Source organism: Fundulus heteroclitus, chromosome 17 (assembly GCF_011125445.2).
Source record: "Fundulus heteroclitus isolate FHET01 chromosome 17, MU-UCD_Fhet_4.1, whole genome shotgun sequence".
NCBI classification, from domain to species: Eukaryota; Metazoa; Chordata; class Actinopteri; order Cyprinodontiformes; family Fundulidae; genus Fundulus; species Fundulus heteroclitus.
This window is the reverse complement of record NC_046377.1, coordinates 23,095,571-23,218,732: the sequence shown is the minus strand read 5'-3', so window position 1 is coordinate 23,218,732 and position 123,162 is coordinate 23,095,571. Positions and strand designations below refer to the sequence as shown.

Sequence of the window (123,162 nt, the reverse complement as noted above, 5' to 3'; positions counted from 1 at the left end):
TGCTTTTATTGAGAACCGGGGGCTGTAAAAAATCCTTCAGAGGGCATGAGGGCATATATATATATATATATATATATATATATATATATATATATATATATATATATATATATATAGAGGGTAGTTCATGCGTGAAGTCAGCGATACATCCGGGTCCCGCGGGTAGGCAAAAACAGTACTGTTCTCGTCTACTACATGACAAAACGGGTGATTTAGAGCGTACTTTTAGTTTGTTTATTTTTGTAATCTAAGCAATGCCTACGACTTGTTGTGCTCCCGGTTGCACACAGAGGCATTCCAAATCGTTGGATGTACGTTTCTGTCGTATACCGAAGGACGAAGAAAGAAATGGATATTTTCAATGAAAAGAGCGCAGGCAGACACTCCCAATGGACTGGGGGAGCCATCATACTACGACAGAATTTGCAGTCTACACTTCATTTCCGGTAAATACAACTTAATTCTGCTCTAGTCATTGTTCTACTTAAACAGCGGCGGAGGGGAGGTGGCGATCACTACACGGGCAAGAGAAGCGGTAGCAGCAGCAGCCGCTGCTGCTTCAGACAACTGCGGCAGAGCAGGCAGCGGCTGCTCCGCCCGTTCACGGGCTGCGGCAGCATAAGCCAGCGGCTGCTGCGTAAACACTACACGGGCCGGAGAAGCTGCTGCTAGCAGCTTCTCCGGCCCATGTAGTGTTTACGCAGCAGCAGCGGCTACAGCAGCTGCTGCTGCTATTACGCCCCCATTCACGGGCGCTAGTACTTCTGTGTTTACGCTGCAACGTTGCCGACACCGACACCCATTTTAACAAGACAAAAACACCTAAATAATCCGTAGTGAAAAATGTTTTTTTTAACCTACCAGGCCTCTGCTGAAATGCGGCCTGTGTCCGACGCCGCTTTGTGCTGTTGCACAAACATGTGTGAACAACATCCATCCATCCATTTTCTGACCGCTTAATCCCTCATGGCGTCGCAGGCGTTGCTGGAGCCTTTTTCCTGATATAAAATAATTGTAGCCGTCCAGTGGTTTCAGGGGCTTTCGTGCTCTCTTGTCCATACTGGCCTGCCGTGTTTATAAGGGAGCTGCATATGTCGCAGTACGGAACCCTTGGCCAGCATTTCACAGACTCGCTCCGTCCCTTCAGGCTTTTGCTGTGTGGATCTGGCAATCTGATACCATCAACCATCAACTTACTCTTAAAACGATCTTGTGATACGTTATCTAAAGAAGAAAAATACGTGGAGAACTCGTCAGTTTCGCTGTTTGCGTCCGCCATTGTGTTCGCCTTTTGCCTACCAGTCCGGCGCGCATGCGCGAAAAACCCGCATCAAAACAATAACAATGAACTGGTCTATATATATAGACTCTAGCCCAGGGGCCCCCATCCTGACTCCAGCCCAGGGGCCCCCATCCTCCTAAATCCGGCCCTGGAGGTGGGTGACAGTAGAAACAAAACTCTAACCAATCAATCCCCTTCGGATTAAACAGCAGGGATTGGTTAGAGTTTTTACAGGCCTGTAGCTGCCAAAGAAAATATTTTTTTTAACCTTCTTTTTGTGAATACATAATGTGTTTCCTACTTTCAGGATGGAAAGACCATTTCGCCCAATATAACAAAAAGTGTTTCTTAACAGGATTACAAAATATAGCTTTAAGAGGGGAATTAAACGAAAATGTTGCTCTTCACTTCTACAGTTCAACCCATTCTTTACTTATTGAGTTGAGTTGAGTTTTAACCTCAGTAAATTATTCTCCAGCTCACCTTTAGGACTCTGCTAAACATCTACAACTTGTCTGACACACACTGGCACAAAAATACAACAGAAAAGGCAATTTTTGGCCAACTGTTCCTTTAAATGAACGCTAAAGCCAGCACATGTCCTATTTTTTCCTCAGGTAGCCTCGTGTTGCATGATCACTGCCTCTCTGAGGGTGTGGTAACATCATATCTTACCTTTTCCTGCCCCCCACCCCTCAGCACACACTTCTAACATAGAAAACCTCCCTGTCTTATTTCCATAAAACGCACTGACACAGGAAGTGAGATGCACTAATCATTAACCCAGAGCTGCTGCTCTTCAGTCTCTGTCAGGACAGGACTCAGATTTCCTTCACCGCACCTGAGGGGGTAAAATAAAACCATTGAAGCCAGATTTACTTTATTCATGTGACCCAGGGCATTAGTGTGAAAATCCTTTACTAGATAAGAAAATGATCAATATGAGGGCCTTTTATCTCCCCTCTTTCTGCATGGTCCAATGGTAATTAACGCATATTTTTATTATGGTTGGATAATTAATGGGAAGAATTGGCGAATATCAAAATTAGCACCTGAAAACCCAGCAAACGTTTAAATAATAGAATGACTGCATGTAGAAAACAATACAAGAAAAAATGAAAAATAGTTGCAAGAATGAGTGGAGAGTAACACAACCTTGATTAGAATAACAATAACTACAAAATTATGAGAAATTATGTCACAGAAGTAAAAAGTATAAACAAAACAACACAAAACAGACACTAAAAGAAGGCAGCAATTGACTAAAAGAAGAGAGAAAACAGGCCAAATTCAGATAAATTGATAATAATTGATAAATTCAATGGGGGACAGCAAATGACAGGAAGACACAAAAAGTAAAAAAATATATAGAAAAAGGAGAAAAAGGTATCAAAAATAAAGAAAATTACAAATGAAAAGTATGACGGTCACAGGAAACACAAAAACAAACTGAAAAGTTTGGTGTACTTCTTAATTATGTCTGTATTTTGTAGGAGCACCTTTTTGCAGAATGCAAGTCTTTGGGCATCTAAAAACTTTACACAGGCTTTAGCTCTGGACTTTGACTAGGCCACTCTAACACATGAATCTGCTTTGAACTTAACAATCCCATAATATCTCTGACTGCATCTTCAGGCTGGTTCTCCTGGTGGAAGGTGAACCTCTGCCCCAGTCTCAGGTCTCCTGCAGCTTCTGACAGGTTTTCTTGCTTTATTGTCATTACTGTCTGTCATTTAGGGGTTTCAGATTAAAGGAGGCTGATTTTAAAAATGCAAGGCACATTTTTTTTTGCATTTTACTTGTCAAGAGGTTTAAAAAACCATACATGTTTTATTTCTGACATTTCACTATTAGGTCCTAATTTGTTTTGATCTGTCCCATAAAATCCCGATAAAGTTAGTCTAACTTGTTGTAACAGGACAACATGTGAAAAGGTCAAATGGGCAAAAGAGTTCAAGACGACAACTAAAAGACAAATAATGCCTGCAATAAGAACAGTAATGGAGCAGAAATATATTTTCATTAAATGTTTTTTTTCATCAATGGTCATATTTTTGGCATGGGAACCCAGAGGGAACCCAAGCAGCTCTGGGAGAACATGCAAACTCCATGCAGAAAGAGCCCAGCCTAGGATTTGAACACAGGACCTTCGTGCTGAAAGGCAACCATGTTTGGACACAAATATTTCTCCCAAATAGGCAATGACCCTAAAGACTAGGGCTGTGCATAAAAATCGATACAAAGATTAATATAGATGTTTTTAAAAACGATTTAATTTCGACATTTTGGCTTTCAATATCAATATACCTCCCAACCCCTAGGTGGCGCCATCACTGTTCACAGCAAGGAAGAATAAGTGAGACAAATTTGCCGAATGGCCGACACAATTTTAGAAGCGCCTTCGTCCCTAAAATCAGACGTTTGGCACATTTTTGGTTTCAGTGACACGTTAAATGCATTGATACAAATGCACTTTATGTTCCTGTTAATATATCAGTGTTCAATAAATTGAACATAAATATAATATTTGGTTGGTTTTGTTGATTTGAAAATAATAAATATCGATATTGGACTCAAATCAAGCTGAGCTGCGTCAAGAATCGTATCGAATCGTTTCATCCTAGATGATACCCAGCCCTATTAAAGACAACACCAAGTTTTGGAGGGGTCCTCTCAAAGATCTCATCTTAGTTCCACAGAAAATTGGTAGTCAGGGCTGAAAAAGTTACGTTTGAGCAAACCTGACCTAGTTACACCGGTTCTGTCTGGAGGAACGGGACAACAATCCAGCAAACTACGGTGAGAAGCTTGAAGGGTTATGTGTATTTTTATGCAGCAAATAAATTTGTTTGAAAATGTCATATGATGTCAAATCCCTTTTTTTTTCAAGTCAAGTTTCTAATGTCTTAAATAAACCTTTTCTTGTCAAATCTCCAACATCACGTAGGTGAAAAATCCAAATCTGGACCCATTTAGGGCTAAATTATAACATTACCATTCAATAATGAACTTTACAAATTTATTCACCATCTAAAAATCTGCTAAAGGCTGATTTGTACTATTTGGAAAATAGATCCAATGTATTATTTACCCCCACTAGAAACATTAACATCTAAAAACACTCACAACAATCACAGGCTGACAATCCAAAATCAGTAAAACATGAGCAGCTTCAGCTCACAGACCGGCTTCCTTTAACTTCATCACAGGAGACAAAAACTGGAACCAAGATTCGAGTCTCAGAACACGAGTCCAAATCGAGTCTGAAGAGTTTTGTTTTGGCATCTTCAATCAGAGTCTAAAACTTGAGTCACCATCCATCTCACGTTCATTATAATAATTTTTATTAATCCCTGTTTCTCCTCTAATTAAGGCTGATGAATCTGCTTTGGTTTATACATGGATTATAGCCAATATATAAACATTAGACATCATAAACGTCCTTAATCTCTCCCATTTAAGACACGTGCAGCTGTAATAATAAGTTATTCTCCTGTTATAATTTTTTTTTTCTAAATTCATTTTTGCTAATTTAAAACCTTGTATTTGCAAAGATTTAATGTTTCACCTCACTAGAAAAAGAGTAAAGCAGCGTTTTCCACATTTAAAACACAAAAAACAAACAAAAAAACACGTTAATTTAATATAAATCCATCTAATTATGTGTTTCCAACTGAAACCGTGCAGCCGGTGGACTAAATGACAGATATGGTTTATTTAGAGGCAGTAAAGCTGTGGAGTGCCCCCCCCCCCCCCCCCCTCCTCCTCCAGGGGGGCAGGCTGTATATAAGTGGACGGGGTTTTCACGCCGCTCTGCTGCGTGGAGGGACCCACGCACTCTGCAGATCCACGCGTCCAGCCTGGAAGCGCACCAAGCTGCAGGAACTAAAAGCATCTGAAGCTGCAACTTTTCTCCTCCTGTCTCTCTGCGCTGCAGCCAGACAGGAAACTTTCCCCCCCACCACCTCCCCCCCTACCCCCCCTCCCATCCGTGGAGAGCCCGTGCGGGACATGCGGGGGTTTGGGACTTTGCTGGCTGCGCTCGCGGTCCTCTCGGCCGGGCTGAGGAGCTCCGAGGCCGGGGCGAGGATCCAGAAAGCGGCGGTGAGCAGCTCCGCGCTCGGCCGGGAGGAGAGCTCCATAACAGCGGGACAGCCCACCTGCCCGGACCGCTGCCGCTGCGAGGGGGACGGGCTGCTGCACCGGGTGGACTGCTCGGACCTGGGGCTCCGGGAGGTGCCGGGCAACCTGAGCGTGTTCACGTCCTACCTGTAAGTTGCTAAACGGGGCAACCTGTTGCCGTGTGCGTGGGGGAGCAGACCCAGGTTGCTGTGTGGGGAGTGCGCACATGTTGCGCTGCGGTGGGAATCAGAGCACCTGTCTGCGTGTGTCTGCGCATGTCAGGTGTGGAGTTGGCGGCAAAAAAAAAAAAAAAGTTAATTAATCTGAGAGGTTATTGGATGAACCTGAAAACACCTGATGTGTCATTTTGTTTCTGTGAGAAGGTTCTGGGTCCAAATTCTTTCGGGTTCCTGGAAGATATTTCCAGATTTCCTTTGCCAGCACTTGAATATGAAGTGTGTCCATCGTCCATCGTCCTGATGGATATTATTTATTATTTATGGCAAAGTTTCTTCTTCAGCCTACAGTATTTTTCTCTGGATTATCCAGTTCAACTTGGAGCCAGGTCCAGATAGGATTCTAATCCTCTAATTATCACAGTTTGGTTCATGTAAAACTCTCTCAAATCCTTACACTTTCCTATTCTCTGCTTCTAAAATCAACTTTTAGGGCAAAATGTTGTTGTTCACTTCGTTTGTCAGTGGTCATAATGTTTTGCCTAACTGGTGTAGCGTCTGAGCTTCTAGTGGTTCTGGTTTGCCGTCACTCACTCCTCATGTCCTGATGTCCTCTCAGGACATATTTCATCTCAATGCCGTGGTCCGAACATTTTGAGTAGAGACACTATGGTACAGGTGTCAAACTCAAGGCTGCGTGGCCCGAATCCGGCCCCTTAAGGCAATTTATCTGGCCCTCAAGAGCCAAAAAAGGGATATAATGTCATAAAGTAGGGGCATCCTGCCACTGTTTTCCCACTACACATGAAAACAACCCAGAAATGTCCAAAAAGAGAAAAAGTGATGCAGAACGATTAGAGCTTAAAGATTAACTCTCCCCAATATCAACATTTTTGCAGATAAATCGTTGAACTATGCTAATTTTATGTTACTGTGAAGTTTTTACATTTTATGTGAACTGGAATGAAATTATGAAATCAAAAGTGTCATATATGCAGGTGTAACCGGCCCTTTTAATGACTTCTCGATGCCAAAGTGGCCCAATATAGAAATGAGTTTGACATCCCTGCACTATGGGTTCAGAACAGAACCGAGAACTGGTCCAGAGTGCCATCCACGATTAGATGTTCTTGGAGATGTTTGTGTGTTTAAGCACAACTTGTGGCTTCAAGACCCCCTAAGGCACAGGTGTCAAACTCAAGGCCCGCGGGCCGAATCCGGCCCGTCAAGGTAAATTATCCGGCCATCAAGAGCCAAAAAAAAGGCATATCATGTCATAAAGTAGAGGCATATATCCTTTTAAAGTGTATAAAGTGGCTAAAACGGTGCCTCCTCAAAGTGTAGCTCACTCCAATATCAACCTTTTTTGCAGATAAACTGTATAAACTGGGCCTAAGGGTGCTACTTTCATGTTACTGTGCATTTTTTTTATACTTCTATGTGAACTGGAATGAAATTATGGAATCAAAAGTATCGTCTAAACACGTGCAACCGGCTCTTTAAATGACTTCATGACGCCAAAGTGGCCCCATATAGAAATGAGTTTTACACCCCTGCCCTAAGATGACCCAGTGAAGAGACACTTTCCACGAAGTCTGGAAATGTTCAGGTGTCTTCCTTGGAAAAAAACATTTCCAAAAATAGTCAAATATTCAAAGGTATGTTATGGTTTATTTCTAGAAAAACTCTCTTTCGGGTTCCTAGAAAATATTTTCTAATTTCCTCTCGGAGCTCTTCAGATCCTATGACCAGGCGTAACATTGTGTCCTCCTGTCCACCTGGGACATGGACTCCACTGGAGGTGCGCTGCAGGTGGTGACACGGTACCAGGATGTTTACAGTGGGTCTTTAAGTCCTGCAGGTCTTCATGGTCACAGATGCTCAGTTGCACGGAGAACTGGAGAACCTGGTCCACTCCTCCAACTATCCCTGAACCATCTGTAATTTGTGGGCGGGTGCATTGTCTTCCTGCATGAGCAATGCTTAGGGTAGGAGGTGCAAAGATTTCAGAATATTCCCGAGCATCAAACCGAAAAATGAGACCAGCTGAAGCTGAAAGGTTTCGTTTTGTTACCTTTTGGTTCCGTATCTGTCGTCAGTTTTCTTTGCAACTTTCACTTAGAGCCGAAAAGTGCAAAGAGTTCACAAAGAACCGAAACAGACTCAGTACGAAGGTACCAGTCAGGAGAAGGATCTTACATTTCTTTCCTGTAACAAGTTGTAATTGCAGAGTATATATGCCACATTACAGTAGGGAAACATGTAATTCTTTAAAACTTGCATCTAAATATTTCTACTTTTCTGGCTAAAAACTATAACTGTTTCCCTTGTTTTCCTTTTCATTTTGAACATGGAAGTGTTCTCCCCAAGTACAAAGACACTTTTGTCGTGCCCTTTTTTATGCCGGCTGGGTTGGACTTATTTTCATTTCAGGATCCGTTAATCTGGCTTCTTCGTTAGTTATTACCTGTGGTCCAACTTTAGGTTTATGTGGGGTTGATTCCCAACGAGAAATTCTGAGTAAAGAACATAAACGGACTCGCATTAGAAGGAAATATCATTTATGGCAAAGTTTCTTCTTCAGTTTATATTTTCTCTGGATTATCCAGTTCAACTTGGAGCCGCAGGTCCAGATAGGACTTCTGTTTTTCAGATAAAGTTTAGATGGCTTGACCCAGTTGTCTAATCATCACAGTTTGCACTGCAAAAACAGAACTAAAAATATGTGTATTTGTACTTTATTTGAGCAGCTAAATAAGATTCTCTGCCAATGGGAAGAGTAATTTTACCCCTAAAATAAGATAATTAGATAATATGCACTTGAAATAAGTTGATGGAGATGAGTTGTTCTTATTTCAAGTGCAAACATCTTATTCCATTGGCAGATAATCTTATTTAGCTGCTCAAATAAAGGACAAATACACTCATTTCAAGAAAATTTTACTTATTTTTAGTTTAGTTTAGTCTGTTTTTGCAGTGTGGTTTACATCAAACTCTGTTAAATCCTTACACTTTCCTATTCTCTGCTTCTAAAATCAACTTTTAGGGCAAAAACTTGACAACCAGTGTCGTTCACTTCGTTTGTCGGTGGTCATAATGTTTTGCCTAATTGGTGTAGCGTCTGAGCTTCTAGTGGTTCTGGTTTGCCGTCACTTGAATATCCTCATGCCCTGATGTCCTCGGGACATATTTCATCTCAATGCCGTGGTCCGAACATTTTGAGTAGAGCCACTTTGGGTTCAGAACAGAACCGAGAACTGGTCCAGAGTGCCATCCACATTTAGATGTTCTTGGAGATGTTTGTGGCTTCAAGATCTCCTAAGAGGACCCAGTGAAGAGACACTTTCCACAGAGTCTGGGAACTCTTCTGGAAATGTTCAGGTGTCTTCCTTGAAAACAAACGTGTTCCAAAAATAGTTAAATATTAATTTTACGTGCTTCAAAATGTTGAGATCTTCCTGAAGCTAAAATAAATGTGAGACATACACCAGGATGTTCTAGCATTTCTTCTAGAGTGCTTTAGTCCTCTTTTAGGAGGTTATTCCAGCACTTGAGGATTTCTAAAGGGTGGGAGTAGGATAAATTGATTTTATTGATTAATACGAATTTACAATGTTTTAAGATCTAATTTTTGGAAAATCGAGATTTTATTTTGCTAATGCACTCATTGGTCTTTCATGAAGAGAACTGCAGCAAGGCTGAATATATGTTTAGGAAAATATATAATCAAAATAATGTAAAAAGGAAACTTATTTTTACCATGAGACGAAACACTTTAGTTTACTCGTTTACTTATTTTTTTTTTAAGTTAGTTTGAAGTTTGAAGCCTGGTCTCGGCTCATTGTTTAAAACCACTAACAGCAAACATTTAGTTATGTCTTCATTGTTTACATTGGAAGGGCGGCCATCTTGTTTTACAAGCATGTTTCACAGCTTGGATTTAGTTGCACTTTGAATTCAGGTTTAACTCCCAGACCAAATGCTGGACATAAAATCAAAATTTTAAAATAATTTCTTTTTGTGAAACGAAAAGGAGGGGAACAATCGATTAATCGGATTTGGTATAATAAAATCAGAGATTTTATTTTTAAGCCATATCGCCCTGCCCTTGTAGGAGATAAAGGTTTGATCTAGTTTTTCCAGTTTAATGGCCTAAATGAGTTTCAGATGTACTTCAAATTGTTTCTGGCACCCATACAAAGTTCAAAGGTTTAAGTGTCTGTACAGATAATTTCAGAGAATAAACACCAAGGAACAGAAGTTGAGTTTAATTGAAAAGGTTCATTACATCTAAAGAACTTGTGAAGTTTTTGTTGCTCTTGAAGTGGTTTAAATATTTGCTCACGAATTTCGGTAGATTTGTGATAATAGTTTCCAAGCCTTTAGAGTCTTCAGATCCACTGGACATATTCGCATACCGTAATGTGATTATTATCTTTAAGATAGAATTGGAAAAAACACATTTACCAGTAAACCTTGATATCATCACACACAAAATCAAAATTTAAGTCAGTATTTGAATCAGAAATAAAGAATTAAACACTTTCAATAGACAAAAAGATGCTTTGGATGTTTAGGACCCACCTTAAATAAACCGCAGGGAGCCACATACCAAAAGGTTTCAGGTAAATTAGGGTGGTTAGATTTTTACCAGAGGAAATTTTATATATTTGGGAAGGTTTTAGTGTTTTTTTTTTTTTTATCTTTTGATGCTTAAACCCATTGGCACCTTCTTGAAGTCTTAAGTTGTTTTGTGAAACATTTCGGTATGTTTTTCAAAATGTTTGTTCTGCCCATTAAGATGTTCTATTTTTCTAGGCGTGGTTTATGTTTGTTTTAAGAGGCGTTCTTAATCGGAGATGTTCTTGACTTTTTTTTTTCGGATGAATGTTACATTGAGAGGTTCTTAAAGAACATTGGGTGCATTCAGGCTCTTCTAGATACATTATTTTGACTTCTTTGTTTTTAAAGGTTTTAAGTAGGGATGAAATAATCGGATTAATCATGATTAATCAATTACTGAAATTATAGTCGGCTATTTTAATTTTGAATAATTGTTGACTTGAGTAAACAGACTCTAAAACAGGCCATTTACTGAAAGAACAACCCACTCAGAGCAGCAATTAAGCCAAAACAGTACAAAATTATATACATTCTGCTTTTAAGATGGAAAAACATATTTGTCTGTAAATATTTTCTACCCAGAACTCCTCAAGTTCCACAATTTTAGCTTCCCCTGTTGTAAACTTAAAAATCTCCTATTAAGCAACGTTTGCTATCCGATTATTAATCCTTTAATCAAAACAATAGTCAACAGATTAATCAATAAATATATATATATATATATATATATATATATATATATATATATATATATATATATATATATATATATATGTGTGTGTGTGTATATGTGTGTGTGTGTATATGTGTGTGTGTGTGTATATGTGTGTGTGTGTGTATATATGTGTGTGTGTGTGTATATATGTGTGTGTATATATATATATATATATATATATATATATATATGTGTGTATATATATATATATGTGTGTGTATATATATATATATATATATATATATATATATATATATGTGTGTATATATATATATATGTGTGTGTGTGTATATATATATATATATGTGTGTGTGTGTATATATATATATATATATATATATATATATATATATAGAGAGAGAGAGAGAGAGGTTTGTGTGTGTAGTTTTTTTCACGTTTGCCATTTCCAGTGCATTTAAAATGTGAAGTAAATGTGTTTTTAGTTCAAAATGCTTGTTTATTGGGGTTTATTGGGGCATTCAGGCTCTCAGTACCCTATGTTTGACATTTGTTGTTTAATGCAACATAAAATGTTTAAGAAGGTAAAGAGGTGCTAAAGTGATAAAATAAAAGTTCTTTCATTGCCAAAACATCAAAAGTCGGAGGCAGGGAACCTTTTTATTAAAACCTCATATTTGATATGGAAATTATTGTTTTTTAGTAGCTGAATAGACAACTTATTGTCAGGGAGCTATGTTTTGCTGTGATCCTAAAGCACAAAGTTATTAAAGCATAAATCACCACCAAATTTGTTTTTTGCTAATAAACTGCACACATGGATGTGTTATAGTGCTGCCGACATGTCACTGGTCGTTATTTTCACAATTTACTACTTGTTGAAATCCTGCTTTTGTGTCTGAAACTGTCTGTTTGTGTCCTCCTCATGTTGAACGAGTGTACAGCATTTGAATTTTGAATGTTCCAAGAATATTTTAACGTCACCCAGAAAAAACTGCCGCCAGCAGCTCTGCCGCTGCGGAGTATAAAATCAACTCTGTCTCGTACGCCTCCATAGTGAGTTGGAGTTGGAATAGTGAGCTTTGCAATCTTTCTATTGATATTCAGGTTCTCAATTTATTAGCGTAGCATTCAGTTTTTTTTAGCATTTATTTACCTTGTTGTAGTTGCCCAGCCCACACCCCCTACATGTTCCCTGCTCCACCGCCTCCTTTAGGCACATTTTTCAAATACTAGCAGAGTATGGCTCTAGTTTGGGGAAGAGTTACACTTTAACAATTACATATTTTCTTTATTTATCGCAAGCTATATCGTTATCGCAACATTTCCAATATTATCGCATACTGCAACTTTTAATAATATCGTGCAGCCCTACATAACATATACAATATTGCAGATATTTCAATAATATCGATAGAATTTCGGTTAATATCGATTACTGGCCAATATTAATATCGGATATCAATAACAGTCCTGATTTTTATATCAGTACAACCCGAGTTTGATTTTCTAAGCTTTTCATGGAACCTTAAGCAGCCTTTCAACTACTTACCTCAGCATTAAAAGACTTTTAGTTGGTCATGCAGTGCGTTTTGTGTCTATCTTCAACGTTTCTCATTAAAATTTCATTACAGAAATCTGAATGCATAAAGAAATTATAAGGTTCATAAATGTTTCTGGCACGCCAACAAAGTTCCTGTCTCACCAGTTCTAGGTGAATACCTCAGGGAGAACGAGTCTGAGAGCAACTTTGTTTTGTCTCCTGGGGTTTTGGAAAGTTTCCAGGATTTTTTTTTTTAAGAGCTCTGATTGTTGCCAAGAGTTTCCAAAAAACTTCTAGGTGCTAAATAAACGTTCCATTCAGGGAAATTGTGGGGGGTGAATGGGGTTAAACTAGCGTAAATAAGTTTCAGCGGTTCTAAAAGATGTCTGAGGACCTGAGCGATCTTTAAGTGTTGGGGTTAGGGTTTCCTGAAAGCGGCTTCAGAGGTGTCAGATGTCTCCATGGGATCTCTGAGGTTCCGAAAGAGCTTCCAGGTTTTGCTGCGCTCGTTTAACAACTGTAGTGAACTTTTATTGTTTCTACTCAAGTGCTAAGTTCTTGTAAAGGCACCACAATAAAATTAATTGAAATGTATTTCGCCTCCCAGCAGGTGACTGGCTTTGATACAACACATGTCTCGGGTCCGGTGAAGCATTACGTCATTGAGTGGTCTGTTTGTGAGGAAGAAGGGAAACCTGCTTTTCTTGGCTGCGGCTCGAAAGCCGGACAATGTCTTGGATTTAAATTTCACTCTCATTAAAGAAAACTCACTTCTATTCAGCACAGCCCTGTGTGTGTGTGTGTGTGTGTGTGTGCGCTCCTCTGGGTTTGTCTACGAAGGGCAGATGGACGCACAAAAAACACGCACCGACAGTCGATCAAAGGCTTTTTGGGGCTTTATTAGAGCTGCAATCAGGAACTGAATGCAACAAAAACATCAAGGAGTTCCTTTGAGAGCTCAATTTTTAAGCTATGCCTTCCAACCAGGCGTACAGTTGTCCAAGAGACGGAAGAATGCATGTTTTTGCAGAATACATTAGACTTTTAAATTTACTCTTTGCTGGTAGTCAGTATTTACATGAGTAAAACTGAAGCTGGTGTAAAATGGTCAGAAATAGTAATATACAACATTTCTGAAGTTGTTCTCGGCTTATAAAGTTTCTACTAAAAGGTATTCATGCAGATTAGGTTTATTGGCAAAATGAACAAACTAGCAGCTGTTTGCAATAAGAAAAAATCAAAGAAGAACAATTTTTTATGGCTCAGTGCGAGTAATAGCACATGTTTCTCCAAATTAAATAGAAAACTTCACCTTTGATGGGTACTGGAGTTTCAAATTAGTGGACCTGTTCTTGGCAAGCATTTTAATGCTTTGTAGGGTCCAGTTTTGTTGTTTTGTTCCTGCAAACAGGATCCATGTTCAGACAGCAGCGTTCCTGGGGAATCTCAGTCGGTCTACATGGCCAATGGCCTCCAGAGATCTTTAGCAGATTTTAAGTCAAGCCTCTTTGATGGTCATGCTAAGATCTTCCAGAAGTTCTTCTGAAACCAAGCCTTGGTGCATTTCTCCAGGTTTGCTTTGAATCAATGTCCCGTTTGAAGGTCCATTGATGCCCAACATTCAGCTTTCTTTACGAACAGCATTGCATTTTCTCTCAGGGTTTCCTGAAACTTGACAGAATCCACGTTGCCCCAAACATCCTGCAACCTGACCGTTCTGAGATCTTTCTTGTAGTCAGATAGTTCCTTTTTTAAGAGCTTTCTGGATTCAGCAGGTCTGGCAGGAATCAAGCCTGCCAAAAAAAATGTTGATTAATCACACTTAATTCATGATTTAACAGTCAAGACAAGTTTTCCTGCACAGGCTGGTAGTTTTCAGGGTTTTTTTTCTCCTTTTAATAAATTAAATAATCAATTTTCTGTGTATAAAAGTGGTCTGTTTTATTGACCTGAAACGTGTAAATCTGCATGGTTTTTAAAACAAAGCGTCACAGCTGAAAACCTCTGATCACGACTCTATCGGTTAGAAAAGTCGGCCGGTTTCCTTCAGCTGCTTCTCCGCCAGAAACCAAACCAGCTGGAGGGGAGCCGAGATTTTTGTGTCTTAACTCAAACTTTTACAACCTTCTCAGTAAAAAGTAACTGATATCAGACATCACGGTTAACAACCTCCAGCCCTCGGCCTGTCTGACCGCCATCAGTGTGAATGCTGCCATCTGTCAGCGCCTTTATGTGTGTGTGCTCTAGCTGCATGCCTAAGCAGCGCCGCCTGAAGCGTGAATGGGCCTGTAAGTCTCCTTTCTCCCTCTGACTGACAGGAATGCATTTAGCCTCGCCGTGATGAATGAACCCATGTGCGTATGAAGGATTCTGCTGCCACACCCCCTCTGGCAACCATGTCGCACTTCCTGAGCTCAGACCATTTAGCCACGGCTATAAGTACCTCCTTTTTTTTTTTGGTTCTTGTTTTTCCACACTCGGGGCCCAAAAGTCCGGGCAGCCGTGAATGTTTGGGGTCATCGCACCTTCACACAGGTAGCTCAAACGTGACATCACAGACAGGTAGATCCGTCTTCTTCAGAGTCAAGCAAACAAGAGAAAGCGATGGAGAAGAGACTTTTAAATACTCGGGGTTTAAACTTTCAGCTAAAATAACCTCCACCTCTGAGTAAACTATCCGTCACACTGGAAGCAGAACGTTCAGTCCGCTGATTATTGGAGCGATCAGATAAGAACCAGTTTGAGTTATTATTCATTCTCAGTTGGATTTACCTGATTTTAAGACAAGAAAAAGTTTATTTTCTTTACCGAAGACTCGTGCTAAGGTCAAACTTTACCTTGCATCACTTTTACTTGGTCTGTCGTTCTTAACTGAATAATATTTTTTAAACTTGGGCTTCCTGATGGTGTCGTCTGTTTTTTTTTTTTAGAGATGATACAGCGCAGTGGGAAAGTATTCACTCCCCTGCAGGTTCCTCCTGCTTTCCTGTTGCATTTTAACGCTTCATATCAACAAACAGATTTATTATTAGAGGAAGATAACTTGAGTTAAAACAAAAATCAGTTTTCAAACGACGATTTCATTAATTAAGAAAATAAAAGCTTTCCAAACTAACCCTACCTCTATGTAAAAAGTAAATACCCCCTAATGTAAATCACCAGCTGTATCACGATACGATATTGTATTGATTTGTTTGGATGAAGATACGATAATTGCTGATATCACAAAATCTGTTATGACATAGACTTAGCCATAGAAAACTTTATTTGTCATTTTGTATGCACAGAGTGCGTACAGAACGGAATTTCGTTGCATACAGCTTGTAAATTGCAGTAAAATTAAATTACAGTATAAGGTGCCGCAGTGATTTGAAGTAAACAATTGAAATGTAAACAATGCAGGAGAAGTCACAGTGTAGAGGTGAGTATTTAAAAAAAAAACATTTGTATGTACAGAATTAATTGTGCAAAGGGCATTTGTACGAGAATATCATTTATCATTTCCTGTCGATGATAAATATGATGCGATACCATCTGCCCATCTAACACTATGATTTACATTGACATTAACTCACATTAAAAACCCAAAAATGATCTGACATCTTTATTTCTAAGCATGCATTTAAATCAAAAACAACATTCTTCTAATTTTAAAATAATAATAATAATAATAATAGATCACCTGTTCACTTTAGTCTTATCCCTTGTGAATTTCAAATTAAAGGTGCTCATTAAAATTGATGATACTGATAGACATTTTAATTTTGCATTGATGTGATTGGATTGTTAATACTTTAATTGATGTATCAATGTAGATTTATGAATTGTTACAACCCTACCAATGACTGGTTGTTACAACCTTGGTGCAACTCAATAGCTATGTTTACATGTGCAAAATTTCACGATCGGATTAAAATGTATTCTGATTAAATAATTAGATTGTGCCTTTTATATTGGCACACGATCAATTAATCCAATCATAATGTGCGTTTATATGCACCTGGCTTTATTCAGAATAGAACCACTCTGACATGAACAGTTATCAAATTCCCCTTAAAAACACAGAAGAAGAACTTCCCTCTTTGCTAAACAGCAAAAAATATTAAAACAATGCACGAGTTTGTTTGTGCTCCGAGCGCCCAGGATGGACTTGCATGATGTTCTAATTATGGTTGAAATGTTACTGAGTAAAGCAACGATTTTGATTTACAATAATATTTAGCCTGCTCTCAACAAGAACAGGGGTCCCTTTTCCTTCAAAAACATTATTTATCTCGTTTGCAGGAGCGGTCACAACCAACCCTGCCTTTGAGTAAAAGTCTCTGGATATTTGGGGCTAATAAAAGACAAATATTTATGTTTGTATATACCATTTTCTACTTAATTTGTCAGTGAAAATGTCCAGTTAACTGTCTCTGCTGTTCAAGTACAGTCAGGGTTTGGACAAAACTACTTCAAGCCAGGAATATTTTGCTGTGGTTGTGTTGGACTCCACCGAGGAGACGGAGATGTCGGTTTTGAGAAAATCAGGGTTTCATCCTTGCTTTTTGCTTTTTGTTGACAATCAGCTCATCTAAGTCCGACACCTTTTGTCTGGACCTGGGAAAATGTCCACTGGTTCCTCCAGGAGGTGGTTCTCCATCGTAAATGACTGGTGGCTGAAACAGGAGAGTAGTTAAAGATCAATAGATTTTTGTGATAAAGCTTTCTGCATACGTGAAGAATAATTTCAGCAAACAGAAACACGTTTGATTGTGCAGATCGAAGACAGACAGTAAGCCAAAAGCGGGCATTTTTACTCGGATAATATGTAACGTAACACATAAATCCCTCATCAGTGCAGAGTTTAGGTTTGTGCTACTCTTCCTCCATCCTTCGGTCCTCATTAAATCTTCAGACTTCACTTAACGTCCAGAACTTGGATCTGTCGCCTTAATAAATGCCTCAGGATCAGTGTGACACGTAAACAAGAGAAATCTGATAATAAAATGGCATCTTTGTTTATAATTAGTGTAAAGACTAATCACCGGAACGGCAGCACAGCACAGCAATAAAGATGAGCTTTAAGTTTGTTAAAAAAGTGGCATACTGTTTATATTTATAATAAAATGCTTAACATTTTTTTTTGCTTTAAGGGTTTTAGTTGATAAAGAAAGTCACCAGGACTTCAGCACATTGCTTTGAATCGTTTTGTTTCTGAAAAGGGCCATATAAGGTCTACATAAATAAACTTACCTTACCTTCAAATGAATGATGGATGGATTGATGGAGGACACGTTCTGTGTCATGGTGTCTAAATAACTTTAGTCTCACCTGGTCTTTTTCTACATTATCTTTAGCAAACTTCAGTCTTACCTTCATGTTTTGCTTTTTCTACGTTAAGACTTGTCTGACGCTCCTTGGGAGGAGATACCCTGTTCTTTTCCTCAAATGTAAGGAAATATTTGCCGTAGTAAAAGTTTTTGATGACTTATCTGCACTACAAAAAGGGAACTAAATGTAAGTAAAAAATTCTTGAAATGAGTGTATTTTTTATTGATTTGAGGAACTAAATAAGACAATTTGCCAATAGAATGAGTAGGGCTGGGTATCATCTAGGATGAGCCGATTCGATACGATTCTCGATACACAGCACACGATACGATACGATTCTCGATACATAGCTCAGCTTGATTTGATTCCAATATCGATATTTATTACTTTGAATTAATGCTCAGTGATTCAATCACCAAAATCAGCCAAATATTATGTTTATGTTCTATTTATTGATCACAGACATATTAACAGGAAAATAAAGTGCATTTGCTTCAATGCATTTAACGTGTCACAGAAACCAAAAATGTGTCCAAACATCTGATTTTAGGGTCAAAGGAGCTTCTAAAATCCTGTCGGCCGTTCCACAAATTCGTCTCACTTGCTCTCCTTCGCTGTGAACTGTAATGGTTGCGCTGTAATAACGCCCCCTAGAGGTTGGGAGGTATATCGATATTGAAAGCCAGAATATCGATATTAAATCATTTTTAAAAATATCGATATTAATCTTTATATCGATTTTTATGCACAGCCCTAAGAATGAGTATTTTTTACCCCTAAAATAAGATAATTAGATATTCTGTACTTGAAATAAGATGATGGAGACGAATAGTTCCTATTTAAAGTACAAATATCTTATTCCACTGGCAAATAGTCTTATTTACCTGCTCTAATCAAGGAAAAATACACTGATTTCATGAAAATTTCACTTACTTTTAAGTTCCCTTTTTCCTAGCTAATCCTCCTCCAGGCAAGCTGCTTTCTACCACAGATGATAGGATGGGCACAAAGAGCGACGATTAGTGTCTTTCATTGTCGACTTCCCAGCTTTTCTTGGTCCTTCTGTCCCGTCGGAAATTAAGTCACTACGTCACATAGAGGGGTCTCTCTGATTCAGATATTTCAACGCTAGCGTCTGCCGCTTCGGACACTTAGACGCTTGAAATCTGAAAACGCATCGCCCCATGACAGGTGAAAAGCGCCGCAGGACCTCTCGATGCTCCTAGACTCGCCTCCACCATAGATGTTGCATGTGAACCAGACGCCCCTGATGCTAAAATCGCGTTCGGTCTGAATGCGGCATCAGAGAACAAAGGCTTCTGCCATCGACTCTCGTGGAAGTTAAACTTTTCCGTCTCTTTCTGATTGGAAATCCTCCTTCACACCAACAGCAGCGATAACCTTGTAGGTCCTGTGATGACATTTTAGGATTTTTGGAGACTTCTTTTAGCATCTTGCGGTCTGCTTTCAGGGTGAACCTGCTCCGATGTTCAGACCTGGAGATGTTTTCATTTGTTCTGAACTATTTTCTGTACGATGGCTGATTTCAAATTATTTCGAGACCTCTTTAAATCCTTTACAGCAGGGGTGTCAAACTCATTTTGGTTTAGGGGCCGCATTCAGCTTAATCTGATCTCAAGAGGGCCACACGAGTAAACTCATAGCAAGATTAAATAGAACTAATAAATGTGGACTTGTTGTTGATTTTTATATTAAATTAATTTCACTTTTACACAATATATTATGAATAACCTCAGCGTTTTTAAGAAAAGTATGTGCAATTTTAACAATACTTTTACTCAGTTAAACATTTACTTGTGCATTATGCATAAGAACTGATCACAGTGATTGTACAATGTTGAAAAACATTTATTCACATTTTTTGGAACTTAAAAACACTGTCCTACATGACAAAATACATCAAACAGATAAAAATTAAGAAATGATTTAAAATAAATTTTCCACACCTGAAGCTTAATCTGCTAATTAAAACACAGCGCCCCTCATGGACAATGTAGGAACTGCAGATTTTCAATTAAACGAAGTACATGTTTTTTTCAATAATTGTTTTATTATTCTCTTCCTTTTATCTCCTCTTTCTTTCACCTTTTCTTTTGTTCTTCTTGTTCTTCCTTTCCTCTCCTACTTTCCCATTGTAGTGTCCATATCATTTGAGATATTCCCCACATGAATTATAATAAAACTATTCACATTCATAAATCAAGCGGAGCACTATGGCAAAAGCAGTACTGCTCCACTTGTGAAAGTCAAATCTGATGAACTCTTTTTGGCATTAAGACAACAATTCTTATTGCCACATTGCCAGACAGGACACTGGAAAAAAAAACACAAAAAAAAAACATTTTAGTCCGGGCCGAACTGAAGACCTTTGGATCAATGGTGTTCACGCTCACTTCAACAGTCAGGAGCATCAAACTAAATGTCTGAGGCTTTAATGATGTTGTAATCATGTGCACCTGATGCAACACAGCTGTGTAATGTCTATTAGGAACAAAAGGTGATGTCTTTACCAACAGATCATGACTTTAAAAACTGATTTGTGACCAAATGAGCCATCAGACCTGAGCAGCTTCAGGTTTCCTTCAGAGAAACTGATTTGACAGGGCTGTTGTTTGTCTTCTGGTGTCTTTGTCTTCTTCAGACTGGTCTGACTAACCAGGGGATGAACAAACCCCCACATGTTTTGCTGCCCCAGGGGGCCCCCCGCTGACCCGCCTCCAAAAAACACTGAAAGAAGAAACGAAAGAGGACAAAAAACAGAAAGAGAGGCCTCACTGTCACACTACGCCTCTTTTTTTTTCTTTCTTTCTGCAGAGTTTGTGTTTCTGCTGCCCGTCGACATTTGAATAATCGTTTGATATCCATCAGTTTGAGCCTGAGGAGGCGCAAAAAGGACAAGCCGCACCAAGCAGCCACACAATCAAAAGGCAAAAAAACACACAAAAAGGCTAATGCATGCACCCGTCTTTCATCCGTCTCTCTCCTGCTTCTTCAAAACTTTTAATCCTCAAAAAACATCTGAAGGTCCAGTTCTTGGATCTGTTAGTCAAACTGAGACCAACAAGATAAATAAAAGTTAGTAGATGCCTCAGGATCCGCGTGATATATAAACAGAAAATATCAGATTTTAAAAATATGTCAGCTTTGTTTGTAATCAGGATCAAATCTTTGTTAAATTAATGATCAGAACAGTAGAAAGGCCTACATTTAAGTGAAGGATTAATTAGTTTGTGGTGAAGTTAATTTAACATTTTAACCTTGTCTCTTACTGTTGTAGCTTTAAAAAATAAATACAGGTTTATTTTATCCATTATGCAGTTTCTCCACAATATTGTTCAAATTATTCAGAATTTCTGTAAGATAACAGTTTTTTCTGATCAATCTGTGTTTTTTTATTTGTTATCATGACATTGAACATATTTCTCCACTTTATTTTCAGTACTTTTCAAATAGATTACCTCTATTTTTTAAATCGTTAATTATAATATAATTCATATTTGTTTTATATTAGACTTTACTGTCTAAATGTTTAATTATCTTTAATGCCACATGAACATGACTCATGTTTATTCAAGAGTTTCTTGTCCTCTCAATATGCAATTACAGCAAAATGAGGTAAAAACAATAAGGAAAAAAATAAACTCTGCAAGTAATATATATATAAAAAAAAATAGGGGTAATGTTACAAAACATTGCATCACTTACCTTTAATATATGTAGATAATAATAATAATAAATATATCAATATGTGAAATGAAAGTAGCCAATAAAGTTATGCCAATCTAAAGTGAGGTGGTGCATTTAGCCAGTTATCAATTTCTTTTCCGGCAATGAACATTTCTATTATTAGAACTTTTTTTAACAAATCCACTCAATGCTGTGATATAATATTTTGAATCATTTAGCAAGTTAAACCTTGACTTGGTTCATATTTCTCCTCGAAACCTTTGCCAGTAAGATTTTAAGGCAGGACAATTGCAGAAAATACATAAATGGTCATTGATTTGTTTACATTCCTTCTGAGATAAATGTGTTTTTAGTTTTATCTCTTGATTTTTTTTTTCCATTTGAACTCCTTCCATTTTTGGCTATTTATAATTTTATGACCTCTTACATATGGCACATAATTTTGTTTGCCTCCAACTCCTCTTCATTTTCAAATATATTGACTTGCAAACAAGATTGCATTTGGTATTTTCTTAGTTTTTTCTTCAATAGCCTTAATCAGAAAAAGTTTAATGGGAGTTGGTAAACGTTTCAGGGAGTCCTGTCCTGAACATGACCACATATACTATAATCTAGCAAAGTATACCTTTAAAAGTTCTCTGACCATAAGGCAAATTTGTCTTGCAACTGTTTAAGGGAATTTAAAGGGGACATATCATATGTTTCAGTTCTTCGTTTCATATTTAAGTAACCCAGTTTTGGTCTATATAAAGTGGAACAGCAATACTTTGGCTTGAATCCTCATCAATTTACCACCCTAACCCAAAATAACAAAAAAGGTAATTGTGTGCTTCTAACTGCCCTGGCTAACTCCTATTGCATCCAGTAAATGTGTTAACAATTACTTAATTCAGTCTGTTCTAATAAATTACAAAGGACAGTAAATATTCTCAGCTTCTTCCTGTTGTCAACCGGGGTCAACCGGGCAGTCGGCTGCTCAGTAAGCTCCATTTTCCATTTTTGTAGCTCATAAATGTACCACTACACTGCCTCACCTGTTTAGACAACATTATTAACATTTTCTTAAATGCTCCTGGTCTGTCTCAGGAAAAAAAATATTTGTTATTCTGGCTGTAATTCCCCTCCTACCTATTTTCACTCGGTCATGTTTGCAGCAAGTGTTAAGCTAGTTCCATTTCCATGCCATAGATTTATTCTTTTTATTCAAATTCAGCGCACTAACTGTTTAACTGCTGTCGAAATCTTAATCTATGGTCAAAAATATACAAAACATTAAAAACAGGTGAATAGTGGTGAGAAATGACCTTTAGAGTTTTTTTTAAATAACATGACATTAATTTTTAGTATTTGTTTTTCTTACTATGATGACGATAATATACATTTAGATGATATGCATTACTTACCCAAATTAATATTTTTTATTTATGTATTCATATACAATATTATTACAATATCTTAACCATGTTGTAAAATTATTTATGGTTATCTTGGTAATTTCCTAAATTATTTCCTATTACTTGATTTTTAGATTCTTGTGTCTTTTCTATGGCATTATTTAATATTGTGATTTTAACATTTCTGTACTATATGATTGATTTTATTACTTATTTGATAATTTTTTTATATTTTTGAAATACATAATTTACTCTAACCATTTTTAAAAATATTTGATTACAATTGTATGTTTTTTTATTATATATTTAAATATTTTTTACAGTCTGTTTGGTTAAGAACTCGTGCTTTAATCTACTTTATTCTTTAACATTCAATATTTTTAGCAACATTTAAAGTTTTTAAAAGTGTGTACCCGTCTTTTGATTAATATTTGACTTTATTAAAATCAAGACTAATTAAATTCAGGTTTGACCGGCCTTTTTTAACCCATAACAGATTGTCACAAACGCATGACTCAGTGAGCTCAGTCCTCAGAAAGTTGTGAAAATCAGAACAATCAGAGATTCCCATTCACTCTGTATGAGGTCATATGACATAACCTTTTTCCCAGCAGGGTAATCAGGTTTTTCTTGTAAACTCCCACCATCATCGTTGTCATCATTGTAGCAGCATTCTGTCCCTCATGTCAAACGAAGGGAATCAAAACAAGTGAAACACTGCTGCCATTGTCTCTGCGGCGGCAGTTCAGGGCTCGGAATATAAACAGACAATATTTAAGATATTGGGTGATTGTAAGTTCTCGTCTGGATTTTTCTTTTTCGTATCCGTATTATGACCACATCTCAAGACCCAACAAGTAACTGAAACAAACTTTTCTTTTCCATTGCTACGACTAAACAACCGTATGCGATAACATCCCAATGACTCTAAAATTTTCAGATGCATTTACAGATTCTTCTTCAAGCAGTAACTGAAATTAAGCACAGTCTGATCTTTAGTGAGTCTTTAATAAATTTAATCACTTTAAGTGAATCTACATGCCTAAATGTATACTGTGACTTTCTCCTGCATTTTCATTTCAACTGTTTACCTTTAAATCACTGCTGCACCTTATACAGTATTTTAAATCTACTCTAATTAACAAGCTGTATTCTTGCACAAATGCCCTTAGCACAATCAATTCTGCACATACAAATGGTTTTAAAATACTCACCTGTACACTGTGACTTCTCCTGCATTGTCTACATTTCAATTTTTCACTTTTAAATCACTTCTGCACCTTATACTGTAAATTAATTTTACTGCAATTTACAAGCTGTATGCAACGGAATTTGGTTCTGTACGCACTCTGTGCATAAAAAATGACAAATAAAGTTGTCTAAGTCTAAGTCTAAATGACCCCACCTTAGTGATATTTAGGCATCCCTCAGGGAGTATTGCCTGAAAACCTTACGTTGTGCAAACCGAAGGAAACATATAGAAAACGTTCAGGGATCATTACTTAATTAAAAAAATTAAAATGTATTTTTATACAAATGTGATTACCATTGGATCAAATTGGACAGTGTTAATTGTAAATTACAAACTGCTGCACCTAGAATTAGTTAATGACATCAACAATACCAGCGTGGGAGCCTTGGGGTCGGTTAACCATAACTAAAGTTATAACAAAACTAAAGTAATAACTAAACTAATAACTAAATTAAAGTTATAACTTACCGTATTTTTCAGACCACAAGGTGCACTGGATTATAAGGCGCATTAAATATTCTTCCCACGTCCTCCACGTCCACAGCTCTCTATCAGTCTCTGTGGGAGGACAGAGTAGCTGGACTACACTGCCCTGTTTCTAACATAAGGCCAAAATAAACGTAACTTTTATACTGAATTAACTTAGCATGTTTATTGTTATTAGCGCGTACTCCAGGCTGCCTTACATGAATGCACTTCCAGTTCAGACATTGCAGTCAGGCAGTCTGGTAGACAGCTCAGGGGTCCTATCAGGTAGTGACACAGGGTACCGTAATGCTAATATCCATTGAGCGGAGCGGCTTCATTGCTAACTAAAGACATACTTACACATTTTAACAGATTTTTGAGCGCATTGTACCACATAAATCATATAAAAGGATTATGAGGCGCACCATCAATGTTTGAGAACATTTAAGGATTTTAAGTGTGCCTTATAGTCTTAAAATATGGTAATTAAATTAATAAGTTATTTAACCATTATCTTATTTCTGAAAGCAATTGGTTGCACTTGATTTATGAATATAAATGCATGCCACACTTTTCAGGATAAATGGATGTTTGATGATCACTAAAGTTGTTCACTGTTAACAGACAGTGTTCTCTAAGTGGAAAAATACAACCAGTGTATGAAAACAATTTTCCTCACACTAAATATATTCATAAAAACGTTATTTTCATTATGAATCCTGTTCACAATGGTAAATATTTATGTTCAAATCCAGTATGTGAGAACCTATAAATCACAGAGGCCTCATTCTGGCTTAATGAACAACTTGCTGTCTGGAAACCGGCCCTCACAGTCTATATAACCACATATTTATGAGTTCAAGCTAATGAATGAACGAATGAATGAATAAAATCTGCTTTAAGGCACAGTGCGTTGTTTTGAGCAGCAGTAAAATCCAATCAGTCTTAACTCTGTCAGCCTCCTCAGAGCTAAACAAACCCTCTCTGTGTGCCAGCAGTCTACCTGCGGATGGTGTTGTAACGCTCGCACACATTAACAGGCTTTATGGAGTGTTGAGAAAGTTCCTTAACAACCGGTATATTCAACAGGAAGACACGCCCTCGGAGCGTTCGAGACAGAGACAGCCTGTCTCTGAGTCCCTTTTCAGACCAAGCAGTCCTGAGTGGAGAGACGCTACCGGCCGATTTTATCAGGCAGAGCAGAAAAAAGACGAGTCAGATAAGGAAAAGAAAGGAGGAAGAGCGCCACGGCTGCACACAAACACCAGCAGCATGGAGCTGAAAGGGACCATCCTGTTTCTGGGAGCCAAAATGTAACAGTAAATAAAGATGAAGTCACACCAGATCGCTGACATGCACAACAATTTCTGTGTGCGCAGTCCTGGTTGTAATGTTGGCTACAGGGGTGATGTTTTGTTAAGAAGGGGCCCGGGCTCCAGCAGGAAAAGAGGCCCCCTACTTTAGATCTCACAACACATTTCTCTTTTTGTTCATCTTCTCAATAATTTTTCTTTATCAATTATTGCTCTACAACTTTACAACTGTATGGTCCACACTGCAAAAACAGAACAAGAAATAAGTAAAATGTTCTTAAAATTAATGTATTTGTCCGTGATTTGAACAGGTAAATAAGATGATTTGCCAATGCAATGAGATTTTTGCACTTAAAATAGGAACAACTTATCTCCATCATCTTATTTCAAGTGCAGGATGTCTAATTATCTTATATTAGGGGTCAAAATACTCATTCTGTTGGCAGATAATCTTATTTACCTGCTTAAATCAAGGACAAATACATTAACTTTAAGAACATTTTACTTATTTTTAGATCCGTTTTTGCAGTGCAGTCACCTAAATTCATTCAATGTTTTATTTTATGATCAGATTCCATCTACATTTTCCAATTAGTGACTGTCATTGCAAGGAATTCACATGGTATCACATCTAAATGTTTTTTTTTAATCACTTTTTTTATTTTTATGTCAACTCTAAAGCAGGGAACCGAAATGTGCACCGTACAAATATGCGTGTCCTGTGTGTATATACGTATATTTATATATGTTTTCAATTGTGCAGCTTCAGATACCACTCCCCAGAACGGTTCAAAAGTGCACTGGAATACGTTGCAAAAATTAAGATTTAATAAATCAACAAAATGTATCTAAACTTTTCCAACTTCGTGGGCTCACCACTTTGTCTCACTTTCTTCTAGAGATGCATTTGAACTTTTGAGTTGTTCACAAATGTGTCGACTGTTTTGTGGTGATGACACGCTTTGAATATGAACAGCTTCCATATTTAAATTTTTTCTAAGTAGCTCAAATCACACCTCTCCTAAACTCTTCAAGAATGCATTCAGTTTAACTTGCATTTAAAGAGTTTTCATTAGTATCATATTTTTTCTGTTCTTTTGCTTCAAACTTTTTTTTCTACTTGCAGGAAAATGTGTCTGTCTTTGCTGTATGCTTTATGGTTTCCTGGCAAATCTCTCCAGAGTGCAGAAAGGTCTGAATTATGCCAATTGAGTCTAATGCATTCAGGCTAAGAAACGTAAAGTGTGGATTTCGAAGGTCTTTTTATGTCATTATATATTTTGCAAAAGTTACCTGCCAGAATTTGTACAGACGTTTTGTTCTTTGTTCATAACCTTGTTCGTGGGTAGAACTGAGCAGAGGATAGGATGCTTCACTGATGGCATCACACAGGATTCAGGGTTGCTCTCTAGTTTTCTTCTCCAGATGTACCAAACAATCACAAAGGACGTGCATTAGTGCAAATAACTATGCATCGGCCTTTTGTTGTCCATCCGTCTCCTTCCTGTAGGATTTCTGTCTGTCCTTTATGTTTTTCTTGCACTGAAGCGTCGTCTTTGCCGACTTTTCTATACAAACATCTTGAGTCCTGTGTTGCCTTGGTGGCAACAGAGATGGTCCTGGTCCAGAAGTGTCAAACGTGGGCCCCTGGAATAGTTTCATGTGGCCCCTGAGCACAGTACAATAATGGTACAAATCAGGCACCCCACCAACAAATGGTGTTGATGCAGATTAGATTTCTATCGACAAATTTATCAAACGATTATGTTGCCGGGAATAAACTAGACACATTTTCTAGACCAACAGAACAGAAAAAAAAAAATCAAACTCAAAATGTTAGAAAACTTTACACTATTATGCAGATTTACAACAATTGATTATTTTCTACTTTTATCAATAAAATGTTGCATATTTGACATGCTGCTGAGAAGATAGAAAAGAAAAAAGATTCACAATAAAACTATATATATATATATATATATATATATATATATATATATATATATATATATATATATATATATATAGAGAGAGAGAGAGAGAGAGAGAGAGAGAGAGAGAGAGAGAGATTTTTTTTTTTTTTTTTGATTTTTAAATCAACTTTATTTTCCGTTCATTTCCAAACAATCATTTGATCATGACATATTTATACAACCTTACTCCTCAGAGTAAATAAATAAATGAATAAATAAATACTTAATTCACATGAGCACATCTCCAAACTGCAGTGTGTGGTTTTCCACCCAACATAACACCTGATTAAAACACCAAACCTGCTGGAATGAGTCCAGATCTCCTGCTGCTTTGTAATAATTAAAATCAATAAGGAGTCTGGACTTCATCATATTTGTACACACAGTGACAGGTTCAACAGTAAAACCATCCTCCACCTTCCTCCTCCGGCTAAAATACACCGCCATCTTGGCCTGCCCTAAAACAAAGTTTAAAAGCTGGCACTTGTTCTTGTGCTGGCGTGTGTATTTAAAACCTAGAATAAATAACTGCTTGGTAAAAACCTCTCCACATTTGGTGAAAACAGATTGTAAAAACAGAAACAAGGGTAAAAGACGAAGACACTCATAAAAACAGTGAAACACGGTTTCTCTTTTGTCGCAGTAGGGACACTTGCCTTCTACTGCTGGGTTTATAGTGGACACAAAAGAGTTCACTGCAATAACCCCATGGAGGACTCTCCAATGGATGTCTGCATGTCTTTTAGAGAGTGGAGGTTTGTAAAAGGACCTCCACTCAGGTCTGACTGCAGGAGCCAGCTGCAGATATCTCCTCCATGGCGTGTCAGGTCTCTTGTCTAGTTTTTTCTGGTTAATTGCTTTCACCAATATTCGGTAAAATGTTTTTCCTGTGGTACCATCCAGTGGTGCGAGGTGTGTATATTCCATTAAAATCCCAGAGCAGTCTTTAAAATCCGGTGCCAGGGAAATGGCAGGAAAAGGATGGTCATCAGTCACTGTTTGATTGGAAGCGGAGTTTAGAAGCAGGCGTTCGTGTCCTGTGAGTCTCTGTTTCCAGTGTTCTGTGAGTTTCTGTGTGACCCTCACTGACGTCAGTCCCAGCCGGGCAGCGAGTCCAGAGGGATCGTCCATCCGGGGTCCAGTCAGCGCCACCACCTGCCCCAGAGTAACAATCCCCGCAGTCTGCAGTCTTGTAGACAGACTCTGACCTGCCCAACTGGGAAGGTCCAGACGGGTCCCCCAAAGGACCGGCTCCTGGAGGATCCAGTACAGGGAGTCCACCTGCCCCCTCCTCTCTTTCCTCAGCAGGTTCCACACTCTAAAAACACTTTTATAAAAAGCAGGCAGAGTAGATGTGCTCATGTTCGGTACGTTCATTAAAAACAAATTAAAATCCTGACCCAGGCCTTTAAAACCCTGCAGAATGCAGCGGGACAAGGGTCTCCACAGAGTATCCTTTGGTCCGGTCAGTAGTCTCTGGATAAACTGGAGGCGGAAAGCTGCGCCCCTGCTGGCCAGATGGACCAGGCCCTGCCCCCCCTCCTCTTTAGGTAAAAACAGGACACCCTGTGGGACCCAGTGCAACTTGTCCCAAATGAAATCAACTAAAACTGACTGAACTTTTGACAGGAGAGTAACTGGAGGATCAACACAAGCCAGCCGGTGCCACAAGGAAGATGAGACCAGGTTATTGGCTATTAAGGTTCGGCCTCTGTAGGACATTTTTGGGAGTAGCCACCTCCACTTCCCCAGCCGACCTTTGACCTGCTCCAGGACAAGGTCCCAGTTTTTATTTGTGTAGTTCTCATCCCCCAGAAAGACTCCAAGATATTTGAAACCTCCTTTTTTCCACTGTAGGCCACCGGGCAGCCTGAGCCAGCCCCCCAGCTCCCCTCCCGCCATCAGAGCCTCGCTTTTACCCCAGTTCACTCTGGCAGATGAGATAAAACCAAAATCCTTCACAGTGTCAGCTAAAATGTCAATATCTCGTTGTGAATTAACTAAAACAACGAGATCATCAGCGTACACAGACAGTTTAAAAGACACGGGACACTGGGGGAAAACCACACCTGTAAGTGTAGCTCTAAGTTTGTGGAGCAGAGGCTCGATGGCTACCGAATATAGCATCCCAGAGAGAGAGCAGCCCTGCCTTACCCCTCTCTGGATCCCAAATGGTGCACTCAGCCCACCGTTAATTTTCAGAACACTCGCAATGTCACTATAGAGAGCTCGGACCATGGCTATGAAACCATGGTTGAACCCAAAAGCAGCGAGAGTCTGCCACAAGTACTGGTGTTCAACCCGGTCAAAAGCCTTTTCTTGGTCTATTGAAATCAGACCAACCTCTATGCCCAATGAACTGGAGAGCTCCAAAATGTCTCGAATTAAAGTGACGTTGTCACTGATGAGCCTGCCGGGCACACAGTAGGTCTGGTCAGGGTGGATGATGGACGCCATCACCTCCCTTAGTCTAAGGGCCAGAGCTTTGGACAGGATCTTATAATCCGTGCACAGCAATGAGACCGGCCTCCAGTTCTTCAGCTCCTGCAGGTCTCCCTTTTTAGGCAGCAGGGTTATTGCCGCCCTCCTGCAGCTCAGGGGCAGTCTGCCGGTCTTTAGGCCTTCACTGATCACCTCTAGTAAATCTGGTCCTATTATAGACCAGAAAGACTTGTAAAAGTCAGCAGGAAGGCCGTCCATACCTGGAGCTCTGCCGCTCTGCAGGCTCATGGTGGCAGTGTGGAGCTCCTGCAGCGTCACCTCTGCTGCCAGCTTGCTGTTGTCAGCCTCACTGACCTGAGGGAGACCGCTGAGGAAGCTGCTGTGCACATCTGGATCATGGGTCCACTCACTCTTATACAGGTCTCCATAAAACTCGGCAGCACACTTCCTGATCTCAGATGAGTCTGAGACTTCGGAGCCGCTACCAGTTCGTAAAGAATGGATGGTTTTCCTTTGTCCATTTTTCCGCTCCAGCCCAAAGAAGAAGCGCGATGGGGCGTCCATCTGTGTAATATTCATAAACCTAGACCTGACCAGCGCCCCCTGTGCTGAGACGCCCAACAGGTTGGCTATGGCCGATTTTTTTGACTTGAGGGAATCTAATAGCCCTCGATTTGCTGTAGAGTCTGCTAAAGCCTGCAGCTCCACCACCTGCGTCTCCAGATCTTTCATGGACCGAGTTAAGTTTGTAGTGACACCGCGAGTGAACTGCTGGCAGAGCTGTTTTATCTGTGTTTTACCAAAATCCCACCACTGTTGTATGTTGGTAAAGGCAGGCCTGCTCTCTCTGTGGGATTCCCAAAAAAGCTTAAAAGCAGTTCTAAAAGCCTGGTCATTTAAAAGGCCCGTGTTAAAATGCCAATAAGCGCTCTTTAAACGGGTGTTTTTGATAAAAACACGACAAGAGACCAAAAAATGGTCACTACAACCCACAGGCTGAATAAAACACCTCTTAAAAATATTCAAGTGGTGTTTAAAACAATAAAAGCGGTCCAGTCTGGCCAGAGATAGAACCCCCTCCCTGCTGTGGCTCCAGGTGTACTGTCTCTGCTGACTGTTAAAAACCCTCCACACATCACTCAGCTCATGGTTCCCCATCAGCTGTCTGAGTGTGTGAGATGAAGGAGGATGTGGTTCAGGATGGTTCCTGTCTAGGGTTGGATTTTCTGTGCAGTTAAAATCACCCCCCAAAAACATAAAACCATCATCCTCACAGTTCTTGACACAGTCGCTTAGATTGTTTAAAAAAACTACCCTGTCCACCGCATTAGTGGGAGAATAGACATTTAAAAACACAAGTTCCACATTTTCAAAGACAGCTTTAACTTTCAATAAAGAACCTGGAACGACTTCATCAGCAGTAATAGAAAAAGGTACAAAACCCTGAGCAAATAAAATCCCCACTCCTCCACTCAGACTGGACCTGTGACTTAAAACCACCTCCCCTTTAAAAGCCCTTTTCCAGTCACTTTCATTGTCTGTAGTGCTGTGAGTTTCCTGAACAAACATGACATCGATTCTTTTTGTCTCCATCAGTTTAAAAAGAGCAGCTCTTTTAAGATCAGACCTGGCCCCGTTCAGGTTTAAGGTACTGATATTGAAGTCACACATGGATAAAAAAAGAATAACAGTAAGAGGAGCAGTAAAAGGTAGAAAACATCTAAAACTCATCTTCATCGTTGACGATTTGAGCTTTTACCTTCAGTAAGAGTTTTTTCAGTCTGTATATTTCCTGATCTGTTAAAACCTCCTCCCCACTGCTCTTCCTGGTGAGAGGCCTGGCTGACCTGATAAACAGCTGAAGGTCTGGGAAGAAATCCCCTACGTTAGGCAGCCTGGAGCCTTTAGTCTGTTCTAGGAAACTTTTTATTTTCTCAGGAGAATATCTACACTGAGAATCCTCCTGAGTCAGGGGAAAGTCACTCTCTGACTCTGTGGACATCCGGACACTTATTTTCTTTGTTTTACTGTTCTTTTTTCCTGCTTCAAAATGTTTTCTTTTCTGAGACATTTTGAGGAGATCGTCATCAGACATATCCTCCTCCATAATTTCTTGAAACATGTCACTCTGCTCGCCTGTCATGGCTTCACTTTTTGCCTCGGCACATACTACCGGAACCGGGTCCCCCGCAACCACAGGGACCGGCGCCGCGGGAGGATCATCCGCGACGGGCGGCCCCACCGGAGCAGGAGAACCCGGCCTCCCGGCAGCCACTGGGGTGCCCCACACGGTTACCGGGGCAGGAGCTGCATCCGCGGGCGGATCCCCCCCCGGAGCTACCGCAGCAGCACCGGGCGGATCTCCCACCGGAGCTACCGCAGCAGCACCGGGCGGATCCCCCCCCGCAGCTACCGCAGCAGCACCGGGCGGATCCCCCCCCGGAGCCACCGCAGCAGCACCGGGCGGATCCCCCCCCCGGAGCTACCGCAGCAGCACCGGGCGGATCCCCCCCCGGAGCCGCCCGCCGCGCTCCGCCACCTTCCGGGCAGGAGCGGATCAGGTGCCCCTCCGCCCCACAACCAAAACATTTCATTGTTTCTGAGGAAATGTAAACCACATAATTAAATCTATCAATTTTAAACGAGAAAGACAGGCTCAGATCAGTCTTTCTCTCCTTCAGGATCATGTACACCTGTCTTCTATGACACACAACATGTTTCAGTTTAGGAGATTTACACCCCAAAGAAACCATCGTAATCGGCGACACAAGTTGTCCATATCTAGATAGCTCCTTCCCCAGCAATTCATTTTTAATGAACGGGGGGGCGTTAGAAATCATTATCTTTGTGGCTGGGTTAACGAGAGGGGAGACGGGAGTGAAGGTATCTTTGATCACCACTCCCCTCTCCACCACCCCACCAACCTTAGCCGTGCTGTCTAAAAACATAACAATGGCCCCGTTCATGCGTGAGGCAGACCTCACACAGTCACACCCAACCACCTCTCCCACAGCCAGCCCGGCCTCCTCCACCGAGCACTGCACCGCGGGGAAAAGCTTGATCGCATGTCTGCGAGTCAGCTTCTCAAACTCCGCAGGTACAGCCTCCATCACCGGCATTGTGCCCCAGAGCACGCTGCCCTCACAAACAATTCCCCACACACGCACACACACACACTCACAACCACATAAAAAGAAACAGCCCTTTCAACAGAAAATAATAAAGTAACAACTTACAAACACACACAGCGGGGAAAAAAAAAAAATAGTTTTCTCAAAAACTACGAAAAGTTGAAACAAACCAGCAAATCACTCTTAGCTCCTCACTCACACGCCATCACTCACAGAGAGAGAGAGAGAGAGAGAGAGAGAGAATAATAAAGAAGGAAAAACATATATAAGTCGCATTTTTGGGGGAAATTTATTTGATGATATACAACATCAAGAACAGACATGTCATCTTGAAAGGCAATTTTAAATAGAAATAGAACGGAGGCAACAACAGGCTGAATAATTGTACAGTTAGCTTACGCTACATGACACAACTGAGAACGTGCATGGTATGTTAACATAACATATTAAGAGCTATTCAGATAACTATAGCATTAATAACACGCAAAGAAGTTAACCAAAGCGCCAGTGTCACTCCAAATAACTAAAATCCAGTGAAATCTTCATCCTCAGTGTCACTTTCAAATAACTCCGTTAACTCCGGATGTAGAAGATGCGGCACTTCCGCTTCTACGTCGCTTACGTCTGATTCAACACAGGCCTAGAGCGCCCTCTTGTGAGTTGGTGTGAAAATAACAGGTGTAATGATATACCGGTAAAAATGTGTAATAATTTCACACATAAGTCGCTCCAGAGTATAAGTCGCACCCCCGGCCAAACTATGAAAAAAACTGCGACTTATAGTCCGGAAAATACGGTGTATATATATATATATATATATATATATATATATATATATATATATATATATATATATATATATATATATATATATATATATATATATATATATATATATATATATATATATATACGTTGCACTTGGTGATTTTGTCCCGTGATCAACAGGTTTGGACACCATTGTCCTTGATGTTGCTGGACTCTCGTGGACATCCTGAAGACTGCTTCTCTGTGACTGAAGTTTCTTGTTGCTTGAATTTCTCAGTGATCCAGAAAACGTTTCTTTCAATTGCAAAATTCCCAACGGCAGTTTCCTGCATGTGAGGATGTTTTGATGCAAAGCAATGATGATGTGATGATTGTCTTTGGCGATAACCACGGCTAAACCAAAGCAGCGTAGCGGTCCTTGTTTAATAAGCGATCCTTCTGCTCGTTAGACTGATCCGGTGATTTTCACTTTTGCTTTTTGTGATTGTACAACTACAATGAAATTAAGCTAGCTTATCAGTTTGGGTCAAAATACTGCAACTTTTCCTGTACAAAGATACTTTTAGTACCTTGGCCATGTCAGAAAATCAGGTTTCATTGCTATTTAATTTTGTTGCACGGACCCTAAAAATCTTTCTTCTAAAAAACAAACAACCCTCACATGATTGCGCAGACATTCTAATTAAAACGTCCCATTAAAAACCTTTTATATATCAGTTCAGAGTAATTTTAATGACTGTTTTTATTGTAGCGAAAGTAAAGAAACTGCGTCTGCTGGGAGGGAGAGAAACCTCCCGTGTCCATTCATCCTTCCTGGTTTTCCTGTTTTCTCTCTGGGCTTCCAGTAATTTCTACTCCTGTCTTGTTTCTCACTCAGGTGTGTGTGGACTCTTTGAAGGAGCTGTAAACTTTTTTTTTTTTTTTTTTCCAGTTGCAGATTTTTGGCTCAAGGCCAACATGACGGTCCCCACAAAGATGGAAAAAAGTTAACAGAGGTCTCGGTTGTGAGACCAAATGTTTTTGCACGTGAAGTTCGCTGAATGGCTTCAGTGTTTCAACATACCCCAGTTTAATAATTCATGAGTCATTAGCCCTGTTTATACTTCTGATTTATGTTTTTGTTTGTTTTCAGATGTTGTTTCATCCTGCGGTGTCATTTTAACCCCCAAATTCTGGCTTATTTTTTTATATTTCTGATGATGCACATATTAATCATGTTATTCCTGCATTTTAAAGGTAGTTTGATCAATCAGGTGTACAAATAGCTTAATGATCCTTTTTTTTCTTGGTCTGTCTGCAGAGATCTCAGTATGAATAATCTGACTGTGATGTCCAGCGGAGCTTTATCCAACCTGCATTTCCTGGAGGAGCTGTGAGTCACTTTAACTCATTTATCCCCTCCAGAAACAATCTTCTTAGACAGTTTCATATGAAAATGTATGATTTCAGCACTTTAATATGAGCCAGTGACTCAGATGCATTTCTAATCCAGTCATATGTTGTGTCTTTTATAATTTTTGCATAACTTCTAACATAACTTCTCTCTGTTTATGATTATTTAATTGTTTGACCAAATATGGCTTCAAAGTTGGTCCTTTTACTGATGTCCTTGTCATTTAGATGATATTTTAACTGTAATGGTAAATGACTTTGCTTCTCTAATGGTGTATTTCCATTTAATTTATGTCTCTTTTTGGTCTTTATACATTTATAAACAAATTTAAAAAATCCTTGCCTATGATCTGGTAGCTTCAAGAAGCCACAATTCTCAGATTTCGCTTTCTTTCTGAGTTTGAGTCTCACATTGCTGGGGAGAAAATTTGTCTCATTCTTCTTTCCAGTCTTGCTGCAATTAATCAAAGTTTGAAGACATTTGTTTCTGCACACACAACATTTGAAGTGTGGACTTTGAAAAGGCCTTTGCAACACTGATTGTTTTAATTTTGAGTTATTTGGTTGTAGATTTGCTGCTGTCTTTGGGATTATATTCCTGCAGATGAGCCAGTTTGGACCAAGCTTCTAACTCTAGAATACTTTAAGACAAAGAGGAGGCAGGTCAAGCCTCTTATTGCTATTTTGTTATTACTTATTGTGCTTTAAAAATAAGTGGCTAAGGTAGTTTTGTTGTTTTTGTTGAGATAGTCTTGCACTGAGGTTTGTTATTCCCATTTTGTCTGCCTATGAATTTCTCTTTGTGGTGATTTTTCATGTTTAGAATCATTTTCAGTCTTTGAGTCTCTCTTAAGCATTATTTAATTATAGTAGGTTTAGTTGTAGGTTGTAGTTCATGCCTCCAATTTTGGGATTTCCTTGCAATACAGGTTAGAGTCTAAATTTAGTTGTTTATCAATATTTTGTAGGATTCATGCAAAAAACTTTGTAAGTTTAATGCATGTTTTTGCATTTTATTTATTATTTAATCTTATTTGTCGTAATTTGGTTTTGTTCTTATTTAAATGTTATTATTTGTATTTTTTCCAGTCTATTGCGTTTCTTTATGTATATTTTCATATGTTAGAGGTTCTTTTTGGACTTATTTGAGGCCCGTTTTAGTCTGTGGCTCCTTTTTGTGCCTCAGTTTACATGTTTCTGTTTATTTTTGTCTCTGTAATGTTTTAGATGCTTGTTATGCTATAATTTTCTTTCTATTTCAGGTTATTTTCTGTCTATTTATGGTCAGTTCTCCCTCATTTGGTCTTTTAGGTCTGTTTATTGGGTCAAACACTTTTTTTAACTACTGCCGTGATCCATCATTTTTTTTATAGCCAGCATCTAGTTTGCTATAAAACACGGTGGTCCAGAGCACATGTTATATGAAATATTTCGGCGTGAGAAGTGGTAGCCGCTTGTTCCTATAATTTTGCATACTCTGTGGTTTGCCCTTGGTCATCCCTCGGGTCGTCCAACCTGATCAGATCTGATCTGTGGTCGGTGACTGCCGGACTGAGATGGATTGTGTCTGAAGTTTGGGTGTCTGAGCGGGCGAGGAGGTCGAATATCTTTAGGGATGCGATATGTAATATCATCTCTCCTCACCTCCCAGCAGTGTCGTGTCGAGTATGAACGTTTTCTCAAAGCCCAACTGGACTAAATTAAAAAGCAGCGAGGCAGCTGGGAGAGACGGGCTGACCTCACCGAGACCTGAACATGACTCTGGCCGCTGTTCTGCTCTGCTGCCAGCTGTGTGTGTGTGATATTTGTCACCGCGGCATGAGAAACGTCACGACGGCGATAGAACACCGCAGGCACGCTGAGAGGCTGAACTCTGTGTGGCCTCTGGAAAACAAACAGACCTGGAGGATTCATTATCCCTCCGTGTTTTTACACTGGTTTGGAAGTCGAGACTTACTGGGAGATTATTGCACACTTGCAAATACAGAAATTAGAACCGGGCTCAAAGTCAGGAGCCCTAAAGATGTGGTCCCTTGCAAAAGTAGTTGCACCCCTTTAACTTTTTCACCTTTTGTCACATTCCAACCACAAACCTTTATGTGTTTAAATTGGTTTTTGTGTAATAAGCCGGCACAAAGTAGTGCATAAATGAAAAGTGAAAGGAACTTTACATACAAAATTCTTAAAATGCAGCATGTGTTAGTATTCATTTCGCTTTACTCTGATACCCCTAAATAAAATCCTGTGTAACCAAATGCCTTCAGCACTCATTTATTCTCACAGCTGAGGTGCGGAAAATCTGTTGGCAGGACAACTATTAGTGGTACACTCCATAAATCTGATCTTCTTATGGCAGAGTGAAAACAAGAAAGTCGAAGTTGAAAGAAAATTAAATGAAGTCCGGTCTGTAGCTTACTATAAGAATGTAGGGGATGTGAAAAACATTCAAAACAAAACACTGTAGTCAGAATAGACAACCGTTGACCTTTCTGGCCTACATATAAAACTGGAAAAGTAACAACACTGCAAATCACCTTGAATGCTTCATCCCAATAGTTAAAAACAATGGTGGCAGCATCATAATGTTGGCAAATCTTACTGCAGATGATGCACAGAGAAAAATACTAGACAATCCTGGATGAAAACCTCTTGGATGTTGAAAAAGACTTTAAGCGAGGTCAGCGGTACATCTTCCAGCACAACAGCCCTAAACATACAGCCAGGTTCAGATCAAAGCATAATCTAACACCTGTTGGCTTAAATACTGATGACCTTCTTGTTCCTTCACACCTCTGGGCATAAATCAGATAAGAGAACATCTGCTCCTGTAAATACAATGTATTTACTTTTTTTTATTCATTTTGATTAAGTAAAAGAAAAATCATAATTTGCATGTTCACGTAAAGCTATATAAAAGCAATGAACTGGAATTACTCATGTTAATCTGTTATTTTAAATATGTAAATATTTTTGCCATCTCCTTGGTAATAAAACTCATGACTTTTCCTGACGAATGGATGGATGGACAGATGGATGGATGGATGGATGGAAGCGTGGACGGAGGGATGGTTGGATGTATGAACGGACGGATGGATGAACAGATGGATGGATAAATGGACAGATGGATGGATGAATAGATGGTTGGATGGATGGATGGATGGATGGATAAATGGATAGATAGATGATGGGTGATGGATGGATGGATGGATGGACAGACGGATGGATGGATGAATGGAAGCGTGGACGGATGGATGGTTGGATGTATGAACGGACGGATGGATGGATGGACAGATGGATGGATGAATGGATGGTTGGATGGATGGATAAATGGATAGATGGATGATGGGCAATTGATTGATGGATTGATGGATGGATGGATAAATGGACAGATGGATGGATGAATGGATGGTTGGATGGATGGATGGATAAATGGATAGATGGATGATGGGTGATTGATGGATGGATGGATGGATGAACGAACGGATGGATAAATGGACAGACGGATGGATAAATAGATAGATGAATGGACGGATGGATGGATGGATGGATGGATGTCTAAAGTGAAATCGTTTGGTCATCCTGAAGAGTTATGCTCTGAGCTTTTCACTACATTATAAATCTATGCTTTTGTTCCTCTTATCAAAGTCTTTATGCCATAAAGGGATTTCTTTCTGTCAAAATAAAACACAAAGTCGTCTTTTTATTTACCATCTTTATCTCTGTGTCTTTCAGCCGTTTGGCAGGAAACGATCTGTCCTTCATCCCCAGAGGAGCGTTCAACGGCCTCTACAACCTTAAAGTGCTGTAAGTGCTCAGACGTTTCTACTCCCAACACTTTATGAACATGAAGGTTTCCCAAAGCCATCGCATGAAAAACATTTTGACTTAGGCATGTTTTTTCACTCTAAACATTATCCTTCCTTGTTACTATTATTCCTGTTTTTTGTTTTTTTTATTGAACTCTGTATTGTCTTGACAGGATGCTACAGAACAACCAGCTGAACTCTGTTCCCGATGAAGCATTTAACAACCTTCACAACCTTCAGTCACTGTGAGACAATTTTGGCTTTATTCTTTTAAAAGTCTTAGCTCTGCTTTAAACCATGTGTTTTTTTTTTTCTTTTAGAACATGCATATAATTTCTCTTCTACATTGGTTTAATTGATAGGTTCCTGGAAATCTTTCAAAGTCTTGTTCTCTGACGCTATGTTAGTCATATAATACTTCTACATTTAATTTTATTATCAGACAAAGGGAGCCAATGTAAATACAAAAAAAAAAAACATTTTTTTCAAATAATGATGTAATTAATTAAGGGAATTATGCTGTCCAAACCAACCTGTCCCCATGTGGAAAAGTAATTACTTCCTAAATCTAATAACTGGCTGTGTCACCCTTGGCAACAACTACTGCCATCTATAATGAGTCTTTCACATTGCTATGGGGGAATTTTGACCCACTCTTCTTTGCAGAATTGTTTTAGTCAGCCATACTGGAGTTTTATTTCTGCATTACAGCAAGTTTGAGGTCATGCTACAGCATCTCAAGGATTTAAGTCCAGACTTTGACTATCCCACTTGATTCATTCAGAGGTAGATTTGCCGGTGTGCTTTGGATTATTCTCCTGCTGCATAATCCAAGTATGCTTGAGTTTAATATCGTAAACTGATGGGTGGAGATTCTGCCTCCTGATTTTGTGCTAAAAAAAAGCAGGTATCATTATCTGCTGCATGAAGACTATCAACTCTTCCTTTTGGACTGTGGTTTCCATCCCTTCGGACATTTAGGTCCCCGTAAGAAAGAGTGTCCCCACATTGCGTATAAATATCTGCGTCCTCACAATTTAGCTTATACACACTCAGCGTTTAAACTCATTTTACTTTATTGGAAAGGATTCCCAACACACACACACACACACACACACACACACACACACGATAATGTATGTTGTGTAGACAATGTGTTCTCTCAGTCTGATGATCCACAGTAATTATACTGAAACTGTACCCGTGTGTGTGTGTGTGTGTGTGTGTGTGTGTGTGTGTGTGTGTGTGTGTGTGTGTGTGTGTGTGTGTTCAAATAAGGGTTAAGAATGGAGATGTCTTTAGGACTAAGGTCTCTAATTTATCTGATGGACGATTATGTGAAGTCCCATCCTGCTCCTCTCTTTGTGGCCAAACAGAGGAGCCTTTGTTAGGATGGACACTCGAACAGACACAAAGCTCTCTGCATGCGTGTTTCTGTAGGTTGGCCTAATGAAAGCCTTGTTGGGTTTTACATAAACCTAAGAGGCAGAACCAGATTAATAAACAAAGGCAAATGGCTGAATATTAGAAGCTCTTAAATCTTAACCACAACTCCTTTCCCTGACATTAGTATTTATGAAACTTAAGATCTGGAGTTGGTTGTAGCCACTAGAAGAACCAAGGCCCAGACATGTATCCTAAAGTAGGGCTAACACTGCAAAAACTGAACTAAGAATAAGTAAAATGTTCTTAAAATGAGTGTATTTGTCCGTGATTTGAGCAGGTAAATAAGCTGATTTGCCAATTGAATTAGATTTTTGCACTTAAAATTGGAACAATTCATCTCCATCATCTTATTTCAAGTACTGTCTATCTAATTATCTTATTTTAGGGGTCAAAGTACTCATTCCATTGGCAGATCATCTTATTTACCTGCTCAAATCAAGGATAAATACATTAACTTTAAGAACATTTTACTAATTTTTAGGTCCGTTTTTGCAGTGAACACCTAGATTTCAGGTAATCCCTTGGCTCTTAATTTTTAGTCCCACTGGGCACAAAGAGCTTTAGTTAAGCATTAATGGACAAATTAAAAATAAGATAGGTAGGTATATTTTTTTTATTTTTCTGTAAAAAAAAAAAAAAAAAAAAAAAACAATTAATCTTTTACGTCGTTGCTGTGATCTTTGAAATGTTGGAAGCAGTCTGCAAATGTTTTTTCAGGCTAAAAAAGTTACTCAGATTTGCCATAAATTGCTCTAAATTCTGATTTTAATTGTTTCATTTAATTTTTTTTTATCAGTAACACGCAATTTAGGAATTTTCACCCAAATAAAAGTACTACCTTTATTGGTTCTTTTTTGTGAGTAAGTTGTTTTTCCTGAAAAGAAGATTATTCTTTTATTCCATTTATTTTCTCTAAACACGAGTTAAGAAATAAAGAAATGTTTAACATTTCTGTTGACGAATAAAGAAATCCCTGTTATTCTGAAGCTTTTCCTACTTTTTAACAACTTTGCTAAAAAAAGGAATAAAATGTTACATTTTCTTGAAAGAAAGTATCTCCTAAAAGCATTCAGCTAATAAATAAAGCCCAAAAAAATATGATGCAAGAATACCAAATATTTTTGTGTTTGTAAGTATATATCGACATACATATTATTTTAGTTTACATTCTCTATGAATAAAAACAATTCTGAAACTCTGCACAATACGTTTGTGCTAATTAAAGTGCCTTGGTTGGAGATGAGAGCCTGCTGGCTGGTTAAGAGGCTCTCGAGCAGCCTGCCGATCATTCCTCTACTGCTGGTCAAACACTCGATGCCTAATTTTCCTCTTAAGCTACTTCAGATTCAGCGAAGCCTTTCATTTTGTGTTGTTAGAGAGCACAGACCTCTTCTTCGAGGGCTTAAAAAGGTAGATGTTTACTGCTGTTTGTTTGCGCAACCACTTTAAATAGCATCTGTTGTTTGGCTTTGGACGTGGCGAAAAGAAAATTTCAGCAGGGTAGCAGCTAAAATTAATGCTCTGCTTAGATATAATGACACCATGTGGGGAAAAGTTTCAGTAAAATAGCAGGAAGAAAAATACAACATACTGTACACGAGCAAAGGGATAACCAAGAAGTTTCCTAATACCCATGTGGTCTTGTTTCTCCATAGCCGTCTGGATGCCAATCACATCTTCAGCGTCCCACCTGGATGTTTCTCTGGGCTGCGTTCACTTCGCCACCTCTGGTTGGATGATAACTCTCTGACGGAGGTCCCAGTAAAGGCTCTCGGAGAGCTGCCGACCCTGCAAGCCATGACGCTCGCCCTCAACCACATCACTCACATCCCCGACCACGCATTCAGCAAGCTGGGACGCCTGGTCGTGCTGTATGTTTACACACACACACACACATACACACACACACACACACACACACACACACACACACACACACACACACACACGTTCCTGATTTAAACCAGTGAGGACCAGGTCTTGACGTGGGGTTAGGGTAACCTTTACCCTTAGGGTAGCCTTAGGGTAGGTCCATTCATACCCTACGTTTGGCCTACACGTCCGTATTTCTGTCCGTACGTTCTATCCGTTGACTCCTTCATACCTCCGTCCGTTGAGGTGCGCAATAACCAATATTTCCTCTAGGTGGCAGTGCTGGGCGCCAATAATTCGTCATTGATCAAACATGGCGACGGTCCAAGACGTGATTTTGTTGTATTTGCTCCGTAAGTAAACTTTTTGTTCGTCCCTGTGCCCCGGACACGACACATCATATGTGTGTGTCTCCGCAAGTCGTTCCTCGAATCCCGCCATTGTTTAAAGCCCAGAATTCTAACCTTCTTTGTGATTTTGTTGACATTTTGTACTACAAACTCAATAGCGCCCCCACCGTTTCCGGTAGTATTGCTCCGTATTGATCCGTTTCGTCCGTAATCGTAAGCTCCCAATTTTCGTGTCAAAATACGGACGAAATCGACGGTTAGAACGTATGAAACACTCCACACGTATCCGTATCCGTCTTTTTTACGTGAGGTATGAATGGGCCTTTACCCTAACTCCTAACCAACCCCTAGCCCAAAAAGAGTGAAGACCAGAAAAATATCCTCACTTTATATCGAAACCTCACTTTACTAGTAAAATGCGCAAAAAACATTCTCACTCACCTGCAAGCAAAAGTACACACATCCTTGTTTAAAAAACAAAGTGAGAACCGCGCCTTGACTTCCATATACTTCCGTTAATTTTCAAGCCTTTCTATGGCCTAACCCTGAGGCTAACTCTAGCCTTTATATACCTAACACCTACACTAAACTTAATTGAAAACATAGTGCTAAAGCTAACCCCTTGCCCAGGAAAAGGTGAGGACCAACAAAATAAACCTCAGAGTCTGAGTTTTGCAGTTTGGAGTTAATGTTGCCATGTTGAATTTTTAAATATGGACCATTCGATGTCCACTGGATGGCTTTGTAGCCAGTATGAAACAATCAGACTCAGAAGCAGCTCAATCTAAACTAAGGACACGATTTTGCCGCAATAAACATGTTTGCCTAAAGTTGATTAAGCAAACCATTTTCAGCTACAGGAAAAAGTTTGGCAATGGAAAAACTAGAAAAACTGTTTGGCTAATGATGTAATGAATTATATAGTTTGGCTATTTATGACTTACAGGTAAAGAAACCCCAAAATTTAGTTATTCAAAACAGTTTAATCTACTACACCAGAGCAATGAAAACTACATTTTTAACAAGAAAATGATGACCAGATAGTCCATGTACTGTACAGCATGTGGTCTCATTACTGGGTCGGACCTCCTTTTGCATGAAGAACTTGTACATGCAATGTAGCATGTAATGGAGGAAACACAGTAACACCTTGCTCATTGCACTGGTACCTAGTTTTGCTGGAAAATGTAATCTGTGTCTTCATAAAGCTCGTCAATTCTGTAAACAACACTAGCAGATGACATGACTCCCCCACGCCACCACTGACTGTGAAATTGTCAACACTGGACTTCAACCAACAGGGATTCTGGGTCTCTCCTCTTATCCTCCAGACTCTGAGACCTTGATCTCCAAATTAAATGCAAACTTTACTTGCATCTGAATAGAAGACTTTGGATCACTAAGCAATGGTCCAGTTATTCTTTCTCTTTAACCCAGGAAGACACCTTTGACTTTGTCTCTTGCTCAGGAATGACTGCTGAAAAATGTTACTGCTGTTCCCAATGTCCTGGACACATCTGTGTGTGGTGGCTCCTGAGGTTCTGACTCCAGCTGCAAACTACGTCTTGTGAATCTCTTAAGCATCATGAACAACTGAATGCTGAAGTTATTCCTTTTGCTGGGATTCCTTTTTCCACTCAACTTTCTACCAGCTTCTTTAGCAACAACATTTTGTAGACTATCCTCCATGTGAAGGACTGTCTGCTGGAATAATGTCAAGTCAGGTGTCCTGTCCATGATTGTGTAGGACATAAAGTAAAATCTTATAAATATTGCGATGCAAAATAAAAAATTCATGCAAAATTTTAAAAAACGGTTAAAGAATATTACCTATGTTTGTAATTAATCTATGCAATCTCAGAGTCTCACTTTCTCAATTGAGTTAGTTAGATAAATAAACTTTTCAAAGATATCCCAATCGGTAAAGATTCAAATGTGAATGTTTGCAGTATAGAATATGAAATGTATTGAATATAATAACTAAATTATAAGCTAATTCAACTAGTTTGGTTTATAATAATGGAAATTAATTAGAATTTCTGTTAGGGTGTTGTTGCGAGTTGCACAGACTGATCCCCGCTTTGATATTCCCCACGGCAGCGACTGTCCCTGTCTGTCCATGTTAGCTCTTTAACAACATGCAAACTCCCCGTCTGTGTCCATGTGATGGCATTCAGAGCGGCGTCATTGAAGTCCGCTGTCATTTCTTTTGTCCAATCAGCTTGAAGCTAATTTGCATGAAATTACCAAAAGAAAAAAGGAAAAAAAAAAAAACTTCTTGGAGGCCTCAGGGCCCCTTTTAAAAAGACACATACACACTCTTTGTCCGCTTCATTAGTCCATCAGTTTCTCTCGCTCTCTCCGCAGGCATCTCAACAACAATAGGATCGTTTCCATGGGCACCAACTGCTTCCACGGACTCCACAGTTTGGAGACGTTGTGAGTTTCTCTCTCTGTGTTTTGTTTCTGATGAGGAGTTCGAACAGCGAGGGTTAAGCCAGGGTCATCGAGGCAGATTTCTGCTCTGAAACAATTTTTCTGCTGGATAAACCTGGAGTGCTCTCCAGGTTCATGTCCGCCTCAGGGAGCCTTACTTAAAAAAAATTGTTAATAAATGTGGAATAAGTAAGAAAACTAAAAAAACACCCAGATCATCTTTAAAAATGCTCAGAATACATCAATATAAAGAGTAGGTCCTTCACCATTTTGACGGTGAAGGACCTAGCCAGAAAGGAGCAGGAAGGTGAATAAATTTTCAAGATTATCTCAAACTTCTTTAATAATGAACTAAAAAGGGAAATTTTTTAAAAATGAAATCAGTTATGTTAATCCAAACCAGTAAGATTGACTGAAGGACATGAAGTGAGGATGAGGAGACAATCAGAAACAGAGGAAGCTTGCCTGAATTTTCAACATTGCTCAGGGTGGAAAGAACAGCAGCAAGATTAAAGGGGGCTGGAGATAAAGTCCCCTAATAATAATAAAAATCTAAATATAATCAACTACAAATTTAATAAAGCGTGGTAGATTTAGATCAACATGTCAGGCATGAGTTGCTTTTTGCAAAAATATTTAGGACCTTCAATTTTTCTTTACAGCAGATAGTATTTCCATGGATTCCCATGCAAGATAAAATCTGGTGTATTTTCTTCTCTACAAAGGCTTGATACGTTGTATTAAATAAATTAAATATAGAAACGTAATTTTCTGACTAATCAGTTGCAGTGAATGGTCAGAACTGTGGTGGAAAGTTCTCTAAACATCCAATATTTACATATCGCACCCTCAACACTTTCTACCATCTCTGTGAAAGCTATATTAAAAGGTTTAAAAATCAACTTTTGATATATTACAGTTAGGGCTGGGCAACGATTAAAATATTTAATCCCCCCCCCCCCGCTCCGCTCCGCACAAAACTTGTTCCGGCCACCAACTCACCGCCTCGCCTCGCCCCGCCAACTCACCGCCTCGCCTAAGCAAATTCCTGCGGGAAACACCGCCTTCCGCATGTCGGCTGTGTTTTTTTCCGGCCAGCATCTTTCTTCCTCTTTGAATCTGAGGCTTGGCTGACAGCGAGGTTATTGGCTCATTATCGCCACCTACTGTTCTGATTCAAACCCCTACACCGCAGCAACAGACCTTCACAAAATAAAAGCATGTGAGAAACATGCGTTAACGCGCGTTAAAGAAAATATCGCCGTTAATAGTCTAATGAGTTAACGCGAAATTAACGCGTTAACTTGCCCAGCCCTAATTACAGTATTATATTTTTACTCTAAAATGTTTGAAAAATGAAATCATTGATTTGAGGGCATTTAGTCAAAGCGTTTGGGGAAAACAAATCCAAATTTAAGGAGTATTTTATTTACCCTATACCAGTGTTTTTGCAACCCTGGCCATCGAGGTACACTGTCCTGTGTGTTTTAGATGTTTCCCTTTGGCATGCCTGATTCAGATAGTTACAATTTAGCAAAAGCCTGTTCATTAACCAACTGAAATTATGTGTGCTGAAGCAGGGAAACATCTAAAACATGCAGGCCAATGTTCCTCGATGACCAGGGTTTGAAAACAGTGCCCTAAATATTTACCTTCAGAGATTGTGGGATGGGAAATAAAGGCTTTTTTATGACGTAACTTCCAAACGTGTGCATGAAGATCAGGTCTAACGGTTGCTTTGGAGACGTAATGGACTGTCAACCTGACCAGGGTTTACCCTGCTTCTGGATGAGTGGACAAAATAAGATAAAAACAAACTCAAATGAAGACTTAAAACTGCTGTAAAAATGTCTGATGAATGCATGATGAAATGAGCAGATAATTTGTTCTCCTGTTCTAAAGTGTGGAAGGACACTGGTGTAATTTATTATTATACTTTGGAAAAACAAAATATTAATCCTAAGAAATTGGATTAACGCTCAAACTCAATTGTTTCTTTATTTGCACAGGTGTTATTACTGTTAAAGTGAATTTATAGCCAGGTTGACTTCTTGATGTCATCTAACACAGAGTAGCGACGGGTTTTCTGATGAAAAAGAAACAAAATAAATCAGATGAATAATTTACTGATTGAAATCATCATCCGTGTGTTTTTCTTTCCCAAATCACATAATTACTTATTATACGGAGTATTTACAGATAATAACTGAGAAGCAATATATAAATGAGTGTACATACATGATTTAGTGTATTTATGCTTGTCGTCTGAGGAATGCATATGTGTACAGAAATGTTTCTGTTTTCTCAGTCAAGCAGCAAGGCAGGTTTAAACACTTTGCTGCCTTCATTTGGAAATACTTAAACACAAATGTGCGTTGAGCCGACTCTGTGTGTGGCCCGGCCTCTATGCTAATCTGAATTATGCACACACGGGCCGCATGTGTTTATGTGCGCGTCGGGAAGCTGTATACCTGTACAATCAGCAATAATAAACCACAGCCCACTCTGATTCTCACCCAAAACTACAAACACAAACAGAAAGAAGCAAATGGAAACGAGAATTAATTAATTTGACCGTCTCGACTCGGCTCGGTTTGACCTTGAAAACGTCTGATTTCAGCTGTAAGGAGAACCCCAAATGCAGACATTTCTCTGGAAGCGGCAAATGAAGAATAAGCTAATTTATTCAAGAGTCTGAAAAGTGAAAAGGCTGCGAAAGCCAGACTGTCAGGTTGGGAGTGTTTGGAGCTGGACCAACGTACACACAGAATCTCAGGAGCAAAGGCAAATACTTTCAGCACGGCAGGACAGCAACAGAACATGAAGTATATATAGAGAAACAGGCAATAACATGAGGAGATAACGAGCAAAGTCTCAATTTATCATTTGTAATTAACCCTATAGCTGTTACAATGGAGACAGACCAAGGGAAACAGTAACTCAGCTTCATAAGTGTCAAGTCATTCACAAAAAAAGAAACAAAAATCCTTTAAACGAATGTCCCTAATTACCTTTATTTGGTGCTAATCAGCAACAATATTCTGCTCAGGCCACCATATTTAAAAAAATTCCATTACAATACAATTACATTTTTGTTCAGTCAAATTCAAATTATTTGTCATTTCTTTTTTCATTGCTGAGACTCATGCTAAGGTAACAGTTAATCTCAAACTATCAATTTAGGTTTCCATTACCAGCTACCTCAGGATGTCTGTGTCCTCAGTCTGCTTATCTGGAGTAATTTTGGCTCTAATCAGAGTTCCTATCCAAATGTAGCGCTACATTGGGAAAATTAGTCACACAAAATGTAAATTACCTACTTTTTCCGTTCACTACCAGGCTTTCCTGGTAGGGAGTATGAAAATAAAACCAGCCGGATATAAACGCCATTACTGTCAATTGGAGAAATAAACGGGCCTGATTCAGTTTCAGTTAAATTTAATCAGCTTACTATAAAACACGATGAAAACCTAGATCCTCAAACAGTTTGTGCATGTCCTCAAAACTCTAAAACGTCTGCAATTACAACCCTCCAAACTCCATAAAAAGGTCTTTGGAAAGAACGCAGCCCGCCTATTGTTGTTAGCAGTGATCCTCTGAACACACACATGGACTCACATGCTCAGAACCAGACTGAAACAATTTCAATTTAATGGTATTTTCACAATGTGGCAGCTTCGTTCCACGCAACGAGTATTTGTGTGTGTCTGTGAAACAGCCACCTGCATCCCAGAGATGGATGAGAGGACCTAATTGGAGCCACATGTGGACTCGAGGAATGCTCTAGTATCTACTTGTGATGAAAGAAAGGAGAGGAGGAAGGAAGGACAGTTAAATCTTTCTTTAATAACGCCAAAAGACAAAACAAAGATTAAAGCAAAACATGAATGTGGAAAACTAAACATTCACATGAAATATTTTCTTAGCTTAAAACCACAACCCCTCTACATCCTTAAGATGGTTATTTCATATTAGAGCTCAGCCATCTGTTTTTCCCATTGCAGATTTTGTATTACCTTAATTAAGCCCCTGTACCAGGAAAAAAAAAATCAAATTCCAAGAATAAGATGCAGAATACAAATACAAATGTGCTGTTTGCATAGCAATCAATTAAAGTATACATTTTGTCTTCACTATCTAGGCTTTTTGTCTCATTGGAAAATCAATCCAGGGATGAAAAAGAATTTGACCTGAAATGATGACTTCGGTTAATTAATGTTTAAATTTCTGCCCATCTACTGCCAGGACTGTGTGATCAATAAACCAACAAAATAGAACCTTCCTGACAACATGAAGCAGGCTAAAAGATCCCAAAAAGCAACACATCATGTCCAGATATAAATAAATAATCAATCAAGGTAATTGGCATCAATTATTTTGTTCAAAACCATTTCTAAGGCCTTGAGACTTGAGTGAATCACAATGAGAAGCATTATACACACATGTAGAAAACATAAAACAGTGGAGAACCTTTGCAAGAATGTCAGACCAGCCAAGAGCTAATAAGCGACTCGTCCAGGAGAACCCAGAACATTTAAAGGATTTTGGACCTAAATTGCTTCTAAACGTCAGACTTTATGTCTCAATATTAAGAAAGACTGTTGGCAAAAATGGCGTCAAACTTCAAAATCGCTTCTGACCAAAAAGAACTCATTCACAAAAACATGTACTCTTCCCAAATGGGATGTTTTTCATTAGAACGTTCTGTTGCCATTCTTGAAAAAGAATTTACAGTGGAAGATTGACAGTGTGTAAAATTTATCTTGTTCCATTCTAGACATGAAACAAGATAGCAAAACAATAAATGTGGTGTTTAATCTAGAAAGTTGCCATCATGACAGTCTAATCCGCCCACTGGGGGAATCTCCGTCTCCCCGATAATCCCAATATATTTGTCAAACTCCCAGTGTAGAAAGTTTGTAATTTACTGTCCTAGATCTGTTTTAAAGGTAGAATTACTCATGTAAAGCTGTTATTTCAAATAAACATCTCGTACTCAGTCTAGGAAGTTCCTACCAAAAACATCTTGGATCAATCTAGATTACAGCTTTTCCCAGACAGAATAAATAGCCCGAATAACCCTGTCAACGCAAAAAAGTTTGTGTCCAAACATTTAAAGATGGAGTTTCCTTTTCTAGACTCGGATAAAGCCGACAAGCTCAGCTAGAAAAGCAAAATTATTTATTAAGTTCCATCCATCAATATTATTACATTAAGATTTTGTACCAGTCATGATGAAGAATTAAAATTCTACAGCTGTTATAAGCAGTGAATTAATTGTATTCTGTGTCTAGAAGTCGTAGTCTAGATAGGAATCTACCACTATAAAGCTAAGAACTCATTAGCATTTTGCAATTTTTGGTTTAAAAAGTTCCGGTAGAAGGTCTAATAACAGTCCAGAGACTTATTTTTTTTCTTTTTTTTGCCTGAAATTAAGATGATAATCTCAGCATAATTGTGGTGTTCCAGTTCAAAGTTTTGATCATGAAGATCTGGTGCCATTCAGGAGATGGATTTCTTGCAGTATAACTGATCACTGAATTATAGAAGTGATATTTTGTTTAATATGCACATACACTGCATTACTGTATAGATTAAATTTTTAACATAAACTAGGTGGAGTATAGAAGAGGTGTCCATCCAGCCATCCATTTTCGCTATCCATTCAGGGTTGCAGTGCATTTATTTGTACTGAGGAAGCTGTTTGCCAAACTAAAAAAAAATCATAACTCCCCAAATTAAACCCAATATTCACACAGTTTGGTTTGTTACAAAGGGCAGAGATGTGGTTATAATACAGGATGCTGTTACACATAAAAAAGATGTTTTCATGCTAAAATACTTAATTTTATGCTTTTAAATAAAGAGACATGGAATTACAAATTAATACATGTATAAATTAATACATTTTATATTTTAATAAAGAACCAAGTTGGACTGTTCATATAAATTTTATTCACTCTCTCTCACATGTACCTTCTCTGGTGAGAGTGCCTTCTCTGCACACCAACAATAATTTCTTCATATTTTTGCGTGCTGTGCATGCACACATGCATACACAGTTTCTTTAAAGGCCTGGAAAAGTGTTCTTTAAAATTTTCTAGGTCATTCCAGTGTCTTACACTAACCTGCTTGCAACTAGTGCTGGAGCTTAAGACCCTTAAGGACAGTTTTGTTCAGCTTCTCATGTGCTGTACTCTGTAACTCCAGGATACTTAATTTGGCAACGTGATTCAGCCTCACTTTGTAAAATACAGCGATAACAAATAAATAAGCATACAATTATGTTCCAAAAAAAAAGTAAAAAACAAACCAGGAGTAAACCTGGAGTAATGTGGAGTAACAAGCTTTATACCATTGCAGTAATGGTATAAAATTTAAAATTTCAATTGCAAATTCAATTTGCATGTTATCTAAACCATTGCAAGGCCTTTGTTGGGCAATGGTATAAAGCTTGTTACTCCACATTACTCCAGACTTTTTGAATTGAGAAAGTTTTCTGGAGAGGAAGTGAAACGTCTTCAACTACGGAAAACAAGTCCAGTTGCTTTGTTTTTTACCTTTTTTTTCTGGAATGACCATGACCTGGATGACTGAGAATCTTCACCAGCATACAATTATGGTTCCATCTTTTGGGTTTCTGGATTGTTCTCACAAAGTAAAAACTCATCTTCTGAACCAATCTCAGCCCAGAATGGTGATCTGCTTTCAGTAGTTATCGCCGGTTATTTTAACCGTAAGCTGCAGAAAATAGTCAAAGTGGCTCCCTCTGCGTTTACTGCCATCGGCTCCTATGTCAACCTAGCAGTAGGAGAGACCCATCCAATATGGCGGCAATGCAGGATACGGTCCAGAACGTAATGAGGTGTCTTCGTATTTAATGTCTATGGACCTAAGGGTCATGTATGTGGATTGTGGGAGGAAGCCGGAGTACCTACAGAGAACCCTTGCATGCACAGGGAGAAAGCCCAGAAATCTTGCTGCGAGGCAAGATGGCTACCAACTGCGCCACCATGCATTCCTGGAGAGAGGTGTTCTGATCCAGAACCACCATCATAAAATTATCATAGTTAAGAACTGTCTGTATGAATTCTCAATATAAAGTTGACAACTACTGCATATATTTAAGCATTCCTATTCTAGTGAGTTCCGTCATGAATATTTTTATACTACTCTAGAGATGGTATCCCAATGCAAAGCAGATATTTTAAGTGCAGATGTGTTCTCATCAGTCATACCTATCTAGACAGAATATTTCCAATCTAGACTGGGTAAAAGCTATTGTTGCTAGTGTTTCCATGGCTGTGCAATAAACCAATTGAATAAATTAATTTGAATTTACAATTTTTTTAAGATCATTTTTTGGAAAATTTTGCCAGTCCACTCATTGGGCTTCCAAGAAGAAAACAGTATGCAATGTTGAATATATGTTTAGGAAAATATATTGTCAAATATTGTAATAAAGAAACTTTTTTTTACCATGAGACAAGACACTTTAATTTACTCGTTTACTTATCTTTAAAGTTAGTTTGAAGTTACACAAGTGCAGTGAAGCCTGTTCTTAGGTTGTTGTGTAAAACCACTGGCAGCAAACATTTAGTTATATTTCATTAGCTACGTTTACGTGCACAAAATTTCAGGATCGGATTAAAATGTATTCGGATTAAATAATCAGATTGTAACGTTTATATGGACACACAATCAATTAATCCGATCATAATGTGCGTGTATATGCACCTGGCTTTATTCAGAATAGAACCACTCTGACATGTGCAGTTATCAAATACCCCTAAAAAAAAAACTCGGGTCAGTTTGCCACATTCAGAATAAATTGATCCTGACAAGCGTTTTTATTCCCGTTGATTAGATTATAAATCGGCATAAACTACCCCTCTGATTTGGATTACAATTTCATTCCGATTGAGCTTAATCCGATCATTATATTCCGATCGGCCCTTTATGCCGATTACTTTTATCCATGTAAACGTAGTGATTGTTTACATTGGCAGGTCCACCATCTTGTTTTACAAGCATATTTCACAGCTTGTATTTAGTTGCACTTTGAATTCAGGTTAACTCCCAGATGAAATACTTGACATAAAAGCAAATTTTTAATATATATTTTTAATTATTTTTATGAAACGAAAAGGAAAATAATCCATTAATCGGATTTGGTATAACAAAATCAAAGATTTTTTGAAAGTCATTTCGCCCAGGCCTAGGTGTTTCTATCCTAGAAAAAAGAGTTCTTGATTTTCTGTGACAACATTTACCTCAATTTCAAAGCTGTAATAAGTTTTAATACACAATTCAGCCTTCACAGTTGTTTTAGAGGTCAACAACTTACAAATGCATGTCGCAGATAATTCCCCATACAGAGGTAATAAAACGAGAAAATGATAAGATGAGATAAGATTAACATTTATTACCTCTCTCGGGATAATCGGACTCTTGTTTTAGCAGAACACAAATACAGTCGATCAAAAATTTACAAGGCCAGAGTACCAAGAACATAATATAGCATTACCCCTTGCCTGACCCTAGAATTCCCCATCCGTCTCCAGATTTAGACATTTCATTATTAGATATATTAAAGTATATTAAAAAATATGCAAACATGTTAAACTTTTTCAGCACAAAATGAATCTGTCTAAATTTAGAACAGGTGGAAGAAACATCTGAGATGATGCAGGTTCCTGAGTTTCTGCCTTTAGAGCTGACGTTACTAATTTGCAGTGTTTTTTAGTCTGCAGATATCTGAAGCATAAATCTTTTATTTAATATTTCGCAATTTAGTTGTTGATAAAGTAAGACACAGAATACAATGACGCTTTCGGATCATTAAAAAAGCAGCATTACAGCAGTTATGATGAACCCGCCACACGTGAAAGCAAAGACTAGACGGTTGTGTCCTCACAGCAGAAAGAATTTTCTCATAAATATTTCTTGTCTTGTTTAATCAGGGATTTAAACTACAACAGCCTGGTCGAGTTTCCTACGGCCATCCGCTCACTCAGCCACCTCAAAGAGCTGTGAGTATGAAATTCCTGGCTGAAAAAGTTGTTTGTGGGGAAATGCATCTCAGGTTACTCCAATTTCAGGGTTCACTTATTTAAAAAAAACATGAGGGAAAAAATGGATAAACATAATTTCCTCCGTCTCTCTTTTCAGGGGTTTTCACAGCAACAACATCGAGTCCATTCCAGAGCATGCCTTCACGGGGAACCCCTCACTCATCTCTCTGTAGGTACCAATTACCAATGAACAGGCACAGGAAACCTAGTTTAATATATGCTTTTAATTAGGAATGCACAATATATCGGTATCAGCCATTTTTTAACATATTATATCCGTCCCATAAGTAAAACTGGGCCGATATTAACAACAAATGTTTTTTTTTCCTAGCCATGTCGTATTTATTTGGTCATGTCACAATGATGGTGATGCAGCGCAGGAATGTGGGGAGTTTGATTGAAGCAGAGAAGCAATGTCAGTGATATGCTAATTTTTTTCCTCAAAAGGGTAGAAAAATACACACAATATCGGTAAATATTGGTTATTTTTCAATATCAATATCAGATATCAATATCGGCCTCAGTTTTAGTTGTTGTATCTGGTCATTTCATTTAAAAACCTTACCAAAAAAACATGTATTGGGTTCAAAATTACCCCTCCCCTATTTTCAAATCTGTATATTGCCTAATATATTGCCTTTGTTTTTTTTTGTTTCACAGATTTTTCTATGACAATCCAATTCAGTCTGTGGGACGGTCGGCCTTTCAGAACCTGCCGGAGCTTCGGACGCTGTGAGGAGAACACACAAATCCCCAAATGAGCTAAAAACTTAAAGAATGACCATAACACTTTTTAACTCTTCGCAATGTGTTTTCATAATTAGCCAAATGGAAACCAATTATGCACCTGTTTTTGCCTCTTCAAGCTTAAACTTGAATTAACTTTTTCAAAATTACAAGGTGTCCTTAGCTTGTCTAAATATTAAACTCTATATTAAACGCCCCAAATCAGATGAATAAAACACGAACACAGAAAGTATAAACTAAATGTGAAAAATTTAGGTCATTATCACTAATTTAGTCATAAGTCCATTTGTTTTTAGTTTTGCACCAGTTGCCCTATACTGGCCATTAAAATAGAAACCCTGTTGATGACACAAGGTTTTCTTTTTCTTATAAGCTGACGATGCATTACCATTTATATGCAGATGACACTATTATCTAGCTATACTCAAAAACTAAAACTCAAGCTGCAATGGAACTATTATCTGCAATGGCATCTGTACAAAGTTGTTAAACCAGTCATGTTTGCATTTAAATCTTGATAAAACAGTTTGAATGTACTTTACCAAGTCCCTAAATAAGGAACCAGACTGTTAGCTGTTATAGTAGCACGTAAATTACTAACAGTGCAGTACAAATATTTAGGGATTGTGATTGATTCCAAATTTACATTCAAATAACAAGTGAAAAATCCCGTAATCTAGATAGTTTCAGACACATATGTAAGAATTTAACAACTGAAGCTTCAAAGACATATCTTAGTGTTATGATTTTGTCACACATGCACTACTGTTTGAGCAGTTGGACACAAATCTGTAAAACCACATTAAAACCAGTTGAGAGAAAATACAAACAAACTCTTGACAAAAAGAAAAAAAAAACTTTGATCAATATCATGTTCTTTCAAAATGCTATTTATTTACTTAGGAGAATATGATTATGTTTCATGATATTATACCGCTGTATGAAACTTTCCATGGACTGGCTCCATATTTTCTGCAACAATATATGCATCTAGAAAACACTGTTAGTGTTATACTGTGAGGTTCCCTTTAGAAAAATCACTTTTGGGCACCTGGTCTTCTCTGTGAGAGGGTCACACACCTGGAACCCTGTTCCCACATCTCTTCACTAAAAACCTCTAAATTAGTTAAAATGTGGCTCCTGGATAATCAAATATGCACACATAATTCCTATTTACTAAATATGTGTTCTGTGTATTCTATATATATATATTATATATATATATATATATATATATATATATATATATATATATATATATATATATATATATATATATATCTATATATATATATATATATAGATAGATATATATATATATATATATATATATATATATATATATATCTATATATATAGATAGATATATATATATATATATATATATATATATATATATATATATATATATATATATGTATGTATATATATGTATATATATATGCCTTGTATGTGTGTTGTGTTTATGTTTTGTGTCTCCATGCTTCTACATCAACCTGCCATGGGACTGCAGATGAAAATTAGTCTATCTGTCTAAATCTGGCATATTTACATGTTACCTTGTTGTGTTCATGTCAATGAATATGCATTGTCCCATTTTAAACAAATAAGCTCTCAGCTCTAAAATTCTGAGCTTGCTTTCATTCACTGAGGGAAAGTGAAGGTCATGTTAAGGTGACTCTGTATTTATCCTGAGCCTCGTTAAATCAGGTGCTAATTACACAAAGAATGTAACTCACAATCTGAACGGCAGCTGAAATATTTTCTGCTCCCGACGCGTAAATCTGCTTCTAGCAGCTTAAACTCTGTCTGGTTTTTCTCTCAGATCTCTGAACGGGGCGGCAGAACTCACCGAGTTTCCAGATCTGACGGGAACCAAAAGTCTGGAGAGCCTGTAAGACACGCACACACCCCCCTCAGAGGAATGCTGCATATCTGTTTGCTGTTGTAGTCCACATCACTGTGTGTTTTCAGAGCAGAACACCAAATCAAACTGTTATTAAACACGGCAGTTATTATCCTATCTGGCAGGCTGTAGCTTTATTTTTCTGCAGCTCGGTTTTAAATTAAAAAGCCCCTTTTCTCTCCCTGTAGTGGGCCAAATTTCCATGTCATAATAAACACATTTATGCAGTGTTTATTTTCTTGTATTTTTCCATCTAAACTCGTTTCGGGACGTGGTATGTGTTCAACTGTAACCAGTAGGTGGAAAAACAAACTGCAACCAAACAAACCATCCCACATTTTTTCCATCGTCTGCCTTTAAAATGACCCTTTTCTGCGTTTCAGCCTTCAATCTGACCCAGTCTCATCTACTGAGCCCAGAATGTAATCATAAATCATTTTTGTTTAATCCACAGGGCTGTGAAAAGGTGTTTGCACCTTACAGATTTCTTCTGCTTCTACTTTGTCACATCAAAGTGTTTTAGATAAATAAACAATTTTTAATGTTGAATAAAAATTACCCAAGTAAGCAAAAAAAAAAAACTGTTTTCAGATTATTTCTGGTAAAGAAAATTAGCTATCCAAAGCAACCTGGCTCCGTCTGTAAAGTAATTGCCCCCTACGGTACATTTTCTTTTGAGCTCAAACCGAGATAATTATCTGACCAGCAAATACAAATATAAATAAATTGAACAAAAAAAAAAAAAAAAACGGAAAAAATAAATTGAAAATATTGTTAAAAAAAAGTCACTGTCATCCATCAGACCTTTGGGAAAATATTGTGAGGACTGATGGGACAACAGTGGACCTCTCTGGAAGTGTCCTGTTACATCTGACGTAGAACTAAGAGACGTAGAACTAAGAGACGTAGAACTAAGAGACGTAGAACTAAGAGACGTAGAACTAAGAGACGTAGAACTAAGAGACGTAGAACTAAGAGCGTGTTTCAGAAACAGAACATCATCGTGACAGACATGGTGGTGGAGTGAAGGTCTGGGATTACGTTGCTTCCTCCAGACCTGGAATCATCAACTCTGCTCTCTACCAGAACATGTCCAGCAGTCAGTAACTGGACTTTAAGGCCAATCACGCTTTGGTTCTGCAGCAGGACAGTGATCCAAAGCAAAGAAGCAAGGCCTCCTTTGAATAATACAAAAAGCCAAAATCAAGATGGCCAAAGCTGGGACTGAAATCCAACTGTAGAAGGACCAGAAACACGCGTCATGCATGCTTAGTATGAGAGATTGCTGCAATTTGTTCACACCTGAGCCTGGTTCTGGTTCTGCTGGAGGTTCTCCTCCCTGTTAATGGGGAGTTTTCCTCTCCACTGTCGCTTCATGCATGCTCAGTATGAGGGATTGCTGCAAAGCCATCAACAATGCAGACGACTGTCCACTGTGGCTCTACGCTCTTTCAGGAGGAGTGAATGCTGCTTGGAGAGACTTGATGCAACCTGCTGGGTTTCCTTAGAGAGGAAACTTTCTCACCAACCTGGAGGATCTGATGGAGTCTGACTTTGGAAAGAACCTTGAGATGACATGTTTAATGAATTGGCGCTTTACAAATAAAATTTCATTGAATTGAATTGAGCTGAACTGAACATTACGTTCATAATTAAACCCTCCAAAGTGGTTGAATTAAAACATTTCTTCAAAGCAAAGTGGGCAAAACTTCCACAGTGGAGTTGTTAAAGACATTTTTCACAATCTCCTGATGTCAGTTGTTGCTGCTCATGGTGGGACGACTACTTATTAGGTTTAGGTGACAATTGCTTTTCACATGTGGCCAAGTTGGTTTCAACTGCTTTGAGTCATTATTAAAATTCAGTTAATGATCTTAAACAAAATTCAGAAACAGAACAATTGTGTGAAACCTTTTAACACACCACTGTATGCTGTCTCTGTTAAAGGGATTTTATAAATTAACTTGGCTCTATTAAATATTGTGTCTCCTTTTACTTTACTTTTCTGTTTCACATTAATTTATGAGTCGTTCCATCTGAGTTGAGTCTAAAACAACCAAGAAATCCCACAGTTATTATTCACTGAACACACCATATGTTTTAAAACAAACCCAAGCAAATATTATTACCATTTGATTCCTTCTGCATTTATTATAATAACCTCAATCAAGATTTTTTCCTTTCTTTTTAAACATCTGGTGTTAGATTTAGCTTCTTCAGTATCTACATCTCCATTGTTGCAGCATCTATTATATTTCATTCCTTTATTTTATGGATCTGTTTGTTCTTTTTCATGCACTGCATCATTACAATTTATACTCTAACAACAAAAGTAAGTTTGTAAATGCCGACATATTTACTGGTGTCGAAGTGTTTTTAAGAACAGTATGGTACCAGTGATGGTAAAAATGTCTGGTAAAATCTAGCCAGTGATGGACTTTGTCCACTTCAATGGAAGGAACCAGAATCAATACTTGACAATTTAAATAACTTTACTGGTCCTGATAGTGATGTTACTAATATTTATTTTACTAATGAATGTCTCCTGTCATTGATTGGCAAACATGCAAGTCATTCTTGCTGGACTGCTGACCGTCTAGGTGTTAAAGATGTTCCCACACCTAGCATCCTAATCCTTTGGCAGGGTTACTAGCGAATAGTTTTAGTGGGTTTTTTCCTGCCTTGTATGAAAGTATTTTCAAGAACAGCGAGCATTTGTGGATAATATGGTGCCTGATGTCCACTTTAGTCCCAAACATAAAATCATTTTCAATTATTTCAGTCCTTAGCTGTTATTTGACGTTGCCAATAGCTTTTAGCTGTAAAAAGTTTCATCCTATTGAATGTTTGGGATGATATTTGCCAGAATTCAAACATTTAGTCAGGAACACAACTGAGAAGAAGTGAAAAGGCAATGAAAAACCTTTGAGAAACCTTTATTATGCCTGGAAAGCTGCAGACCAGTATCCAAAGAAACCTGGGTTGGTTTTAGTCTAGTCCAAGAGGTCCAGATGTGCTCAATAAACCCTGGTATGTTTCATTTAATTGTTTTATTAGGTTTAAAAAGCTTGGGTTTGATAAGGCAGATATATTCAGGACTAAATGAGGGTAGCAAGTAAACTGAAGATTAAAGTTGCATCTGATGCTCTTTAAGGGGGACATAAACAGATGTAACACGTTTCATTGTCTGTCTTTCTTGGCTGTAGGACCATCACTGGAGCTCGGATCACGTCTCTTCCCAGTTATATGTGTGAGCAGCTTCCAAACCTGCAGCTGCTGTAAGTCTTCTCACCATGTCCACGCCAACCAGTCCTTTACAGTCCCAGCATCAGAGTGGCCCACACATCTTTTAGCCGATCCCGTTGAAGCAGAAACGTTTCCACTTTCATGTGCCGATGCGTTCAGGGTGTGTTGGACGTCCCTGACAGCCGCTGACAGCTAAAACTGTGTTTGTGTCTGCAGCGACCTCTCGTATAACAAGATCCAGACTCTTCCGAGCTTCTCCGGCTGCGAGAGCCTCCAGAAGATGTGAGGTTTATCTCTGTTTCGTTCAATTAAAGATCGTCTCTCACCATTCTGGTTCAAAAAACAGCTTCTGTCGTCATCTGAAGCCTGTAAAGCACATTTATCAAGTCCTTGGTTACCGTAGCAATCAAGAAAACACATCCAGCTGTGCATCATGGGAGTAATTAGCAGCGGTGCCAATCAGGAGAAGGGAAAACTCTTTTAAGAAGAAGAGATTAAAGCGATGCCATGGAAATCTGATCTTTGTGCGTTTGTGTTGCAGTGATCTCCACCACAACGAGATAGAGGAGCTGAGGGAGAACACCTTCACTGGTCTGATGAACCTTCGCTCGCTGTAAGAACCCACGCTTTGAAGGTTTAATTAGTCTTCAGATCCTGACCCAGGGTCCCTACTTAGACCTCTTTAAGTGCTTCCAAATGGAAGCGCCGATCTCCCATCAAGGTGGTCCTGTTGTCGGTGGAGCAGCTGTCACGAGGCAAAGACAACGAGTAACTCTGCCACTCCTCGTCCTCCGTCTACGGTAGCTGAAAGGGCTTCAACACGCTCCAGCTCAGAAAAAATACAGCAAATAAGAAAGAAAAACGCTACGTTTGTTACAGCACTTTGGTTTGACAGCGTGTACTGGAAATAAACTGACGTCAATATGCGTTTTATCACCTAACTCAGGGGTGTCAAACTCATTTTGGTTTAGGGGCCGCATTCAGCTTAATCTGATCTCAAGAGGGAGTGAACTCATTGCAAGATTAAATAGAACTAATAAAAAAAAAATTTTAATATAAAAAATTCATTTTTATATTAACTGAATTTCACTTTTACACAATATATTATGAATAACCTCAGCGTTTTTAAGAAAAGTATGTGCAATTTCAACAATACTTTTACTCAGTTAAACATTTACTTGTGCATTATGCATAAGAACTGATCACAGTGATTGTACAATGTTGAAAAACATTTATTCACATTTTTTAGAACTTAAAAACACTGTCCTGCATGACAAAATACATCAAACAGATAAAAAATAAGAAATGGTTTAAAATCAATTTTCCACATCTGAAGCTCAGTGCTACCATCTGCTGATTAAAACACAGCGCCCCTCGTGGTCAATATAGGAACTGCAGATTTCCAATTAAACGAAGTACATGTTTTTTTTCAATAATTGTTTCATCATTCTCTTCCTTTTATCTCCTCTTTCTTTCACTTTTTCTTTTTTTCTTCTTGTTCTTCCTTTCCTCTCCTACTTTCCCATTGTAGTGTCCATATCATTTGAGATATTCCCCGCATGAATCATAATAAAACTATTCACATTCATAAATCAAGCGGAGCACTATGGCAAAAGCAGTTCTGCTCCACCTGTGAAAGTCAAATCTGATGAGATCTTTTTGGCATTAAGACAACAATTATTATTGCCACATTGCCAGACAGGACACTGGAGAAAAAAATGAAATGAGAGTTTTCTTCAGACCTGTTCTTATGTAGCCGGCCTAAAGAAATCAGGGAGAAAGTCGAAAGAGTTTGAGTTGTGATTTGGGGATGGATGAAGATTTTTGCACGGTAACCATCAACCTTCAGCGCCACCTAGCGGTGTGAGATATTGCTACTTGCATTTTATCCGGGTTTTTTTCTTCTGTTTTTTAGTGATTTATCCTGGAATCGGTTGGCATCCGTGAAGCCGAACTCATTCTTCGCTCTGACGGCTCTCTCCAAACTGTCAGTTTCTATCGCTACAACATTACAGACATTTTTATGGTTTTACAAACACCTGAGATGTTTAATAAGGGGTTAACCTTTGTTTGTCACTGATGGTGGAAATACTTTGGTGTGAATAACTGGAGTGTTTTCTGTTTCCGCAGTGACCTGTCGTCCAATCAGCTGTCTTCTCTGCCTCTTGCTGGTCTGCAGAGTTTAACTCACATTCGGCTGGTGGGAAACGATCAGCTGATGGAGTTAATACCCCGAGAGGACCTGCCACGAGTCAGGTGGGGATTTACGCTTGTGACCAATAATTATTCCTCCGTATTAACACATTTCCCATTTCACTGTTAATCATTCATGCAACAAACAGAGACGACGTCCCTAGATTGTGATTTTCTTTGTCTACACTGCTTTGCTAGGAATAAATAATTAAATGTCTCCTCAGGGTGATGGAGCTTCCTTATGCCTTCCAATGCTGTGCCTTCATCTCCTGCGAGAAGAGAGGAGCAGAAGGTGGAGGTTCATCCTGGGAGATGGAGGAGGGAGCAGACTCTGCTGCAAGAGACACATCCTTCCTTTCCAGTCACGGTAAACTCTCACACAAAGAAGGAACGCGTCACACGTTTCAGTAATAAGGCAAAAAACGAACAGTGTGATGTGAATGTGGGAATAAAACAAAACAAAGAAGTTGAAAGAATATAAAAATAAATGCATCTAAATAAAAAAAATTCCGATAATACCATTAGAAATACATCCTGAACACTATATATAATTAGAGAGTAATAAATAAATAAATACGAACACGGCAGCTTTTTTTGTATAGCATCATTTGAATTCAAATACTTTTACTAAATAATATACGTTACAATAACTTTAATAATATTTAGATATTAAATACATTTAGAAACTCTGTTAATAAAAAAAATTAGAGTTTTGAAAGTTTACTTCTCAACACGATAACTTTATCTGAGCATGGAGTGAACGAAAGAGGGACGAGGGCAGAGCTTTGAGGAACCTCACTTCATCTTTTTGTTTTTTTGCTCAGATTTATTTAAAAATATTTAAAATAAAACATACTTCAGTAGAACTAGACAGCATATATTGATAGCTTTTGTTATTTATTTGTATTTATTTGTACTTATTTTTTTAAACTGTCTTAAATTAAAAGTAGTTTACAGTTATAAAACACCCTTTTTATCTTTTTCTACATTCTATAAAACCCTGTGTAATATTTCCTCTTGATCACTTATACACAGTTATGCAGGTATTTTGGTTATAGTTTTGCATTTTGCACAACTTTAACTCATGAACACATCAGTGTACGGTGTGTAAGCCCTTGTTGCACAAAGACACCCCCCCCCCCCCATCCACTCCACAGCTGATCCTCCACCTGTGGTCACCTTGATGATTTCTCACCTGCAGAAAACTTTTGCTTTCACAACATAGCAAAATAAATTATATACGACAGAAGAATAAATTGAACTACTGAATTAAAAAACCCTCAACCTCGGAATGTCGAATGAGATAATTTATTGAATAAAGTAATAAAACGATTCATGGCTTTATGTCCGCAGCCGACCAGGACTGGGAGGATTTTCTGTTGGAGTTTGAAGATGAATCCAAACCTCAACAATCTGTTCACTGCAGCCCAACTCCAGGTAACAAATGTGTAAAAAAGTTATTCAAAACTACTATAAATACATTATTGGGTCATTAATGAGCTTCAATGTATGAGATATGCCAGTATCACAATAAAATTAGGTTAACAGGCCCAAGGAAACAGATCAGTTCACCTGTGAAAAACATGTCTGGTTAGTTTTCAACCAATGTTTCAAAGAGATTTTAAAACTTATGTAGGTTGCACAGTCCCTAACAGAAACGTGTCAACTGCTGATATCACATCTGATTGGTCAGAATCAACCATTTCTTCTTTGAAAGTAGAACACCAAAAAGTGCCTTTACTAGCTTAGCTTCTTGTGGTTTCTCACGGCAGCTGCTTACATTTTAATTTGACACCATGATTGGCTAAAACCAACCTTTGGTAGGCGGGCACTGGGTGTGGTGTCGCCCAATCAGATGAGAGAATTCTGCTGAATGTCCCTCCTTTCTCCAAACGGATTCAAATGGAGCAGAACCAGATTGATGATGTGCAGAACTAGAGTGCTACACGTTATTAATCTGGCTGACCAGGTTACAAGTGCTGCACACAAAACTGCTTAGAGTTTTACCTTCAGGTCGGCGCTACAGAGGCTTATCTGCAAAAACAGCACAGGCATGATGAACACATGATAGTCAGGGGACCCAGATTTATACCGTGCTTATTTGCACTAATTCAACCATGTCTTCTGTTGTTTGTTTTTTTTGTTGTTTTTTTTTTTTTTTTCAGAAACACGTAGGTATACATATTTTTCTTTATTATATGGTTAAAAATGCAGAAAAGCAGAACTGGAATCAAATTAATTTCTGTATTTTCTGACTTGCCGATTAAAGCCGATTCTGAAAAAGACATCATTGCATCTCATTTGCATACAGTTTGTCTATTTTGCTGACTTTGTACAACTTTGGCAAAGACGACCAGTTGGAAATCATACAAAAAAGAGCTGAAACTGGAAGTTTTAGACAGAAAAATGCAAAAAGATTCTCCAGGAAGCTAAAATAGGGTCCTGAGCCGAGAAAATACATTTTTGAAATATCTTCATTAAAACTGAACACTTGGCAGTGGGTAGAAATTAGTAAACAAAAGATAAAATAAACTGAATGCTTTACATTGTGCAAATGTAAAGCAAATTATTGTTGGTGATCCTAAACACTTTTTTTAAATAGCAAAGAAATCAGATGTTTTGGGAACATTTTGCCCTTATTACTCAGTTCTTTCTTGGATCAGTTTGAATTTCAGTTTGATTTAAACTGAAAATATTTCAACTAGCTAATATTTTAAATATTCAAATAAAGATATCATAATTTATTGGGTAAAGTGTAACGCCGTAGTAAATCACAAAATGACACACCACCAGGAGGAAAGTTTAAACGAGCTTTAACAAAGATCGTAGGTAGAGTCCTTTTAATATCCAGCCAGGGTTCTGTGATCTGGGATGGAGATGAGAAGATTGGGTCCGATTTGTGTCAGAATAAGTAAATATTAGGTTTTTCCTTCTTGAAGTGGTGGCTCCTGTAGCGGGCCAGCAGGGTAGAGGACATGTCCAACTCGTACACCCTTAATTGCAGGGTCCAACAGCAAATTAAAGCCAATATCCACAATCAAGAACCCCTTGCCAGAGAGGGCAAGGGTGAAGAATGCAGGTCCAGAATCAGTCCATGTCTGAATCACAGGAACCTGAGCAGGAAAGCTGAGACACGGCTGCAGATGATCTGTCAGCAGAAAACAGGTGATGTTTACGAGCTGTGGAGTCAATTAGCCAATCAGGGAGAGAGTAGGTGATGTGTTCGTGGCTGGCTGGGGAAACTGAGATGTTAGCTTAAACTGGTACATGTTGATTTCATAGTATAAACTGTAGTTAAACTGTTATTTAACCGACTCGTCAAACATTCATTTGTTGTTCTTATGCTGCTAACGTAACCGTTTGAATTCCTCTCAGGACCTTTCCGTCCCTGCCGCCATCTTCTCGGCAGCTGGATGATCCGGGGCGGGGTCTGGCTAATCGCAGGAATCTCATTGGTCAGCAACGGACTCGTCGTCCTATCAGTCTTCTTTTCTCCCGCCAGCCTGGTCACGCCCCCCAAGCTCCTGATTGGCCTGCTGGCTCTGGTGAACGGCCTGATGGGCGTGTGGGTCGGCTGGCTGGCGGCAGTGGACGCCCGGACGTTTGGCAGCTTCTGGAGGTTGGGAATTGAACCGGAGACGCTGGTCGTTGCTAGGGCTGAACGATTTTGGAAAATAATCTAATTGCGATTTTTTTTTTCTTAATATTGCGATTTAATTTTTCCAGTTTAATTTATCATGTGTTTTAAAATATATACAAACAACAAATCAATTTGTTTCCTCACTGTGCAGATTAGTTGCTAAAAGACCCGCAGCATCTAAACTCAGAGCAGAAATTATTGCGTTCTGACTACAATATATTTCAACCAAAATTGCAATTTTGACTTTTCTCTGCATTAACCACAAGCAACAAAAATGCCTCTAAATAAAGATGTTTGTAAACAAGGACTATTTTAAATATGAACTTTTAATGTTTCTATTGATCAGAATATTATTCAAGAGAACAGCTTTTAATTTAATTGGACATCAATCCTTGTTGATCATACAGTACAAAGTCCAACCAACAAGCAAGTCTATGTATTAAACTGATTGACCTGTACTTAATGCTATGTATGATTATATAAACTCTAAAACAAGTAATAAAATTAGATTATCTCACTGCTGCAACTGTCTTCCCTTCCATGTGGAGGCAAACCCACTTTAAACATTTTACCAACACCTAATGGACGCGTCTGATTCACTAATTGTTACATAGCCAAAAATTGCAGACTCTGCGATTTGGAAATTGCGTTTTTTTAAATCACGATTATATTGAAAATGCGATTAATTGTTCAGCCCTAGTTGTTGCTTGATGTATTTGTCCTCTCCGTGTTTTGATTCCTCCTCTGCCGCAGGTACGGGGTGAAGTGGGAGAGCAGCTTCCTGTGTCGCCTCAGCGGCTTCCTGTGCGTGTTTGCGTCTCAGACGGGACTCTTCCTGCTGACCGCCGCAGCTCTGGAGCGATGTTCGTCCGCCGCCGGCGCCACACGGAGCGGCAAAGCCGACAGGAGCAGCGGTGAGGAAAACATCGACAACATAAAAATATGAACACACGCTTATGGTGCAGGGCTGTCAAACTTATTTACTGTAGCAGGCCGCACACTATCAGGTAGGAGGGTGCAAGGACGGATTACGGACCGGGCCAGTGGGGCCAGCGCCCAGGGCCCCTCTGGGGCCAGGGGCCCCGGGGGGGCCCCGAGACCAAAACTGTTTCAACATATACGATACAATACATTGTTATTTCATAGGGCGTCTGATGAAAACAAGGAGGGAGTGGGGACCCCTGACATTTGGCTACCAAGGGCCCTTTGAGGGCTGGGGTGGCGAGTGGGGGGTACTTCCTACCAGGGCCCTCTGACCAACCACAGCCCCCTAGGGTACTTTTAGCGGGCTCTACAGCTGCTCCTGCTAGTCAGCCATGGGCCCTGATGAAAGCACCCTCACCCTGGAACCTTGGTAAGAGTGGATGTGGTTGTGGAAGGGCCCTTGCCCTGCTTTTGGGCCCCTTATGAAAATGGTTAAGGGGTGCGGGTGGAGGATATTTTCAGCAGGCCCTATGACTCCCAGGGCCCCCAGCCCTGCTTTTGCCTTATGACAATGGATGGTGTGGTGGGCCTCTGACTTACCACATGCCCCGGGTAAGGGTGCTTTTAGCGGGCCCCACATGGATCCCAGCTAGTATGCTTAAAAGAGTTGGACTCTAGCTTGATCCACATGTAGTGTCATCGCTAATGGCGTACCGCGAGGAGCTATTTTTAGAACGTGACGTCATATCACGTGGTACAGGTAGGGCAAATATGTGTTTTCTTCCACTCTTTCGCTGTAGTTACCCTTGGTTTTACTCAGTAAAACTACCGCTTTTTCTAAGTCTAAGACGTCTCCTAGCCATGGTTTTTAAACATTGATGTTATGGAACGTGCAACAGCGACCCGAGGTACGCTGATAGGCCGCATATGAAGGATTTTAAAGCCGCAAGCGGCGTCGATCGGCCCTCGCAGCCAAGCGTCGCTCCGGCCTATTGGCCACCGCCGCGGTGCCTGCCAGCTGACCGATGGGGTTTGTGCATCGCCGGCCGCCCCCCCACCGCAGATGCTGTCACGCATTTTCCCCGCCCGTCCACCGGGCGATTCCCACAAACGCGTTCAGCAGCACTCACCCATGACTCACAACAAATCTGGTGCAGACCGGTCGATGCAGCGAAAAGAATCACCCACCTAATAAGTTCCAGTACTAATTAGTATTCAGGATTAGTTTTATGTAATATACGCCATGAACGCCGAGCAGGAGAAAAACACCACTCACCGTTCTATCAACTCGGCCCGTTTTCCAGTCTTTCTAAGACCTCCACACTCAATCCATCGTTTGAGCTGAACGTTGGTATGTTGTTCCACAGTTCTACCAGTAAAATGGGCGCCTGGACATCCTCTTGTGAAAGTTTAACAGCTGAAAAGTCGGTCATATAGTTGTATCTGTTGCATGTGTAATGGCTGGTTGCTACGAGCGCTCTCACACTGTTTGTCCTACCTAAGCGGCAAGGGGCATTGCTCATGAGATGGTGACGTCACGTGCGCGGTACGACATTGTAACTGCACGGATCTCAGCATGGATCTCAGATATGTCGTCAATGACAAGACTTCAAATAACAAATGTGTCACTTGTGATGTGTTAATTGTAAAATGAGACCTGTGTTTTACCATAGTAACAACCGGGGCTAAAAAAGGGGGAGAAACAAAGTGCTCTACCAAGTGCAATGTGTAATAAATTGGAGTAAAGAGAGAGCAACGGTCTTAAACTCTGGCATGAATGCAAAAGTGCTGTTTCATACAGATCTGAATTACAAGCAAATTCTACCCAGTAGCACAATTTTAACAAGTAGTTGTATTAGCTGTGGCTACGTATGTGTGTTTGTAACCCTGATATTATGTTCATTGGAAAACATATTTTTTTCAGCTTATTCAATTTTTTTTTATTTCCTTATTTCCTCACAATTTGGACCTAACATGTTTCATAAGCCTGCTGTAAAACACTCACACTTAATATGTATTTACAATGATAAAACGTAATTTAATACTGCAATTAACACAGCATTTTTAATTTAGCCAACTCACTATCTTCCCTAATCTCTGTCTTCCTCTCCATGCCTCTGTCACACACATGCACACAGCATGCATTTTTTGTAGTAGATAGTGGCTGCCCCTCCTCCACTCTCTCACTCAGTCTAAACCTTAGCAAGTTGTTAATTTCATTGAACATATTGACAGTGTCTCCGATTGCGCTTAGTTTCAACAATTTAATTCTCTTTGCATTTTTGAATTTACATCATTTGAGATCGTGTGCATATAGCTGCACCTAGTATTTCTGCTAGGTTTCATTGAACTCTGGCTACTCCGTTGCGACACGAGTGGCTTAATGTGCCACGACCAGGCAGGCTATAATTGTTCAGAAAGACGTAAAGTGACAAACCGCTTCAATTTATTCACAATCCACAATAGCATGGTTTGTAAACTTTTTTTTTTGGGGGGGGGCAAATTCTTTGCCCAGGGGCCCAGACTACCCTTAATCCGTCCCTGAGAGGGTGCACTTATGCCGGTGCCCGAGCCCCGGAGGGGAGAATTTTGAAAAATAGACTCTCCCTGATATATTTTGGAAGCTTTCAAGACAGGTGATTATTTAAAGAATAGAGTCAGAGTGCATGTTTTAAATTAAATAAAAGGCAAAAATGTGAGTGATCAATTCTTCAAAAACAACCTTTGTTTTTTTATTATTATTCCTAAAACATTATTTTTTCATCATGTTTTAACAAGATAAGGTAATCTCCATTTGCATAAAATTAGTTTAATTTGAATTACTAGCACCACATAAAACAGAGCAGATTAGGTGAGGTCTATTCATCTTATTATTATTATTCACAGTTCTGTTCTAAAAACGATCGTAACATTTCTTCACGAACAAAGTCGAATTTTTATGATAAAAATACAGGGTTGGAATTTGAAATTGAATTTACATGTTGAATTTATTTCAGTCATATCGCTCTTTTCGAAATCTCTTATCTCAGTTTAATTTCACTTGCACTCATCACACACACATGATATCATATCATCAGCGAGGATTCTAGAGACGAACACAAAATGCCTCCCCCGAAAAACTTTGATAATTTGCTGCTGTAATATTATATTATATTATATGTAATATTATAGGTTTTTCAGGATAAAAAGCTAACAGATGTGCATAATCAAAAAATATCAGAAATACAATTACAGAGAATTCAGTATTGTAAGAAAGCCCACGCTGTTTCTGGATAAATACATTACTGTATGAGTTAAGTTCTATTCCGTTTTATGCCTCTTTCCTTGTAAGTTTGAAATGTCCCATGCTCCTGAATGCACCATAGCTTTCTGACGCTCCTGAATGCATCACACTGGTCTATGAACGCGGTGCTGTGCACTTTTGATCTTCCGCTTAAGAAAAAGCTTTGCAGTTTCAAAACTCACGTCGGCTCTCATGGTTTTATTGCACTTTTCGGCATAACAGCGGTCTGTGTTTTGATGGGAAAAGTAGCATCTCGGTTGGAACAAGGAACCCAATCACTCGTTAATGTTGCTCTCAGTGGAGACAGATGCTAAGGTGATTTTTGGGATGTATAATCGGGGAAAAGTAAACGCCGATTTGCCGTTGACCGGCTACTTTTGACTGCCCTGTGGTGTTCTGTGTGAAACGACCAACATAAACCAGGGGATAGTTGTGAGGTGGAAAGAAAAATCTGAAAAGTGTGGCGTGTTTTTTATTTTCCTGACTTGAATACTTTTGAAGCCTCTGGAGAGAATATGAAAATAAAAATGTATTGAAGGAAAAGAACACCTGGAAATGCATTAAGTCATCAAGATCAAATGATCTGACATTTAATTTGTGAAAAATATTTATATATCGAACTTTTTAAACTTCTGTTTCTGCAGGTCAATCTTCGCCGCCGCTCTTCCTCCGTTTGTCCATCGCTCTGTGCTTCCTGCTCGGCCTCCTCATCTCTCTCCCTCCGCTGATGGCCGGTCTCGGCAGCTCCTCCTTCTGTTTGCCGCTCCCTTCGTCATCCTCCTCCTCCTCCTCCTCCTCCTCCTCCATGGCCTTCTCCGTCTCCTTGGTGCTCTTCGACTCGCTCTGTTTCCTCGTCATGACGCTCGCCTACACTCGCCTTTACTGCCGCGCCGGCAAAGCTCCGCCAGGCTCAGACGAGGAGGCGGCGCTGACTCGTCACGTCGCCTGGCTGCTCTTCTCCGACTGCCTCCTCTACCTCCCCGTCGCCTTCCTCTCCTTCTCCTCCGTCCTGCAGCTCCCCGCCGCCGGGCCGGAGGTGGCGAAGGGAGTCCTGCTGCTCGTGGCGCCGCTCCCGGCCTGCGTGAACCCACTCCTCTACCTCCTCTTCAACCCGCTCGCCCGGGGGGAGCTGGCAGCGCTGGCGACGCACACCTGGTTGGGTACGGTGGCGTCGAAGTTACGAAGAAGGGGAGCGGCTGGAGGGCGGCCGCTTGATTCGACGTATGACGAGGACGCGGAGAAGCAGTCGTGTGACTCGACACAAGCGCTGGTGGTCGTCGAAGGTGTGAAGGAGGAGGAGGAGGAGGAAGAGCAGCGAAACAAGACGCAACAGTTGGTGTCAGTCGCCCAACGGCGTTAAACGGACACAAAACCCAAACGTGTAGCGTTTCTAGATCTCACCTGACAAAAGCTCGAATATCGATCCCAGCTGCTGTAAAACAAAACGTTTTAGTTTGTAAGTCGTTGCTCTGACAGAAACCTGCTTTAAATGGGAGGTTTTGGGGTGTAATCTTTAAAGTCTGGTTCATTTTACTGTTTCGGGGCATCAGAAACCCAAAAGAAAAGTCACCAGATTTTAAAATAAGGTGACAACAAACCATAAACTACACTACGTCGTACAGCCCTCTCTTCTGTCCAGTTTTGCTTCACCTGATTCACAGCATTCCCTTTAGATTGAAGTCTGGACTTTGACTAGGCCATTGAGTAACCTCATCTTTATTGAGCCATTCTGATGTAAATCCAGTGCTGTGTTCTGCTGTTGACCCATTTCTGTCTAAGCTTCACTTGTCAGACAAGACTGACTCATATTTCGCTCCAAAATAATTAAAACTCAATAAAAATTTTATATAGCGCCAATTCTTGACACATGTCATCTCAAAGCTCTTTATAAAGTCAGACTCCATCAGATCCTCCAGGTTGGTCATAAAGTTTCCTCTCTAAGGAAACCCAGCAGGTTGCATCAAGTCTCTCCAAGCAGCATTCACTCCTCCTGAAAGAGCGTAGAGCCACAGTGGACAGTCGTCTGCATTGTTGATGGCTTTGCAGCAATCCCTCATACTGAGCATGCATGAAGCGACAGTGGAGAGGAAAACTCCCCTTTAACAGGGAGGAGAACCTCCAGCAGAACCAGAACCAGGCTCAGTGTGAACGCTCATCTGCCTCCACCCACTGGGGCTTAGAGAAGACAGAGCAGAGACACAGAAAGCACAGAAGCTCACATTGACCCAGGAGTACTTTCTATGTTAGATGGTGATAGAGGATGATCTGCCTCCCCTGATGATGTCACAGCTAACAGGACGCCAGACCAGGTGTACCTTCTATGAAGAGAAATATGAGAGAGAACAAAAAGTTAAAAGCTGAAATAACAAGAAACGATGCTGATTGGAGAGCAGTAGGAGAACTCAGCAGAGTGAGAGAAATAGACCCTGATGTCCTAAAGCAGTCTAAGCCTATAGCAGCATAACTATAGAGGTAGCTCAGGGTAACATGAGCCACTCTGACTAGAAGCTTTGTCACAAAAGAAAAGTTTTAAGATTAGCCTGAAAAGTAGACGGGGTGTCTGCTTTGGCATACCGTGGACATCATGGTCCACTGGAGGGTCCTGTGGCAGCAAAACAAGCCCAGGTCCTCAGCCCTCCTCCACCGTGCTTTGCAGTTGGTGTGGGATATTTGTGCTGGAAAGTCCTGTTTGGTTTTCTGGACCAGAGCAGTGCTTTGTGAGCATCTCCTTTGGTTACATGACCAATAAAACATAAATGAAAGATTTAGGCACAGATTCCTTCAGTAACCCCTTAGATGGGGTGTTAAGGCATGGTAGAGCCTGCATTTCGTAGCCAAGTGTGTACTGATGAGTCTAAGGCATGGCTGCTAACTTAGATACTTTCAATTTAAACCTATTAACCTTACAAACAATTTTGTTGTGACAAAACTAAGACAAAAAAAAAATCATGTCATTCCATTTATACCCCAAAAATTGGGCTTTTAAACATCTAAAATGTAACAATGAGGTTGCTTGGTTTATGCAAACGGGACGTTGAGCCGAAGCACAGCAGAACGTCTGCATGGCTTGGATGAAAAAATGAAGCTTTTGTAGTGGCCTAAACAAAGTCCGGACCTACATACGATTGAGATGCTGTGGTGTGACCTTAAACAAGATGTTCGTGTTGGGAAAGAAAACTCCAATGTGGCTAAATTAAAACAATTCTGTGAAGAAGAGTGGGCTAAATTTCCTCCACATCTATTACAAATTATCACTGATGCTCGACGGCAGCTGTTGCCATCTAGGCTGGAACCACCAGTTTATAGGTACCTCTTTTTCTCCCGTTAAAATTAATTCCTGATGATCTGAAACATTTCAATGTGACAAAAAGCACCAGAAAGAAAATGTGTAAAGGGGGAAAATATTCTTTCACACCACATCAGCTGGATGACAATCATCTCTGAGACACTGAATACATTTTTAGGTCGTATTTCAAATGGCGTTGTGGCTTTTTTTTTTTGTGGACTGGCAAAGAATGTAGTGGCTAAAATGGGTCCATGAATCAAATCATAAATATTTTTACTCCACTTCACCAGCTGTTGTCAGGTGAGATCAAACCTACAGGTCCAGCAAATGTAGCAGCAGCTAAAGAAAGAAGCTCAGCCTCCAGTTTTCCTTTCCTTTTTTTTAAGAAACCGTCCAGGGTTCGGACGAGAAGGCCGGAGGCGCTGGCAGGAATCATGAAGGGTTTCATTTTTCGAAACAGGACACAGTTTTACAGCAACGCGCCACCAAACGCTGCACCAAATGTTCGCCCGGACCTCGAGCCGGTGTGAAAAGTGCAGCGTGCGTGAGAGTTTCGTCACGGAGTCGAACCTCAGAATGAAAACAGGAGGAGAAAGACCGGCTGAAGAATGAAACAAACCATCCCGTCGTTTAATTTTAAATACGGACATCTTTAGCTAAATGTGATGCTCAGCATTTTTTGAACCATTCTGGCCTCGTTTTCAGGTTCACTTTAGGAAAATGTTCTTGTGTGTGAACCGTGTTGTAAATAGGTGCTACTGTGACAATCTTCATGTTGTGTAGACTGTGAGAAATCTGTGTCTTTTTTTTTTTTTAAGGATTTTATTGTCTGTATATTACAGTTGTTTTTTAACACTTGTCCTTTTCACGTCTGCCGTGTGAAGTGGTGATAGTGAACACTGTTTCCACATTAATGTGACCGCAAATACCTTCAGATGCTCTCACCTCTCCTGCAAAACCTTTTTCTGGGAGAAACATTTTCTACTTCGTTTATTTATTTCTTTAAAAAAAAAAAAAAGGTCCCACATTATCTATTTTTTAAATGAAAGGTTTTAATCTCTGCTTTTTGTGATGATTTATTAGATGTTTTACAGTTATTAGTCCTGAATAAATCTACCCTAAGCTTTACATTTGTTGGGTTTTCACATATAAAACAATCATTTCTGTTGGCTTTTATATCAAAGCCACTTTATGTATTTAGGTTGTTGTTGTTTTTTTAATCTCGCTAGATAATTAGCAGTTGAACAGCGTAACAAGAAAGTGTCCCAGACAAGCGATCAGCAACATTTAAAATTCAAAGAGGTATTTTTGCTTTGTCAAATTACATAGAAACTTTGATTTATGGGTAAATTAAGCAACCAAAATTCTTATTACTTGTTATTTTTACTTATAAAACCTCAAATGTTTATTGTTTTCAGTAGGAGACTCCATAACCATGGCAGACTAAAGGGAAAAAAGCACATAGTTAAATAATTACTAAAAATGGATAAAAATATGTAATTTCTACCGCTATTTTGTGGAGATTCGATTCAAATACTGCATGAAACCCCATAGAACATCTACTAAAGTCTGCCTTTTATATTTAAATGCACATTTTTATATAATTTTGAGACCATTAAGAGCTGGAGTTGCAACGTTTGCAGACTCTTAGCCCAAACCATGAAGCTACAGAACCGTGTTTCACTCATACTTTGATATTCAGACTTCACATTTAACTGAAAAGCAAATCTTTGAATATTTAGACAAATTTTGCAACACGGGATCTATTTTTAATCCTTTACTTGGATTAATTTGTTAACGTGACATTAAGAAAATGCTCTGGCCATGGGAATTTTCTGCACAGCTGGGTTTACCACAATTAATTTTGACAAAGCAATAATCAATTAAAAAAAGGAAGTCTTTAAATATTTCAAACCATGCAGCTGTTGAGACTTAATGAGCATCAGCAGGTCAAATGCACTGTAATACAGTAGTTTGTTATCGCTGCTGATAAATATGATGAAACAGTGCTTTAGCCTCTATTAAACTGGGTGCATCACATTTTAAAGGCCTCTAAACTGAGTTTCTTAGGTGGGAGAATACAAACTACTATTTTTTATTTATTTATACTTTTAACTATGAGAACTGGGAGGAGACAGATTTCATTTTATTTGATTAATTCTCATGACAGATTGGACAGTAACCTCTATAAGTGACATCTGTGCACTTTACCTTCCTGCTCACCAGGTGGTTGGAACAGGTGTGCTGTTACATTAAAACCCTTTTAGCTACTAGGTAATAATTTAATAATTACAGTCAACAACAATGATTCAATTAGTTAAATGAAGCGTTTGAAGCGTTTACAGATTGAAAGATTTTAAAAACCCAGCAGGTACGGTCCGGTTCATGCAGAGCAGATGCTGCATCAGGAGTGGAGCGTCTGTGTTTTCAGGCAGTTACCTGTGCACCCGACAGTCGGTCAGAATAGGCATTTAAAGAAGCTATACCTGAATTTAGTTGTCTGGTTGAGTAAAATACTTTTTTGAGGCATGTAATGAGTTAAAAAATGAAATGTGATAATGATATATAACTAATTACGAAATCGATTGAGTCCAGGCTTTTTTTTTTTTTTTTAGTAGGAAGTGAATTGGGGACAACTCTGGATGACTTTCTCGGCCAATGGCACAATGATGAGCGTTGATCATTCACATAAGAAAATAAAATTACCCGAGATGTAGCCATTTGCGTCAAAGAAAATGAAGAAAAGCCTTTTTTTCCTCCAAAGGATTGTGCACAAGCCTGAGCCGCGTGTTTAGTCTTGTGCATGTGGACTGGGAGGACACCAGGGGGGGAGAGAAGGAGGATTTCAAGGCATTTAACTTGGGCTTAAGTGCCTTGCACAGGGGCAGATTGACTTGTGACAGGAGGGAGCTGGAATCAAACACACAACTGTCCAACTGAGAGACGACAACTCAAGGTATTGGTAGAGACACATATTAGGTTTGTATGAAGACTGGTGGTTCTGTGTTGCATGTACCCAACATTTGTGGCGTACAGATGTCACGGTTAGCGGCAAAAGGTCTTACCTCTTTCCTTCCTAATTTGCTGAATGTGATAAATCAGTCCTGATGCAACATAAACAACTAAACAACCCTTTGCAAAAAGAATCATTTACATCCCAGTCCAAATCTGACCGCTCATTTATGGGTCTGTAACTCTGTGCCAACCATGAACATCAGTGGGTGGATACAAGCATTGAGGCAATCTGTCTCTCTGAAACACATTCACATTTATTAAATCATTTCACTTTTGTTACACAGATACTGAGGTATTTTATGTTTTATTTTACTATAGACAGGTCACCGCAGCTGTGTCAAACTCCAGCCCTTGAGGTAATGCTGTCCTGCAACTGTCTGATGTGTCTCTGCTTCAACAGGCTTGACTCCAATATGAGCTCGTTAGCAGAGCTTCATTTCACACCAGAGAGGCAGTTTACTGTTTTTTCTCCAACTCAACCCCAATTTGAGTTGGAGACCACTGGGCTACAGTATTCTTATCTTTGTATTTATGCTGGTTTAATTTTTCTTCATGATTGTGTGATTTTTCATGATTACTTTGTCATAACTTTTTAGTGTATGTCACCCTGAGTGTTTATTGAGCAGGTTTTTCTGTGATATTACTGCATAATTACTACTAAACTTTAACATTTAACAGCTTCCTCTGTGTGTGGCTTGGTCGAGAAACTTTACCCCATTTTTGTTGGGGCTATCAGATCCATACAGCATGAAAGAAATACAGTTGTAAAGGGAGCTTTAGATGAAGATGCATTCCAAGGTTATATGTTAAATAAACAATTTGATTTAATTATTTTTGCATTCTACAAATAGGCTAAATACACCAGCTGATGGAAATGATTTCAGATCACAATTTGTTTTTTATAACCCTCCTATTTCATTTTGATGCTTTCAATTGCAAACAAAAAGTAAACAAAAAACAAACACAACAATAAACAAACAAAAGAAGTGGGGAATTTCATCTAAAGTTCCACGCAATTTATTTTATACAAACCCCATTATAGCATCACTGCAACAACAATCAATTCACTGAAAAAAATATAAAAAATAATATTTACAAAGCATGTCTATGAATGTGTGCCGTGTTGAAGTTTGCTGTTGCACTGTTCTGTGATCAGCACTTAAATTATATAAAAATGTAATGTTTCCTGAAAACATAAATGGTTCTTCCCTCCAACTCTTCCTCCTGTAAACCTTTGTAAAGTATCTGAGTGTTTGTTGGAGTGTAGTTTGTAAAATTTAGCTTGAACTTAGCACTTGTGATGTAAATAAAACAGCAGTGCTGCAAAATGTCTTATTGAATCTGTTTTTATTCTTATGATGACTTATTACACCGGAAGAACTTCAACTATGATGTCTTAGTAAATAATGGCATATGTAGAGTATATGTAAACAAGGTAATTCTCTCTGTCACTTATTTTTCAGTTTCTGACTCAGCCCCAAATGCCTCATAACTGAAATGAAACCTCAGTTCAAATTCACTCTAAATTCGGAGCTCCCCTGAACGCCTCACACACCTGCAACGTGACGAATTTTAAACGTCATAGCTCTAGCGGCATCTGCGCAGAACACGCAGTCAGGTGCTACAGAAGAATACATATGAACTTCTTAAATGAGTATTTAAGAACAAAGTGATGTAATTTTAGAAATAGTAAATCAAGTATGCTGTGTTGGAGAGGAAATTAATCTGTCCAGCTGACCAAAAAAAAAACATTGGTGAGTTAGCATTTAAGCTAGTTTGTGTTACAGAGTGTTATTGACACATAATTTTTGTTATTTTTAACAGCAAACTATTGGTGAAATATTTTCTGTACAGTGAAAATATGTACTTTGTTTAAGAAATTTGGCCACTAAGTTTTGGCAGGTTATTTAAGCAGCTAAGCTAATGCTGTAACCATGATGACCTCTACTGTGGCTAGAGGAGCCAAACTAAGAGCACTAAGCTATATTATACACTGGAGTGCTGATTTTGCCGAAAAACTGAAGTCACTGGCCGCCATCTTGCTACTCCCTTCTCTCACAGAATCCCGCAGGCTTTGGTTGCAACAACAAGCAGTTTTCTGGCTGTGTGAAAACGTTTCACAGGTAATTCTACAGTCAGTGGATGTACTAACACTATCAACTACCAGGAAATTAGGTGCTGAAATATTTTACATGTTATGTATATAAAAAATATATATGGATATATAAGTATGTGTGTATATATATATATATATATATATATATATATATATATATATATATATATATATATATATATATATGTGTGTGTATACATATGTGTGTGTATACATATGTGTAAATATGTTTTTGTATATTGTCATTTATATATTTATAAATGTTACATATATATATTTAAATAAATAAAATGCAAAATATTTCAGCACATGACTTTCTCATTACTTGATAGTTTTAGTACATAACATAAAAGCATATGGCATTTGACATTTTAAAAGTTTTAAGCCCCCCTGAACATGAGAAAATCCTCGTTATTCGATGCACATATTCCTGAGTTACTGGAGGAAAATAGGGAGTACTAATATGACGGCTGGTGGCTTCAAAGCGACTCGTTCTAACAGCGGCTATTAGCACTCCAGTGTAGAATATAGATCACTGACTAAGAGTAGCATAAGAAAGTAGTCAGCCAGAAAAATTACTCAAGCATAAGTAAAAAGGTATTTTGTCAAGTAGAGTAGCAGTTTGATCATAACATCTACGTAATTTGATTTATAAAACTTACATAATCAAAACTATAAACCTATGTGCAAATGCTGGTATTTTAAAGGATAAAGTACAAAATAAAAGTAAAAATAAGTATAATTCTTACAACAAAGAAAAGATTTCCTCACGCAAAAATAACAATGGCCCATCTCGGCTGTGGATGATCCGCTCATGAGGGTCTATCTAGAAACAAAATATGTTTTCCAAGAATAAAGCAGAGAGCAGAGATGAGCGACAATCAGAGCCGTATTTTAGTATTTTTCGTCAGAAATCTGGAAGCGACCACAGAGCGAGCCGTTTGCTTGTTGAGAAGGTGCAATATTGAGCGTAAATGCTGAGAATGGAGTTTAAACAGACGTGATTCTCCTCAAATTAGGCAGTCTTTGTATGTTGAAATGAGTACGGGAGAACAGTTGTTTTTTTTGTCTGTTTTAACCAACTAACTGAACAATAAAGGGTCGACACTCCTCTTTCACTTCTTAACAAAAGTAAAACATCTCTATTTCCATGTCTAGCCCCCCACACCGGGCGCCCTGAAAAATAAACAAAAGCTCAGGCTGAACTTTCCATAGAAGTTGAGAGGTCTGGTTTATGTATCTGGCTAGCTTAGCGGTTAGCTTCCGTTTAAGCTGTTCATTGTAGCTCCTAGGCCTCAGTAGAAAGAAATAAGACCAGAGTGGATTTGGGAGATTTTCTTCTTCCACGCGATCCCCCCTGAGGAGCGGAAGAGCAGGTAAGACGGTCTTGCACATGCACAGTTATTTAAAAATTGGCAACTCACTCTACCTTTAATTTTTCTTAACCTTAAAGTTTCAAACTTTATTCATGAAACACTTTTCTTAACGTCTGAAGCCAATACTAAATTTGTCTGTCAGAACCAGTGAGGATATATATATAAGTATTTCTTGCTCACAATTCCCTGTTTTGGTAAGGTGTATACATTTGCTCAGTCACATCATGTTCAAGACACTTGAATGCAATTAAGAACATCTTAGACGGTAAAATAAAATCTTCGTTATTAATTTTTTAAAACCATTTACACAAATACTGTCAATTCAAAACATCATTCTCACAACTATACACAAAGTTCTATGCGGGTGATTATTGTACATTTTGCTCTTCTAAAACAGCTTTATCTATCACTTTTTGTGATGGGAACTGAACCGTCTAACAGTCATTCATGTATACTGGGACTCAATGCTAAGCACCCTAAGATGACTCAAACGCTCATCTGTCGTTGTTCATAGATTATTTTAAATCAAATTTGGGACTGAAAAGCTGCACTCACATGAAGCACTGCTCACTGGCTGTTTTTCCAAGCCTAACACCTCATAAAACACTTTTTTGACTGTCCTTTCCATCTCTTGTTTTTCTTTCCTCTCCAAAACTCTCGTGGTCCGATACAGCTCCTTGGCCACGTCTTCTACCTTTGAATCAAAAATTTTGGCAAAGGAAAACAGAGCATCTTCTTGTAAAAAGGTGACGCTTTGATTGAGCAGGTGGGCTTAGAGGAACATCTTTGGAGTTTACCAGTGATTAGTTGCATTTCCATTGACCAACAAATTGCGCAAATTGTAATTACGAAAATAAATATGCTTAATGGAAACATGGCAATTTCGGAAACGCTCCTATTTTTCGATTGATATATATCGCAAAACTGCAGTGGAAACAATGTTTTCGCATCACACAAGTCACGTGATCAACAACCGGATGTTACGACTGGTGAAATAGACGAAGAAGACGACAGGAAGTAGCAGCAGGATGATGGCGCAGCATGTTTGGATTTACGAGGAGACGCCGTATTTTTACATTTAGTTCGTGACGGGGGTATCACCTACATACTAGATTCAAAACAGCAAAGAAATGCGAGCATATACCAAGATCTTGAAGCGGCCATGACGGAAGCGGGGTTCCACAAGCCGTGGCAAATCTTATGTTCAAAATGGAAAACGCTGAAACAGAAATACCTGGTGGAGAAGAGAAAACTTGGCAAAAGTGGCACCGGTGGAAAAGATTCTAAAAAAATGTAAATACTTAAAATACGAGATACTCATGTGAATAAACGTATTAACGTATGGTTTTAATTGCATTTCTTATTTAATGGAAACACCGCCATTGGGAAAATGTGTTTTATCGGAATTAGCAGAATATCGACAATGTTTTGCGCACATTTGTAATGGAAACGCAGCTATTGAATTATGCACTGGATAGAAAGCAGGTCAGTGGCCCGTGTGTGGGACCCGTCTGTGCGTAACGGTTCTTGATGCACTGAATCCATCCTCAGTCCACTTCTTGTGAAGCCCCCCCAACCCCCCGTATTCTTGAATGTATTCTGCTTGACAATCCTCTCCAGGTTGCAGCTACCCTGCTGCTGGTGAAAATGCTTGAATACAGTGCTCTGTGAACAACTACCATCTTTATCAAATATCTTTTTGGTCCAGTATTCAAACTTTCTGAGTGACTGAAATTTAGGTTTTCATTAAATGCAAGCCATAGTCATCATATTTAAAAGAAATAAAGGCTTGAAATATCTCACTGTCTGTGTAATGAGTTTCACTTTGTGTAATAAGGGACAAAAATGTTTGAATTTTTTAATGATATTCAAATTTCTTTTTTAGATTTGCCTAAAAGTCCAACCAAATATGGAGTGTTCCCTTCGGTTTGTGGCTGAGTCTCTGTCTGAGGCCTGTAAAAAAAAAACAGATGCGTACAAGAAAGTTCTTGTTGCCGAGAACCAAAGTGCAGAACTCCTGGGCAGTCGTCACAGGTCTGCCACACACCCGCCTTAGAGTTTAGACAGAACAGTCAAAGGCAGCTCTCAGAAAGCGGGTCTTTTTAAAGAACTCAGCGTTTCTGCAGTTTTCTGGGAGTTTGTTCCAGATTAGTGGAGCATAAAAGCTGAAAAGCTGCTTCTCCGTGTTTGGTTCTGACGCAGACGACTCCTCACGGAGCCTAAACGTCAAATATTTAGGGAAATTTGCTGGTTACTGTTCCACGTCTGAAAAAACCCACGACTATTTCTGTATGTACAGGACTGTAAGATTCTGGTAAATATGAAATGACAATAAATCACTTGTTACAAATGCAGACTGGAGAATGAAGCGTGGGTTTCCTCCTCTATGAAGGTGCTTCAAAGCTGCTCCTACTTGAGTCATAACTCCATATCGGACAATTTTAGAACAAGCGATGACTAAGTCTTTGCAATCGATCCTGCTGAAGTATAAAATTTGCTCACAGTCATCCTCTGCCTTTCTTGCGTTTTCAGACACATTTGAGGACGTACTGATGTGGAAGAGTGACTCTGCTGCTGAACTCGTAGATGATCTGCTTCATCTTTAAGTGGCAGATCTACATGTAACTGACTTCATATAAACCTTAATTTATCTAGAATGAGTCACGTCAGCTTGTCATTCTCACTCACTGGCTGAGGATGATGTGGATGATTCATTAAATAAAGCCGTCAAAAGGCTAACGGTGGGTGTTTTTACACAAAAGATCAAAACCTATGAAAGATCAAATGTTCTTTACGGTTTTCTAGGTACAATTATGTCTATCAGCCCTGGAGAAGTTTGATCAAGCTGAACATAACCCTGGACTGAAGCACCTGTTAAGTCAAAAAGTTGCTCACAACAATCCATGAAATTAAGATTTTTAATAAAGTGGGCTATTCGTTCAAAAACTGAGGAGGTGAGGTGGAAAATGACCCTTTATGGAAGGATAATAAAACCCTACGGCTGTAGTCCTTCAAGAGAGTATTGGGTCCACCCCAGGTTCTCGTCCCAGCAGGACATGCAGGAAAACTTGCCAATTGATGCATCCAGAGAAACAGACCCAGAGGACTTTTTCAGTGGCGAGGGGGGGAGATGTAGCTCCACCCATGATATCTCTTAAAATCCACCCACCCTAAAGAGGACGCTCATTCTGGCCACTTAAATCCAGATTCTTGTTCCTTCAGTCGTGATCCATAACGCAACAGGTTAGGTTGGGACATAGATGGACCTTTCAGACTGGATCTGCGTCATTATTACTGCAGACAAAGTTCTGATCCATCCTTCTATCTCCAGGCAAGTCGCCCAACTTGTTCCAGTCAAGAATCGTGACCTCAGACTGATTGGTTTCCATCCATCCATGTTCCTACTAAACCATTGAAGTGTTGCAGACAGGCCGGTTCCTATCACCAGGGCCCAATGGCCAGAATACACCCCTGGACATGTTTCCAGGCCATCACAGGATCAACAGGACAGATAACCTCACACTTAAAGGCAATGTTCATTTATTAACCTGAAACACATGTTTTTAGGTGGTACCTTAAAAGGTGCATAGACCCGTTATTTGACATTTTTCATTTATGTCAGTAGCTCACGCTGGTTGCATACAAAGTTTTTATTATAAAGATTATCACGTCCTGCTGCCGTATTAGTTGTTATTTTGGTGTTTAATGCTTCGTTTTTTTCTTGATTTGTTAGTAATTAAAGCCTTCTGTTTATTCGATTTTAACGGAAGTACTGTGGTTAAAACAAGGAAGCGGCTAACGGCTATTAGCATCTCCAGGCGAAACAATGAAGGAAGGTCCAAGATCCAGTGGAAAAAAAACACAGAAAAATCTATAATTCCAAGAGGGAAATGCCTGGAATGTCTCTGGGAATCCAGTCTGAACGTTGGTGTTTACAGAAGCGGACGCTAAACCTGCCGAGGCTCAGATGTGACGCAGAGTTGACTGACGTGAGTAAATGTTCTGATATGAGGCTGTTAAAGTTGCTATATCGGTTTATTTAATTAATAACGGTTGGTCTTTGATCACGCCGAGCTGCTGCTTTACTGCAAGGCATTGTTTAATTTTGATTTATTGATTAAGTAAACTGGCAATATGATAGTTCTGTGATTCTGTCACTAGATGGCGCCACGTCTGTTTATATCTGCTAATCATTCCTGCCGCTGGGGCTTTTTATCCACAAAAAGGACCATAAAACATTATCAGGATGGAGGCTTGGTGTATATAACCTTATTTTATCACGGTCAAACATTTTTTGGTCTTTTTTAAGCATATAATGTGGCTATGCACCGTTACAGCTGGTGCTCCTGCAGAACATGTTAACTCGGCACAGAAAGGCCGGTGGACCTTGTTGCTGTAAGACAGCATTGCTTAAAATATGCTCCACCTTCAGTCCCCTGAACTTCTGATTAAACAAAAAAACAAAAATTGTAAAATGCCGTCAACCCCCGTTTACATTTTTCCTCCAAGCAGCAAAGCTTGATTATAATCTTTTAAATTAACCTTAAAGTTCACTGGGCTTTCTGAATGTCATTTACTTTGGACTTTGTCTACTTTGTTACTCAGTTTCAACCCTGTACGTAACGTTTTAAAGATTTTCTTTGTGAAACCACTCAACTATGAAACTTTCTGGAATTAAAATGCAACCAAACTTTGAAGAACCAGCCAAATTAGTAAAGAATTAGTTATAAATGCGATCTATAGGCTGTTTCTTACAAGCCGCCTTTCCCAGGTTCACTTTTTTTCTTTTTATTACAGTTTGACAGACAGAAAACAGGATTTCTGCTCCGATGGGTCTTTATAGTCATTCAAACCCAGCTGAGGTGAGTCACACTGGATTATTCCTAAAACAATCACACAATTATTCAGATCACACCACTGAACCCTGACTCACCGTCGCTGTTGGTGAGGTGCACTCATTGTATCACAAATCAACCAAACCTTAGATGTCAATTAGTAGTAATTAGTCGATTAGAAGATGTGTTAAGGACTCCATAAACATTTTATCTTTGCATTTATTTCTAACCCGTGATTCATTATTTGTCCAGAATGGCTAAATAAAAATGTACTCTTCAGGTACATTATGATTATTTTACATTTTTAGCTAATTTTGTTCTGTTGGCTTTTTTACCAAATTGATGCAGGCACTGACTGAGCAAGAGATCCAATCAGAAAATGTGATGTTACATTGCCATCTTGTGGACAAAAAGAATTACAGATGAACAGAATTAAAAAAGATATATTTTCATTAAAACAAATAAAACAGCCTGTGTTTTCTATTCACACTTAATGGTAAACTTTTAGTTTTTCAAACAAAGCTCAATTTCCTTTTAAAAATAGGCTGCAGGCTGTGGGGGGTTAAAAGGGACAAAATTACATAAACCACCAAATATATCATGAAATAAATAAATGTCAATGTACCATGAAATTAATAAATGTCCCATTAAATTATTGAATGCACCAAAAAATAATATAATATAAAATGGACAATTAAATATTTAGATGTCCAATTTATTAAATATACCATTTTAAATGAAGATATTAAATCAATAAATGTCTCCTTTTTTTTCAAAATAAATTCATATAAATATAACAATCTCTCTGTTTATTTTATGTCTTATGTACAGCAGTGTCATCATGAAATTATTTAATCTATCAACTTCACCCATTAAACTCAGTGGGCTCCTCCAGAGAGCCTGACATCTGACTGGCTGCAAGTCTTCACAACTTTCTATAACTCTGAGGTTAATATTTTTGCTGGAAAATGCAGAAATATGTTTTGATATCTTTGGTTAATTGATGTAATTTATTTACCAACTGTGGATGAGTCTGCAATATCTCTAATATGTTATCGGTGTGCGTGCATGAGTTCTCTTTGGGTGCTCCAGTTTCCTCTCCCTGCATGGAAAAGATGGATGGATGGAAATTAAACTGTTTACTACCACCTCCTGGCTAATAAGATAAGATAACATAAGATAGACTTTATTGATCTCAAAGTGGAGAAATTCATGTGTCACATCGGCTCTTATAATCAAAAGAAGGTGCAAAAAGGAGGAAAAGGTGCATGAGGTATATACAGTGCGTCCACATATATACAATGGATCGGGGGGAAAAAAGAAATAAAGAAGAGATTTAAGGTGACTTATGTACATTTGGATTTGACGTTGTACATTAAAGTGGTACCAAGTAAAGAACAGCAGTGAGGTAGTGAGATACTGTAACGTTAACAGCTGAAGTCTCTTATATAACAGGATTATTGCACAGGGTATTAAATAGTAATTGCATAGTAGTTATTGCACAAGTTATTGCAGTTATAGTGCAGCATTGTAAAGTCTAATGGGACTGCATGATGCTCTTCGTCACTTCGTTGGCCTCTTTCAGGTAAATTTAGCTACATTGATTGTATTCTTGGTTGTAATAAGTGGTTATTGGCCCATTATGGCCCATTATCCTTTCATATCAGCAGTACTTTTTCACACAGCTGCTTAGTGGATATTTTCTCTTTTTAAAGCTATTTTCTGTAATTCCAGAGTTGGTTGTGTGAACAAAATAGTAAATAAGTCCATCCATAGCTATAATCATGGCATATTCAAAGTCTCCTATATCTTCTTTATCCCTATTCTGATTCTCTAATTCAATTTGATCATGTCTGGATGTGTAAATATTATGAAATCTCCTCTGGTGAAGTCCTGTATGTGTATTTTTTTTATTTTCTAAACTGAAGTGTGTTTTGTTTTTTGTTTTTTTGGTGAGCCGTGCTGCAGAAATTGTGGGATTAGGAGTTGTTTCCCCCATATAGGCACAATTTGATATTTTATGAATTCCTGAATCTGTTGGCTGTAGTAAATTAAGTTATTTGAACTGGACATTGTGATTTTAGTTTAAATTGGACATTTTTGTTATTTGCCAGTAGAAATAAATGCAGCTTTTTTCCCCCACTTGTCCTGTCTGGCAGTGTAGCATTAAGAATTACTGTCTTAATGCCAAAGCCTAAAATTAAGCTTTCCAAGAGTCACTGCAGAGCGAATTTTCTTTTATGGTTTCATTATCTTTTATATTTCTCACTGATTCAACTAAAGAATTGTGTACAGATTATTTCAGGATGATCTTTGTATCCTATGTGTGCAGTTAGTATTCTAAATACGTAATCTTTTGTTGCATAATTCTCCTGAACCTTCGCGTTTCTTAGTTGGTTAAAAAACAATAATCATTCGTATGATAAAAAGTGTTTGCTTCTGTTTTTTAATATTTCTTTTAAATAAATAAAAAAGCAGGATTCATACATTAACACAGACGTATAGTATAATGGAGGGAAATTTGTGTGCGTGCTTCCAGGTGTCTGGCTGTTTTATGACTGTGTCAGATGAGTGAACACCTTTTACCTTTTCTTGTTTAAAGCTCAAAGTCCACCTGAGAGACACGGGCAATCCACAGATACGCACTACAAACCGAATTTAAAAAAAGGTTGCTAAAGGAAGGGATTCTGCCTGCTGTAACCTCAAAAGAAGAGGTTTTATATCGGGCACTTTTGGAGAAACGTAATTCTGGAGCCGAATCCGCTTTCACACATGGATTGTACCTGAAGACGAGCAGGTCGGATAAAGATTGCCTCTGTTTGACTGGCTGGCAGCCATTTTGGAGACGAACACAGGTGTGTTTAAGCAAACATGTCTAGCTGATCTGAGCTAGTTTGTGTTTAAATAGGATGGTTTTATCAGCCGCTGGAGGAACTGTAAAGCCATACAGCTAAAACAAGGAAGATAGTAATTATTTTGTTTTTATAGCTAATTATGTCATTAACTATATCAGTCGTAGATATTTATATCTACTTACATGTCCAAATTAGCTTATTCTTCACTCAGTGTTGAAGTTAGAGGACAAAGCCAGCCTATAGTTCTCAAATGTATATCTATATAAAATTTTCAACCTACCAGGTTATATTAAGACTGGATTTTAAAGAGTGGGTCGATGGAATACCACGTCTTTGAACTCCATCTGTAGTTTAGACAACATCTAATTTTGATGGGATGTCTGTTGTGATTTTTTTATAACAATTTGTGAAGGAAGCAGTTTATTTAAAAAATGAAAATATATTCAAAAGCTGTAACACCCAGAATGACGAAAAAGTTGCCATTTGAGCTCTCCGTGGGCAGATGTAGAGGGGTGTGTTCAGTAGTTTATGAGGCTGCGTTTAGCCTTATGTGATGTTTGAACAGGAGAAGAACCCGACGTTGGCAGTTGTTGAAAATAAAAGCATACTAACAAAAAATGTAATTGACAGAGTTTACTTGAATGTACTGAAAACCAGCAGAGACAAAACAAGGGGAGTTTGACAGTAACAACAGAACCGAAACAGTTAGGGGCTTGCGACTGTATCAAAACTTAGCTAGCGTATGTTTAGTGGTAAAGACTAGCAACAGTGCTAGTAAATTGCTTTATTTAGAAACCAAACCAGCCCCTAAAATGGATTTCAAAGACAAGCATCTGTGTGTCTTTTACCTTTGACAATTGTTTTTAATAATGCAAATTTCTATCAAAAATCTCAATAGTTATTACAGTATTTATAAATCAATAAAAGTGTTTTTATAATGATTACTACAACCTTCGATAAGCACTAAACATGGTTTTAGCAAAGCAGATTCGGCCCAAAGGAATGCTAGCTTTGGTGTTTGCCACCAGCTAGCTTAGGCTAGCTTGTTTTGATTCATGTCAGCAAGAAGCAAATAACAATCTGAAGACATACAGATTAGAAACGTGTATCTAACAAATGTACATAATGAATATCTGTGGCTAAATGGAAACTGCTAACACAAACAAGCTAGCTGTGCTAGCATCACAGTTGCTTAGCAAACAATTCTAATATTTTTTTTCTCAGCAACACTAATCTTGGTTAATTTGCCAAACATTTTTGAGATGCACACTTAATTTATTTAACTGCTGCACATTCATTTTTGTACTGCTTTTTGTTCATCTTTAATTGCTTAGTTGGCATGTAGGATTGTAAAAAGTCATAAAATTTAAAGTTTAGACATTTAAGTTTACACGCTAAAAAAGCTAACCTGGCATACCAGATTGATAATGTGCAGCTCTCTCCATTCTGCACATTATCAATCTGGATCTGCGTCCATTAAATCCGTTCGGGGAAAGGAGGGGCATGCAGCAGAACTCTCTGAGCTGATTGGGCGAAGAGACACCTAGTGCTCGCCTACCAAGGGTTGGTTTTAGCCAATCGAGGTATCAAATTAAAATGTTGTGAGTAGCAGAAACCACCACAGTTTATGTTGGTCAAGGCTCTTCTTGCTGTTCATCTTTCAAAGAATAAATCATGGATTCTTACAAAATAGATGTGATAGCAGCAGCTACACATACCCTGTGCTGCAACTGTGATGTCTCGTCTTGATGGTATATATCCACGTTATATGCTTATAAAACAAGACCAAAAACCGTTTGATCATGATAAAATAAGATTATATACATCAACCCTCCATCCTAATAATATTGTGGTGGTCCTTTTGTGGATAAAAGGAACCCCAGCACCAGGCGCGATGACCAGATATAAAAAGATGTGGTGCCATCTAGTGGCAGTATCACAGAACTATCATAATGCCGGTTTGCTTAATTTATTAATAAAATTAAATAATGGCGGGCCGAGCCTGATCCTCTGCAACGCCTTGCAGTAAAGCTGCAGCTCGGGTTGATCAAAGACCAACCATTATTAATTTAATTAATTGATCTACAGCAACTAAGAGCCTCATATCAGAACAGTTACTCACGTAAGTCAACTCTGCGTCACATCTGAGCCTCAGCAGGTTTAGCGTCAGCGTCAGTGAACGCCAATGTTCAGACTGTATTCCCAGAGACATTCCAGGCTTTTCCCTCTTGCAATCATATTTATTTGCAATTTTTTCCACTGTATCTTGAACCTTTATTCATTGTTTTGCTGGGAGACACTAATAGCCGTTAGCCGCTTCCTTGTTTTAGCTCTTGCTGCGCATGTGCAGTACATACTTCCTCTGTTGAAAATAAACACGAAAGGCTTTATTTACTAACAAATTGAGAAAAAACTAAGCATAAAACACCGAAATAACAACTAATACGCCAGCAGGATGTGACATAAAAACTGTATGCAATCAGAGTGAGCTACTGACGTATAAATAAATAAAAAAAAGTCAAATAACATGGCTATGCTCCATTAAACCATAATACTGCAATGTAATTGGCCTGAACCGTTTTTGGTTGTGGCCCAAGAATACTGCTTGCAGGCAAAATTAACAAAGAGTAAATTAATTTATTTTGATATTGCTTCTTTCAATGCAACTCATATGACAAGACCCTGATAACAATAGTGAACAGAGATAAATGAACTGAATACAATCTAAAAATGAACAGAAAACAAACTCAAAAGAAAACCAAAACACAAACATTCATTGATCAAAGTCCTAAACAGTGACACAGTGGATTTTTGTTTACTGCATAATTTGCTCTAGAAATAACTTTAGATTAGATTAGCTGTTTTTTTCATTACTGATTTAGTGTGTAACTGTGTTTTTTGCAACTGTCACACCCAAATTTTTCCATCGTCGGATAATAAAGGAGTTTCGTATTTTATCTTATCTTATTTTTTTAGTCATTGGCTGCTAAAATGATCTCTGAAGTCAGCAGGAGAAATGTGGATATGAACGTCATCTTTTATACTCAGTCACAAAAAATATTTTTTTTCTGAATTCTGAAATAAAAGTATCTTGAGAAACTTTTATTCACTCTTATAATTTGTCATAAAATATTAACACTAATGATCAAGCTTGGCTTTAAGCACTGGAATCATTTTGACTGGAAAGCCTTATTCTTCGAAGACCGTTTTAAAGGCTAAGTAAAAAATCGGCCATTTTTGAGTCCAGACTAAAATGAAAAATACATTTAATGTGCATCACGATGCATGACTGTATGCCAACCAACTGTAAACCAACTGTACCAACCATCATTCCCCAGTATTGCACCTGACACTTGTTCTTGGCACAAGCTTATATTCAGTCACCGATCCAGTTTAAAAAAAAAACACTGCTAAAGTCCAATCATTCTTTCTTGGTATTTTTTTTACAAGCTCGTCTCTTTCATCAAACACTTAACCTATTTTTGTGAATATCTACTACAGAAAATGTGTTGGTATTTTTAAAAGACCACCATTTTAATTATATTTTTACATTTTAAAATAAAGAGAAACATAAAAAAAGGATAGATACATTTCTGCCCTTGTGATGTTGATATCTGTGGACACATAAAAAAAAATAGTTTCCAACCTGATGATTAGAAACAGATCTGAAGAACTATCCTTTAAGTATCATTTTGCTGAGGGAACTTCACTTAAATTATTCCTATATATATATATATATATATATATATATATATATATATGTATATAGCCACTTGCGGTCCTTAGGAGTAAATACACCATTACACAACTCCACCATTCAGAGTGCAATATATAAGGGAGCAGGTTGTTAATTGGTGAATGTTGTAAAATGACTATTTTAAACCAAGATTAAGATACAACGTATATACCTTTATGAGCTCAACTGTCTTTATAATATTTATTGATTTGTTTTCACCTTGAACTTTGGATCTTTATCCAACTGTGTCATCACGACATGGGACTCTGAAAGGAAAAAGTAATATCCTGATCCCAAATTACTGCTCAGACCTTGATCCTCGTCTACTTATTTATTTTACTTTTAGTCTAAGGTATATTTGATATATTGTAATCTCAATTTCATGATCAGCAGTAGTCACCAGTGGAGATCCTCCTGACTCTTACACATACCAGCACAACACCGCCCCATGCATGGCAGCATGGAGCCTGGAGCCAGTGGGCCACCGCTCCAGGTTCTTGGAGAGAATGAGGCGCTGCAGCAGTTCTTCAGCGGTGAGACACTCCACAAATCTTTACAACATGCATGAAAATATTCAAGAGACGGTTTCAAAACAAGGTTTCCAACGTGATCCTGGGACATAAAGACGTAATTGCGATAATAATTAAAGAATGCTCTACTAATATTTCATAGTTTCAAGCTTTGTCCCAGTAGATATGTTTACTTGTTTGTTTTTCATGAATATTCAGGTTCTTCGGGAGTTTGGCTGAAGTAGTCTATTGTAGGGAGATTGCGGATGTTTTGAACCTACCTATGTTGGCTAAAAGTCAAAGTCTAGGGCTATTTCAATGTGTTTCTGATGTTTCCTGATTCTTAGAGTGTCAAGTAGTCCCTGATTTAATGCCCTTTAAATGTACTGAAACTATATTTACAGCAGATCCGAAGCAATTGGAAAAAAATTTATCTTCTTTGGTCAAAGGTAAGGCTTAGAAGAAGCTTCTAGGAGATTTAATTATCACTTCTAGGAAGGGATAATCTACAGTAGGGGTGTCCAATGTTTCATCACGTGGGCCAAAAGTTGTCAAATAAAAAGTGCTTGAGGGCCATGATGTGTATATATATATATATATATATATATATATATATATATATATATATATATATATATATATATATATATATATATATATATATAAATGTAGCCAATTTCAATAATTTATTTATAAACAGATTTTGGCGCACCAAAGTCTGCATCCGAGTAAAAGTAACTGGATAGATGTTGTCTGATTTAGTATGAGATTGAAGAAACTGTAAAAAGTGTGGTTATTAAAATACAAATACAAAGTATTTGTATTTTAATACACAGGGTTCAGTCCTTGGACTGGGACTTGGGATTGGGTCTAAGATAGATAGCTCAGAAAGCTCAACTGCTTCTAAACAGTTCAGACACTGCGCAGGTTCTAAAGATTCCTCCAACGCTGCCTCACTTACTGAGGACGAGGTAATCATGTTTGGGAGGATGCCAATTATTTTATTTTTAATGGAATCAATTTTATTTATGAAGAATCCCATAAAGTCATTACTGCTAAGAGCTAAGGGAATGGATGGATCAACGGAGCTGTGACTGTGTAAGTTTGGCAACTGTACTGAAGAGAAATCTAGGATTATTTTTATTCTCCTCAATTAATGATGAAAAATATGCTGCTCTAACTCTGCGAAGGGTCTTTTTATACAACAATAGACTGTCTTTCCAGATTAGGTAGGATTCCTCATGGTGTGTAGAGCGCATTTTCTCTCCAATTTCCTGACATTGTGCTTCAAGTAACGCAGCTCTGAGTTAAACCAGGGAGCCAGCTTCCTGTGAATAATAACCTTCTTTTTCAAGGGAGCTACATTGTCTAATGCAAAACGCAATGAGGAAGTCACATTGTTAGCAAAGGTATCAATTTGTGAATGGGAAGAAACAGCATTGCTGCTATCTGCAGGGTATTTCTGCAATACTGACGATATTAAAAGGGGGGCAGACTCTTTAAAGTTTGATACAGCATTATCCGATAAAGATCTACTATAATGGAACCCTCTTTTGGGGGTTGAGAACTCAGTTAGATTAAACTCAAATGTTATTAAAAATGATCAGATAGGACAGGGTTGTGAGGAAATACTGTTAATTCTTCACAATCAATGCCATATGTCAGCACAAGGTCTAATGTATGGAGCCAAGAGTGCGTCGGTTTATGCACATTTTGAGCAAAACCAATTGAATCTAGGATAGTTTTAAAGGCTACTCTAAGGTCATCACATTCTGTGTCAACATGAATGTTAAAATCACCCACTATAATAACTTTGTCAGTGTTTATCACCAAATCAGATAAGAAGTCTGACAACTGATCCAAAAACTGAGTGTAAGGGCCTGGTGGACGATACAAAACAACAAACAGAAGAGGTTTTATTGCTTTGCAATTTGGATGAGGGAAACTGAGGGTTAAATGTTTAAAATAACTGTAGTTATTAATTGGCCTGGGACTAATTATTTTCAAAATGTGTATTAGATTTTTGTGTTGTGTTTGAGATATTCCTGCCTTTCAAGTAGCAAGAACTGAGCCACACCCATTTTATGGCGCTTTAAAAGTAGGCCAGAAGCGGTCACTTTCTTTTGTAAATCCCCATAAGGAAGAGGCTTCTATGGGTGTGTCCCAATTCAGGGGCTGCACCCTTTGTAGGTGGATCGTGTCCTTCGTTGACTGCGACAAAGGGGAGAGCGGAAGATATTGGCTTGTGAATTGGGACGGTTTATCCTCCACCGGCTGTCGTTGCCCCTGATAAAATTGTGGCGCCTCCAGAAATGTTTCCTAGGGGGGGCCAGATGGGGCCACTTAATCTCTTGGGCTGGCACACTGAAACTAAAAGTCATAATTTCAGGATTTTATTCTACTGTTGTAGTAAAGCTGCCTGTAGAAAACTATCTTAAAGACTTAAGTAAACACCTACTAATATCTTTTGGTTTATTGTTTGATTTTTAATGTTACTAATGATCTAATGGTGCGTAGACGAAGAACAGTACAGTTAACATTTTGAGTTGAACAACAATTCCTTTTTATTGTGCAATTATATTAGGAATAAGATGCACATTTATTAATTTACTAGGGGAAAGTAGATACCGGCAGATACAAATAGCGTGATAGAACGTCAAGAAGAGCGGCTGCCTTGCTGGCTGTGCATAACGGGACAACTGCTAAACTGATGCTACTATAATTTACTGACTACTTTATGTTGCTGTCAAAGTGTCACTTAGCCTGGTGGGGGGAGGGGGGTTGGCGTTAAAGCATGGCGGCCCTCCAGGCTTATAATACAGTTGGGGAAACCCTGCGGTCAGGCTTGGGCCATAGAAACGGTTGAAAATGAATGGAAGTCAATGGAGGTGCAGTCAAGGTCCTCTGTTTGTATGTAGAACAAGTGAGCACACCCATCCACCACATTGTGAATGAACATGTTGTCCTTCCTCGCCATATGTTCAGGTCAGGACGTCAGTAGTGTGTTGGACAGCTCTGTTCCCGTAGACACCAGCATCCTGGAGCAGTACCTCACTAACGACATGGACGCCAGCAACTTGTAAGTCTCCTGGACTAAGAATCAGGTTTTCCTGATGGCAATGTTTTGATAAACGCTAAATGAGATGGCTTGGAGTGGTTGTGACGACTCAGGCACCCATAAAACACTTAAAGGTTTTACTGTAAACAAGGCTGCACTGGAGTAAGACTCGAGATTAAATACATAGACAGGAAAATGGTGTAAAAATCACGGTTTTTGGTTAACAAAGAACGGGATGATACCCGATGTATCGTCACTGGGGGACACCCAGAAACCGTTTCATATATATTTAAAAATCCCCTTAGCCTAAAGAAAGCACAGCATGTTCTTGGGTGAAATTGGCTTGGTGAGAACCGCATGAAGTCACTTCTATCTTGAATCTGCACTGATAAGTAGTTCTAATGTGGGAAAACCCGCTGCATCGCTGTCAAATCTGTTATGTAACATCCATAAATTTAACACTCACCCAGTTGGTTATCAGATAAGTGAAGATTGCTGACAGAAACAGCTCCATTAAGGACAAATGCCAAACAAAACGTATGATCTCTGACATCGGGTTGTTTTGTGCTTTATTTTCCAGCATGTTGCCTGAGTCTCCTCCGGATTCGAGCTCAGAGGCATGCTCTCCTCCACAGATACCAGGTAGCCTAACCATCCAGGGCATCCTCTGAATTATAGAAGCAAAACTATGTGTTATAATCTCATAGTTCCCTTGACTTCTACAAATACACCTCATGTGATCACGTCTGGTGTAGATTTCTGCATACAGTATGAGTTTCATGAGTTTTCGTGCATGTTGAGTAAAAAACTACTACATATTTCCATACATAACAGATCAGGATACATTAAATTAAACATTACAGCACTTCTCGTTTTTTTAACAATACATTTTTAATTAGAAATGCAGCCATATTTTTCCTGTTGTCTATGCTTGTTTGTGTAAGTTTCCAACGAGACAAAGATGCTTTGACATACATTAATCTACATGTTATAAACGTTGCTGTTCTTGTTTTTACATTTTAGATGCATGTTAAGAGTAACTCATAGTGGTCCGCATTAATACGCGATAGGTATGTTTACATGGACAAAAGTAATCGGAATAAACAGCCGATCGAAGTAAAAGTGCGTTGTGTAAAAAAAGACAATCGGAATATGATGATCAGATTAAGATCAATCGGATTAAAAGTGTAATCCGAATGAGAGGGGTGGGATAGGCCGATTGATTATCCAATCAACGTTCAGATAAACGCTTGTCATGATGAAGTTATTCTGAATGTGGCAAATTGACCCGAGTGCGCAGATGCGCCACAACGTAAACGTGACATATTTCTGCATTGGTGAGTGGCGAAAATACGATACGACATAAAAGTGCTCAAAATTGTTGCTTTACTCAGTAATGTTTCAACTGTAGAACATCGTTCAAAGTCCAACCTGGGCGCCCGGAGGACAACAAACATATAATACCGCTTTGTTTGCTATTTTTTCAGCAAAGACAGACATACTTCTTCTTCTGTGGTTTTTTAGGGCAATTCAAGAACTGCACATGTCAGAGTGGTTCTATTCTGAATAAAGCCAAGTGCATATACACGCACATTATGATCTGATTAATTGATTGTGTGCCCATATAAATGCTACAATCTGGTTACTTAATCCGCATACATTTTAATCCAATTGGGAAATTTTGTGCATGTAAACATAGCTAGCGCTTCAGTAGAAGTATCAGTAATGTTTCAACTGTAGAACATCGTTCAAAGTCCAACCTGGGCGCCCGGAGGACAACAAACATATAATACCGCTTTGTTTGCTATTTTTTCAGCAAAGACAGACATACTTCTTCTTCTGTGGTTTTTTAGGGCAATTCAAGAACTGCACATGTCAGAGTGGTTCTATTCTGAATAAAGCCAAGTGCATATACACGCACATTATGATCTGATTAATTGATTGTGTGCCCATATAAATGCTACAATCTGGTTACTTAATCCGCATACATTTTAATCCAATTGGGAAATTTTGTGCATGTAAACATAGCTAGCGCTTCAGTAGAAGTATTACAGTGGAGGAGATATTCACATTTGTAATTTGTTTTCTCAACTGAGTCTGAGTGATTGTTCTGTTTCTATTGGCAGACCACAGATACAACCAATCCTGCTGGTCCACCCCCCCAGAGGCATTTCAACCCGCAAACCTCCCCACCTCCTGTCACTTTAAGGATCGAGGCTCCACTCTTCCTGACTCTGATCGACTCTTTCGGCCCCCTTCCTGTTCATTAAAAGATGGAGGCTCAGTGCCGTGCCACTCTGACTCTATGACCCACAACCAGCTCTGTGGTTTGGGCCTCACAGACACTTGCTTAAAGTCTAGGACTCCACCTGACCCACACGTCCTACCTGTTCATCAAGACACTAGCCACCCACCTGAACTCTTCTTAAATCCAGGAAGCATTTTGCAAGGTTACACTCCACCCACACCTCCGTCTCCATCTAGTACTTACATTTCCCCCATGACTGACCCAGGTTTGGTCCATAATCTCCCTGCGTCATCTTCAATCTGTGTGCCCGGCTCAGTCTCCACATCCCACACCTGGTGAGCAAACCTTTGGTATTTGGAAATGGTTGTTTGTGGGTGAAGTTTGTATATTATTTAGAAACATTGAGACAGCACAAGCATTTAGATTAGATTAGATTAGACTAGATTAGATCAGATTAGACTGAATTTTATTGTCATTACACATACAGATACAGAGCAAAATCTAACCAGAAGTGCAATACGCATAAATAGTGTGGTATATAACAGCTATGGTATAGGTTGTTTTTATAGCATATGGACAGTATTTGTAGATTAAAATGTACGTATTAAATTTTTCAATTTTCAATTCAATCCGAGCAAGCAAGAAGCGACATGCATGCTCAGTATAAGGGATTGCTGCAAAGCTATCAACAATGCAGACGACTGTCCACTGTGGCTCTACGCTCTTTCAGGAGGAGTGAATGCTGCTTGCAGAGACTTGATGCAACCTGCTGGGTTTCCTTAGAGAGGAAACTTTCTGACCAATCTGTCTAATCTGACCCAATCTGTATAAAATGATTGAATTTGACTTTGTAAAGTGCCTTGAGATGACATGTTTCATGAATAGGCGCTATATACATAAAATTGAATCGAATTGAATTGAATTGAATGAGCATTAAACAGTGCATAAATAATAGGCAGTAGCTACCAAATCTTACTAAAACTCACGCAATATTCAATACGTAGTACTGTGCAGATTATTTAAAGTCCGGAGTGCAGTTGTGATGGTCTTTGGTCAGTGAGGCGTTCAGTAACGTCACAGCTGTGGGACTAAAGCTGGGGAGGGCAGAGTAGTTGGACTACACTGCCCTGTTTCTAACATAAGGCCAAAATAAACTTTTATATTAAATTAACTTAGTAGGTTTATTGTTGCTAGCGCGTACTCCAGGCTGTCTTACATAAACGCACTTCTAGTTTAGACATTACAGTCAGGCAGTCTTGTAGACAGCTCAGGGGTCCTATCAGGTAGTGACACAGTGTACCGTAATGCTTCGTTGCTAACCAAGGTTATACTTACATATTTTAGCAGATTTTGAGCACATTGTACCACATAAAATCAGTCAGTAAGCATAATGTTAATCATATATAAGGCGCATCATAAATTTATGAGAAAATGTAAGAATTTTAAGTGCGCCTTTTAGTCCAAAAAATACAGCAAACCGACCCGTTCGCGTTTCCTTAAATTGAAATGCTTCTTACGATCTGCTAGAGGTTGCGTTACGCTCTAACGTGTCGAGTACTGGCAGAAAAACTCACCAGACCCTTTTTAGTGACAAGACAACACAAAAATGTTGTTCGGAAAAAACTTTCCTTAAACAGGGCAGGCGGTCAGGGGAAAAGAACATTCTTAACAGTGCTACATGCTAAGCTAACAGTATGAAACGCATGTTTGAAAGTCATATTAGCTTTATTCTGCTGTGGTACAAATTAACTCAGGAGAATATCAATTAGCTGATAAACAGTCAAGTAACGAAACAAACCAGTGCACCTCCCTCCTTTACTCCTCCGTTTAGCTGTAAAGACACTGAAGACAACTGAAACTGATGATTAGAGCAGAACAGATGTAGGAACCTGTAACATTCAACCCTGCTGCTGTAGTTAATTACTACAGAAAATATTATGCAAAATTACCAGAAAGACAAAAACTGTACAGGGTTGCTGCTGAATAACCAGGTCGTTAGTTTCACTGTAAAATAAATATGGTATACGCCAGATCTATGTTTGTTTTTTCTAATAGAATTATGGTTGTCCCTCTGTAGTAAACTTATCTGCCTCATCAGCTAATTGACAGGTAAGTTAAAGCACACAGTGGCACATTAAAGATAAGCTATTATAATAAAATAATTGTATGACTAAATCAAAGGCGGATAACTTCCATAAAAGATATTAACACCTATACTATTGGTGTTATATGCTCCGCTGTTTTACCAAACAGGGAAGTGACACCTAGATTATATATATGAAGTATGGAGGACCAACAATTGGCCAATAAATAAACCAATACATTTAAAATGTACCAATAAATACAATACAAATGTTTGCAATAACTTCATTTAATTTTATATGACTGTTAAAAGATATCCAATATATTTTCCACATATTATATTTTGACCTGCATATGTTATTTCTCCCTACGAAGCAACCTTGTAGTGATTTATATGTTTGTGCTTTTATTTTGAATTCTTTCAGTTTCAATCCCAGAATTGTTCCCCTACTTTTTTGTTAGGTTTGTAAATATTTTTATGTACTTAACCATAAAAACCACTGTGTGGCTTTAAATGTTGTTCTGGGTTCTTCTGTGACCTCCTGGATGTGTTTTTGATGTTCTCTTGGAGTAATTTTGGTAGGCTGCTCACTCCTGAGAAGGTCCTGCGCTGTTCCAGGTTTTCTTCATTTCTGGATAACTTTCGCTGGATAAATTGCTTTGTTAATAATTTCCAGCATAAATGTGGATGAATGTCCTTGAATGTCCTCATATCGGGTCTTGACAGATTGCATTTTAAGATGTTTTTGCCTACTTCTGGTTGGTCATATAGGTGCTAATTAAAGACTGGATCTTTAATTAAAATTTCTTCTTAATGGTTCTTGGACGTCTAGGCTGAATTTGGCAGAAAAGTGAGAAATTTCAGCATCTGGAACTTGTTTTAGACATTAATTAGACGTCCAAATATAGACCTATTTTAGCTGAGGTTGAGTTGTGCGCTAAAAGAAAAAGGAACAATAGCAGCTAAACTCTTTGATTTTTTTCCAGTTTCTAGCATTCCTCACTGAGGTATCCATCAGAATAAAAACTTTAGATCAAATGATATATAACCCTAGAGCCTTCAAACATGTATTTCTCTGTTTTTTGTTGTTGTTTTTTTTAGTACAAGTAAAACTCTGGTTCTCGTTTACCTTACGACATTCTGTCAGGGCTGCTGCACAATCTCTGGGTATAGTTCTGCTTGGAAATGTTGATTCTTACTGGACAAATTGTGTTTTTTCTTACAGAACAAAATTATATTTTCTCGAATCCAGAAAAGAACTGTCAGTGCGCGTTCTGTCCAACTGATTTGTTTAAACAAGACTTTAGATTAAAATACGTAGTTCCAAAGCTTTGGGCCTGTATTTTGTTTCAGTGGAATAAGCCCAGAAATATGAACAATAAAAAACAAATAATTAAAACACCTTTAAATTAGCATTTTGCCCTAGTTCTGTATTAGTATTAGTTACATACCATTTTATTTATTTATTGTGCACACAATATACTTTCACCTACGTATCAGAGCGCATTAGTTGTCCTTTTTTTTTGTTTCATTTAATTTTGCAGCACTTTAATGCAACATTTTTTGCTTGTGAAGGTAAAGGTGCTCTATGAATGATTTAAATAAGTTAGGATCAGTTCTGAAGGAGACGCAACATATTTCACATCAGCTGTAAACAGAAAGTCAATGTGACTCCCTGAGTCGATCTTCACTGGCACGTTGTTGCCTCTTGTTCTGTGGAAAATGTTTTTATATTTTGTTTTTCATCAGTTCCCAGGACAGTAAGAAGAGAAGGAGGTCTGACTCCGAGGACTCATTTGCAGCAGTCGAAGCTGCCTGTTGTGAAGGTGATGGGACTCACAACACTCTAACTGGACTGGGTCTGGGTTCCTCTCAGTTGCTCAGATGGGAACACTACAGGCGAGAACATTGGAGCACTTTATACAGCACCAGTTACCAAACCTTGTACGTACAGATCCGCCTGAATCAGGATTTTATCATCATTGAGGACACCAACAGAAAATAATGTATGTGGTTTGTTTTAGGGCGCCTCCTGCCTACCACATTGATACGGATAAAGGCTTCAACTACTCCCCCGTTGACGAGGCCTTTGTGTGTCAGAAGAAGAACCACTTTCAGGTCACAGTTCACATCGGTGTGGCCGCAGAGCCGCATTACGTCCGAACGCCCACCGGACCGCAGAAAATTGGCCACTTTCAGATAAAAGTGTTTGGGATCAAGGTTCGCAGCAATAACAATTCCCAGATTTTCTGTTTAAAAAGAGAAATGATGGCGTCTCCTGTTAGTGCTCTGAACCTCAGAAGTACTGATTCTATCAAAACTGTTGTTTTTTTTTGTAGCTTGAAACACCCAGCCAGGAGGTGACGATAGAGCAGTCTCAACCTGACCGCAGCAAGAAGCCCTTCAACCCTGTCAGGTATGGATTAAAACTACCTTTGATCAATCTTTATAAACAATCAGTCCGACAACTTCAAAATCCTAAAATCAATCTGAAGAGTAAATATTTCCTTTTAAGAAAGCCATGGAGCCATGTGAAAAAATTAGGACAATCGATAAATATTCAGTTATTTCAACGGTAATGTTCAAGTATTGAATTTTAATTCAATTCAATTCAATTCAATTTTATTTATATAGCGCCAAATCATGAAACATGTCATCTCAAGGCACTTTACAAAGTCAAGTTCAATCATATTATACAGATTGGGTCAGATTATACAGATTGGTCAAAAATTTCCTATATAAGGAAACCAGTTGATTGCATCAAAGTCCCGACAAGCAGCATTCACTCCTGGGGAACCGTAGAGCCACAGGGACAGTCGTCTGCATTGTACATGGCTTTGCTGCAATCCCTCATACTGAGCAAGCATGAAGCGACAGTGGGAAGAAAAACTCCCCATTAACGGGAAGGAAAAACCTCCAGGCAGAACCAGGCTCAGTAAGAACGGTCTTCTGCCTCGACTGACTGGGGTTACGGAAGACAGAGCAGAGACACAACAAGAGAGAAAAGCACAGAAGCACACATTGATCTAGTAATCTGTTCTACATTAGATGGTAGTAGCAGGTGATCCATCTTCTCTGGATGATGTCACAGTTAACAGAACGCCAGACCAGGTGTACCTTCTATGAAGAAAAAAGAGAGAGAACAGAAAGTTAAAGCAGAAATGACTGTTTTTAATCTGTTTTCATTTATCTTTTTAAAGGAAAGTGGTTTTAATTACACAAAAATAACCTTCTTTCAGTCAAAAAAATTTGCAAAAATATGTTTCTATATGAAGAAATAAATAACCTCAGGGCAAAGCTTCTTGTAGCCGTCTACCAACCAACGCTTGTCTCCATGATGTGATGAGAAGAATGTAAACAATTTCTTGTTCCCATATATCTGGCATTCAGATAAGCAAACTGGAAAATGTTTTGTCATACCTTGTCACCCTGACAAGAGTTTTTGTTGAACAAAATTTATGGTCCCAGAAGGTCATATTAAGATACCTTAAGAAACACAGTTATGTAGGTCACATTCTCTTAGTTACTGTAAGATTATTATTATTATTATTTTTTTTTTTTTTGCTTTTTGGTGTATTTAAAGTTTGTTATAAACAGTAATCTGTGGAAAATGTATGGCAGTTTTACGTGTGTAGCAAAGCGGTCGTGTGTTGATAAAGGGTAACAATAAAGTCATAAAACAGGATGGAAAGGAAGTTCAACTGAGATTGTTAAAGCTAACCAGAGTAAAGTCTGCCCAACTGTGAAAGATAAATTCAAGCTGTGCAATAAAACTGGGGTTCCTAAACTTTTCAACCTGGGACCCAAAAGATCAGGGCCAGAGACTGGCGGCTTCCTTTTGGGCGTAATTTTAGGAAAACTCTTACAACAGAGTGCAGTCGCCTCCTTGTGTTAAAATAAGTTTTATATACAATTTTATTACAATATATTGTAAAATTTACAATATATTTTCATGATATTGTGACTTTGTTCTGGTAATAACATGACTTTATTCTCCTAATATTACAATTTTATTTTTGCAATGTTATTCATTCTTGTACACTTAATATTATGACTTTATTCTCATAATTTCCACACTACAAAAAGTCTTATTGGGGCCATCATAGATTAAAAAAAATAAATTATTGGACATGAAGGAGTTAATTTCCACAAAAAACACAGATATATAGAGATTAATTTCACACATTTGCGGGAAATAAAGTCTGATGTTGAAAAGTCGTAAATATTGAAGAGAAAAAAAAATCATTTTCCAAGATTAAAAGCATATATTTGCTATATTAAAATTAGGATATTCTCTGATACCTCATTTTATCTCGCGACCCCCACATGGCGTCTTGGCCAATTTGGGAACCCCTGATTAAGAATGCTCTTTATTCTTGCCAAACAAAAATTATGATGAGAAAACAGATGTGTTAAGGAGATTTGAAATATGTTTTAAATTATTGGTCCCTCTTTTCAGAAATGTAAAGGATTATTGTTACTTCTAGAGTAAAAACCCTCAGTTCTGGCATGGTCAAAAACTACATGTGTTGCAAAGTTGCATAAATAACAAACTTAAATGCATTCCTAACACTAGAAAATTAAATATTACCTTATGGATATCTGAGGCTGGATATAATGCACTTATTTCTGCTAAAACCGCTAAAACAATACCCATTTGAGGATTGTGTTTGTACCTTATAACAAATTTTCTGGATCAAAATTATATTTTATGTCTGGGCAGAAAGGGAAAGAGTGATTTCAACATTGAGGCTACCTTTGACCTAATTTAAATATGATATCTTAGGAATTTGGGTAATTTATTGTTTATCAAAAACACAGTTGTTAGCATCAAGAAATGTTCCAATCAGAAATGCTGTCCATAGAAATTGCAGTTGTGAGCGTGGCCAAAACTGACACACATGGCTGAACTTGTCATAGTTGCTCTATATAACATACAGCCCTCTTGATCTGGGGATAAATAGGTAATTATTGGATTTCAAGTGTCATCTTTGTCTTTGCTACTATTTAATTTTTTCTTACTCAGCTACAATTAGCCTTCCATTACACATAAAAATGCTACGCGTGCATCTACTAAACTTTTACTTTTTATATCACATATAAACCAATCTATGGAGAATGTGGGGGTGCTTTAAGCATGTTTTCTATCATATAGTTTATTTGATTAAATCATCAAATTATATTTTTCAAAATTCAGAAGAATAAAATGATTAGGTTTCTCTTGCTAGCATAACAGCTAGCTGTTTTTTCAGCCAACTCACCACAGCTATCTGGAACTAGTGTTCCTAAAACTAGTTAAAAATATATAATTTTATGTTAAAAAGTAGAGTTTTTCATTAAATTTGGTAAAATAATGAAAAGCCAGTCTCCATTTTAATTGTTTTGAACTAAAACGTGATGGCAGCTAGCTCGCAACCTTGCTATGCAAACATTAGCCCAATATGTGTATAACTGCTGTTTGTGTGTCTCATAATTTATGAGTCATAAATGTTTAATTTTTATATATCTTCAGCTATTGTGAGTCTTTAGGTATAATTTCAGTAGGATTAAGAGCAGAATACATTAAATGTACATATTAAAAATAATGATCTGTCATCATCCAGGGTCAGTGTGCCTAGTGGCAAAATAACCAAAGTAACTCTTGGCCGACTACACTTCAGCGAGACAACGTCCAACAACATGAGGAAGAAAGGCAAACCCAACCCTGACCAGAGGTATGAGAGTTAGTACACATAAGAGAGAGAACAGTGATGGAAATGCATGCTAACTGCATCTGTGTGCAGGTATTTCCAGATGGTGGTCGGCCTTTACGCTGCCGTCAAAGAAGAGACTTTTCTTCTTGCTGCGCTGATGTCGGAGAGAATTATTGTTAGGGTAAAATCAATGTCTTTGAGCCAATATTTTTATCATCGATCAAACCAGCAACCGTTGAAATAAACTGCTGGTGTTGTCCATTTTAAGGCGTCCAATCCGGGCCAGTTTGAGACCGACGGGGACACCATGTGGCAGCGAGGGTCAGTTCCGGACGCTGTGGTCTGTCACGGTCGAGTCGGTATCAATACTGACTCCCCTGATGAAGCCCTGGTAGTATGCGGTAATGCTAAGGTGATGGGCGCCATCATGCAACCGTCTGACTGCCGAGCAAAGCAAAACATACAGGAGGTAGGACAAAACACGTCTTTAATGTAGCATTTTGCTACTCGATTTCACCACAAATTCTATATTGGCTGGATTCCTTTGAATTGTAAAGTATTTTTACATCTTCTCTTAGGTAGACTCTGAGCAACTTCTTAAGAGAATCAATCAGATGAGGATTGTTGAATTTGAATACAAGCCAGAGTTTGCCTCCAACATGGGAATAGATCATACCCATCAAACAGGTGATGGCATTCGCAACTGGAACTGTTATATTGTGGTTTCTGAAGGGTTGAACGTTTTGTGTTTATTATTAAAATCTTGTGATATCTCAGGAGTAATAGCTCAGGAGGTAAAGGAGCTGCTTCCATCAGCAGTCATGGAGGTTGGCGACGTAATCTGCTCGGACGGAGAGATAATCGAAAATTTCCTAATGGTTGACAAGGTATTTTTATCAATTTTATTTGTCGTCTGTATTAAATGTGTAATGCATAACTAATGATTACAAAGATAATTTAAAAGATATCCACCACATGTTGGTAGACTAAGTCATACTTAAGGAAAAAGGGGCTACTGGACCAAGACAGCGATGGCCTAGAGCAGACGGCATTAACCAGAAAACAGCTACTCTTATCAAGAAAAATTAAGGATATTTAAAAATCCAGCATTTAAGTCAACATTTCTGACTCCAGTGTTTCATTTTTCCCTAATGTATCTCCTTTTAAAGAGTTACATTAGCAACAGCCAGACTGGGCCAAATTACCAGCGTGATAAAATTTTATCATCGTCTCTCTTCAAAATGAACTGAGATGCATTCATGAAGCCTGACAACCTTAACAGGAGGTCAGTTTGCTCAACTGACAATATCTGAATACTCACCCTTACCCTAAGACTAAGGGACAAAGTACCTTCTGATATGCCGCAAGAAGATATGAAAGAATGTTGCATTATTTGTACCAACTGGGACTTTTACAAAGATGAACAATTTGGTACCAAACTGTTCTGTGATCCAGGAGGTGGATGGCTACAAGATACAGTCACAAAAAATTAAGTCCCGGAGCTGTTAAGGAACCAGGCCATAAGTGACTTGACAATTACTTTTCCCCCATTGCAGGAGCAGATCTTCATGGAGAACGTGGGAGCTGTTCAGCAGTTGGCAAAACTTACCGACAACCTGGAGAATCGTATCCAAGAGCTGGAGGTTTGGAACCGCCGACTAGCAAAGTTGAAGAGCTTGACGGGCAGCCTGCGCTCCACTGGGTACTGATCTTTATATATCTAATCTGGAAATCTGTTGTTGGTAAAAGAAAGCACCCTGAGGGTAGGGTTTAAAAAGTAGGATTTAAGGTTGAAATTAAATCTATGGTTTATTGGGGACTTATTTCTGAGATCTAATACCCATTATTAATCTGAAAGGGTAAGAAAAAAGGAGGCAGAATTCAGTCTCTGAACCATCAGGACCTTGGTTGGACTTATTCATGGTCCCTGGGTTTCCCTGCCCTGGTTTGCCTGTGTTGAACTTCTAACAAGCTTCTGCTTTCTGGACCTTGACATGGATCCTGTACCACGACAAACGAGCTTTTTCTTAACCGCTGGATTTGTCTGCCAGTCTCAGGCCCCGTAAACAATGATGTCGTAGATTAGCCTCTCTCTGTAACCTTGCCAGCGCCTCACTCTCACAAATAACAGCAAGCATGGCGCTGTCCGGTGTTGCATTCATGCAAAAGCAAATTTTGGCTTTGTTGTGGCTGTTAGTAGCGTCCTTGGACTCTTCCTTTCTAACGAACTCGCTCTACACAGTTTGTTTATTGCCAGCCCACATAAAGATCATGTTGAATATTTAAAATGATCCCCTTTCACATTGCTGTGTTTACTTCACTCAAGTTGTCTGCACATGTTAGTTGTGTTATTTTATGTGTTTTGTGCCATTCACAGCGCCACCAATGGGCCCGGCATGTGTACTGCAGTTTTTTCAGTGGTCTTGCGTTCTCTCGTGTGGTCGCGCATTTTTTTCGTAATCGTTTCTGAAAATCTTCTGTGTTCGTTTTCGTGTGGACGGGGCCTCAGTTCTTCTATGTATGACCCTCGCCTGTCCCCTGGACTCTGACCAAGCCTCAACCATCTTGGCTGTCACCTCTGTGGTGAGTAAGCTAGCTCTCACCTCTGCCTGGTCTCGTTATGATAAACCTTTTAAACGTACACAGTGCCTGGCTTGAGTTTCGGGTCTCCTGTCTTGTAGGGTTCACTGATTCTTTTTTTTTTTCTTGCTGGGTTTCTATGGATTCAGCTCTCCTGTCAGCAGCTACTACTTCCGGGAGAGGAGATGTCACAGGGGGCTTATCAACCAATCAGAAACCAACTTGGGCTAACTTTAGAGCCAGGTCTCGTTAGACAGTTAATAATGCATGACTTACAAAAACAAAAACACATTCTTAAGATTACAGAGAGACCAAAATCATCAAACAATAAGATATTTGTTTCCACAAACTATTGACAGACATTCAAATGAATGTTTTTTGAGCATAACAAAGGTTGGGGTAGTAAAGTTTTGGAGATTCCGTGACCTCATTTTAGTGAAATAAGATGTTAGCTTGCTCTCTGGCAAGTGAGAAAAACAGTTAAATTAGGTGAAAGCTCAACTCTGAAGGGTTGTTTGGCACTACATTACCCAACGTTTTAGGATGCGTTGAAGGTTTTTCGTTTTTCTTTTGGTTACCAAGTCTGTAGATACAGATTTTGTTTCCTGAGTGAATTTACTTTTTAAGGAACACGTTGCAAGATGGTTTCTGTGAAAATTTCAATTTAAACTCAAACCTGTTCTAAATCAGGTGATCTTATTGCTTGAGCCTGAATGTTCAGGCCATATTCAAGTAATATTAAATGTAAACCAAAACTTAGTTCCAGGTAACAATGCTTAAAATGTCTACTATTTGTTTAAAAAACTAACAACTAAACGTTTGTTGACATTAATTTACCTAAAAGTAACTTTAAATCAAAGTATGTAGTTTAAAGTCATTAGTTTGATGTTTTAATTATTTTTTGGGGGTAAAAAGAGGTTTGAAAGACTATGTCCGCTTCATTATTGTTGCTTCATTAAGTCCAGAAACAGGATACTTGTAACTATGCAGCACGATGGGAAAAACTGATAAAACAACTGTGTTGCATAACTGAGGCAACAAAGACGCTGAGGGAAGTCACAGTTCAAGGACAGATGGTTTTCTGAATGCTCCTGCTGGAGGGAATAAAGGGATTCAACCAACGTTAACACCCTCTATCTGAAATAAAGGAACCGCTTTGCCAGACGTTGTAGGTCAAGGACAGACAGGAGACAACAGCAAACTGTTTTACCCTTTCTACTCATACTGATAATTTAGAGGTCATTTAAAAACATTTTACCTAAATTCATTGACCCAGTCAAGAATATTTAACAGATTATTAGAAATTGTGCCATCCATATAAATTCAGCCTCCTTTACTCTGATACCACCCAAGTCCCTGGTTTGCCCTTATCGGACTTCTAACGAGCTTCTGCTCTCTGGACCTCGACGTGGATCCTGAACCTTGACTAACGAGCTTTGCTTAACCCCTGGATTTGTCTGCCGGTCTCAGGCCCCGTCCACAAGGAGACGTGATTATGTGTATCCACAAAGGTATTTTGTTGCTTAGGCTGTGCGTCCACACTGGTGAAGTGTTTCGTGAAAATGTAAACGGCCATTTTTGAAACCGGGTTGCAGAGTGGAAACATTTTAAAATGCAGTTTTCCTTTACCCCGATACCCCCAATGGCAGGTGTGTGTGTGTGTGTGGGGGGGGGGGGGGGGGGGGGGGGGCGCTGTGGTAGTATAACCTGTTTTAAAATAAAGAACACACAAACACTGATTCAACCAACTTTTTACCAAAACTGCAAGTTTTAAAAAAAGAAAAAACAACGCATGCTCTCTGAACTCTTTCAAGGGGGCGGAGCCTCCTGGGTCTGTGTTGTGATTGGTTGTGAGTATGCAATGACTGTAATATTAACCTACATGATAGAATGCATAAGGAAGGACAACTTTTATTCTATTGAACTTTTTATCAACCGTTTTTTTCTATCATCGTCTATTGATTGATATATACTGTTACTGAATTATCGTCCAGCCCTATTGAATACTACTGTGTTATTTTGTAACTTCTGCCGCTAGGTGGCAAAATTGTATTTGCTGGTTGTGATTTGTTGTTTTCATCAATCCAAATGCATCATTTAGAAAGAATACCTTAATTGGATGAAAAAAGACCTGCCTTTGATTGGATGGTGGGGTAGTTTATTTACATACAAGTCCCTTTGGATAATGGTAGGAGAAACGTTGGGCCAAAATCTTTATGGAGTGAAGATGAGGACCTTAGGAAACCAATTTGTATACTATGCATACTATGAAAGCTGCAGTCTCATCAGTAGCAGGGCCCAAGAAAAGGTTGAGTTCTAAAGCAATATCTCCCAGAGCTCTGGTCACCAACCCAACATGGCGATAGGATGGCGATACCAAGTCATGGACATCCACCTAAAATGACAGGCTGGACAAGGAGAGCTATAAATAGGGAGGCAGCCAAGAGGACCATGGTAACTCTGAAAGAGCTGCAGAGATCCGCTGCTGAGCTTTGAGTATCCGTCGACAGCTATTAAAAGTGGTCTAGAGAGGCTAGAAGAAAGTCGTTGCAAGTAAAAACCAACAATTCCTATTTAAAGCCTTGTTCAGCAAATATGTAGAAGAAGGGTTTCTGACCATAAGGAGCACAGACCAAGCGATTAGCGCATATACTGTGCAATAGCTGGAAATACTTTTCAGTAAGCTAACATTTCTGTATAAAAAAACAACTTTTGTTGTTAGTCTTTTGTAATTGTAAGTTTGTTTCTCTTCGAGGTCGGTCGGTTTTTCTTCAGCTCTCTGGAGCTCCTTATCTGCTATTACCCCGCCCCCTCTCTCCTGCTATTTGCTTTGTTTTGTGTCTTCTGTGCCATTTCTTCATAGCAACCGAAAGTTCTAAGGAAATTATGGATCTCGTCAGCTGGTCTCTCAACGCTATTGATCAAATTTTTTCAACGGGAAAGCAAAGGACCGGGGAGCGTGCCTGTCCCGACGGAACTTCCCAGCAGACATCTGTGGATGTTTTTCTGAACTGTTGGCTGCCGGATAAGACCAAGGACAAATGGCCTCTGGAGAGCTCCACGGAAATATAAACATTTTCACCCATACAGACACACATAACTGATGCTCACAAATACAGATGAACTGCACCCGACCAGTCTCAAATGTTGACCTTCTGCATATATGTGTCTCGTGTTATTTGTGCTTCTCGTGCAATGAGTTTTTTTTGTCAGATGCTTCACTTTTTATTCGTGAGAGCATAAATTGTCAAGCATCTGTCTCTTTTTTCTCCCTCCACTTCCCCCATGTTGTTGTAATCTTCCTTCAACAGATCCAAGGGCAGCGCCTTGTGGACACAGTATTGTCCTTGGCAGCACAGCCTCAGTGAACCGTCTCCCCCCTGAAATGTTTGTGATGTTTATGTTATGGTGATGGTACTGAAACAGCAATTTCCCTCTGGGATTATTAAAGTATATCTGATTCTGATTCTGATAAGATTCCAGGAAAGGATAAGGAATACCTTTGTTGTCCCACAAATCCGGGCGTGACAGTTACTAAAACACACAAACCAGTAATGAAAACAAGCTAATCTAAAGTCTAAAGTAAAGCGAAAGAGAATGAATGATATTATACTAAGAGATAAAGTTCTTGTGTGTCCTCCAGGAGTAAAGCCCCGGTTCACAGCAGCGCTTCAACAACACCGAACCCAGAGCCATGTAAGACTGCAAAGGCTCAAAAGAAGGACCGGTGTCAGAAGTTCCTCCACCTTCTCCAGAATAAAATCTTCCTGGCCAGCATCTTTACCTTCCTGGTCACTATGGCCGTCTGGTGAGGAACACTACGTTACTGCCTGCCATTCTACATGCAATTGAAATAATAAAAAATAAAATAAAAACAGCTTTCTTCTCGTCTGTTTGGGTGTAGTATAATCTCCGTTTCAGTGCTCTACCTGGTGAATTTGAAGGAGGTAGGCACTGACACCTTTCCTGGCAACAGGTAAACATCTAATATTTTGTTGTGAAAACCCGATTTAGATCCTCATCCTGACAGTTAACTCTTGATAATACTCGTCTTCCTGATTAATTAATAAAGTTTAAACATACATTTTTTTATTTTATGTTATTTGGTTGCCAAAACGTGAGCAGTGCTGATTTTAGTTGTCTTTTTTTCTATTAAGCAACAGCAGCGGATCTCCCATGCCGACAGTAGTTTCACCTACCACAGGTACTGTACTCGCTTCCAAGACCATGTTTAAATTAATCCGGAGATCCAAATCAGCTCGTTAATTATGGATTGCTTCAGTCAAACAGGGTTTTTTTGCCTCAATTTTTTTATTCTTTTAGATTTAGACCCTGCAGCAATCACAGTAAAACTTAAATGTGACGTTTAAACGGTTGGTAGTCAAGATCATTAAAAAAGATTTTATACATTTAATTCAATTTGACACGAGAAAAAGTAACACAAAGTAATACGTTATACGAGTAAATACAAAGATTTGTTTTTCAATGGTGACTTAATAAATTAATTCATCATTATAAGTCATCATTGTTCGTATGTGGAAAAGTAACTATGCCCCAAGCGTAATAACTGGTTGTGTCTTCCTCGGTGGCACCAATAATCCACCACTGTTTGCAAACCTGCCGATAAGTTTTAAATTTAAATCCAGAATTTGACTAGGCCACTCCAAAATCTTTATTTTATTTTCTGAGATAAACTTGCTGGTGTGCTGATCTTTGTCCTGCTGCATAACTAAAGAGCTCTTAAGCATAATTTCATGATGGCTGAACATTTTCCATGTGGATCTTCAGCTGCAGAGCAGAACTCGTGGTTCTAATTATAAGAAGTGATCCAGGTAACGAAGCGGCACACCTACCATGTTTGACTCTATGATGATTTTGTTAACACAGGGGTGTCAAACTAATTTTGGTTTAGGGGCCGCATTCAGCTTAATCTGATCTCAAGAGTGCCACACGAGTAAACTCATTGCAAGATTAAATAGAACTAATAAAAGAGGACTTGTTGTTGATTTTTATATTAAATGAATTTCACTTTTACACAATATATTATGAATAAACTCAGCGTTTTTAAGAAAAGTATGTGCAATTTCAACAATACTTTTACTCAGTTAAACATTTACTTGTGCATTACGCATAAGAACTGATCACAGTGATTATACAATGTTGAAAAACATTTATTCACATTTTTTGGAAGTTAAAAACACTGTCCTACATGACAAAATACATCAAACAGATAAAAATTAGCTATATTAGCTCAGTGCTACCATCTGCTGATTAAAACACAGCTCCCCTCATGGACAATATAGGAATTGCAGATTTTTTCAATAATTGTTTTATCATTCTCTTCCTTTTATCTTCTCTTTCTTTCACCTTTTCTTTTTTTCTTCTTGTTCTTCCTTTCCTCTCCTACTTTCCCATTATAGTGTCCATATCATTTGAGATATTCCCCGCATGAATCATAATAAAACTATTCACATTCAAAAATCAAGCAGAGCACTATGGCAAAAGCAGTACTGCTCCACTTGTGAAAGTCAAATCTGATGAGCTCTTTTTGGCATTAAGACAACAATTCTTATTGCCACATTGCCAGACAGGACACCGGGCCAGACTAAATTGTTCAGCAGGCTGGAACCGGCCCGCGGGCCGTATGTTTGACACCCCTGTTTTAACCTTTGTGTTGGTTTTACAAAGGACGTAGAACCAACACCTGCTTTTCCACTCTGGTCTCATTAATCCTCAGAATATTTAGGTGTTGGGGATCATCAAGAGGTTTTTGGTAAAAGTGACATGGGTCTTTGTGTTCTTTTGGGTCAGCAGTGGTTCTGACTTTCGAACTCTCCAAAGGAGGATATTTTTGCCATGTCTCGCTTTCTTATTGTTGAATTGTGACCTCTGACGTTAACTGAGGCAGTGATGCCTGCAGAGCTTGAGATGCTGATCTGGGTTCTTCTGTGACCTCCAGGATGAGTTGACAATGATCTTCCCTACTGTTCTATGGTTCCTTCCTTTGTGTTGTTCCTGCGGTTCTCTGCAGTCCAAAGCGTTAGAAATAGCTTTGGTACCTTTTCCAGATTGATAAATGTCAATGCTTTTGTTTCTCGTACGTTCTTGAATTCCTTCAGTTCAGAACTTGATGGGTTGCTTTTTGAGAACTTATTAACCTACTTCATGTTGTCAGACAGGTTTTATCTTAGTGATTTCTTGATTGTGCTCATAATACCTGAGTTTGAATAGTAAAATACAACATATGTTTAATCACAGCTCATGTTAACAGTAATTGCTACTTTCAATTGGGACCAGATTGATTTGGATAGCTTTTCTCCTCTCAGTACAAAATAAAATCATAATTTTAAAATGTTTTTTTGAACTTACTCAAGTTTTAGTATTAAAAAGTGTGCTCTTGTCCCTTCCAGCCTTAGCAACCACACATCCTGGTTCCTGGCCTCCTGACGTGAGCTTCTGTGACCTGCTGTACTGTGATCAGGTGTACTGCTGCCCTTCATCCACAGGGGGCAGCACTGTCTCCAGCATCCCAACCACAACACCAGCCAGAAACCTAACAAGAACAGGTAACAGCAGCCAAGAGTCCCCAGCTAAGTTAGGTTAGTCAAATGAACCGTTCTGACACACCTTGGTGTTTTGGTTCAACAGGAAGAAGACAAGAAAAGTTTAACCCCCTCTTGAAAGCTGTTGGAGACTGTGAGTATCCATCCTGCACATCACTGACACCGAGAGAGAAGAAGAGCATCTTTAAATGTGTTTTCAACAGCAGTTGTTGCAGGACCTCATAAAAGCACTCTGAGAACACATTGTCATTTATTAAAAGCAAATCTAAATGTATTCTATTTATAGATTATGTGATAGAACAACACAAAGACTCTACCGGCTTTTTACATCCAGAAACTCAGATTAGGATAGCGGTGATAGTCAGTCACTAAATGTATTACATCTGAGAGTAATTGGATATTATTTAGGGATGTGGGAGTAAAAAAGATAAATACATTTGCATGTCTTATTGTTCAGATTTTTGTATTTACAAACATTTGCATCCTTTGGTTCTCTTTTGCAATTCTGTATTTGTTTGTGTTCTATTACAAAAAAGTCCATATAAAAATAATTAAAGTTTGTGGTTGTAACATGCCAAAATGTTCATAGGGTACAAAAATGTCTAGATACATAATAATACTATAAACCAACAGGTGTTTCTTAGTTGTTTTTCCATCACATTTTTCCTCATGCTTCCTTTAAAACCGTGGAAACTTTTCATTTACACAAAAATAAATCTAAAACTAAAAAGTGTTTTCTCTCTCTCTCCACTAGGGCGAAACACAACCATTCACACGTTCATGATTAAAGAGAACCAGCAGGTGATTGACGGCAGATACTGCATGAGGGATGAATGTGGGTAGGTAGATAAATTAGGTCTAAACAATACATTTATTTAAAAAATTATGAGTACATTTGAAGTCCTGTTCGTTGAGATACAATAATACACCCGGACTTGAATACATTCAGTAAATGCACAGTTAATCTTAATTTGCTGATTGAGATTAGTTGTATTAACAATTGTGTCTGTTTTATTTTCTTTAGGCCTGAAAGATACATTTTTAGAGTTCCTATCAGCCAATTTGTTCCTGTCAACATGAGAGTCACGCTGCTTATGAAGTAAGACTTCACTGAATGGAAACATAGACTTTTTAATTGCTTGATTAAAGATTTTGATTTCTGTTGTAACATAACATTCAAATACATTGTCCTGCAAAAGCATTCTTATCCTTGAACGTTCTTCACACTTCACTCCATAATTATAATTTTTCTCATCTACTATTAGCTTTTCAACATCATAACTGCTTTTTGGTTTATGGTAAAATGAGCTGATCTTAACGTAAAACTTTTCCCTAGCAAAAAAAAAAATACCCATAAAATATAATTTTAAACCTCTACATAATATTGGCCAAAAATGTTATAAACTTCTTAAAATCACTATTAGCTAGTGAACATCATGTTGTTGTCAGCAGCTAACAGTTCATGGTTAAACATTATGATTGAAGCTATTAACTATACAGGCTTTTTAGCTTGATTTCTTTTTGCTAACCATTTCCCTGCTAATGGTAAACCTTTGAAGATAAATTTGACCCTTAATTTATCCTTAAATCATATCTGTAATTCTAAATCTGATGATGTCATATTTAAGAGCTGTACTGTACCAAAGCACTTGCTGTAAAGATTATTAAAATAGTCAAACTTCACCTAAAGAAAAAAATGTAAAATAGAGTTAGCTAGTTAAAAGTATACAAATTCGCTTTACCTGAACATTATTTCTGAGTAAAGATTTTTGTTGTGGCTATAATTTATTAAGGATTGTTAGCATCATCACATTTAGCTAACCATTTTCTAGCTAACTGTAAACTTAGCTGGTTCCTCCGAAGCTAAGGTTTTCCTCCAGCTGGGTCAAATTTAAAAGCCATAACTTTAAACTCAATGATATATTATTGGTTTTAAACTTAATTTTAAACTTTTTATAATAAACTTATATTCATAATTTGAGTTTTGCTAACTGCTTTTGAGCTAATGTTAAAATCTGTTGAATCTTTAGACAGTAATGTTTAACAGTATAAATAGATTAAAAAAATGTTACCCTCAAATCATAATCATAGTTTAAAACTTTATAAAATTTTAAAAAGCTGTGCTGTCCTGCGCTAGTTACAATGAAACTTTTTAATGGTTAAAAATCACCCAAAAACTCATCAAAAGTGCTGTTAGCTGATTAGCATCAAATCTTTGCTCTTTACTGACAGTAGCTTTTTTGTTGTCTAGCCAATGGTACACTGAGTTGCTTTTCATTATAAGAATATTGAATATTTTATGGGTAAAACCTAACAATAATCATAACAAATAATTTGAGCTTGTTAGCATTATTTAGCATATTGCTACCTGGTTTGAAGTTAAAAGTAAACTACTTCCTCTGAAGATTGTTTAAACCTGACAATAAGTAAAAAATGTCTCAAAGTTCAAATATTGTTCTTTTTCAGTTCCACAGAGTTGTTGGTGGTTCATCTATGTGCGGTAGATGAGTCCTCCACTTGTTCTGCTCTGCTCAGTTCAAGCACGGACCCTGGAAGCAGGTACCCTTCAAATACTCAGGTAAATCTCAACCAAGTTTTGTTGTCTTTTTGTTTGCATGTTTTTTTTTTTCAGATATTTTGTTAGATTTAATGTTGCACCAAAAAATAGGAAAACTTTTGTTGAAATAATAAATTACTATGAAAAAACGTTTCAAAGATTAGCTTCACTCTTCTTTAGAAGATATTTACGTCCTTAGTTAAGGTTGCTATCGAATAATAAATCGGCTACATTAAAAGTAGAGTCTTCTGCTCTTGAGGGGGATCACGTGAAAATAAATCTCCCAAATCCACTCTGGTCTTCCTCTTCTTCTCACAAACTTCGCTTCTTATGATTCTCAGCCATGTTCAGAGTCTACAGTGAGAGCAGCGGTGCTACAATAAACGGCTAACCGCTAAGCTAACCGGTGACAGCAGGACCAAGGCTCTGACCAATCCTACCATTCGGACCAAACAGCAGGGATTGGTCAGAGGTTTTACAGGCCTGCAGCTCCCACAGAGATCGATTTTTTTTAACATCCTTTTTATGGACAAACAATGTATTAACTACTTTCAGGATGCACGGACGATTTTACCCAGTATAACAAAAAGTGTTTCTGAACAGGATTACCAACTATATAGCTTTAAATTTCATTGTGCATTCTTGCACAATGACAATAAAGGATTCTGATATGTTATGAAATCACAGAAAATCTGAAATAAAAAATCCAAAGGTTTCATGAATTTGAATCACAAAGTTCAAGTAAATAATCAGATTCAGTAAAGGTAAAACTTTTACACACACAGGGCACAACAGTCTTTTGTCTGTTCTGTGGATAGCGTTTAAAAAGTGTTTACTTCATGGGGGATTTTCAAGAAACTATGAAATCAGTTTTCTCTGCCGTCGTCTTGATCATTTTAATTTTTGGTATCTTAATGAGTCTAAATTGATTTGTGTCTGTTTCTGCAGGGGGAACATGAGTGGCCTCTTCAGGTGGCTCGGCTTTATTACAGCTCCTATCACTTCCGGTCTGCAGTAGCTGTAAGAAACAAACTATTTATGTTTCATAAGACATTAATTAAAAACAGCTAGCTAGTTACAAATCCACAAGAGTATCAGCAAATTAAGAGAATTTAATTGAACTTAAATGACATACTTTGGATCCATAGATTCCACAGCAGCAAACTACATTTGACAAATATTGTTTTTATTTAACTATAAAAATTAAAACACAGATATAAAGTTAATCCCAGGAATATTTTATATGAAACTTAGTTCATAGCCATGGAAATGACCAAACTACTGTTTTTCTTCAGGGTCAAGCAGACTGCAGTACTGACCATCACTACGCGGGGGCGCTCTTCACAGATTATTACTTCAACTTCTACAGACGCTGCACAGACTGATAAACATTTACTCCTCACAGAAAATTAATTAAAATGGTGTCGTCTAGCAGATCCCCAGTTTTACTGCTTGAGAGTCAAAGTAACTGAAGAAGGCTTTTATTACTTTGCTGTAACACTTTGTTTTTTATGGATAGCAAGTGCATTTTATTGCGAATTGAAGCTAATTCTAAAAGACGTCAGGAATGAAAGTATCGGAGATTACATAACTAGTCCTTTTAAATCTGTTTTGCACACTAATTTATTCTAGGTGTGTTTCGGAAAAATTTAAAACAAACTCCTGCGATTTAAATGAAAAACTGCTGTATGTATTTTTTTTTCATGAAATATTTTTGTTCCCAATGAAGCACTTGGACGTTTTACCTTTGTTTATGTAAAGCCTGAATTTGCACTGTAATAAACTTGTGCTGAGGGATTGTTAGAAACGGCTGGTCAGAAGTTTACACTTTTGTCGACTAGCAAGTGAATTACTTTTAAATCTGGCTACAAATAAGTAGCTGAAATATTTAAATTAGTTGCTGCAAAGTAGTATTTTTTTAAACAATTTAAACAACCAAAAATCTAAATTTCAACTTTATGAATTTTCAAACCATGTCAAAGAAGAAAAAGTAGTTGTTGATATTATTAAATAAAACCCAATCCCATTTCATGGCCCCAGATTTACCGCTTAATGATCACTGACCCAAACAGTGTCGCCTTTTGTGGATAATTTTGATGTAAATCTTGGATGGTGGTGGTTCTGGTCGTCCTCACAGCAAAAATAGAGCTAAAAATAAGAAAATATTTCTTGAAATGAGTGTATTTTTCTTTGATTTGAGCAGGTAAACAAGGATATTTGCCAGTGGAATAAGATTTTTACACTTAAAATAGGAACAATTCATCTCCATCATCCTTTTTCAAGTGCAGTATATTTAATTATCTTATTTTAGGGGTAAAAATACTCATTCCATTGGCAGATAATCATATTTACCTGCTCTGATCAAGGAGAAATACATTAATTTCAAGAAGATTTTACTTATTTTTAGTTCTCTTTTTGCAGTGTTGGGCCAGTTTCTCGCATGCTTTGTTCAATATTTATGCGATGTTTAGTTTCTAGAAGCCTTCTAAATTTATTTAAATGAGGGGGGCTTCCGCAGGGTCTTGCAGACATTTTGAGATAAAGATTTGAATCAAGTGTGTTATACGTGTAAATCCTAAAAAAAAACCTCTAAACCGTCTTCATTTGAAATCGCTGTTCTGTTTTTGTTTGTTTGAAGAAAAATGTAAGAAAGCTGTTCTGTTTTTTGTTTTTTTTTTAGTTTCCAATGTAATTCTCGCGCCAAATACCTTATCCGCTCTATCTGAAAGAGATTCAGGCCCTTCTACAGCTTGACAAGTTTACACAAAACTAAGAGATAAAACTAAAGGAATAGTGGAAGGCGGGCTGAAATGGGATTGGGTCTAACTAATACAAAATGCTGTGGTTACCTGAAAGAATATACTGATGTTGTTTGAGTTATTTATGAACGTAAAACTGTTTAACTTAATCTTTTCTATGAGCTGTACTGACTGAATCCTGACCGCTTTAAATGAAATGTTTTAAAATGGTCTTGCATGGTTGTATTTTCTTTATTTTCTATGAGGTTTTAGTAGATCGTATTGTATGCTAATCATTAGAATACATCCAAAGCTTGTATTTTTAAACATCCACACACCTCACCTTTTACATATTTACTCCAAACTATTCTGAAATAACTGTAACTATCTTTGGACTTTAGAAACCAGAAGGTTACGACTAAATTAATTGAAGATTGAATACTGACTTTTTATCCAAACATTTGCAGATCATCTATTCAAGGCATAATGCGATGGATGCATGGTTGAAACTTTTAATGGGAAGATATTGTTTCATCTACAGTAATAGACATTTTTGATCTCTCTAAAGAATGTGGTTTTAAACATTAAGAAGAAATGGCTCAGTCTGATTGGGTTATCAGCTCCTCAGGATCACTTCTTCCCCACTGTTACGTCTGATTGCCTGATGATCAGGTAACTTCCTGATAACACAGTCACTCCATTTTTAATGCCTTGATTTTGCTCTCTGGTCACTTGAAATTAAACTCTTTCTTTGTTTTTTGTCTGTAACTGTGTGGGTAAAATTACTTTCAATGTGACTTTCAAAGGTGCATTGCAGTTTTTTTCCCTATTTACTCATTCACCATGGAGACTACATTAATTTCTCATCCTTTCCGTTTCTGTAAATTTTACTTTTTTGGATTTCTGTCACTATAATAGTGACATCTCTGTTGTTAATCAAGTCATCTACCTGAGCTGAGCTGAAAACAGACTGATGACTAATTCAGGTGGAGGAGGAACGGCACAAACACCAAACTAATTAGGTCTTAGAGTGAAACGGCTCAAATAAAGACAGGAAGGTTGAGTTGCAGGACGTAAGCATGCTGGGGACTGAAATGGACCCTGTAAGTAACAACAGTTATTTGACAAGAAAGTTTATCTTACAGTATATTCATTAGAATTTCTTGTCACAATGTTATTGTTCTGCAATTTTGCTACAGTTTACTTTGTTAATGTCAAAACTTTGGGGATGTGGAGAAATATTTGTATTGATAAATGTGTTTTAAGATCCAGCCTTCTCTTTTGGCACATAAATTAATTTCTAAGGACAACAAATCTAACACTGATTTCCACTGATCAGGTTAAATTAACACCAATCAATGTTGGCACACAAGAAAGCAACTATTTCCAACACAAAACTTAGTAGTAATGTTTTACGTTCAGGTTAAAACTTTTGTATTTGTTACGCTGGTCAAAGCTGTTGGTTTGTTTTTCATAGACAAGAAATTATAGTAATTTACCAGGTTTTCTTCGTTAACCTTTACTTAATTTAAAAAAAAAATTGGTTTTCTTTAATTTTAAGGCAAGGCAAGGCAAATTTATTTGTATAGCACATTTCAGTACAGTACAATGCAAAGTGCTTTACATGATTAAAATATAGGAAGATAAAACAGCATAAAAGCAAGTAGGAATAAAACGTAGAAACAAAATAGAACATGGGAAAATAGAAACTGAAAGCAAACATTAAAAACAGTTGGACTACAAAGTAGAACTAGTGATGTTTCAGTAAAACAGTTTAACTAGAACAGTTAAAGGCAATCCTGAATAAATGTGTTTTTAATCTTGATCTAAAGGAACTCAGGCTTTCAGCACTTTTACAGTTTTCTGGGAGTTTGTTCCAGATCAGTGGAGCATAGGAACTAAATGCTGCTTCTCCATGTCTGGTTCTGGTTCTGGTTCTGGTTCTGCAGAGCAGGCTGGAGCCAGAAGACCTGGTGGTCTGGAGGGTTGATGCCCTGATAACAAGTCTGTGATGTATTTAGGTGCTAATTCAGGGATTTATAGACTAACAGAAGGATTTTAAAGTCTATTCTCTGAGATCCAGGGAGCCATGGAAGGACTTCAGAACCGGGTCCATGTTCTCTACTTTCTTAGTCTTAGTGAGGACTTCAGAACCGGGTCCATGTTCTCTACGTTCTTAGTCTTAGTTAGGATGCGGGCAGCAAATTAAGTCTCAATTTGCACATTTTAATAACAGTAAAAATGTATTTAGCGCACAGGAACCCCCCAGATTTTCTCCTGGTCCTTTTAAGCCTCGTCACGATAACTTCTTATCCATGCAGGTTTCATAAAATCAGAAGCATGCCACCTTTCCAGCTGATGTGCAAAAGAAAAACTCTTTATGAGTGTCAAAGTCCTTTTTATGTGAATATTTTGCCCAACTGAAATGTTCTAAAATCTTCAATGGCAATTAAAATTAGTTGACCAGCTCTTGTTTGGCAATGTGAACATTTTGTTTCCACCAAAAGTAAGCAAAATGTAAAAATGAACACACGTCATATTCGTTGTTGAGAAAAAGGAAAGGAGACCCGTTGCATCACTGAGCCGCCACCGTGCTCCTCAGTGGGAACTCTTCACCGTTCTTCATTATTCCTCCTGAAAAATGTCCAGTTTTGATTCATTTCTCCCTTGAATCCCAAAACCTTTTGGATTTATTCATTCAGTTGACTTTCCTTGTGCATTTTGGGTCAGTAGTTCTGTGTGTCTCAGAGTTTAGGGTTGTAGCCCTACAGCTTTTAGAACGTCCCTCGCTGTGGAAACTGAAACCTCCGTGTCTAATGCCACTGAGTCACCCTGCAGGTTCTCCACGCTCAGTGGAGGGTTATTAACCACTCGTCTCTTCAGGAAGCCGTTAGTAGTTCATAGCGCCTTCCTGCTGCCACCAGGTGAAGTAACCACAGTTTCTTTAACTTTAAATTTGTAAAGAGTGGTTAAAGTTTGATCTCATGGGACATTCGGGACCTTTGCTATCTTTTTGTAACCCATTTCCTGTTTTTATAATGCAATGATCTCTGAAATTTGTGGACGAACCTCTTGGCTTTGCCATATTTCTGTCATGTACTGGCATCAGCAGTCCAGCTATTTGAGGTGTCGAACTCCAGGATGACTTATCGAAGCTCTTGATTGGTTCCATTATGGATACCTGAAACCGCCCTTGATTTGCAAATATCTGCTCTTATGAACAATAAACCTCAGAAGGTTGAGTAATTTTGGTTTAGCTAGCGGTAATGAGTAGGATTCAGTGTTTAGGTTGCATAAGCTCTTATTTTATTGAACTATTTAAACTTTTTGTGTACTTTTTTACTGTAAACGCCTGAACAGTTTTGAATTTTGCCAATAAATCAAATTTGTAATTGAGGGAAGTGAATACTTTTGATCA

At 38.4% G+C, this 123,162-nt stretch overlaps 2 protein-coding genes across 2 annotated transcripts; both read left to right on the top strand.

The window, feature by feature from the left end:
- Positions 1-5,226: 5,226 nt before the first annotated feature.
- LOC105930323 (leucine-rich repeat-containing G-protein coupled receptor 5A) lies at positions 5,227-72,350 on the top strand. The gene is made up of 20 exons (XM_012868477.3): positions 5,227-5,553; positions 35,482-35,553; positions 39,306-39,377; positions 39,553-39,624; positions 42,481-42,696; positions 45,415-45,486; positions 54,447-54,515; positions 54,655-54,726; positions 55,218-55,289; positions 57,130-57,198; positions 60,417-60,488; positions 60,673-60,738; positions 60,998-61,069; positions 62,372-62,443; positions 62,587-62,712; positions 62,874-63,016; positions 64,003-64,086; positions 66,025-66,268; positions 67,043-67,203; positions 71,141-72,350. The coding sequence occupies exons 1-20, from the start codon at positions 5,294-5,296 to the stop codon at positions 71,854-71,856; spliced, it is 2,802 nt and encodes a 933-aa protein (XP_012723931.2). The 5' UTR covers positions 5,227-5,293; the 3' UTR covers positions 71,857-72,350.
- Positions 72,351-87,738: 15,388 nt separating this feature from the next.
- Positions 87,739-119,193, top strand: LOC105930404 (myelin regulatory factor like). Its single transcript, XM_012868610.3, has 24 exons — positions 87,739-87,979; positions 92,109-92,248; positions 95,210-95,303; positions 95,863-95,924; positions 97,409-97,865; positions 101,363-101,557; positions 101,638-101,833; positions 101,953-102,029; positions 105,217-105,327; positions 105,397-105,487; positions 105,575-105,775; positions 105,885-105,993; positions 106,084-106,193; positions 106,863-107,008; positions 111,530-111,694; positions 111,791-111,862; positions 112,044-112,090; positions 114,297-114,452; positions 114,535-114,582; positions 115,204-115,288; positions 115,474-115,548; positions 116,916-117,027; positions 117,955-118,026; positions 118,302-119,193. Exons 2-24 carry the CDS (start codon positions 92,164-92,166, stop codon positions 118,389-118,391), a joined length of 2,856 nt encoding a protein of 951 aa, XP_012724064.2. The 5' UTR covers positions 87,739-87,979; positions 92,109-92,163; the 3' UTR covers positions 118,392-119,193.
- Positions 119,194-123,162: the final 3,969 nt, after the last annotated feature.

Bases quoted from the DNA above. Each gene is read 5' to 3' on its own strand.
- LOC105930323 (XM_012868477.3), top strand. From the start codon at position 5,294: ATGCGGGGGTTTGGGACTTTGCTGGCTGCGCTCGCGGTCCTCTCGGCC. The intron at 60,739-60,997 runs GTGAGGTTTATC...TTTGTGTTGCAG, and splicing joins TGCGAGAGCCTCCAGAAGAT to TGATCTCCACCACAACGAGA. The intron at 62,444-62,586 runs GTCAGTTTCTAT...CTGTTTCCGCAG, and splicing joins CTGACGGCTCTCTCCAAACT to TGACCTGTCGTCCAATCAGC.
- LOC105930404 (XM_012868610.3), top strand. From the start codon at position 92,164: ATGCATGGCAGCATGGAGCCTGGAGCCAGTGGGCCACCGCTCCAGGTT. The intron at 105,776-105,884 runs GTAGGACAAAAC...ATCTTCTCTTAG, and splicing joins CAAAGCAAAACATACAGGAG to GTAGACTCTGAGCAACTTCT. The intron at 114,583-115,203 runs GTGAGTATCCAT...TCTCTCCACTAG, and splicing joins CTTGAAAGCTGTTGGAGACT to GGCGAAACACAACCATTCAC.